General features: G+C 43.6%; 4 protein-coding genes and 1 long non-coding RNA gene across 8 annotated transcripts; 2 read left to right on the forward strand and 3 right to left on the reverse strand.

Annotated features, from left to right (window-relative positions):
* Window positions 1–814: 814 nt before the first annotated feature.
* LTF (lactotransferrin) lies at window positions 815–30295 on the forward strand. Its single transcript, XM_030811961.1, has 17 exons — window positions 815–1148; window positions 6161–6327; window positions 9555–9663; window positions 9974–10156; window positions 10510–10657; window positions 11597–11652; window positions 15698–15876; window positions 16343–16517; window positions 17352–17506; window positions 18970–19060; window positions 19876–19929; window positions 20917–21072; window positions 22770–22911; window positions 24832–24899; window positions 26831–27015; window positions 28175–28364; window positions 30071–30295. The coding sequence occupies exons 1-17, from the start codon at window positions 1106–1108 to the stop codon at window positions 30103–30105; spliced, it is 2136 nt and encodes a 711-aa protein (XP_030667821.1). The 5' UTR covers window positions 815–1105; the 3' UTR covers window positions 30106–30295.
* Window positions 30296–45132: 14837 nt separating this feature from the next.
* On the reverse strand, window positions 45133–47463 carry CCRL2 (C-C motif chemokine receptor like 2). 3 transcript variants are annotated; one of them, XM_003282456.3, is made up of 2 exons: window positions 47149–47463; window positions 45133–46582 (listed from the first exon to the last, which is right to left on the reverse strand). In XM_003282456.3, the coding sequence occupies exon 2, from the start codon at window positions 46568–46570 to the stop codon at window positions 45536–45538; it is 1035 nt and encodes a 344-aa protein (XP_003282504.1). In that variant the 5' UTR covers window positions 46571–46582; window positions 47149–47463; the 3' UTR covers window positions 45133–45535. The 3 variants fall into 3 exon arrangements, with proteins under 3 accessions (XP_003282504.1, XP_003282505.2, XP_003282506.1); XM_003282457.4 differs by lacking the exon at window positions 47149–47463 and adding an exon at window positions 46956–47087; XM_003282458.3 differs by lacking the exon at window positions 47149–47463 and adding an exon at window positions 47010–47062 and having other exon boundaries at window positions 45488–46582.
* A 128-nt stretch (window positions 47464–47591) lies between these two features.
* Window positions 47592–91703, forward strand: LOC115834715. The gene is made up of 4 exons (XR_004029593.1): window positions 47592–47754; window positions 63806–64033; window positions 84977–85150; window positions 91318–91703. It is a non-coding gene; the product is annotated as an uncharacterized LOC115834715 (long non-coding RNA).
* On the reverse strand, window positions 81548–85442 carry CCR5 (C-C motif chemokine receptor 5). The gene is made up of 2 exons (XM_030810183.1): window positions 85406–85442; window positions 81548–83497 (listed from the first exon to the last, which is right to left on the reverse strand). The coding sequence occupies exon 2, from the start codon at window positions 83484–83486 to the stop codon at window positions 82428–82430; it is 1059 nt and encodes a 352-aa protein (XP_030666043.1). The 5' UTR covers window positions 83487–83497; window positions 85406–85442; the 3' UTR covers window positions 81548–82427.
* A 4001-nt stretch (window positions 91704–95704) lies between the features above and the next one.
* On the reverse strand, window positions 95705–102898 carry CCR2 (C-C motif chemokine receptor 2). Of its 2 annotated transcripts, XM_012504034.2 has the most exons (4): window positions 102457–102508; window positions 101677–101771; window positions 98175–99166; window positions 95705–96956 (listed from the first exon to the last, which is right to left on the reverse strand). In XM_012504034.2, the coding sequence occupies exons 3-4, from the start codon at window positions 99113–99115 to the stop codon at window positions 96773–96775; spliced, it is 1125 nt and encodes a 374-aa protein (XP_012359488.2). In that variant the 5' UTR covers window positions 99116–99166; window positions 101677–101771; window positions 102457–102508; the 3' UTR covers window positions 95705–96772. The 2 variants fall into 2 exon arrangements, with proteins under 2 accessions (XP_012359488.2, XP_003282385.2); XM_003282337.4 differs by lacking the exon at window positions 101677–101771 and having other exon boundaries at window positions 102457–102898.
* Window positions 102899–144179: the final 41281 nt, after the last annotated feature.

Below are 144179 nucleotides of genomic sequence, written 5' to 3' on the forward strand. Positions count from 1 at the left end.
CAGGCATGAGCCACTGTGCCCTGCCTAGTTACTCTTGGGCTAAGTTCACATCCATACACACAGGATATTCTTTCTGAGGCTCCCAATGTGTCCCATAGGCACCATGCTGTATGTGACACTCCCCCAGAGATGGATGTTTAGTTTGCTTCCAACTGATTAATGGCATGCAGTGGTGCCCTGGAGACATTTGTACCTGGGCTGCTGTGTGTCATGGGAATGTATTTACGAGATGTATTCTTAGAAGCAGTATTCTAGCTTTTGAATTTTAAAATCTGACATTTACGGCAACTTTTAAAATGAGCTTACCATTTCCTACTGAATACTATCAACACCAAAAAAGAAGAAGGAGGAGGTGGAGGAAAAAAAAGACAAAAAAAAGTGGTAGGGCATCTTAGCCATAGGGCATCTTTCTCATTGGCAAATAAGAATATGGAACCAGCTTTGGGTGGTGGCCATTTCTCTCTGAGGCCCCTGTCTGTTTTCTGGGAGCTGTACTGTGGGTCTCAGCAGGGCAGGGAGATACCCCATGGGCAGCTTGCCTGAGACTCTGGGCAGCCTCTCTTTTCTCTGTCAGCTGTCCCTAGGCTGCTGCTGGGGGCTGTTGGGTCATCTTTTCAACTCTCAGCTCACTGCTGAGCCAAGGTGAAAGCAAACCCATCTGCCCTAACTGGCTCCTAGGCACCTTCAAGGTCATCTGCTGAAGAAGATAGCAGTCTCACAGGTCAAGGCGATCTTCAAGTAAAGACCCTCTGCTCTGTGTCCTGCCCTCTAGAAGGCACTGAGACCAGAGCTGGGACAGGGCTCAGGGGGCTGCGACTCCTAGGGGCTTGCAGACTAGTGGGAGAGAAAGAACATCGCAGCAGCCAGGCAGAACCAAGACAGGTGAGGTGCAGGCTGGCTTTCCTCTCGCAGTGTGGAGTCCTGCCTCGCCTCAGGGCTTTTCGGAGCCTGGATCCTCAAAGAACAAGTAGACTTGGCCGCGGGGAGTGGGGAGGGAAGGGGTGTCTATTGGGCAACAGGGCGGGGCAAAGCCCTGAATAAACGGGCGCAGGGCAGGCGCAAGTGGCAGAGCCTTCTTTTGCCAAGTCGCCTCCAGACCGCAGACATGAAGCTTGTCTTCCCTGCCCTGCTGTTTCTAGGGGCCCTCGGTGAGTGTAGGTGTATGGGGGCGCGCGCCGCCTGATGGGCATCTCCTGCGCCCTGTCTGCTAGGCGCTTTGGTCCCTGTGTCCTGTTGGCTGGGCGCGGGGTCTCTGCGCCCCGCGGTCCCAGCGCCTGCAGACGGGAGGCGGCCCGGACGCGGGGCCAGTCTCTTTCCCACCTGGGGAGGAACAGGAGCTGGGCTCCTCAAGCCGGATCGGGGCATGCCTAGCTCTGCGCAGAGCTTCTCAAAAGGCCTCCCAGGCCCCTGTCCCCTTGTGTCCCGCCTACGGATTTGGTCCCCATTGTATTGTGACACGCGTTTTACCTGGGAGGAAAGTGAGGCTCAGAGAGGGTGAGCGACTAGCTCAAGGACCCTAGTCCAGATCCTAGCTCCTGCAAGGACTGTGAGACCCCAGCGAGACCGAGCCTTTATGAGACTTAGTTTCTTCACTTAAAAGAAACGGCCTAACCATGGGTCCACAGGGTTGTGAGGAGGAGATGGGGCATTTGCACACCTTCCGTGGCAGAGGGGTGTGGAGGGGTGCAGTGCTCCTGATGGAACCCTGTGTCAGAGGGTTTGAGAGGGAAATGTGAGCCGAACAGAAGGAAGGAGTAAAAGGAAGGAAACAATTGTTAGTTCCATAACCAAAGTAATTTCTCGGGTGCTCAGAGGGCACTCCCCAGTGCTGCACATTAGTGACCTAAATGTACGAGTGCGGAGCTCCCTGCAGCGCCAGGAGGGGAAGGTCCCAGGCCGCAGCAGAAAGGGCTGTGATGGGCATCAGGACCTAGGCAGTGGGAGGGGGCACAGTGATGCAACAGTGATAAAACCCAGTGAAAGCCCAGGTGTCACACCTCCCCAGCCCAGTGCAGCCTCCACCTGTCTTATGGCATCTACCTAAGGCTGGGGGCTTCCTGGATGGAAGTGGTGGCGGTGGATAGAGAGCAGCAGTGGGAGCCCAAACCCATCCTTGTCCCTGCCCTTCTGGTCTCCTGCTCCAAATTCCTTCCCATGGGTGTTGGTCATCCTTCCCTTCTCTAAGACAGATTGGGACTGGCCAGGACCCGACTGTTTTCTTCCCCTCAAGCTCCCTGGAAAGTGGCCTGTTGCACAGGGTTAGGGCCACCTGGGAGGGGCAGGAGAGGAAGGAAGCCTTGCCTTCCTGGAAGTGGTCATGGGCTGTGGTCCAGGATTCTGGCTCAGAGTTGCACCACTGGGTTTTATATTCACTTAGATCTTTGGTTGTTTTGGCGCCTACTGAGGTCTGAAGTTTGAATCCTGCAGTCAGTTGGGATGGTGGCCTGTACCCCAAAGTGCCATTGAAACCCTTGTCCTTCCTGAGGAAAGGGTGGCATTTGCCCTGTGGAATTCCTGCCCTGCTCCCCGTGGGTGTCCAGGCTGACAGAAGTTGGGTGGGTGGGGCCAGCTGGATCCAAGCCATGTGAGCAGTGGGTGGAGGAGTCTGTCTGCTTAGCCCCTGGAGCCATGGGCTGGGTGGCACTCATGAGGTTTCCCATCAGTCTGAGCAGTCTGCCTGGGCCCTATCATGAGCCGTCTGGGTAGGTGGGGAGAGTAACTCCTGTCCTGACCCCTGCCTTTGAGGACAGGGCACTGCATGTCTGCCCAGAATGTATGCTTTAGCCAGTGTCCAGCCAGGTCCAGTGGGCAGCATCTGAGTGCCTGACACCGAATACAAGTGCTGGGTTGAGGATTTTGGAGGGGCCAGACCTAGACCTGCTTCAGGCGGTCACATAGCTCCAGAGCTGGGAGGTAAGAGCTTGTGGGTCACACAGCTCCAGAGCTGGGAGGTAAGAGCATGGAGACTTCACCTGGTGTTTGGGGGGCTGGGGATTGGGAATCCTGGAAGGGAGCTCAGTGGTCCTTTAGTTCCTCTGGTTCAGCTCCTCTTAGGGGAAGAAATGAACTCTGCCCACAGGTTCCCGTCATTGCTCAGCCCCCACCTCCGGCTTGAGGCATGGTCTTCCATTTTACTCTCTCCCTTCACCCCCCAGAACCCACCCATTACCAAGCTGATTTCTGATACCAGCTCCTTGCCCCCTTCTCTGTTCTCAGTGCTGTCCCCCCTGTCCACTCAGACCAGCCCTTCCCTGGTGCCTTCCTTAGCCACAGCTTCTCTACCTGTTCCCAGGTCCCAGGTCTCAGTTCATTCTGCCCCTGCCCTAGGGAGAGCTCTAGTCTCCAGCCTCTCCCGTGAGTCACAGCTTCACTGCATCCTGAATAAGACCTCCCTGGATCAGCATTGGAGACTTTCCATGATCTGACCCAGACCCTTTTCTAGCCCCATCTCCAACCTGTCTCTAACTTTGCCAACCTAAATAGGCAGGCTAGCCCAGTGGTAAGAGTAGGGGAGTTTAGTGCCTGACTGCTTAGGTTCGAGTCCTAGATCCAACACTTACTTATTAGCTATGGGAACTTCCACAAGCCACATAACTAGTTAAAGCCATAGCTCCCTCCCCTGGAGAATGGAGATGTTGGCAGAACTCACAATACAGAGAAGGTGGGGCAACTAGTGGAGACACGTATGTCTCCATTAGTTGGTATTTGTTTGGTATTTGTTCTCTTTTAACACATCCACCATTCTTAGCTTCCTCCTTTTGGATTTTTGCCTCTCCAGTGAGAAGTGAAATCTGGTCCCATCCACTTACACATTCCTTGCATGACACACAGTGCTGTGTATACAGCAGGCATACAGTTAATGCTCACTGGGTCACAAATGGTTGCATCTGATTGGGTTAATTCTCAGTGTGGGATAGTTCCATAAGGGCTTCCAAGGCAAGATTATATCCCCGGGGATTTCCCCAGGATGAGGGTTGGTGAAGGGGGAGTATGGCAGCTAGGTGTCCCCAAAACCCTGCAGACTCAGCCAGGGAGCTACAGGCCTCTTGCCCACCCAAGGGCCATGGGTGGCTCTCACCATAAAGGGATGGCTCAGAAATAGGAGACAGCAGAGGCTGAACATTCTACCCCATAGCACATCCAAAGGGCAGAGGGCTTTTACAACTGTGTGTTTGTTTTGTTTTTTTTTTTGTTTGTTTTTTGTTTTAGTTTTTGGTAACAGCTTTACTGAGGTACATTTTATATATCATAAAAAATCGCATATTTGCATACAATTCAATGAGTTTTAGTAACCTTACCGAGTGGTGCAACCATCACCATAAGTCTGTTTTAGAACACTTTTATGCCCCCCAGTAGAGGTCCCTCATGCCTGTTTATAGTTAATCCTCATTTCTACCCCAGCATCAGACAACCACTAATCTATTTTCCTGTCTTTATAAATTTGCCTTTTATGGACATTTCATACCAATGGAATCATACAGTATGTGGTCTCTTGTGTCTGGCTGCTTTCACTGAGCATAAGCTCGTTCATGTTGTGGGGCATGCCGGTAGCTCTTTTCACTGCTGAGTAATATTCCATTGAATGGATGTATATTCACCAGTTATTGGACATTTAGGTTGTTTCCAGTTTTCTACTATTCTGAATAACACTGCAATGAATATTCATGCACAAGCCTTTATGTATGATAGGTTTTTATAATATTTCTTTTGGCTATATGCCTAGAAGTGCAATTGCTGGGTCCTATTGGAACTGTGTGCTTCACATTTTGAGAAGCTGCCAACCTGTTTTACAAAGTGGCCGGTCACTTTACATTCTCAGCAATGTATGAGGGTTTCCACTTCTCCACATCCTCACCGATATGTGTCATTGTCTGTTTTAGCTATTATAACCTGTTCAGTGGGTGTGAAATGATGTTTCATTGCATTTTCAATTTGCATTTTTTGACTAATGATATTGAGCAGTTTTCATGTGCTTATTGTCCATTCATATATCTTCTTTGGTAAAATGTCTGTTCTTATCATTTACCCATCATGTATTAAATCCTTTCTGATGTTATACTATCTAGCATTATGTTCTTAATTTCATTTTTGGATTGTTCTATGCTGTATGCAAAAATATGATCAATTTTTGTATACTGATCTTGTATCCTGTGGCCTGGCTGTACTTGTTTATTAATTCTAATAGTACTTTGTAGATTCTTCAGTATTTTCTATATAGAAGATCATGTTATCTGAAAATAAAGTCAGTTTTACTTCTTTCTTTCCAATATGGGTGTCTCATTTCTTTTCTTGCCTTATTGCTGTGACTAGAATCTCTAGTACTGTTGAATAGAAGAGGTGAGAGTGGACACTCTCATCATTCCTGATCTTAGGTGGAAAGCAGTCAGTCTTTCACCATTTTAGTATAATGTTCATTGCAGGTTTTTTGTGGATGCCTTTTATCAGGCAACCAGGTGAGTAAATTCAATGCATCTTCCTCCCTAATTACATGGATTTGAGCAACAAAAGCAGGCTCAACAGGAGCACCAGTCTTTCTGTACAGAGTGAATGGTGGTAGCTCAGGCACACCAACCAACTGATTTGTCCCCATTGACATTGGCTTACCATTTATCTCAGCTACCAACCGTGTCAGGTGTATTTTTCCTTGTTCTCTCGGCATTCCCTGGGAAGATATTTATGGACAAAACAATCTAGAGAGACCTGGATTCTCAGCTGGGCTCTGCACTGCTGAGTGGCGAGTCACTCAGCCTCCTTAGGAGCCAATTTCCACATCAGTAAAACAGGAGCAATGACTCCTTTCCTGCCTACCTTCCAGGTTCAAAGTGGCCAAAGCTGGTAGAAGAATTCCATAACTGATCTGAGGGATCACCATCATTTTTTAAGGTGTAGGAAACATGTCAAAGTCATAGGAATACAAATAATCTAGAGGGACTTCCTCCTTTAATTTATTGAGAACCACAGACCTCTAGCCAGTGCAGAGATCCTATTAGTCCAGCAAGATGCCTCCACTTGTGGAGAATGGCTGGACGTAGCCATGAAATGGAGAGGGAAGGAGGGCAGCCGAGAGAGAGGGAGGAGTCTGGAAAACTCCATCAGAGGGTGCGGTGGTCCCTCCCTCAGTCAGTGGTTGAATGCTTACTCCTTGGCCCCTCTCTCCCAGGACTGTGTCTGGCTGCCCCTAGGAGAAGGAGTGTTCGATGGTGCACCATATCCCAACCTGAGGCCACAAAATGCTTCCAATGGCAAAGGAATATGAGAAGAGTGCGTGGCCCTCCTGTCAGCTGCATAAAGACAGCCTCCCCCATCCAGTGTGTCCAGGCCATTGCGGTGAGTCGGTGCTGGGTGTTGGTTGGGACCAAGCTGAATGGAAGGGAGAGAGAAATGGAAAAAGATAGAACATGAGCTCTCCTTACTTCCTCTGCTTCACCTGTTGGGCAACGAAGTGGGGAGCCATCCTCTCTCACAGGGAACTGTGCTATTTTCAGAGCAGAAAGGAAGGAGCTTAAGTCAAGAGACCATGTGTGAGGAACCCGAGGCCTCCACATAAACTGTTAATGACAACTGTTCCAAAATGAAATGTAAGCAGTTGTATTTGATGAATACATAGGATCGGCAAAAAGCAAGGTTACTCAGAGAGAGAAATCCTCCAAAAGAGTCATGACCTCTAAACCCTGTGAGAAAGAAGCTTGTCCTGGTCACCGTTGCCACATCACATGGCTGGGGCAGGGCCTGCCATGGTGCTGGGCGTTAGAAAGACTTTTGTCCAAGACACTTTCAGAGAGAGAGAAAAGGGTATCATGACTTGTATATGATTTCTGATTCCTTTTATTTTTTGAGATGTAAGATCTACTGAAATGATTTTTACTCATTCATTCAACAAATATATTCTGTGTACCTGCCATGTGCCATAATCATGTGTACTCAACTCCAGCAGAGTGAATAATTTGTGTAAAAGTTCCCAAGGCAACTTCATACGATTATCTTACAAATACAATGGAGTTATTAGAATAGTACTTAGGGAAAAATCTAGTTTAATCAATGTTTTAGGCTATTATTTTACAGCTATTACCTGCATACAAACAGTACCAGTGGCTGGGCACAGTGGCTCGCACTTGTAATTTCAGCACTTTGGGAGGCCAAGGTGGGAGGATCACCTGAGGTCTATGTAGTTCAAAACCAGGATGGCCAACATGGCGAAACCCTGTCTCTACTAAAAATACAAAAATTAGCTGGGTGTGGTGGCACATGCCTGTAATCCCAGCTACTTACAAGGCTGAGGCAGGAGAATCACTTGAACCCGGGAGGGGGAGGTTGGAGTGAGCCAAGATCATGCCATTGCACTCCAAGGCGACAAGAGCGAGACTCCATCTCAAAAAACAAAAAACAAAAACAAAAAACCAGCACCAGCATCTCTTGCTTGTTTAAAATGCAGATTCCTAGGCTCTATTCTAACCTACTCAATCTGAATATATGTGAAAGAAGCCACAAAATCTGCCTTTTAAAATAAGATCCTGTCTAAGGCCATACCACCCTGAACGCGTCTGATCTCGGAAAATAAGATCCCTGTTTGAAATCAGTACTACATACCATTCATTCAAATAAAGTTGAGATAGATTAAATGGTTAAAAATAAAACTTGTATTATTGAAAAACTAGAGGGCAGGTTAACTAGCAGAACTGTAGAGGAAATAGAAATCTCTTAAACGATGAACTAAATCATGAAACAAATAGATATTCTAAAATACAGAAAATGTAATTCATAGCCCATAGAAAATATTTAAATAAAAAATTTAGAAAGCACTGGAGTGAATGAATATGCACCAGCTCTGACACATGATTACTATTTACACTCTATAAAAGAATAACTCAAGGCTGGGCGCGGTGGCTCACGCCTGTAATCCCAGCACTTTGGGAGGCCAAGGCAGGCGGATCATGAGGTCAGGAGATCAAGACCATCCCGGCTAAGATGGTGAAACCCCATCTCTACTAAATATACAAAAAAAAAAAAATTAGCCAGGCGTGGTGGCACATGCCTGTAGTCCCAGCTACTCAGGAGGCTGAGGCAAGACAGTCGCTTTATCTCAGGAGGTGGAGGTTGCAGTGAGCTGAGATGACGCCACTGCACCCCAGCCTGGGCGACTGTGTCTCGAAAAAATAAATAAATAAAAGAATAACTCAAATTGGAAAAAATGTAGAATCATAGAAGAAAAATGATATGAACAGAGTTACCAGTAAGAGGGAATTCATAATTAATAGAAAATACTTGTGAGATATTCCCCTTACTAATCAGACCTGAGCAATTTGTGAGTACTCAAATTTTCTATAGTAATAACAGCTAATAGAATGATAGCCTGCCCTGCTGGTGATTCAAGAGTGAAGCTGGTCCTCACGGTCAGTGCCATTCTGAATTGGTATTATAAGTCTTCTGGAAGCAGAATGGCAACAGCAGCCAGGGTCACAGGGAGAAACATGCTCCTCATCTGGGGGATTCCACCCTCAGGTGCCTACCCAAGGACACAAGTGGTCACAAGGAAAAACACTAACGACAAAGATATTCATGAAAATACAGTCTTCACAGGCAACAGTTAGAAATAAACTCAAGTGCTGAACACTGGGGGAAATTATTCAATACACTATAGAACACCCACATTATGAGAAAACATTATGCTGTCTGCAAAATCAGTAAAGGCTCTGCAGAAGTTAGAAAATGTATCCAGTTTTAGATGAATACGCAGTCCACAAAATATGATGTATCCCAGGGTCCCCACCACCTGGCCGCGGACTGATACCGGTCGATGGCCTATTGGGAACTAGGCCTCAGAGCAGGAGGTGAGCGGCAGGCCAGTGAGCATGACCGCCTGAGCTCCACATCCTGTCAGGTCAGCGGCGGCATTAGATTCTCATAGGAGTGTGAACCCTAGCGTGAACTGTGCATCCGAGGGATCTAGGTTGCAGTCCTTATGAGAATCCAATGCCTGATGATGAGAGGTGGAACAGTTTCATCCCAAAACCATTCCCCATCTGTCTGTGGAAAAATTACGTTCTCTGAAACTGGTCCTTGGTGGCAAAAAAGTTGGGGAACACTGAACTATACCATATTGCAAACCAAACAAATACGTAATCATGTGGGAAGCAATGTGCTGAAGCAGAGGAACATGGTTTCTTATGATAATTTTAGGATATCTTAATAACTATATTTTCTATTCAATAAAATAGAACTTGAAAGAAATGAATATAGAGCAAAAATAGAAAGTATCTAGAACAAACGACTTCACATATAGATGACTGTGAAGGGTGTGATCAGGAGAGTGACACAGGCAGGCAGAGGAGAAAGAGGGCAGGCGCCAGTCTCAGGACTTAGAGGGCTGGTGCTCACTATCCCAAAACAGGGGTCCTTGGCTCTCACCATCTCTCATGGGAAGTGAGGGGACGTGATGGAAAGCGGACCCCTTTGACGACCCTTCCAGCCACGGAGACTTTCTGAGGTCCTGAAGTCCCACTTGCTGGGTTTGGCTGTGTTTTCTACTGAAGCCAGTCTGGTGTCTTTACTTTCAGACAAACAGGGCCGATGCTGTGACCCTTGATGGCGGTTTGATATACGAGGCAGGCCTGGCCCCCTACAAACTGCGACCTGTAGCGGCGGAAGTCTACGGGACCGAAGGACGTGAGTTCTGCCTGGGGACCCAGATGCCACGGTGGCCCCAGCCTGTTCCCTGAGCTCTGTGGATTGGGAGTGGGGGAACATGTGGAGGTGGACCCTCGGTCACATCACACATGTAGGGAATGGAGTCGCTGGGCTCTGGGCCAGATGAAGGCCGTTCCTCCTGACACTGACCCATGAGAGGAGGACACACGTGAGCTGCGAGGAAACTGCAGCATAGCGTTTCCCCTTCCACCGGAGACTTTTCAGGATGGGTTGTTTTTGTTCCTCTTGTCCAGGCTAAGAGCTTTCAATTCTGTCTGCCCCTTTGCAGAGCCACGAACCCACTATTATGCCGTGGCTGTGGTGAAGAAGGGCAGCCGCTTTCAGCTGAACGAACTGCAAGGTCTGAAGTCCTGCCACACAGGCCTTCGCAGGACCGCTGGGTGGAATGTCCCTATAGGGACGCTTCGTCCATTCTTGAACTGGACAGGGCCACCTGAGCCCCTTGAGGCAGGTAAGACAGTTAGGGGATAGTGAGTGACCTCAGGCAGGGGGCTGTACTCCAGTTGTAAGCACAGGCCACACAGATCATGCAGGTGAAAGTGTGGGATCAATCAATGTTGGGGTGAAGCTGGCCAGCTTATAACGTCCTGCCGGCAGGATCCATTACCCCAGCAGCCCTTGGGAGGCATAGCTGAGTCTGCTCTCGGCAGAGGTGCATGTCTTGAGCTCCCAGCCCCATGACAGAGGCTCTCCTGCAGGGGTGGAGGAAGGGGCCCTGCCCATGGGGACCTCAGGATGGGAGGTATAACCCGCTATGACCAGGGCTGGCTCACACTCTGTGGTCCACTTCTCTGTGTTTAACAGCTGTGGCCAGGTTCTTCTCAGCCAGCTGCGTTCCCGGTGCAGATAAAGGACAGTTCCCCAACTTGTGTCGCCTGTGTGTGGGGACAGGGGAAAACAAATGTGCCTTCTCCTCCCAGGAACCGTACTTCGGCTACTCTGGTGCCTTCAAGTGAGTGACCCTGTCCCCTTCTCTTCAGTGGCCAAGTGTCCTGTGGCCTCAGGCTGGGAGGCCTTTTCTCTGGCCCCACATAGAGCCCAGCCTGCTCTTGGGGACCAGAGAGGAGGTCTGGTTCTCCTGCTGCTGTGTGTCCAAAGAGAGTGCAGGCCTGCCCGGTGTGTGTTCCCCTCCAGCCTTCCGGGCCCACCTGTGCCCCCCACTTCTCACCAGCCCCACGGGCAGTCACTGTGGCTGTGGGCCCTCCTGTCACCTCAGAGAGCCCTGAATCTAACTTGGCTCCCCTGTTGTCCTGGGTTCCTCATACTAATTTCTGCCGCCTCCCTAACCACAGCAGGACTGAAGGCATCTTGTCATGAGACACCCAGTCCTGGCTTCTGGTTGGACAAGACCGCTGCGGTGTCCAGGCTGATGTCCTTCTGCCCACCTGGGCCTCTCCCCATGGCTGAAGGACAGTGAGCAATGCCTGAATCGCCCCCATCCTCTCTGCCCCCACGCGGAGGCTGAGCTCCCCCTTTTCCCATTCTGTCTGCTGGCGCTAGGGTATTTTTGCAGAGGGAGGCCTCCGTGCTTCGCCACTGGCCAGGGCACACCTGCACACTCAGTCCTGAGGGAAAGAGCCACATGAACAGGGATGCTAAGCCTTTACGCTCTTGGGTAGAGGCTTCAAAACTCTCTTTTATATAGAAAAAAAGTTTTGTCCTCTTAGCCCTCAAAGCAGAAGATGGGGGCCTCTGGCCAGCACCTGAGTCATTCTTTAGAATCTACCTGGAGGGGGCCCCTATCTTCCCAGCTGGGATGCCCCAAAGCTTCACAGCCCTACCCTGCAGGGAGTAGAAACCCACAGATGCTGAGTGCCAGGGCTGCTGTTCCACAGGGAGGGGCCGGGGAGGGGCTGCCTGTGCTTACCTCCGATGCTTTCTCTTTTCACAGGTGTCTGAGAGAGGGGGCTGGAGACGTGGCTTTTATCAGAGAGAGCACAGTATTTGGTAAGAGCAGGGTAATGAGCCGTGGGTACTGACCCCTTTTATCTTACTTGATCATGACTCTGACCTTTGAGCTAATTAGATTCCTAAGTTCATGGCAGACCATTTTCAAGATTCCTACAGGGCACAGCTCTGATTTTGTGATCTTTCATATTTTAAATGATCAGTTTTCTTGAAACCTCCTGTGCCTACTGCCTTTCTCTTCCCCTCGTAGACACCCACGCCTAGGTGCTTGGCAATGCGTCCTGCAAGACGTATGTGCTCATGCAGAACAGATCGTGCTGGTTTGTGTTTCTGGTTTCTGAGTTCATAGAGGTTTTACTGAGCATTAGAAACCCTGCTGCTTGGGTTTTCTGCTCAGCATTTTGTTTTAGAGGTTTATCGGTATTGTTGTATACATGTCTAGCTCAGGGGTCCGAACAGTTGAGGAATGGTCCGTGGAATACGTCCACATTTTACTTCTCTGTCACCATTGTGATGGACAGAGTTTGTGCTCTCTTTTCCCCTACCACATGCAGCCACATGACTGATACCGTCACCTATGTTCCTTTCTTACCTGCTGGACAGTGTCCCTCCTGGACTTATACTAAAGCACAATTGATGAGTATGTAGAAGCTAAACACACTGCACCCAGGACCAGTGGACATAAGCTCACTACATTCCATGCAAGACCAATAGAGACAGGGCTACCATATTCCACCCAGGGCCACTAGAGAAAGTGACAGACACCCACATTCACTCAGGACCATCAGAGACATACCTCACACCCACCCAGGACCACCAGAGTAAGAGACAACACCCACATTCACCCAGGACCTTCAGAGACAGACCCCGCATTCATCAGAGGCCACCAGAAACAGGCCTCCACATGCACCCAGGGCCACCAGAGACAGACCCCACATGCACCCAGGATCACCAAGCTGCTGTCTGGAAAGACACTCTGCAAGAGTTCTAATTTCCCCACAACTTCAGTCAGAAGTATTTTTGACTTTCATACTTTTTGTCCGAATGATGGTTGTAGTGCAATAGATAGTTCGTTGTTGATTTTAATTTTCATTTCTCTGACGGCTGGTGAGTTTGATCATCTCAACATATTTGCTAGCAGTTTGGGCTTCCCTTTCTTATTTTGTGACATTTGACTACTTTTTAAATTGAGTTTCACACCTTGTTTCTGCATGCTTTTGATTCAAGGACAGAAGTTCCTTCTATCTAGGTATCAAACTATTGCTGATTTTAAACTTTAGTAAAACCTTTTCTCAGTCAAAAATCTGACAGTGGTAGTCTTTGTGGATCAAAAATCCTTGATATTGCTAAGGTCAAATCCACAAGCCTCACCTTGTTGGTTTGTAGTTTTGAGGTCTTCCAAAGATGCCCTTCTTCACACCCAAATCATAATTATTAAGATTTGAAGATCCCCTTCCTCATCTATTTATGTGTGCTCTACCTAGAAAATCAGATCTACATTTGGCTTTAGTATTTTATCCCCTTTACAGTGAGACAATTTTCCTTACAATAAAAAGAGTATATTTTTTCTGCCATACGTGAAGCCAATTCTACACCAAGTTTGTATATATCCAAGTGGACCAGTTTCTGAGCTATTTTGTTTCATTGGTGTATTTGCATTTTTTCTGCTTTTGTTACTGTGGCTTACCAATGGGTCTTACTATCTGGTGGAGAGAAAGGGAGAGAGAGAGAGAGAGCCAGTGAGAGGAAGAGAGAGAGAATGAGAGAGAGCTCCTTCTCCCCTCTCACTTTATTATTCCTTTTCAAATATACTCAGCTAAAACTTCAGAATTATTTTGTTGACTTTCTGGAAAAAAATCATACTTTAATTTTGATTGGAATTGTATTGAATTTAAATTGTTCCATGAAAAATCAGCATATTTATAACATTAAGTTGTCCAGTCCATGGTGATGCTAAATCTCTCCCATTTGATCACAACTCTTTTTAGTTTCTTTGATAGAACTAAAATTTTTCCTTTGTGGGTCTGATGTATCTTTGTGGGAGGCTAATTATTAGCTACTTAATGGTTTCAGTTGCTATTGTAACATCTTATAGTCCATATTGGTTTCTATTTGGTTATTGTTAATAAGGATAACATCTGATTTTTGTAGGTTGCTCTTATAACTTGTTACTCCTCTGAGTAGTTTTATTAGTTTCTGTTGGTTTTGTTGGTTTTTTGTAGATGACCGTATCATCTTTTTAAATAAGAGTGTGTCTTTTTCCTTCCAGTGTTTATATCTCCCATTTCTTTTGTAAATTGTGTGATCTGGATATCTAGAATTGTGTTGGCATTGTAACAGTGGGCATCCTTGCCTTGTTCCTGATTTTGCGGTGCATGTCTAAGTTTTCTTCTTTTAGTAAGATTTTTGCTGTAGATTAATGGCATTTATCAAGCCAATAACTTATGGCCAGGCATGGTGTCTCGCCCCTGTAATCCCAGCACTTTGGGAGACTGAGGCGGGTGGATCACATGAGGTCAGGAGTTCAAGACCAGCCTGGCCAACATGGTGAAACCCCATCTCTATTAAAAATACAAAAATTAGGCTGGGCGCGGTGGCTCACGCTTGTAATCCCAGCACTTTGGGAGGCTGAGGTGGGCAGATCACGAGGTCAGGAGATCGAGACCATGGTGAAACCCCGTCTCTACTAAAAATACAAAAAAAATTAGCCGGGCGTGGTGGCGGGCGCCTGTGGTCCCAGCTACTCTGAGAGGCTGAGGCAGGAGAATGGCGTGAACCTAGGAGGCGGAGCTTGCAGTGAGCCGAGATTGCGCCACTGCACTCCAGCCTGGGTGACAGAGCGAGACTCCGTCTCAAAAAAAAAAAAAAATACAAAAATTAGCTGGGCATGGTGGCGTGCGCTTGTGGTCCCAGCTACTTGGGAGGCTGAGGCAAGAGAATCTCTTGACTCCAGGAGATGGAGGCTGCAGTGAGCTGAGATCGCACCACTGCATTCCAGGCTGGGCAACAGAGCGAGACTCCGTCTCAAAACAAACAAACAAAAAAACTTTACCAGTTCTATCTATTACTATTTTTCTAAGGCAGAAAAAAAAACCATACACAAATAGATGTTAAACACATAAACAATTGTTCTGCGTCTATTAAGATGAAGACGATCTCATGGTTTTCTTCCATTAAATGCAGATTACCTTAGCTTTTTTGATGTTCAGTCATTCTTTTGTTAATGGAATAGACTGGTAAGCCTTCATTCCAATCTATTAGTTTTTTAAATACTCTGTGAGATTGAGTTAGCTAATATGTTATTTACAATTTTTGCATTTATGTTCGTAAGTAAAATAAACCTTTAATTCTTCCCTCCTATACTTTCTCTGATTTTGACATCAAGGTTGTACTAATCTCATAAAATGACTCGGGCAAGTTTTTTTTCACTTTACACATTCTGAAGCAACTTTTATATGATATTCCACATTTGCCTGAACTCATTCATAAAACCATTCTTCCCCTTCTTTTGATATACTCTGACAGTGGTAGTCTTTGTGGATCAAAAATCCTTGATATTGCTAAGGTCAAATCCACAAGCCTCACCTTGTTGGTTTGTAGTTTTGAGGTCTTCCAAAGATGCCCTTTGGAAAGTGTTGGAAAGTGACTCACCTTCCTGCCTCATTTCCTGCCTTATTAACATTTTTGTCATTTTTATTCTTCCCAGAGATGTGAGTAAGGGAGCAACCCTTGGTGGCCCCCTGGGTTTGTCTCTACAAAGTGACTTTTCCAGGCAGAGATGCCGCAGAAACAGACGGGTCTGGTTTGGCCTCTCTGGCCTGCCAGGCAGCAGCTGCATGGGAACCCCAGGGTGGTCTAAGTGATTTAGGATGAGGATCACACCTCGGCTGCCCCCTGAGGCTTTTGGGGCACTACCTTTACCTTCCTGAGTGTTCTGGAGCAACCCCCTGCCTTTCTGACCCTCAGTTTTGTCAGCTATCTCCCCAAGCTCAAAATTCTATGGGGAGAAGGGGAACTATAGCTCGCGGTGTTTACTGCTGGAGTCGGCTCATCTAGGCTCCCTCCCACCTCCCCTTTCCTGCAGAGGACCTGTCAGACGAGGCTGAAAGGGACAACTATGAGCTACTCTGCCCAGACAACACTCGGAAGCCAGTGGACAAGTTCAAAGACTGCCATCTGGCCCGGGTCCCTTCTCATGCCGTTGTGGCACGAAGTGTGAATGGCAGGGAAGACGCCATCTGGGAGCTTCTTCGTCAGGCGCAGGTATCTTCACCCACAGTCCTCCCCACTTGCTTGGATTTGGGGGGCAGGGAGCAAGGTTTCTTACTTCCCTGACTTCTGCCACTCTAGAAGTCCTGTAGCCTTGCTGCAGGATAGCACACTAATGCATTGGACTGCTTGCCCAGGCTGTACTCTGGACAGCAGAAGCAATGAAACTCTTCTGCCACACGGGCTGACAGCGTCTTATAATGGGAGCAGAAGCAGGGGGTGGTCAATGCAATCTTCTCAGGGCCCTAAGGTGCTTGGACCTCAGCAACTCTTCAAAGAATGAGCCGTAGCTGAGCTTGGGTCTCTGAGATGGCACAAGTCCCTCTGCAGGAGGGTCTCAACCGAGGCTCCTGCTCTCGGTTAGAATGATCCCAAAGCTCCAGATACTCTTTTTTAACATCATTTTTTTGTTTCCTCCCTATTTACCGTTGACACCATAATTCTATTTTTTCTTAATTAGGAAAAGTTTGGAAAGGACAAGTCACCGAAATTCCAGCTCTTTGGCTCCCCTAGTGGGCAGAAGGATCTGCTGTTCAAGGACTCTGCCATCGGGTTTTCGAGGGTCCCCCCGAGGATAGATTCTGGGCTGTACCTTGGCTCCGGCTACTTCACTGCCATCCAGAACTTGAGGAAAAGTGAGTGAGCCCAGGAGGGTCCTGAGATCCGCCTGGTGTGGTCTTCTACCTCCCAGCAGGTGGCCCTACTTTGTGGCGGTCACTCCTTTTCCCAGACACTGTGGGGTCATCGTGGAGGTTTGATGCAGGTGTGAGTGTCTTCTGTGGATTAGGTCAGGTGTCTCTAAAAGAATAGTCTGGCCACCTGATCAGTGCACATCAGGCTCCCCAGGCCTGCCAGAAAAATCAATTTGCCTCCTATTAAGTGAGAAACATGAACGTGAACAAAGAGAGCCAGGACCCCTCCTGGATGAATCCGGAGGCCTGGATTTACCCACACTTCCCAGGCCCAGGCCTTGAGCTTAGCTGGGGACACCGTGGTGGGGGAACTCAGCTATGGCTCCTTCTCTACTGGGGGGCTGGGGGTGGGAGTCTGGGGGAACACAGAGGCTGCACCGTAGTTATTGGTGGTGATTGCAGGCATTAGGGGAAGTCAGGGCTGGGCTCGAGGTCCCCTAGGCCATCTCTTGGGACTGTCACTGGTCTCTGGGTCATGGAGCTTTTATCCTCAGAGACAGAGACAATAGGCGCCTCCTGACTCTAAAGATTAATGGATAGATTAGAAGCCAGGGAACTTCTCCAAAGGAACAGAAATCAGAAACACAGGGAGCTCTGTGGGCCTGAAGAAGGGGCTTGGAGCTGAGAAGTGGAGGAGGAGAGGGCATGGGTCCATGTCCACACATGTACTGTAGCTCCTGTTCCAGGGAGGGTCTGGGCAGGATCCTGGCTCTGGGGTGGTTGGACAACCTGGCAAGGCTCAGTTTGCCCGGCCACCTGCGGTCTTCCCTCTGGCAGGTGAGAAGGAAGTGGCTGCCCGGCGTGCGCGGGTCGTGTGGTGTGCAGTGGGCGAGCAGGAGCTGCGCAAGTGTAACCAGTGGAGCAGCCTGAGCGAAGGCAACGTGACCTGCTCCTCGGCCTCCACCACAGAGGACTGCATCGCCCTGGTGCTGGTAGGGGGCTCCATCACAGGGGCGGGCGGCAGGCCCCGTGGAAGACCTAGGGCCTGGGCATCTGCTTAAAGTGAAGTCAGCAGTCAAAGAGGCCACGGGGGCCTGGGTGAGGCAGGGATGCCTGGAGAGGTGTGCTCAGGGCCAGGAACCGTTTTACGTTCAAAAAGCAGTTTACTGTGGGTTTCCCACTCCTCTGGTTATAAGAACAACTCAGGATTATTGTAAGCAATTTGGAAAATATGGAAAGGTATTATGTTAAAACAAAACAACAACAAACCCCCCAAACCACCTGTGATCTCACACAGAGGGACAGACATGGTTAAAGTCTGGCCAATTCTCCATTCCAGTATTTCTCTGCACATCTACACATATGCATGCAACAATAATGAAGTGTTTCAGTTATGTTGTTTTTAAGCCCTTTTCACTAAACAGCGTATAATGGGCATTCTTCCACATGAATATTTACTTTTGGAAAACATTAATTTTTGTTTTTAAGAGATTCTTGATCTCTCACCCAGGCTGGAGTGCAGTGGTGCAACCACAGCTCACTGCAGCCTGGAACTCTTGGGCTCAAGTGATCCTCCCATCTCAGCCTCCCAAGTAGCTGGGGCTACAGGCCTACGCCGCCACACCTGCATAATAATAATAATTATTATTATTGTAGTGACAGAATCTCGCTTTGTTGCCCAGGCTTGTCTCGAACTCCTGGGCTCAAGCAATCTTCCCGCTTCGGCCTCCCAAAGTGCTGGGATTACGGGTGTGAGCCACAGCACTCGGATGAAAACATTTTTTAAACATGCTTCCAGGATATCTTTTATGTGAATATGGCTCAGTTTAGTCATGCCCCCATTCCTCTTTGTCCCTTACTTTGCTATTATCAATAACCCTGTGGTGAGCATTCTTGAGTAGAAATCTTTGTCCACATCTCTATTTTTAATATAGTTGTAAAAAATGTTACTGGGCCAGAGAGGAAGTTTCGTACTCCTGATGAGTCCGTGATCCCGTGTTGTAGTCTCGACTTGTTCATTCTGGTGGTGGGCCAATATGACGACTTCAGCTTATGTGTTGGACAACTTCTGTGTAGCGCTTGGAGTGGAGTGCTAATGAGTTCAGATTAAATGAGGCCAGCTCTTGCCATCTGTGTCCTCAGTCAGTGAGACTGCTCCAGGAAGGTGTCCCCAAAGTGCCAGGGGCACAGAAAATGTTTTGCTCAGAGGACAGAGGATTACTGCAACCTGTGCCTGGTCTTTCCAGTTGAATTGACAGCCCAGAAAGCAGGCAGGGCTGGGAGAGAATTAGTGGTGCACGTGGTGTTTCCTCTGGGTGCTCAGTTTGAACAGTCCATCTCTTTCTGCTGTTTCACTGGTCACCTGACAGAAAACCATTCTCTCAGAGAGCTATATAGACAGGCAGGACAGGATGCAGCCTCACTGTGGTGCTGGAGATCTGCTCTGTCTTTGCAGAAAGGAGAAGCTGATGCCATGAGTTTGGATGGAGGATATGTGTACACTGCAGGCAAATGTGGTTTGGTGCCTGTCCTGGCAGAGAACTATAGTAAGTGGAGTTAGCATCCTCTGGTATATTCCCTCTGGGTCATGGGAGTGGGGCAATGAGTAATCCCATTTGGTGAATGCAGGTGAAACATTATGATGGACAGATACATTCAAAAGGGAGAATCAGGGAAAGAAGAAACGAAAGGGGCTGTGTTACCCACAAAGCCTGTTGTGTTGAGAACGAACAAGGGACAGATTGGTTTTATCTTCTTAATTTTTCAGAAGATCTTAGTGAATTATAACATACAAACAGAAAAGTGCACATAAATGTACAACTCATGACACTTCACACACTGTACCATCCATGCACTCAGGCCCAGATCAAACACTGCAAGTTTCAGAAGCCCCTTGTGTCCTCCTGTCCCCCGCCCCCTTACTCCTGCAAGGGAAGCCTCTCTCCTGACTTCTAAGGACGCAGATCTAAGTTTGCCTATGTTTTAAACTTCATGTTAAAGGAGTGGCACAGCATGTGTTTTTTTATGTCTGGTTTCTCTTGCTCATCGTTACGCTTTTCATCCACCTAAGTGTGTAGTTGTAGACTGTTCAGTCTCGTCGCTGTGTGAGTCTACTGTGATTATTCAGTCATTTGAGTGTGGATGGGCATTTGAGTAGTTTCCAGTTGGTGACTGTTGTGAATAATGCTGCTGTGAATCTCTGTGCCACGCCTTTTGGTGAACATATAGATGCATTTCTCCTGCGTGGAACTGCTGGGACGGTCTCTTTGGATTTGACTCTGCATCATTGAGATTTAAGAGTTTGTGGCTTCTCACTACATCTGAATGGATAATGATGTCTGGCTTGTCTTTATTCTTTCAGAATCCCAACAAAGCAGTGACCCTGGTCCTAAATGTGTGGATAGACCTGTGGAAGGTGAGTTGGCATTAGCCACTTTCAGGATCAAGGATAAGTTCTTGTTGCTGGAAGACGAAGTGGCAGGAACTGTAAAAAAACAGAAAGAATTGCAGCCCTAGAAGCTATAGGGCTTCTAGGAGCAATAATTTTAAGGGTGCAAATAATTCACAGAGGAATAGTTCTAATTAATGTTTATATTGACCTTCACACTTGGCAAAGAACATCCATATGGTCCCTCATTTTGTCATGGAATGGGGGATGCTACTTCCCCACCTCATGGGGATGAGGAAACAGTGGCACCGAGAGTCCCCAAGTGCCCAGGATCTCACTCACAGCCGTAGGTAATACTATGGTAGATCCTGGTCTTGACCCAGGGTCCCTCGTGTCAAATCCAGTGCTCTATGCACCACTCCCTCTGCCCACCAGAGCTGGTGCTTGCTCAGTTTCAGAAGAAACTTGCCCTTAGTGGGTATCTGTCAGATGCATTCTCTCAGGAGGACAATGGCAACCATGTTGAGTTCAACCAGTGCAGGGCTGGTTCAGACTCAGCTCAGGGCAGTCCCTGGGGACATGTGCCCCTGCACCCACACAGCAGTTAGCCGGCGGGATGTTGGTGCTCTTGCCTGATGCACACTGTGGTTGGTGATTTATGCACTGCTGGGGTCTCTCTTGTTGTTTATAGTGTTTGTTGCTGTAGAAGCTTACACTGAGAGATGCATTGCTGGTTTGTAACTCAGGGACATTGTGTGGCTGGTTGAAGACAGTCCCCTGTAATCACTAAAAGAATCAGCTTTTCTTACTGTTTTATTTCATCAATCTCACCTTAACATAAGGCAGCAGCTTATGCTTTCTTGGTCTACCTAAAAAGGCCAGTTCTTTGCGGGAATCATTGCCTGGTGATGCTTCTTGGCCTGTTTTGGCCTGGGCTGCAGACAGCTCCACTGGAATCCATGTGCCGGGCCTCCTGGAGGTTGAGACTTGTTTTTCTGTCATCTCTTATGCCAGGGTATCTTGCTGTGGCGGTGGTTAGGAGATCAGATGCTAGCCTTACCTGGAATTCTCTGAAAGGCAAGAAGTCCTGCCACACCGCCGTGGACAGGACTGCGGGCTGGAATATCCCCATGGGCCTGCTCTTCAACCAGACGGGCTCCTGCAAATTTGGTAAGGAGTTCCAAAGGTGCGGTGGGTGGGCCACCCTGGGGGGCGGGCACATTGTGCTGTGGAACCTTAGGGAAGGGAGGGGAGGGGATTTGCAGGCTGATAGTGGCCTGCAGGCCACTTCCAGAATGAGGAAATTCTCCCTGTGGCTGCCCCCTGGAGGCGTGGGTGCACTGGGGGTTTCCCTGCACAGCACTTCCCATACCCCATTCACCCCACCCCAAGATTAAATATTGGAATATCTGCCTATTTCGCTGCACCCTAAGAATAAATGCAAGTTCCAAGATGTGCAAATGCTTTTTACCTCTTGGAGCTCCAGACCTAAATTCCTCTTAAACTCTGGCTTCCCAGCTTGGGGAAAGATGTCTGCCTACCTCATGAAAGGTGACTCCTGTTACTAAGCAAAACTGATGCTTACTCTACACTGCAAAGGAGCCTGAATAAGACCTCAAGAGTCTGCCTCCACCTGCTTCTGCAGTTTTCTCTCCGCACCACACCCCACACTCATCTTAATCAGCATAAGCCACACCCTGTCTGCTGTGGGCCCCGTGGCATGGTGTGTAGCACATCTCAGTGTGACTCACCTGGTGCATGGGCATCTCCTAGAGCAGGGGCTCCACTGCATGGGTTTTTGATCCTGGCTGGGGCAGGCGGCTTTCATGTGGCTCTGCTCCTCACCAGCTCCATGGTAGCCTCTGAGCTGTAGGGAAACTGGCAGGATGGAATGGGAACTCCCAGCTTTTCCTGAGGTTGACACACAGTGTGGCTCTTCCAGCAGCAGTGGGAGTCTGATAATGGGTGACATTTGCTCAGTGGGGCAGAGCTTTCTTGTCACCTTTGTTTATTCTTTCTTGGGTTAAATCATACAATGAATGAATTCAGATCAGTTTCAGCTGCAAGGAACAGAAAACTCCTGAAATAGTAGAGGCTTAAACAAGACGGAAGTTAATTTCTGTGTCATGTAGTCCAGAGGTGGTTTGCCTAGGGCTGGTATGAAGACAATATGGTGTCTGGAACCTGGGCTTTAATCATTTGGCTACTCTGCCATTTGTGTGGCTTCCGTGCTCAAGGTCACCTCATGGCCCACATTGCATCTGTAAGTCCAGTCCCTGCTTCTGCATTCCATGTGCAGGATGAAGAAAGAGAAGGAGAAGAGAGGGCAAAAGGCAGGTACCGATTGTCTTTCAAAGATGTTTCTGAGAAGCTGGCACCCAACACTCCTGCTGATATTTCACTGGCCTATAGCTACCCATATGGCCATATGAGCCCCAGGGAGTCTGATAAGTCTAGTCTTTATACCAAAGGGCCAGGCACCCAGATACAAAGCAGGGTTTCCATTACTGATAAAAACAAAATCAGATCCTGGACTAGGCAACTCGCAGGCTCTGCTGCACACAGCCATCACGGTCATGAGCTGAGTCCTCAGCTCAAGGCTGTGATGACGGGACCCTCCAGGCAGCCACAGCTCTCATCCCCAGCCTTAGTTGGGTGTCCATCTGTGCCTACAGTCTGAATGAAGCTTTTCTGGTGGGTCCTACATTGGTGACAACATGTTGCTTTGTGATGGTGAGTGTGTTCTATCTAGATTGCTGTCCTGGGAAATCTAATGAACTGAAACCAACCTGCATCGACTGTTAGGTAAAGGTCGCTTGTGTGGACTCAGATCGGAAGAGCTGACTCCCCATGTTCCTTCTCTCCAGATGAGTACTTCAGTCAAAGCTGTGCCCCTGGGTCTGACCCAAGATCTAATCTCTGTACTCTGTGTATTGGCAACGAGCAGGGTGAGGATAAGTGCGTGCCCAACAAAAATGAGAGATACTACGGCTACAATGGGGCTTTCCGGTGAGTCTGTGACTGAGCTCCATCAGGATGGGGCCTCACCTCATCCCTCAGGGTGTCAGCATTGCAGTTCTAAGGGGCCAGATGTGACCTGTCACAGCACAGTGGGGGTCATCCTGTGGGTCGGCTCATGGGTGGCCCCAGTGAGGGCTGTCCCCACCACACCCACCACCCCAGAGAGTGGAGGCTGGCACCAGGGCTGTCTGACCTCAGCTCTGCGGTGCTTCTCCCTGTGGCTTTGAGCCAAGATCAACAGCAGTAGGCCTCAAGAGCCTCGTCCTGAAAATCAAATTGGTAGAGTGTGGTATCCTAAATGCTTTCTACAATTCCATTTATGGGGAAGGATTCTCTTTCCCATCGGCACCCCCTCTCTTCTCACCTAGGTCACGACTATGTCTTAGGTTTCCCCTTTTTTTCTGACTTTGGCCTTAGAAATGGCAAAGAGATGGCAGAATTACAGTGTTATTCTCCAGTAACGAAGTGAAAAATAAGCCAAAAAACAAGTTTTCAGAATTCACAAGTTATAACCACTTGGTGACTTGTAACCACACCCCACGTTTTACAGTGCCATTCATACGGGTGTTGCTTCTCAGGGGCACTGTTTACTGGTGTGAAGGGTGCAGAGAGGATCTCCTGTTCCTTTTCCTCCATTTGCCAAGAGTACATTTCACCACCAGATGGCATCATGTGTCTGATGGTGTCTTTGAACTTTTTAATATAAATTCAACAGCCTTGTTCCAGTAATGGAATGACATAAAAGTGGGTTTTGCTATACTCTGAGTGGCTCATAAAAAAGACCCAAAACACAAAAAATGTTTTGTGAATGTATAAAAACATCTTTAAGGGACTAAGGATTTGCAAATGGAAATGTGATTCTACTCAGAAATGCTGAACACACGTCTCAAAAGAGCCCGAAAGAATCACGTGCTCCTCTTTTTTTTTTTCAGACTTGCAGCAAGGTATTAGTTCACTGGAAGCACCCACATTTTAATATTCCTATTTATACTGGAATAAAATCCCTTGTCTTTTGTTTAAATTATATCTAGAATCTAGATTGGGGAAATTTATAGCAAAATAATTAAAAGCTGAAACCAGTGTCATACCCCTTTATTTCTATCATCCTTATAATGCTGGTTCTTAATTTTTAACTTTCTGCTGACTCTGTACTATAGAAGAAGATCTAGCCTCTCACACTGCCCCCGGCACCTCTTCCACCCCACAACCACAAACTTCAACTCTCTTCAGCACCTAACACGCTAATGTCATATTCAGTACTTATGAGTGTGTAAGCAGCATTCTCATACTATATTTCCCTTATTGTACAAACTTTTTGTTTACTCTGGAGTTCATAAATGTCTTTTCTTATTTGCTTAATTTTCTGCACTTAAAAAAACACAACACTACCTCATCCCCAAACTCTCTGCCAGTAATGTAAATCTCCTAACAACGTGCACACACACACACACACATACACGCGCGCACACACACACACACACACACACACTCTGGGTGCTATCGCAGTTTCATCATTTACTTGGAAGTGCTGCTCTGGAAGGCATCCATCTTCCTGCTGCAGTTTGGATTGGTTGCTCTGTAGGCCGCCTGCACATCTGTGGTCCTGGGGGTCCCGTTGACCATTATTCTGGTGCTTTCCTTTGTCTTACTTCATGTTAGATTGCCTGTTTCCTGGATCGCATATCTTTAGATTTCTTGGTTTTGTAATGTCTTTTATATAGGGTTTTAAAAGGAGGACAGGTACACCTGTGTTCAATCTGCCACTGTAAACAGTAAATTCCTAGAAATAGTTGTCTTTTAGATGTTTACTTCCATATTTCAGTTTTTGGAATGCATATTACAAATATTTATGAAAGCCCCACTAGTTTCTCTTCTGTAATTATGTGTATATTTTCTGGAACATTTTAGGTGCCTGGCTGAGAATGCCGGAGACGTTGCATTTGTGAAAGAGGTCACCGTCTTGCAGAACACTGATGGTAGGTGAAGGTGTTTCCTTTCCTCCTTCAAAGCAGAGTCTTTGGCATCACAACACATCTTAGTGTTCAGATTTGCCTTTGGGAAGGTTTTATAACATTTTCCAGATTTTTTATTAAAAGAACTCCAAAATTCTTTATCTCAATAGACAACATTGTAACATCTATAGGTGTCACATGGATTTTGAAACCAAATTCATACACACTCTCTCTCTCTCACACACACACACACACACACACACTCACTCACACACACACAGATACTAGTCATGCTCAGTAGCAAATGTCTCCCTGGCTTCATCTAGTCAACCACAGAAACACACTGTCTGCCCGCATGAGATCATGCATGCCTGTTGGAAACTGTGAATGATGCTACAAAACTGGGTGAACATATGCAAATGAAGTCTCCCTTTATGAAAAAGGAAGTAGAGGCTTTCATTCATCCCCATGTGAGCCTTGGTCTGGAGACTCCTGGGGAGTTAGTGGGAACAAAATTACAGGTGGTTGCAGATGATGGAAGATAATCTTCCAGCCAGTGTTTGAACAATCACTCTCTCTTCTGGTCCTCAGCCATTTGCTACCTTCCAATCTGCATCTGTCTCCTTAGCCCCACTTCAGCATTCTCACCCCCCAGTCTCAGCATGTGACTTGCTATTTTGTTTCCTGAGAAAGAACTGTCTCCACTTTTGGCCTCCCTCCTTCAGTAATCACTGAAGTCATAGCCACTTTTCCCTTCTGCTTCTGCTCCTTCTAGTGTCTCTTGTGACAGAGATTAAAACCAGACATGTAAATTTGAAATTATTTCAATATCAAATAGAGGAATCCAAGAGAATGAATAAAGTGCTTTCTCAAAGGGAGAGAGCAGACAGACAAACAGGAGCCTGAACAATGAGCCTGTATCTGCACAAACAGACGTGGGTACAATTACATTTAGAATTTACAAGCCATTCACTGAAGTAATCTCCAGGATCAGATTGATGTCAAATTTAATTTTAACTTTCTCCGGTACTTTACAACTGTATTTTGTTAGAATTGACTATATATATTTGATAAACCTATCAAAGTTCCTTTCCTTTCTCTGGTTACACTAATAGCATTTGAATATGAAAGGGAGGAGAAACCAATTTCTCCTTGAATGTAAACCATCTATTCTTTTTCTGGAACTCACTGAAAAATATGGCATAGGTGGAGGGTTTTCTTCTTTAAAAAAATAAGAACTCGTAAAGCTTTATTGAGGTAGAATTCATATACTAAAAAATCCACCCATGCAAAGTGCACAATTCAGTGATCTCCAGCACATTCACAGAGTTGTGCAGCCATCAACACAATCCAACTCTAGAACACTTGCAGCCTCCCATAAAGAAACCCCTGCACCTATTATCAGTCATTGCCCCATCCCTCTTCAGCACTGGCAACCATCAAACCACTTTCTGTCTCCATAGGTTGGCCTATTCTGGACATTTCATATAAATGGAGTCATATAATATGTGGTGGGTTTTTTTTTTGAGATGAGGTCTTGCTATGTTGCCCAAGCTGGTCGTGAACTCCTAGCTTGAAGTGATTCTCCCACCTTGGCCTCCAAAGGGCTGGGATTACAGGCGTGAGCCACCACGCCCAGCCTATTGTGTGGTCTTTTGTGACTGGCTTCTTTCACTTAGCATCGTTTTCGAGGTTCAAGCATGATGCAGCATGTACCAGAACTTCACTCCCTTTTATTGCTGAATAACATTCCATCGCATGGACACAGCACTAATATTTGGTGTATTTGAAGTTTGTACAGCTTGTGTAGGACGAAGCTCCTTCTCTCTTCCTCACATCACCACAACCCCAGTGTGTGCATTTGAGAGGCCAGTGGGATGGCCACACCCACCCAGAGTAGACTTCTTGGCTAAGCAGGGGAGCTGTGAATGATGCCACCTTCTTTTTCTCCCCAGGAAAGAACACTGAGGCATGGGCTAAGGATTTGAAGATGGACGACTTTGAGCTGCTGTGCCTTGATGGCGAACGGAAGCCTGTGACTGAGGCTAGAAGCTGCCACCTCGCCATGGCCCCAAATCATGCCGTGGTGTCTCGGACGGATAAGGTGGAACACCTGAAACAGGTGCTGTTCCACCAACAGGTATGGACCATAGGGCTTCTAGTGCTTTCTTAGCTGTGTGGGCTCCTGTTAGGTGAGGAGATCACAGAGCTAGGTGCACCAGCCCACTCGATCCTCTCTAGTCCCTCCGCTTGAAGCTCGTGGTGACAGTATTGGCTTCATGCTGTGGAGTTGCCTGGAGTGTCAACAAGAACAAGAGAGGCTTTTGACTCTGGGCTTTGTGGGACTCACTCCATTTCTGCTGAGTCTCTGTACCCTGGCCTTGTTGCCCTCACTGCCTGGCTCAGAGGCTGTCTTTTTCCCTCCTGTTGTTCTTTCGGCAAATGAGGAAGCCACTGAGCCTTCCTCCCACATGCACTGGTATAGTGCTTTCTACTCAGGTGACATTTCCTGAACCTGGGCCGACTGAGCAATGCTGTAGGCCAGGCCTCTAAAACAGCAAACTCAGAAGGTGCCCTATAGATTTAGGGCTCTCTAAATGTGATTTGAAGGAAATCCCAAAATTTTCTTAAAATCTGGGATTTTATTAGAACTTCCATTTTTATCATATAACATCATGTCTCTATGTGTGCTTTTAAAGAAAACAACTCAGGAATAATAAGACTGGCCACCATAACTGGCCTTTATGGAGCCCTTACTGTGCACACACTGGTGCTGGTGAGAGAGCTGCCGTGACTGAGGGGTTTGGGTCTCAGTCTCCCCACTTGGGAGCCTGGGACAGAGCAGGAACTGTGTGAGGGAGGCAGGGTGACCGACCTGCACACTGAGCTGGTTAGTGGCCGAGCCTGGGTTTTCCTAGCAGCCTGCCTCTCTAGAAGAGCTGCGTATTAGAATGTCCTAAGCAATTGGCTTGTGAGGGCAGATCTCAAAACCCCTCCATTGTCACCCATGAGAAGTTGTATAGGAAAAGGTCACAGGTTAAGAAGGAAGGAAAGATGGCAGATGGTAGGAGGTAGGACCAGAAGTGGTGTGAGGCCTGGATGCTGCCCAGGGCGGGCCTGCCACCAGGAGTGTGGGGTGGAGGACTCCACTAAGGAGGTGGAATGACTCCAGAACTCAGCTCCTTCTGCCCCGTGGTTTTCTCAGGGCTGTTCTTGGGTGGAAGAAATACCCCTTTGCCTCCTTTAACCCATAAATTCCTCTTTTCCTTAGCTACTCACTGTCTGCCCTTTTGTCGCAGGCTAAATTTGGGAGAAATGGATCTGACTGCCCGGGCAAGTTTTGCTTATTCCAGTCTGAAACCAAAAACCTTCTATTCAGTGACGACACTGAGTGTCTGGCCAGACTCCATGGCAAAACAACATATGAAAAATATTTGGGACCACAGTATGTCGCAGCCATTACTAATCTGAAAACGTGCTCAACCTCCCGTAAGTAGACCCTAGCTAGCATCCCCGAGAAACCATCACCGGTGAAGGTCAAGGTTTGAGGGCCAAACAGCATTCTAGGAATGAATACAGGTGTAAAAATGTTAAGGAAAGATAATATCTCTTTACAGTTCAGGAAATTATAATCTCATTGATAAAAGAATTAGAGAATAAAATAGAGCAGTATGTAATAAATTTTTATAAATTTTATAGTACTGATAGTTACTGCACTGTCATGAAATCTTTGGAAACTGATAATCTGTTTTATTCAGTAAAATGAAAAGTGCATATATACATATGCATTGAGAAATGGCAAAACCGGCCAGGTGTGATGGCTCACACCTGTCATCCCACTACCTTGGGAAACAGAGGTGGGAGGATGGCTTGAGCCCAGGAGTTTGAGAGCAGCGTGGCCAACACAGAGAGACCTTGTTCTACAAAAATAATTTTAAAAATTAGCCTGGTGTGGTGTCAAGCACCTGTAGTCCCAGCTGCTTGAGAGGCTGAAATACGAGGATTGCTTGATCCCAGAAGGTTGAAGCTGCAATGAGCTATGATTGTACCACTACACTACAGCCTAGGTGACACCAAGAGACCCTTCCTCAAAAAAAAAAAAAAAAGTCTGATTCTAGACAGTTACCATAGATGCCAACTATAGAGAAAACAAAATCTCAAAAAAATTCAAGTGTAGGAAAACATATCTTAACCAGGGAAATATATTGATATTAATTTAATCCCTTAAAAGTATTTAGAAGACATCACAGAGTATTGTAAGGCTCCCGGTGATAACTGTGGGATTTCAGTGTGCACAGCTCCCTGTGCACTGCAATCATTCAGATTCCTATTCCTGGTCCCTCACCCAGAGTCGAGGGCATTGGGGATGCTGTTGGTCCAGGGATGGGGGCAGGGCCAGAAATGTCTTTATCGGTGGTTTTCAATGAGAGACAATTTTCCCCCTGAGGGGATATTTGGCAATGTGAGAAGCATTTTTTGATTCTTACAACATAGAGGGTGCTGCTGGTACCAAATAGGTAGAGGCCAGGGATGCTACTAAACAAAGCACAGCCAGCCCCCTGCAATAAAGAGTTATTATCAGGCCCCAAATGTCAATAGTGCCAAGGTTGAGAAACCCTTTTCTGTATTGACAAACAACTCAGGTCACTGTGATGCAGGTCAGGACCACCCTCTGAGAAATATGGCTACAGGGCTCTTCTTGTGAGCAGCCAGCTCAGGACTGCATAGATCACATGCTTCTTGAGGGCAGGCCAGTCTATCCATGCTGTGTCCCCAGCACTTAGCACAGCCACTCACACAAAGCAGGTGCTCAGTAAGGATCTGTGAATGAATGAGTGAATCTGCAGATGAACATGATTGCAAACAGGTTCACATTCCAGGAGAAGCTAGAGGACCACCAATGTCTTGTGAACTTGAGAATGTGACAATTCAATTAGAGACAAGTGCAGGGCGGTTGTGTCTCTCAGGCCAGGGCAGGGAAACACCCTGGCTGGTGAGGGCTAGACTCTGGCTCCCTTGAACACCGTAGTTGCTAGGAGTAGGGGAGTGGGAATATGAGTGTGGCCTGCACTGACTCACAGTGATGGGAGAAGGGCAGAGAAAACTCTTAGTATCCTCTTTGATTTATTGGTTTAAATAACTAGTTTATTGGAAGAAATCAGTTTCTGAATCTCTTGCTCTGTTGTGTCCCACAGCCCTCCTGGAAGCCTGTGCATTCCTCAGGAAGTAAAACCCAAGAAGATGGCCCAGCTCCCCAAGAAAGCCTCGGCCATTCACTGCCCCCAGCTCTTCTCCCCGGGTGTGTTGGGGCCTTGGCCTCCCCCACTGAAGGTGGGGATTGCCCATCCATCTGCTTACAATTCCCTGCTGTCATCTTAGCAAGAAGTAAAATGAGAAATTTTGTTGATATTCTCTCCTTATAAAGTGTCACTCATCTTTTCTAGAATTTTATACTGAAATCACATGCCTGACAAAATACCTGTACAGTTGGACCTTCCCTTCCAAGTTTTTCAGGTCCAGCCCCTCCTCTTTCTTGCAGTCTTGGGTATGATGCCCAAGGGTCTGGAATTTAAGGCCAGGCCAAGCACCGGTTTTCCCAAGGGGATCTGGTTGGTTATTCACATAGCTGTCTCAGTGCATGTGCAGGTATGTGCCTGGGAGTGTGCGTGTGTCCCCAAGGCAGGGCAGGACGAGCAGGCATAGGAATTATAACTGAAATGTAGGTTCTGTTGCTCATCACTTGCAGAGTCTAATTAACAAGAGCTACGTTTGGTATAAAGAAAGTGACTTTTATTCCAAAGCTACCTTAGGGGAAGCAGTACAGGGTTCTTTCCTTAAGGGTAACTGCTTCACCTTTGGAGCAGAAAGCAGAGGCTTTTAAATGGGGTGTGTGGCATGCAGGGCAGGAAGTGAGCAGGTAGAGGGTCTGGGTACTGGCTTTGGTGCCTTGTCTACCAGGCAGTTGAGCTGGTTACTGCTGGTGACTTTGTGGGGAAAACCAGGTTGTAAAGGCAGCCAAAAAATTTCCAGGTGGGAGAGTTTCAGAGTGGGCATATTTTGGCTTGTAAATTGACTGTTACGTCTCAAGGTAGTCTCTTGGTGGGAGAGAGTTCTGCTCTGTAGCTTCTAACTAAGAGCACATAGTTAGATGAACTTGCCATGTTGGGAGTGTCTGGTGAAGGGGAGATAAAAGATTATAATTGCATTTCTAAAAGGCTAAGTAGGAAGCAGAGAAAAGGAGGAAAGAGAAGTGAAGACAGAATAATTTTAAATAATGAAGAGAGAAATGAAGAAGGAATAATTTTCCTGCTTTTCCATTGGTTCTTTGGACATAACACTTTGGACAAAAGTGTCAATCAGGGTGAGACTGTCCCTACAAGGGCAGAGATCAGACAAGTGTCCTGAAACTCTGCCTCCATTCTGGGGGCAACCATTTGGCCATGTTCCCCACTGTCAGTGAGATGAGTAGCTCTGCTGCTGCCTGCAAAACCTCTGAAACCTGTCAGGAAAGGACATTAATTAAGGTCCCATAATGCTAGGGTGAAGCTCTTTTCCTATTTGCTACTTTGAATTATGGCCTGGTATGTTGTCCATCCTCACTAACATGAGAAGGTTCGTCAGTGAGCGACATCGGATGGGGTAGCCACAGCAGTGATAATGCCAGCACTGTAAAACATGACATTTGAACAGTACGAATTTTCTTGTCTAAATAAGATACTAAAGTGAAATTAAGGCCCACCTGTGAAATTCTCCTGTTCCGGGTTGAAAAGAAATGGAACATCATTTTGTCTCTCTGTTCACTCTAGGTTATATTGCTGTAGCAAATGGCCTCCAAATCAAAATCTTAGTGGCTAACATGACAAAAATGTGTTTCTGTCTTGTGTCCATCTCCATCATGAGTCAGCAATGGCTCTGTGGCTCATGTCTTTATTCTGAGACCCAGGCTGAATCAGCAGCCCCAATTTTGGGCATGTTGGGCTTGAAGCAGAGGGGAAAATAAAAGAGACAGAGGCAGCTGCTCTGCCTATGGAGTGCCATTCTTTTATGCCTTTATTTTTTTAATAAACTGCTTTAACTTAAAAAAAGAGAGAGACAAAAGCATCATACAATAATACTTACAGTGTCTGCTTGGCAGAGGCCATATCACCTTCATCATTTCATTGGCAAGAGAATTCACATGGCCACAACATCAATGAAGTCACCCAGGAGGAAGGGGCAGTGATAGGGGACTGGGTTTAGTGCAACAGTGCAAGGAAAAATCTTCAGAGCGTTTCACAGTGCCCAGCCAGAAGGCCATCACAGGAATGTCCCACCAGCCCACAAAGGCTTCTGTGCAGTCCTAGAGAAGTGTCCTTTGCCCAGGTCCCACCCCCTTCCCAGAGCATGGCCTGGTGGGTGTGGCTGGATCTCAGTCACCAGGATGGTCAGGCCTCTGCCTGCACAGCTGCACAGGCCACCCCGGAAACAGAAGATTGACTAGATGCAGGATGCTTTCTGTGATATTTCACAATTTATCCTGCATTAATGATATTTCCCCATACAGAGAAACATGCAGTAGCTTCCCGAGGTTGGGTTCCCTGAGGGGGAATCATTCATGTTTGAGTTCAGAAACCCTCCATTCAGGCCACTGCTAACTTTTGCTGTAACACCAGTCACTCTCTGAGGCTCAGTGACAGCTTCATCTGCCTCACCCTGTGCCACAACTTTAAGACTGGTTTGGGCACATCCTCTTATCATTTTTGTGTATGTCTCCTGGGGTCTCTAAGTCCCAAATCTTTCCTTAAAAAGGAAAGATTTCAACTTTATTTAACTTATTTCTGTAGAGCACCCGATTCTGTCGCTGTTCAGAGCGCCATTATGTAACATGCGTGGACCTAGGGAAACTGAACAAAGGTGGCAAACGCGGGAATAAAAGACAAGAGACAAAAGAGTATATTTGGAAGAAGGGGTCAGGGGGCACTTTGCCTCTAGTGGACAAGGGCCCTGAGCTTTACACAACCCTCCGTATTGATTAGACAAAAGAGATAGTGAGAAGGGGGGTGTGGAAGAAGGGGTCAGCTGCTTGGTCCAGAGTAGGCTTGCAAGACTGCATTCTCCAGATGTCTCAGTAGATAACCTCAAGGAGCTCGAGGCCAGGAAGCAATTGCCCTCAGCAAACACTCTGGCGGTGCGAGCAGTCGTGAGTTTGCCCACATCCTGCATTCATGATAAATAGTTTGCTGTTTGATCATATAGCATCCAGTGGAATGCTGAGTTGGTCACATCCCACCTGACTTAGGCTCCCTAAATATCCCCCTTTCTGTTTATGAACTAATTGAAAGAATGTAAGGCCAGGGTGGGCAGCTCTCATTTTCTGATTTGTGGTCCATCTGATTTTATAGGCTATGAACAGAAGACAGAGACAAAACAATATTATTCCAAGAACTACATATAAGATGTTAATGTGGTGCCTTAGATAGGTCCAAGGGTTGGGGCTCTCCAGGCCTTGCTGGAATTCGGTCCAGTCTTCTAAAGAAGCTGAAACTCTTGAGTTTGCCTATGTAAATCAAGAATTTTGTTTTGTAATTCACCAATATCAAAGGTGATGTTGGATATGAAAGCTCCCTGCAAATGGGCTTTCACAACGTCCCACAGATACTCACTTTGGTTATATTCTAAGTTGGTTACACAAATATGAGTGTGATTAAAATGACAACGCAATTGCTGCTGCAATTGCAAGCTTTGTACTTGTTCCCCTAACCATAGAACCGTGGATTTCAACATTGCCACTTTATTGGGAGAACCCACCCTCAGTATTTCAATGTAGGTTCCTTCTGTTTTCCATAAGTGTTGGCTGGCTGAGAAATAAAGAGAGACAGTACAAAGAGAGGAATTTTACAGCTGGGCCGCCAGGGATGACATCACATATCGGGGGAACCCACCCCCAATATTTCAACATAGGTTCTTTCTATTTTCCGTAAGTATCGGCTGGCTGAGAAATAAAGAGAAAGAGTACAAAGAGAAGAATTTTACAGCTGGGCCTCTGGGGGTGACATCACATATTGGTAGGACCATGATGCCCACCTGAGCCACAAAACCAGCAGGTTTTTATTAAGGATTTCAAAAGGGGAGGGGGTGTAAGAACAGGGAGTAGGTCACAAAGATCACATGCTTCAAAGGGCAAAAAGGAGAACAAAGATCACATGCTTCTGAGGAAACAGGACAGGAGCAAAATCATAAACTCCTGATAAGGGTTTATGTTCAGCAGTGCACGTATTGTCTTGATAAACATCTTAACAGAAAACAGGGTTCGAGAGCAGAGAACTGGTCTGACCAAAAATTTACTATGGTGGAGTTTTTCTCCACTCTAGTAAGCCTGAGGGTTCTGCAGGAGACCAGGGCATATCTCAGTCCTTATCTCAACTGCACAAGACAGACATTCCCAGAGTGGCCATTTATAGACCTCCCCTCAGGAATGCATTCTTTCCCCAGGGTATTAATATTGATATTCCTTGCTAGGAAAAGAATTTAGTGATATGTTTCCTACTTGCACATCCATTTATAGGCTCTCTGCAAGAAGAAAAATATGGCTCTTTTTGCCTGACCTTGCAGGCAGTCAGACCTTATGGTTGTCTTCCCTTGTTCCATAAAAATCGCCATTATTCTGTTCTTTTTCAAGGTGCACTGATTTCATATTGTTCAAACACACATGTTTTACAATCAATTTGTACAGTTAACACAATTGTAACAGTGGTCCTGAGGTGACGTATATCCTCAGCTTATGAAGATAACAGGATTAAGAGATTAAAGACAGGCATAAGAAATTATAGAAGTATTACTTGAGAACTGATAAATGTCCATATTAAGATGAAATCTTCACAATTTATATTCCTCTGCTGCGGCTCCAGCTGGTCCCTTCATTTGGGGTCCCTGACTTCCCATAACACCACTTCAGTTTGTAACTCAGTGTTAATTTTATTCTGAAGTAGCCATGCTTGGTCGGCCATGTGTGTCCAGTTCTTCATGTACTGAGCTGTTTGAATAGAATTATGCAAAGCTACAGAGGACATCACAATAGAAGTTATTAGTGCGACCAAGGAAACAATAGCAAAAATTATTATGTCTAAGGCTCTACAGACATGATGAGTAAGCTGAGTTAGAAGAAGTTTCACAAAATGCAAAGCAGGTGTGGCAGCCCAAGGCTTGGACAGATTAACAAGAATCCATAGCCCAGGGATGCGAACTAAAATCATCAAAGTAGAGATATTATGTGTTTGCAATGTGCTATGATTAAAGCAGTGATATAACTGGTAAGATTAACAGGTCAATTGGGTATTGTTTATCTGGAGCTGGTCCTTCTTAGCTGTCAAAAAGACATAAGGATACGCCATGGAATACTATGCAGCCATAAAAAAGGATGAGTTCGTGTCCTTTGCAGGGACAAGGATGAAGCTGGAAACCATCATTCTCAGCAAACTAATACAGGAACAGAAAGTCAAACACGGCATGTTCTCATTCATAGGTGGAAATTGAACAATGAGAACACTTGGACACAGGTTGGGGAACATCACATACCAGGGCCTGTTGTGGGGTGGTGCTGGCGGAGGGAGAGTATTAGGAGAAATACCTAATGTAAATGACGAGTTGATGGGTGCAGAAAACCAACATGGCACATGTATACCTATGTAACAAACCTGCACGTTGTGCACATGTAGCCTAGAACTTAAAGTATATATATACATATATACTTTATATATGTATATACTTTATATATGTATATATACTTTATATATGTATATATATACTTTATATATGTATATATACTTTATATATGTATATATATTTTATATATGTATATATACTTTATATATGTATATATACTTTATATATAGTATATATGTATATATACTTTATATATAGTATATATACTTTATATATACTATATATACTTTATTTATATAGTGTATATATATACTTTATATATACTATATATACTATATACGTATATATACTATATACGTATATAGTATATATAGTATATATATAATATATATGTATATATACTATATATGTGTATATATACTTTATATAAAGTATATATAGTATATATACATATATAAAGTATATATATAGTATATATGTATATATAAAGTATATATAAAGTATATATATACTATATAAAGTATATATATACTATATAAATAAAGTATATATATACTATATATAAAGTATATATATAGTATATATATAAAGTATATATACTTTATATAAAGTATATATATACTATATATAAAGCATATATACTATATATAAAGTATATATAAAGTATATATATACTATATATAAAGTATATATAGTATATATAAAGTATATATATACTATATATAAAGTATATATACTATATATAAAGTATATATATATACTATATATAAAGTATATATACTATATATAAAGTATATATATAAAGTATATATACTATATATATAAAGTATGTATATAAAGTATATATATACACTATATTTATAAAGTATATATACTATATATATAAAGTATATATATACTATACATAACGTATATATACATATATAAAGTATCTATACACATATATAAGTGTGTATATATACTATATATATGTGTGTATATATACATATATAAAGTATATATACACACATATATAAAGTATATATATACACTTTATATATAGTGTATAGATACTTTATATATGTGTGTATATATATACTTTATATATGTATATATATATACACTTTGTATATAGTGTATATATATACTTTATATATATACTTTATATATAAAGTGTATATATATACTTTATATATATACACTTTATATATATATGCCCTTGGCCTAGGGGTGGAGTGTAAGGAATATGGCTGTGCTTTAGTCAGGGGTAGGCTGAGGCCACTTTTTGGTGCACCATGACCCAGTGGGTTTGGAGCGCAGGCACACGACTCTGCATATTATGAACCATGCCACTTGAGGTGCATTGGGTGACCACTCAGATGAGCTCGTGATTGCTTCAGAGCCTCTATTGTCTGTAAAAGGTATAATTACCCTGCTGACGCTGGACATGTGGCTCATGCCCAGAGAGAGGATAAGGCCATGTTCAAACTGCCTATGATTCCTTGGGTGTTTTTTCAGCTACCCCTCACCCACCCACCAACTCCCTTCGGACTTCAATTTGGGCTAGAACCTGACACCCACATAAACTAAAGCTGTATGGGGTCCTCAATTTTCAAGCACATAAAAGTATCCTGTATCCAAAAAGTTTGTGAACCACTGCCCTAGAGAAACTTCCATGGTGTGCAAGATGTATGTAAGAATGCCCAGTAGAGACGTAATAAAACACCAGAAAAAGTGGAAATCTCAATGCCTGTCATCAAGAGAGATAAATGCAGCGTGGTCTATTTCTGTTCTCCTCACATTGTCCAGATGCCTGCTTAACTGGGAGGTGTTATGTTCTGAGTTTTTGCAAGTGTCATAAAGGAGTGAATGGAGCATTACCTGTCATTATAGACACTGCAAAATGAGCTAGTAGCAGGATTTTTACCACAGGTACCCATAAGCAAAACGTGGCATTGTTCACCATGCTTTTACATTGTTATGTAAATAACTTAAAATTATGTGAATAATGTAAAAGCATGGTGAACAACTCCATGTTTTGCTTATGGGTACCTGTGGTAAAAAGCAAAAATCATGACCCTGAAGGCATGAGCAGGCCTACAGGTGCTGGGCAGGCACTGTCTTGCAAAGAGCACAAAATGTGCAGGTCCCTCTGGGAGTGTGATAGTGGGTAGCTAGTCAGGAAGAGCATGGCAGGAGAGGGCTCCCCATCCCACACACACACACCAGGAGTGTCAGGTGACCATCAGGTGATGGTCTGGCAGTTGTTGACCGTCTTTCTAAAGCAATAGTGGGTCACACACGGCAGCAGGGAAAAGCCGGCTCCTAATAGACAGAAAACACTCGAAACTGGTGAGCAGCAGTTTCCCTATAAGATCTCAGGAGTTGAGCCAGTGGGCTCAGGCATGCACATGGGACAGCCCACCCCAAGGGAAGAACCAGTGGAGAAATAATGCAAGACCCCGGAAGCATGCTGACGTATAAAACCCCAAGTCAAAAGGTCAAACCATGCACTTGCCTTTTAAGTCGTCCACTTGGCCCTCTTCCAAGTGTACTTTCCTTCCTTTTGTTCCTGTTCTAAAGCTTTTAAATAAACTTTGACTCCTGTGCTAAAACTTGCCTCAGTCTCTCCTTCTGTCTTATGTCCCTCAATTGAATTCTTTCTTCTGAGGAGGCAAAAATTGAGGTTGTTGCAGACCTGCATGGATTTGCTGCCCGTAACAGGAGCAGAGGACTAGGCCTTGGATGGAGCCGGTGAGGGGGCCACTCCCTCCCTATCCCCAGGCATCGGTGAGATCTGAGACAGACTGCTCTCCCCTTGGAGTGTATTGCTGACCTTGCCAACTAAAAATAAACAGCATCCGATAGTCTTTACTAACAGATAATAGAAAAGAAAAATTGCCATCTGCACACCAGGTGCCAGGAGAAGGGTTGATTAGCTGCAAAAATGAAACAACACCTGATCCTGCAGCTGCAGCTGGAGCGCCGCCTGATTAAGTTTACACTGGTCCACTGTCATTTTCCAACACCTATTTGTCTTCTGCACAAACCAAATAGGTGAGCTGAATGGAGAGAGGTGGACATCATCATCCTTCATCTTTCAAGTTCTTGCTGCAATTCCTCCAGACATGCAGTGTTGTTTTGTTTAGTATCTTGGCAGGTAGAGGCAGTTCCAAAGGCTTCCACTTGGCCCTCACTCTGTGGATCAGAGAATCAATGTGGGGATTCTTCCCTGATGTTGAGTATCTCTATTCCAATTATGCTTTCTGTTAAGAAGATTGTTTCTTTCTGTTTCTCCTATTGATGGGGGCATTGGGCTTATAGTTCTCTGTGGGAGGAGTTCTAATTACAGATTCAATTTCTTTAATAGATGTGAGATTATTCAGATTTTATATTATTTTTCCATGTCAATTTTCTTTATTTTTCTTTGTCTTTTTAAAAGATGGGGTCTCACTGTATTTCCCAGGCTGGTCTCAAACTGCTTGGCTCAAGTGATCCTCTCACCTTGGCCTCCTAGAGTGTTGAGACTACAAGCATGAGCCACTGCTCTCAGCTCAATTCTGCATTCTGGAACTGGGGGAATAACTATAGGATAAGTTCAGGGACCCTCTAGACCCACAGTGAAACAGACCTGAGCTCAAACTCTAGTGATCCCCTGACCTCTATGAAGCCCCACTTTGGCTGGTAGACCACAAAGATATTTTGGGTCTCTTAGAACTGGTGTCAGCGTAGAGCCAGTGTCCTGGAATCTCCAAAAAGCCTAATTATTTCCTTTTCTTCCATGGCTTTCCCTGGTAAATGGCCCTAAGTTTCTTTGGGGAAGGCTAGGAAAAAGATTATCAGAATAAAATGTTGGAAATGTAACAGGGTCCTTCCTCAAGGGGAGCCAGCTTACCTTTCATTCAAGGGGTTCTAGGTCTATAAACTATGTCAAATCTGGGAACTGATTGAATTGACTCTCAGTTCTGGTGACAAAAGTTAGACTTCTGTTCACTAGAGATAGAACTCTTCTGCTTATACAGATCAGGTAAAAATTTAGTAGACCGTCCTTCTATTTCAGTTCCAGGGACACCATGATCAACCAGCCAATGCCAAAGATCTCTGGGGGTCGGACTATTCTGAGGACTGCTTTGGCTCCACCGTCCACAGTGGCAACCATGCCCACTTGGTCTTTTGTAAGTGTTACCATGTGGCCCCTCCTTCCTCAGAATCCCACCATCCCCCGGTATTTAGAAACTCCAATTTTGTAGCATTTCTCACTCTAGCTCCTGATCTACCGAGAAGAGCCACCACTTAGAGATTTTTTTTTTTTTTTAAGATGCGGGACATGGATGAAGCTGGAAACCATCATTCTCAGCAAACTATCGAAAGGACAAAAAACCAAACACCGCATGTTCTCACTCATAGGTGGGAACTGAACAATGAGAACACATGGACACAGGAAGGGGAACATCACATACCGGGGACTGTTGTGGGGTGAGGGGAGGGGGAGGGATAGCATTTGGAGATATATCTAATGTTAAATGACGAGTTAATGGGTGCAGCACACCAACATGGCACATGTATACATATGTAACAAACCTGCACGTTGTGCACATGTACCCTAAAACTTAAAGTATAATAAAACAAATAAAAAATAAAAAAAAAATAAAGATGCTGGAGCTCATTTACACTTCCCAGTGTGGCAAGGCTGTGTCCTCTAGACCTGCGCTGGGTGGGGGAGTGAGTCTTAATGATCTAGTAGATCCACTAGCACTGCCATCTCCCTAAGCACTTAGATATTTTCTTCTATGTGACACCACGGAAATTCTGGCATTCCTACTTCAATGAGTGTAGGCCACCTTTCGGTTGATTTTTATTCAACCAACAAGCAAAGTGTTAGAGCCATCCGCAGCTCCTCAGGTTAAAGCACTGACTCCTTCCAAACTCTGGAGGGGCTGCTCAAATGGAAACTGGGATTCCCGAGTGTGGCAGTCCTGCTGTGGCAGTTTAGGGAAGAGGAAATGTCTGGCTGGGGCTGCCACCCACCACACTGTCACACTTCCTGACTGCCTGCTAAACGGAGTCCTGGGGTCATTTATCTTTGCTCTAGTTCTGACTGCCGAAAAACATTTAGTTTTTAAAAATGAATAAATACCTTAAAATTAAGGTTGTCTGATTTCGGGGAAAAAGAAGAAAACAAAAGGAAAAACAAAACAATACAAAAAACAGGATACTAGGATGCCCAGGTAAGTCTGAATTTCAGATAAATAACAAATACTTCAATTGTCGTATATGGGATGTACTTATACTAAATAACTATTAGTCACTTAACAAATTTAAATTTAACTGGGCATCTTATTTTGTTTTTTCAACTTCAAATTGTATCGCTTTTCCATTCAGTATATCAACTGTTTCCTGTTTTAAAACTAGTTCCGGGCCAGGTGCAGTGGCCTCACGCCTGTAATCCCAGCACTTTGGGAGGCCGAGGTGGGCAGATCACCTGAGGTCAGGAGTTTGAGACCAGCCTGACCAACATGGTGAAACTCTGTCTCTACTAAAAAATACAAAAAAAAAAAAAAAAAAATTAGGCATGGTGGCAGGCACCTGTAATCTCAGCTACTCGGGAGGCTGAGGCAGGAGGATTGCTTGAACCCAGGAGGCAGAGGTTGCAGTGAGCCGAGATCACGCCTTTGCACTCCAGCCTGGGCGACAGCGCAAGACTCCATCTCAAAAAACAAACAAATAAACAAACAAAAACTAGTTCCATTTGTACCCGTGAGTACACAGAATTGAGAAGAAAAGGAGAGAGCTCATGAGATTTCAATCTCTCTCTCATATGTCCCTAGTTAGAATTACCTCAATGTAACAGGAATTGTTTTTTGTATTAGAAAGTAATTTACAGGCAAAATAGAAACACCAGTTTTTCTTGAATAGACTAGCCATATTTTGCTTTTCATGGTTTGTTAGTTTTCTAATGCAGTCGTTTATGGAAAAGTGGAAAAGCATGTGCTATTTTTATCTTTAGGAAACTGTGTTCTTGGTCTGACATGGAAGGAAGGCCTTGTTAGCTGTCAGTGTTCCAAATATATTACACTACTTAAGTGTTCAGGCCATTGTGGCTGGTGTCATTCAGCACACACTTTTGCTTTTCATTAACCATTTCAGTCTCAGCCACCATAAGAGTTTGCAGATCTTTATTCTCTATACGCTCCATGTTTTCATTTGGAAAATCCTGATAAGATTGTTCTTTGAGTTCATTGCTGTGTCTGTAAACATGGGAAGATGATGCCATTTCCTCTGAGACTCCTGTCCTACGTGTCGGAGGAGAAGTGGATGGAGAGTCCAGACCTACTTCTGCAAATGTGTGAAGAGAATTTCTGTCCCTTCTTCTCTTTTTCTTCAACCTTTCTCATCCTTTTTTAATATAGGCTGGAGCACTCTCTTCCCTGGTCTCTCCCTTGACTTGCCCTGGTGATTTTATTTGCCATGGAAGGTCATTCCCGATGAGACTGTGCTCCCTGTGGGGGCATCCCCAGCAGCCTCCTTCTGCTCCCTGCTCGGTGATGGGGGTGAGAGGTTGTGCCCATGGGCATCCCGTATTTTAGCTGCCAGTTCTACTTGGGAGAAGCAACAGAGGCCCAGGCAGTGGATCTCCCCCGGCAAATGCTCAGAGTGTATTTCCAAGACAAGTCACACCAACCTAACGGAGTGCCTGGAGGCTGAGAGGGATTTTAAAAAATAGCCTTTTTGAGGTATAGTCAACATATAATAAATCACTTATACAACTTGTTACGTTTTTGACATATGTATATACCAATGAAACCATCACCACAGTCAAAATAGCAGACATATCCACTGTCCCCCCAAATTTCCTTGTTCCCCTTTGCAATCTATTCCTCTCCTCTCCCCTCCAACATCTCCAGCAACCACTGATTTGCTGTCGCTATGGATTTGTTTGCATTTTCTAGAATTTTATATAAATAGAATCATAAAATAAGTACTTTTAAAAAATATCTGGCTTCCGGCTGGGCACGGTGACTCATGCCTGTAGTCCCAGCACTTTAGGAGGCCGAGGCAGGTGGATCGCCTGAGGTCAGGAGTTTGAGAGCAGCTGACCAACGTGGCAAAACCCCGTCTCTACTAAAATTACAAAAATTAGCCAGTTGCTCTTGTGAATGACTGTAGTCACAGCTACTTGGGAGGCTGAGGCATGAGAATTGCTTGAACTCAGGAGGCAGAGGCTGCAGTCAGCCAAGGTCACATCATTGCATTCCAGCCTGGGTGACAGAGTGAGACGCTGTCTCAAAAATAAATAAATAAATAAAAAACCAAAATTAAAATTAAAATCTGGCCTCCTTCATTCAGCATTTTGAGATTTTGTGCATGCTCCTGTGTGTATCAATAGCTCGTTTCTTTTTGTGGATGAGCAGTATTCCATTAGATACACAGGCCAGTATTTGTTTATCCATTCACCTGTTGATAGACAGACTTTTTCTAGTTCGAGGCTATATAAATAAGGCTGTCATGAACATTTGGGTCCAAATCTTTGTATGGACATACATGCTCATTTCTTTTGGGTAAATACTGAGGAGTGAAATGGATAGCAGGTATAGGCTTTGCTTTTGGTGACACTGCCAATTTTTCCAAAGCGATTATACCATTTTACATTCCCACCAGCAGGGTATGAAAGTTCCAGTTGCTCCACAACCTTTTAGAAGCTAGAAAAATTGCCATTTAAAATGTCACCATCAGTTTCTTTCTTTCTTTTCTTTTATGATAGTGACTGGCATTCGCCTTTGGAATGTAGGGATCCTTTGTTCTAGGAAGGACCCTTGAGTGACTTCTTGCAGTTTTATCTATTGCCTGTGCCCACTCCAGCTCACCTTGAGGTCAGACCCATAGCCCTATTATGACTCTGAAAGAGCAGACCGAGCTACAAGGCCTCAATGAGGGATACAAGGTGCCAGAGAAGAGGCTGTCGTTATGGGCTCAGCAAAACTGAAATCCCTGGCATATATCATTTTATTCCTCTTCCTAATTTCTCTCCAACTGACGGCTGCTTCATATTTCCTCTCTGCCTCCCTCCACTGTGCTTCCCACCCTCACATCCCCAAACCTCTCTACTTTCCTGAATAATTCACCCCAACTCTAAATTCCACATTGTCTTCAGCACAAAACCAAACCCTTACTTAGCTGAGTTCCTTCTCCCTGGAACGGTGGTTCTCAGAAGGAGGGCCTTGGGTCAGCAGTATCTGCATCCCCTGGGAATTTGTTAGAAATGCATATTCTGAGGTCACACTCCAGACCTCCTGAACCACAAACTCAGGGATGGGGCCCAGAACTCTGTGTTTCAGCACAGGGCTTGTGACGTGAGCTGGCGTTTGAGAGCCACTGCCACGCAGTGTGGTTTGGAGCCAGTTATTGTTGTATAAGCATGTCCCTTGGTGGTCTCATCCACTATCCTAATAGGCTTTTTGAATGTTTCAACTAACACAAATAGGGGTCTTTGGTTATGGGGTGGCATATGGAGAATTCTCATGTTTGGAAAATCAGATTTTCTCCACCTCATTTCATCAATATAGAGCAAATTTCCTTCCACCACTGTTGAGTAGGACATTAGGGACCCCTTTTAATTGGCCAGAGACTTGGGTTTTAATGAGTCAGACATCTCTATGTGTCCCTATGTGAGATGCTGTGCCCATGGGTATCATCCTTTTTGCCTAGGAAGGAAAGTGCCTCCTGTGAAGGAGAGACAGGTTTCCACTGCTTTCCTGTGAGGTTCAGTGCCGTGAACATGTGCCTGATGCCAGGAGTGGAGGAGTGTGGGCTGGTGCCCTGCAGTGCAGCAGCAGTGGGTGGCCAGGGTAGGTTTTTAGCAAGTATCAGTGCCAAGCCTCCAGTTCTCTTTAGTGCAAGCAAGATGCTGGGCCAGCAGGCGGAGGCAGCCAGCCCAGGCCCTGTGTCTGCAGGACTCAGCCGGGAGCAGTAATTGTCCCCTAGCAGCAAGGCACTGGTAGCTTTGAGGCCTCAAAGGGCCAGAAGCAAGATTATAAAGAGACCAGTGAGTGTGGAGTCCAATTCTGAACACCAGGAACAGGAAAATGTTTTTAGGATCAAGGATGCATCAGCCTTACAGATCTGGGGGGTCTCCGGGGAAGTAGCTCACATGTTGAGGTGACCTTCTGCTGGTGTGGCAGGTGGGAGCCTGTGTTCTACTGACTCAGCCATAGAAAGGAAGTGGGACAACATTTTGTAGTTATGTGCTGGTGAGGCCTGAAGTATGTGTTATACTTAAAAGGACAAAGCATTCATTTTGTTAGACATTTCTAAACATAATTTCTCATTTGCTTTTGTTAACTCTCCTAAGATTCCATAGTCTTGATAAAGTACCAGAAAATACCAGAAACCTTGGGTTAGGGGAAGCTGGGGGCCTAGGGGTGTGGCAAGTAACCAAGAGAATTTAGAGAACTTCCACAGAACAAGTTACCTTACTTCTTTTTCCCACAGCTTCCAGCTAGCTAGTTCTTCTCATCACCTGTGAGACAACGCACCTGAAACATTAGTCCCATATAAACGGGCTGCTTATAATTTGGAATGCAGTTAAATTGGTTTTAAAAGCAACTTACAAATTATTTTAAAAAACATTAAATAGGCATTCTAAAATACATTTATTTCATGTTGTTTGTCCCCAGGGTTTGGAGTTTGATGTTCTGGACCAAGCGTAGGCTCTGAGCAAATGCTGCCAGGGCTGGAGAATCAGTTCTGCCACTTCCTAGTTGTGTGATCTTAGACAAATTTCCGTGCCTTAGTTTTCTTCTCAGAGAAATGAGACTAGTCTTATCCACACTATGGACAAGTGGTAGGACGCAAAGGAGCTCACGTTTGTAAAGAGCCTTGCACGGTGCCTGAGACAAATTCAAGGCTTAGCAAATGTTATCTCACCTCTCCCTTTTCTTCCTGTATCCGATTTTGTATATAAATGTGTAAAAAATTTACATGAAATAATGCAAAAGGATGAAAATTCATGTTTATTCATCTTGCCTTTGGTGGAAGCTAGTTTACACTTCAGTGGAATGGTCAGGTTCTTCCCTCGATGTGCCTTGTGCAGGCTGCCCCCTGGGTTGAAGTGGGGTGTTACTACGCAGATGGAAAAAGCGGCAGAGGTATTTCCTAAATGTCCCATCAAGAAACACATACAGGAAAGGGTTGACGCAGCAGTGGGTGGTGGCGATGAGTTTAGTGATGTGAACACTTTTGTCCAGGTTGTAGCTGCTCTTGCAATCATTCAGGGAGAAGTGTTCTTTGAAAGCGGACAGGAAAAATGCAATATTGTAGGGCGCCCACATCAGAAGGAAGACTACCATTATGGCAAAAACAAGCTTGAAAAGGCTATACCTCTGCTCCCTGAACCTTAGTGTTTTTCTCATTTGCACATAGAGAAATGTAAAAATAAATAGGGGGAAGACAAGAACCGAAATGTTCATTTTTAAAGTCAGAAAATGCTTCCAGAATGTCTCATCAGGTGGCAGGAAGGGAGTTCTGCTATATGCACACTTGTATTTCTGGTCTTCCATCTGAGGTTTATAAACCACGAATTCAGGCAAAGTGGCCAGAATGGCTGTTACCCACGCCAGGACACTTGTAATGATGCCACAGGGCACCCTCCTCCTGGCTGAGAAAAAGTTTCCGTTGTGCAAAAACACTAGGTACCTTTGCACGGTCAGAAGGCAATTGAAAAATGTCTCACTGTACAGGCCCACGAAGTACAGTCCACTGAGCATTTTACACATGGGATCGCCACCAGCATGAGCCCAGAAGGGCAGGGTAAGCGAGAAACACAAGTTAGAAACTGCCAAGTTTAGAAGACAGATATTTTCCACGCATTTGAGTCCTTTATATTTTACCAGGATAAGCACAACCAGGAGATTGTCCAGGACACCGATCACGAACACAGCAGAGCAGAGTGACGGCACCAGCTGGGCTGACAGCACCTGGGCGTCATACTTGTCACATTGCTCTGCCTCAGCGCTCTCCAGTTCACCTTCTATGAGGACATCATATTCATCCTCTGGTGCCAGCGTGTAATTGGCCATCTTCAGACTGCCCTGCGGAGAAATGGGAGATGATTTTCCCCTCCAACAGCTGTCTTATCCTGGAGGAAACAACAAACTGGACCTGGATTCATACAGCCCCACTTTCCCTTTCTGGAGCTACATTTTAGCCAGAGTAATTCCCTATTTCAGAAGACTGAAATAAACATTTCTTTAACGTGTGCCCACTTCCCCAGAGCAGCACCATCCCCAATCTAGTTGTTAAGTATGTAAGTGCTTAGCAGTGTGCCAGGTGCCATGGGAAATAAAGCTGGCATGACACCATCTTGGTAGAACTTACCTTCTTTTAGCAGAAACAGGACTTGCCTACATGAACACAATATGTAAGAAAATATACAATTAAAGAGAACCAAGTACCATGGCTTACTTTTAAGAAACGGGTGTAGATCATAATTTCTGCATGTTTAAGAAGTTTGCTCACCCGCCGAAGCAGCTTCCTGTGACAGCTGAGATGTTTTTCTCTCCAAGGGTATAAACAAATGTTTGCAAAAGTGAAACCATGCTCAGCATCAACATGGCCATAAGGGGTTAAATACATAGATGACACACAGATGACTTACCACTGGGCCGAGCTCCTGCGGGGGAAGGGCGCAGCCTCCAGTCCCAGCATCCGGGAGCTGTGGGAATGGCCCCGGACAGTGGATGGCCTCCTTTTGATCAGACTGCTCCTGACCCTGAGGGGCACGAGAAACCACTGTGGATTCCCCTGGTGGCTCTACCCGCCCCGCTCACCGAGCTCAGGGACCAACTGAAATAAAGAACTCAAAAACTCCCCCAGGCCTCCAGAGGATCTCTGAAGCGTCTGAAAGCAACCGGGAAGTTGTTTCCTCCTCCCTCTGGCCCCATACCCCGCCTTTGATTTCCCTGTGACCTTTGACAGCCGTCCTCTGGCCTCCTGAGATAAGGGAACTGTGTCACTGCTGCTCTGAGTGATAGCAAGGAAGTGATGTCAAGGTGCTGAGAACTGCCAAGACCCTCTGGCTTGTGGCATGTGACACTCTGAGTAGGTAACACGTGCCAGCTACCGTCAGCAGAGAGGAGTGTATGTGGTGACCACGAGTCCAGACCTGAGGGTCCTGATCCTCTAATGCGGCCTCTCACCAGTGTACACAGAAACCCACCCACTGATTCCATACGGGGACCAGGAACCTGCCGTGAGAGTCACGGTGTGTTTGGGTTTTTATTGTCATTTTTGAGGGGCACTCTGTGCTTTGGTTAAGACTGAGGCCTCAACAGAAAATTTCAGGAAAATGGAAGCTACAGGGTGATGTCAGCTGGGAAAAGGCCAGGGGCAGAGGTGGGGCCTCAGCGGCAGTGAGCATAGGGCTGCCCTCGGTGTCAACACTGAGGAAAGCAAAGGGGTTTGCAAGCAGCCAGAAGTGATTGGTGCTGTGGCTCATGGGGGAGCTGACCCCGCTTGGAAAAGGAGAACCCAGAGGAGGAAAATCCCGCGGTGATGACACAGAGGCAACATCAAGTCGGGTGGAAGAGAATGTGAAGGGGACAAGTTTAACCCCAAGCTGAGGCTGGGGTCTAGGGTAGTTTTGAGTCCAGAGAGAAGGAAATTGGGAGAACAGCCCAGATTTGGAATGGTGGGAGGAGGCTGTGGGGAGGGGAGGCTGTGGGAAGAGGGTGGGAGGGGGAGGGCATGGTCTGGAAGAAGGATAAACCGAGAAGAGGAACTTGAAAATACTGAAAAAATCTAGAAGAGCTTCTCTTGGGTCAATGACTCAGCAGCTGTGACTAACCTAATTTGGGGATCAGACCTATTTGCTTAGAATTTATATGTTGATTAAATGACATCCTTTTCACACCAAAGATGTGTCTGAGGTAGGATTGAATACAAAATTTGTACCTGTCAAAATAGAAATAGAAAATTAAGAAACTAGCCTGGCACTGTGGCACATTCCTATAGTTCCAGCTACTCAGAAGTATGAGGTGGGAGGGTCGCTTGAGCCCAGGAGTTTGAGGCCAGCCTGGGCAATATAGCGAGACCCCGTATCTATAAACAATATAAAAATGAGCCAGATGCAGTGGCAAGTGCCTGTAAACCCAGACATTCGAGAGGCTGAGGTGGGATGTTCACCTGAGCCCAGGAGTTCGAGGCTGCAGTGAGCCATGATCATGCCACTCTGCATTCTGGCCTGGGTGGCAGAGCAAGACACTGTCTCTGGAAAAAAAAAGAAGGAGGAGGAGGAGGAGGAGGGGAGGGGAGAGGAAAGGGCGGAGAGAGAACTATCAAGAGAAAAATAAACACAGAAAGAGCCCAGACAAATATGTGATTGGGCATTAAACTTAACTCCACGTGTGCTGACAGCCAAGGCAGAAAGAGAAACACAGTGATGTTTGATGGCAGAGGGGTTGGTGCTGGCGGGAACCTAAGCTGTAAGTGCCCTCTCCTGTCTTGTGTGGGTCTCCTGTGAGTGAGTGAGTGGGGGTCATCATGCCCTGGGACACTTTTCCCACCCCCTACAGCCTGGGATCAGCAGTGGCCCCTCCTCCTGGGCCTCTCCACCTCCTGCAGCTGGGCAGGACACTCAGGATCTTGAATGAGTAGGTGCGGGCAGCTTTACTCTCGATACTCATGGATCAGTTCCAGAAAAAGGAAGGAAAGTCAAGTCAGACTTTGAAACTTGCAAAACCTTGGGAATACACACACTCTTCCTCATTAGTGGAGGACGAAAACAGCAGTCAGGCACCTCATGTACCGCATGTCACAGAGTCATGTGAGATGTGAAATTTTCCAAGGAAAAACACAGAATCATGTGAGGTGTGAAATTTCCCAAAGAAAAATGTTTTGTAAATTCAGGATCACCCTGACTTCCTAATATTAGCATGGCCTTCACTTTCAGTATTATTTTATTTTTGCCTGATTCCCAGCATTCTGCCTATCCACACTCAGGCCATGGGGTCCTTGAAACTTCTACATAGGAAGGAAGACTTTAGAAAGCTGCAGTTGAGGCGAAAGGAAAGTTCTCTTTATCATTCTCATACCTGAAGCCATAATAGGGCCTCCTTGTTTGTGAAACGACACCACATTCTGCAGCCTTGGCAAGTGGCCCACAAACCTTACCTCTGAAGGTCTGAGTTCCTCTTTATCACTATAATTTGACCCCAGTTTTAGTTGAAGGAATTATCACTGTATACTCTCATTCCCCACTATGTGTAGATCACTCGTTTACTTAATTCAATTATTCAGCAAGTATTTTTAGAGTGCATAGCCTGTGCCCAGCTCTGTTCCAGGTGCTGGGGATGCAGCAATGGACAAAATAGACAAAAATCCTGACCTTCACAGAGCTCAAGTAAATTGTAGATTAGTAGGAGAGAAGTGCTATGGAGAAGGCGAAGCAGGGAAGGAGAGCAAGAGAGGCCAAGGTGGCTCAGGGATCACATTTTAAACAGTGTAGTCAGAGAAAGCCTTGCTGAGAGCTGGCCGTGGTGGCTCATGCCTGTAATCCTAGCACTTTGGGAGGCTGAAGTGGGTGGATCACTTGAGGTCAGGAGTTTGAGAGCAGCCTGGCCAACATGGCAAAACTTCATCTCTACTAAAAATACAAAAATTAGCCAGGAGGGGTGGCGGTGGGTGCCTGTAATCCCAGCTACTCCGGAGGCTGAGGCAGGAGAATCACTCGAACCCAGGATGTGGAGGTTGCAGTGAGCAAAGATTGTGCCACTGCACTCCAGCCTGGGTGACAGAGTGAGACTCCATCTTAAAAAGAGAGAGAGAGAGAGAGACAGAGAGAGAGAGAAAGCCTTGCTGAGAAGATGGGCACTAAAGCCACAAATGGTTAGGTTCAATAGTTCATGATCGTTGTCTCATTCTTTCTTGTCACTAAGTTCTTATATCAGGGAGGCTGAAAACACACACTGGGTGATAACCTTAGCAATAATTTTACCGAAGACGCAGACATATTCTTCTTAATATATTGACCCTCAATAAAAAAGGCAAAGGATGTGAGGCTCCAGTTACTGATTTATCGCCTTTCAGCTCTTCATCCACTCTTCCGTGTTCTGCCTTGTGATTCTAGAGCTGGACCCCATAAATATTTCTCCTTTGCCAGCTGCTGTAGAAGGCATAAGAAGGTCACAGTAAGAGGCAGAGTTTTTTCTTTCTGGTTCTGGGATTTGTTTTTATTTTCTTTTTGTTCTTTTGGCTGATTTGCCAGTGCTGGGTGGAGACCCTGCAGTGCCCACTCCCCAGTGAATTTTGCCGACACCACGACAGGGGCTTCCTGCTGACTTTTGCTGGCACTCTACTGGGTAGCTTCCCAGTATATTTTGCTGTCACCCCAAGAGCGTCTTCCTCGCCAGAGGCATGTCCACATTCTTGGGAATCTCACTGGTACCCCTTCGGGCAGTTTCTTGCTCAGCAGCCCCAACCTGCCACAACTCAGCAAACTTCTTGGGCATCCATTGGGTTTCAGCCACACCCCCTCCAACAAGGGTGGATCAGCTGGGGAGAGAGGGCATTTTTTGAGTTTGCCACTTCCTTGGCTGCTGTGCCTTAGCTTAGAGGTTATGGCTGCTCTCTACATCTGCCATTCCTGCATTCTTTACTGTTCTCCTTACCCCCTTTAGTAGTTCATACCCTTTTATTAGTTAATAACTCATTATATTTAATGTTCATTGTTCACACTACTGGTGTGGTTTCTGTCTTGACTGTATGCTGATTGATACAAACAACATTAAATTTAGTTCAGGGAAGGGAAGGCGGAATGCTAGGATGATGCCTTTTTTAGAGATCTAACTTGATCTTGAGAAACAGGTATTAGATCAAAGAGCAAAAAACAGAACTACCATTTGACCCAGCAATCCCATTACTGGGTATACACCCAGAGGAATATAAATCATTCTACCATAAAGACACATGCATGTGAATGTTCATTGTGGCACTATTCACAGTAGCAAAGACATGGAATAAATCTAAATGCCATCAATGACAGATTAGATAAAGAAAATGTGGTACATATACACCATGGAATACTATGCAGCCATGAAAATAACGAGATCATGTTTTTTTGTGGAAACATGAATGGAGCTGGAGGCTATTATCCTTAGCAAACTAACACAGGAACAGAAAACCAAATACCTCATATTCTCACTTATAAATGGGAGCTAAATGATGAGAACACGTGAACTCAAAGAAGGGAACAATAGACACTGGGCTCTACTTGAGATTGGAAGGTGGGAGGAGGGAGAGGAACAGAAAAAGTACCTAGTGAGTACTGGGCTTAATATCTGAGTGATGAAATAATTTGTACAACAAACCCTCATGAAAAAAGTTTACCTATGTAACAAATTTTCACATGTACCCCAGAACCTAAAAAAAAAGTTAAAAAAATTATTGTTTAAATGCATAATAACAAATTTGGAAAGTTTCAAAAAAAGAGAAATAGGTATTAGAATGTTTCGACTGATGATAATCTAATCTGTCCCTTACTATGGCTTCTTCAAATATAATCTTTCTTAGATTATCAATTAATCAATCCATCTATCTAATTTTTATTAGCAAATAAAGCGTTACAGAAAATTTGTACAGAGAAAAACTATGATAGTGATAATCTCACATAATAGCCATTATAAGTTTTAAATAGCACTGCTTCTTAATGGGAAATGTAGAAAAACAACTTTTAGAAAACAATCAATTTTCTTCTGAATTAGTTGTTTGATATTGAGTAGTTCAAAGAGGCAAATAACAGCATATAATTTTAAGGCTTCTGAGACCATCTTATCCCGCCCCCAGATTTTCTTTCCCATAGTTGGCTGATCCCTAAAATTCCACCTCAGTACCCAACATTTGTTAGCTGTGATACCTGGGAGGGCAGATAATACTTCTAAAATACAACTGTGTTGATAATTCACCCTGGAAATACAGATTTTATATGTACTTACTGGGAGTGAAATAGTGTTAACTATTCCCTGCAGCAGTCTTTCTCAATGCATGTTCAGTTTATTCCGCAGTATGATACAAAGTGTAAAAAAAAGGACGGGAGGCTATTGCTCATTTAGGTTTGAAGAATAGCTGGACTAAAAAACTAAAGCAAGTTTCTTTACTACAGGACTTCTCAGAGCCCTTCATATGCGAATAGGCGTTATGATCCTCCATGAGGAAGAAAGGGTATGGAGCGTTTCCCAAAATGTTTTGATCATGAAACCCCTTTTAAAGTTTTCATACAGATACTTATAGGCTAAAAGTTCAGTGAGTATATTCTGAGAAATGCTTCCTTAGACATACAAATATTACTGTGTGGTCTAGTAATAATAAATAAATATATTATTTATTAATTTAATTAATGAATATTATTGATTTAATTACTAATAAATAAATAAATATTACTGTGTGGTTTAGTGCACCCCCTGCCCCAGCTCTGAGGGAGCGTAATTGACTGAGGAGCCCAGCTGCTGCACTCTGAGACCCATGTCTGCATTCATGCCAAGGCTGTGCCCTCCATGGGCTGCTCCCACTCCATGACCGTATTAGGGACACTATGACAGGCCCATCCCTTGGAGAGGGACTCCTCTGATGGCTGCCTTTGGCACACGCTTCAGCCAAACCTTGCTTCCTTCCCCATCTCCTTCACTTGGAGTCAGACCTGCTTGTGATCTGATGGCTTTTCCAGCTTCTCCTGGCTCCCTTTGCAGTCCTGCAAATGTCACAGACATTTCCTCAATTACACTTCTTGTATGCCAGACCCCCCCTTGGGTTCTGTATCTTGAAAGATTTGGACTAACATAGTCTTGGAAGGAAGAGCATCATTTTCTAGAGTCTTGAGTCCTTTGCTTACCATGAAGTAATACATTTTGCAGCGTTTCGATCCCTTTCTTCTTACCTCCCATTTCCTGTGGCCTGCGTGGACCAATCCTTTTGGAACACATAAAGACACTTAATTCCATTATATTCCCATTCTGTCATGTTTGGCCAGCTCCTCAGCTCATATGACTTTTTCTATTCCTTGTTCTTTGCTTTGTGCTTCCTCTGCCCTAATCTCACCTCCCAGTATTCCATTCTCTCCCATGCTTTTCCTCTGTGTCTCTGGAACCTGAATTCTGACAATTTCCCTGACATCTTTGATTTATGCCAAAAACATTCACACCATCTCCTGTCCCTTGAGGATACTCCTTCCCTCTCACATCTGTCTCAGATTTGGGAGTCAGAAGGTGACATCCTCTGCCTTGGTGCCACTTTTTGACTATTAATTCCCTTCTAGATATAAAGGAGACTGCTGTGGGCTCCAGTTCTCCGACTACATCGCTCTCTGCTCTACCTCACTGCTATCATCCACTGACTGCCTGGTTGCCCCTATTTTATTCAAGACTTGTGCACATGGATAAGGGGCTTCTATTCACCCCAGTTTCCCACATCATCCTAGTGGCTTAGTTGTCCATGTGGACCCCCATCTGGTGCCCAAGTCTCAGCTCATTAACTCAACTCCCTGGCCTTTGGTTTCACTCCACTAGTGCCCAGCTTAGGTTTGTTAACATTGATTTACCACTGAACTCTCACAATAAAATTGCTCACTTTTCTGACGATAACTTTTACTCCTTTGGTTTCTCTCACTCCATTTATTCTTTGTGTAATATATGTTGTTCGTCAAGCCCTCCAGCCTCTGACTATCAGCCCCTCCCACGGTCACATCCCTCTTTGTCTAGCTGAAATCCAGTAGTCTATCACTTAGTCATTCTCTTGTCAACACCGTGACCTCTCTTGAAGCCCCAGCCTTAGATAAATTATCCTCTACATTTTTTCTTTGAGTGTGTGTTTCTGAGAACAGCTGTTTAAAACCACTTAGCAGCTGGGCTCAAGCTTGTAATCCCAGCACTTTGGGAGGCCGAGGTGGGCAGATTGCTTAAGCCCAGGAGTTCAAGACCAGCTTGGGCGACATGGCGAGATCCTGTCTCTACAAAATATACAAAACATAGCTGGGAGTGGTGGTGTGTGTCTGTAGTCCCAGGCCCGGGAGGCTGGGGTGGGAGGATTGCTTGAGTCTGGGAGGCAGAGATTGCACTGAGCTGTGATTGTGCTACTACTACTACACTCCAGCCTGCATGACAGAGTGAGACCGTGTTTCAAAAAAATAAAAATAAGTAAAACCACTTAGCTACGTGGACAAGATACATTGGTAATTCAAGATCCTCAACTAGCTTCCAGAGATTCTTCTAGATTCCCTGATAACTCTTCTGAGTGTGACAAATTGTCACTTTATCCCATTTTTCCATCAACTATTTCAAGCTACCTAAAGCTTCCAGTCTCTTCACCCCCATTCTAATGACTCCCATTTACTCTCAGGAAATGATCTCATCTTCCGCTTTTCTCAGAACTCCTCAACTCCTCAGGCCCCAACTTCAAATGCAGCTGTGATATGTCTACATTTTTCCTCTCTCCACGGACAGAGTTGCTTCTCTTACACCAAAGGCTAATCTCTCCCCTGCACTCTGGATCTCATTCCGTTTAACCTTCATCATTTTTTCCCACATTTTCTTTGAGTCCCAACTTTTTCCTCTCTATTAGACTATCAGAAGTTTTAAATGCTCAGATCTCTCCCTTAAATAAAGATTACAAACCCACCCTTGACCTCAAACATTGGTCTGACCATTTACTGTCTCTTCTGCCCCTCTTCCAGGCAGCTTCATTAGTTGTCCAAACTCTGTTTCTACTTCACTGCCCACTCCCCACTCTACACCCTGCAGCCTGGCTTCTGCCCCCACCATTCCACTGAGATTGGTCTCCCTGGGTTCACCCACACATCCTTGTGGTTAAACGTAACCAGCTGCTGGGGCAGCTAATGCATCATGTGCCCATGAACAGGAAGCGTCCAGGATCTCCCGGCTCTCCAATACTACAGACAATAACAACAACAACAAAATGCAGACATTAGTCCAGCCCCCAAACACCATTACATTTAGAGATTCCCAAGCTGAAGTGGTGCTTAAGATGTTTTGACACCTGTTAAAATGTTATAGAATCTAAAAACATTAATACAGGACTTTGCAGTGAAGATGACAGTGTAGTGTAGATGAAGATGAGTAAAGCAGGATAGCAGACTCTTCCCTCCTCTAATATCTCAATGACCAAAAACTAGTTTTAAAACTATAACACCTGCCGGCGGCAACTGAACAAAAAATAGGGCACGATCTTACATCAAAATGTTGAAACACTGTGCTTTAGAGATAGGCCTAAACCCAATCCTACTGGGTTTCCCAATCCTGTGGAAGAAAGAAGGAAAATAAACAAATCCTGAGAATTGTCTAATACTCTCCAATTAGGAGACAAGTGGCCTTGGAGGGTGAATATGCATTCCTAGAAAGAAAAGAAAAATATTCCTTCAGTTTGACTTAAGAAAATGGAAAAAATTAAAAAAAAAAACAAGACAAGAAAAAAGAATTTAAAAAACCCTATTGAGTTAAAGCTCTTACATTCCAGAGGGTAGAAGGGTTTCTAGGACTTTTCGTAGACCAGGACAATGTGCTGAGTTAGGACAATAAGACAAATTCCACAAGAGTGAGACACACCCTTGTATATACCGAATTGGCTCTGGTATAAAATTTGTTACTTTTTTTGGATTTTGATTTTTTATAAAAATAATTTTAATAAAGTAATGATTTCATCAAATCTTTAAGGGTTCTACTAGTGCATAGAGTTTGTTAGAGGTATACAGAGTTTTATTAGCTCTGCCAGCTATCACTCAGGGTGATCCATTTCCTTGTGCGTCTTGCAGTTTCAACGTGCGTCTTAACTGGGGATTATTTTCTCTGCAGTAGCTTTTCACGGCTTGAAGTGGGAGCACTCCTTTCCAGAGGAGTTTTGAGTTTGTTTCAACCAGGAACATTGAGGGCATCAATGGCCTGATAAGAATTTTCCCCGCCTGGTTTTGGGGTCTTCCATTTTGAGGGTATTATAAACCTGTGCATGAAGCATAGGTTTTGTATTCTCAGAGATTTTTCCCATACCACTTAAAGCCTAGGCAAAAATAGATAAGTGTTTGTGTTTTCCTCTGCCTGTGGGTGAATTTCTTCTAGTCCCCCTTTTCCCAAGTGCTAGATTGACATCAGGATCTCTCAGTTCCTGCTCCACATATCCCATAGCCTTCAGCCTTGCTGTCTGCCCCATGTCGGAGTTACACTGACATGGCCTTTTTGATGCATGTGGCCTTTGATTTGTCTGCATCAGACAGTGACCGAAACGGTCTCTTTCCATTGAGTAGCATTTCAATGAACATTTGTTGTAAAATGTGGTTCCTTTATGCATCTCATAGGTATTTAGTGCCCACTGTCTTATAAATCTTCCTTTTGCCCTTCCATATCCATTCTCCACTCTCTACCCAGCTTTATTCAGGGGGAAGCTCAACTTATTAACAGCAGGCTCCCCTGTCTTTCGATTTTCGGTTGTGTTTGGCTGATGGGGAATTTTAGGCAGAAGATTGGAGAGCAAGGTCAGGGGAGTCAGGCCCTGGCTCCCTCCTGATGGGGTCTAGTGGGCTGATGTGTCCCTTGAAGTAAGGGCAGCTCTTGTCAGACAGCTCCCTCCCCTTGCCCTGTCTGGCCTTGCAGTGGGAATGGTGACCTGCTCTCACTGGCACCAGGCACTGCACTGTGTATTGTGGCCTCCCTATACCCTGTCCAAATCTTTGTATGGAATCCTTCATTAAACTCACCTCAGTTGCCCTACTTAAGTGTGCCGTTTGGCTTCCGCCAAGCTCCTGAAGGACACCTCTCCCAAGTCCCAGGAACTTTGCCAGACGCTGTGGAGAAAATAGTGAACAAAGTGGAACCATCCTCTGTCCTCACGGCACTGACATTCTAGAGGGAGATTCAGGTACGGAACTGACTATAATTCAGGAAGTCATGTGCCAAGCTAGGGGAGCACACAGAAGCAATGGGAGCTGTCCCAAGAGCACCCGGCCTGGCTCACGAGGGGCAGGGGAAGGTTTCCCAGGGTAGGTGTCACCTCAGTCAAGGGCGCATGGATGGGAGCTGGCCAGGGGAGGAGTGGGCCTCTTGCTCCCTCCTCCTTTCCTCCTAATGTCTGCTTTTCAGGTTCTTGAGGGACCACTTACTTGTCTCTCAGAGGTGGGGCAAGAAAAGAGAGAGTGATAGAATTCAAGGTGGTGACATTTTATTATTTATTAGCATCTGTGACTGAGTCTTAGTGAAAGAGAAAATTGAAACCAAGTGCCAGACTATTTTAGGTTGGTTTCCTGGGAATCCAGGGCTCGGGCTCTCTGAGAAGGAGAGTTGTATGCAGCAGACTTGTGGGGAGGGCTTCCAGGAGACACAACTGGAAAGGAGAGAACAAGACAGGACCAGGCAGAGGGAGAAGCTGCCCACGTGGTCACAGAGGAGGCCCCAGTTATTCCTACAAGGAATTAGGAATTGAGGGGAGGGTGCTAGGCCTCTGCAATCCAACATTATCCAGTCATTGGCTCAGCCATCCCTGGGAATGGGGCATTGCCTGGGCAGGCAGCTCCAGTTCCCGGAAAGGGGAGTAGCTGTGAGTTCCAGCACCTCTGTTCCCATCTACGGGGGTGGAGGCATGGAGAGATGCATTGGCTTGAAGACGGCATCTGGGCAGAGTCCCACAGCATCCACTGTACAGGCAGAAGGTTCTGAATTTCCTGCAAATTTCATTTACTCTGAATGATAGAAAATGGAAACGGAAATTTCTAAGGCCACAGTGTCACAAGACCACGGAACCCACGTGTGGGCACACCGAAGGAGGAAGTCACGTGCACAGGAGGCCACACTGCCCACTCACTTCCCTAAACTATGCTGCTGGGGACTCATCCATCATCATTGGAGTGTGAAGTGCCCAGTTTACACAGGGTCAGTCGAGTTGGGCAGACACTGGTCTGATATGAATCATCTTCAATAGATAAGAAACGTTCCTTTTATGAATAGAGGTAAAAATTAATACACAAAGTAGCATCCTCATTTAAAAAATATTCCCTTCAGTAAAATTAACTGACACATTGTAACTGTGCAGGAAAGGGTTTGGGTGTGGTATTCAGTCTGGGTGGTGAGGCCCCTAAGCTGGGGACTGTGAAAGCTCTGCTTCTTCCTGCTCACGTCTCCCCCAGGGACAGTCCCAGTCTCCACAGAGGCTCCAGAGCCTCTTCCTTCCCAGGACAACCTCCTAGCACTTGACTGGAGCCAGCTCCTACCTCTGCACAGAGTCCATGGTTCCCATCTCAGCCACACCTTCTGGAAAGGGTCTTGGAAAGGCCCCTTCCCTACCTGGTAAACCAGGACCTTCAACTTCAGAGGCTGGTCCTGTCCTCTCCGGAGAGCCCAGAGCTTGGGGGCAGAAGTTGTACTTTTCTAGGCAGAAGGAGGGAACATTACTTTGTATTCCTTTGCCATGAGTGTGCAGAGGAGGAGACCAGGCAGGAGTTACAAAGTCTTTCTGCATTCTGATTGCATCGCAGGGTTCCGTGGATGTTTTTTCCGCTCTTATCTTACTCTATGTCTCTGTAACATTTGACATTGCTGACACTTCCTCCTACTCCCCGAGCCCTCTCCCCTGGGCCGCTACAAAGCCCCGGATTTGGCTCTTTCTTGGCACATCTCCTCATTGTTCTTTAGGGCTCCCTTTGCTGCCTGCATTCCTCCAGGTTCTGCTTGAGCTATTGAGTCCACCCCTATGGCATCCACTGCCTGTGACCCCAGATGTAGATCTCTACTCAGTCACTCTGCTGAGTTCAGTGTCAGCACATCCAGCTTCCCCTGACACTGCCACCTGGAGGTCCCCCAGGATATCCAACTCAGCCTGTCCTGAAAACCAAACTAATTGACCCACATCCTAAAAACAGTGCTCCCCATTTCAATGAGCCAAGACCCAAGCCTTGATCATATGCCTCCCAAAAGCCCTGATGATCCAAGTCCTCCCTTGCAGCCCTCAGACCCATTAACTTCTCTCCACTCAGGGCTCTCCTACCTTGGAAGAGGCCTCTGCTATATTCTGGAGAGAGCATTGCCAAACCTCCACCTAGGGGCTCTCCTCCATTCTTGCCCTCTTCCAATACAGTCTCCACATTGCCAGGGCCAATCCGAAGTTCAAAATAGGAATCTACTCCCTGTCTTGAAACTCCTCTCCACCCACGCCACGGGCCCACGCTCGTCAGTGCCCACGGTGTGCAAGGTCATCCCCGCCTGTCCTCTCCTTCCCAGGTTCCAACCCCATTTCTTTCTGCTCCCTTCTCACTTTCTGCTGTCAAGATGCCACTTACCATTTCCTGAAGTTTCTTTCTTCCCACGTTTTCTCACACACCGTTTCCACAGAAATTCCTCCATTCCTGTCACGTACACTTTTCCTTGTAATTTCTCCTGTGTGAGAGACCCCACCCCATTCCAGATACAAACAAGCTGGGAAAGACACTGAGAAGTGCTGGAATCTCAGCACGTCTCGCTGGCTGGGGGATGTGAGACATGTTCTCCAGGTGTGCACACGCCACTGGGGAGGCTTGAGAGGGTGGTGTTTTGGCCCCTGGTGGGACTCACGATGGGCATTTGGGAAGGCAGTGCAAATGGTGGAGTGACGGGAATGAGTGGGTGAAGAAAGAGAGAGTGCTTGTGGACAGTCTGACTCTCCTGTGGCCATGCTAAGAGTCCTGAATATGGGCCGGGCGCGGTGGCTCACGCTTGTAATCCCAGCACTTTGGGAGGCCGAGGCGGGCGGATCACGAGGTCAGGAGATCGAGACCACGGTGAAACCCCGTCTCTACTAAAAATACAAAAAAATTTAGCCGGGCGTGGTGGCGGGCGCCTGTAGTCCCAGCTACTCGGAGAGGCTGAGGCAGGAGAATAGCGTGAACCCGGGAGGCAGAGCTTGCAGTGAGCCGAGATCACGCCACTGCACTCCAGCCTGGGTGACAGAGCGAGACTCCGTCTCAGAAAAAGAAAAAAAAAAAAAAAAAGAGTCCTGAATATTCCACGAGTCTGGAGTAAGTCGCCAAAATCTGCCAGGAGCCTGTAGCAGCCCCTGACATGCCCCAGAGCCCTCCTTGATGAGGATACAGCAAGGAGGAAGCACTAGAGCAGGGCTCCTCAACCACAGCCCTGCTGATGTTCTGGATGGATAGGTTTTTGTTGCAGGGGATTGTCCTGAGTGTTCTAGGATGTTGAGGTGCATTCCTGACCTTCGCCCACTAGATGCGAACAGCACTGTGCCCTCAGCTGGGACAACTAAAATGTCTCCAGATAACACTGGATGTCTCCTGGTGGAACTGTCGTCCTCTGCTGAGAACTGAAACACTGGCATTAGTAACTGTGGGGTGGGGGAAGGGAAAAAGATTGGCCGGGGAGCACTGAGCAGAAAAGGAATCCTACGCATCTTGAATTTGACGGAAAAATCACAGGGCTGGATTGAACATGTTAGGAAAGATTAAGTGGGTTCTAGAACAAATGCAGTTCAAGAGGGAAAAGGTTGTTTGGTTATAAAATTGTTTCATTTGTGCTGATTTAACCGTGAGATATCAGAAGGCTCATTCTTGGTTCTCAGGTTTTAGCTGAGCCACGCCACTTCCAGGAAGCCAGCTCTGATAGCCCAGCATGGGGCCTGGAAGCCCTCCTTTGTGTTCTGGAGCATGTGTCACTCTATGTTGCAATCGCCTGTTGACCTCTCTGGCTCCTATCTGCATACTCTTACCTCATTCCTTGAATACAGGAATTTGTGCGCTGTTGTAACCCTAGTACCAGCACACTTGCTTCTCAATAAATATCTGTTGAATGAATGAATAATTTTCAATGCAATTCCCTTGAATTAGTGACACTTTTCCCTATAATTTGTTACTAACTTCTTGGTGGAAAAAAATTTTTTTCTTTTCTTTTCTTTTTTTTTTTATGGTGCAATTGCCAAAATCTTTTTTTATTTTATTTTATTTTTTATTATTATACTTTAGGTTTTAGGGTACATGTGCACAATGTGCAGGTTTGTTACATATGTATCCATGTGCCATGTTGTTTTGCTGCACCCATTAACTCGTCATTCAGCATTAGGTATATCTCCTAATGCTGTCCCTCCCCCCTCCCCCCACCCCACAACAGTCCCCGGAGTGTGATGTTCCCCTTCCTGTGTCCATGAGTCTTCATTGTTCAATTCCCACCTATGAGTGAGAACATGCGGTGTTTGGTTTTTTGTCCTTGTGATAGTTTACTGAGAATGATGTTTTCCAGTTTCATCCATGTCCCTACAAAGGACATGAACTCATCATTTTTTATGGCTGCATAGTATTCCATGGTGTATATGTGCCACATTTTCTTAATCCAGTCTATCGTTGTTGGACATTTGGGTTGGTTCCAAGTCTTTGCTATTGTGAATAGTGCCGCAATAAACATACGTGTGCATGTGTCTTTATAGCAGCATGATTTATAGTCCTTTGGGTATATACCCAGTAATGGGATGGCTGGGTCAAATGGTATTTCTAGTTCTAGATCCCTGAGGAATCGCCACACTGATTTCCACAATGGTTGAACTAGTTTACAGTCCCACCAACAGTGTAAAGTGTTCCTATTTCTCCACATCCTCTCCAGCACCTGTTGTTTCCTGACTTTTTAATGATGGCCATTCTAACTGCTGTGAGATGGTATCTCACTGTGGTTTTGATTTGCATTTCTCTGATGGCCAGTGATGATGAGCATTTTTTCATGTGTTTTTTGGCTGCATAAATGTCTTCTTTTGAGAAGTGTCTGTTCATGTCCTTTGCCCACTTTTTGATGGGATTGTTTGTTTTTTTCTTGTAAATTTGTTTGAGTTCATTGTAGATTCTGGATATTAGCCCTTTGTCAGATGAGTAGGTTGCAAAAATTTTCTCCCATTCTGTAGGTTGCCTGTTCACTCTGATGGTAGTTTCTTTTGCTGTGCAGAAGCTCTTTAGTTTAATTAGATTCCATTTGTCAATTTTGGCTTTTGTTGCCATTGCTTTTGGTGTTTTAAACATGAAGTCTTTGCCCACGCCTATGTCCTGAATGGTAGTGCCTAGGTTTTCTTGTAGGATTTTAATGGCTTTAGGTCTAACATGTAAGTCTTTAATCCATCTTGAATTAATTTTTGTATAAGGTGTAAGGAAGGGATCCAGTTTCAGCTTTCTACATATGGCTAGCCAGTTTTCCCAGCACCATTTATTAAATAGGGAATCCTTTCCCCATTTCTTGTTTTTGTCAGGTTTGTCAAAGATCAGATAGTTGTAGATATGCAGCATTATTTCTGAGGGCTCTGTTCTGTTCCATTGATCTATGTCTCTGTTGTGGTACCAGTACCATGCTGTTTTGGTTATTGTAGCCTTGTAGTATAGTTTGAAGTCAGGTAGCGTGATGCCTCTAGCTTTGTTCTTTTGGCTTAGGATTGACTTGGCGATGTGGGCTCTTTTTTGGTTTCATATGAACTTTAAAGTAGTTTTTTCCAATTCTGTGAAGAAAGTCATTGGTAGCTTGATGGGGATGGCATTGAATCTGTAAATTACCTTGGGCAGTATGGCCATTTTCACAATATTGATTCTTCCAACCCATGAGCATGGAATGTTCTTCCATTTGTTTTTATCCTCTTTTATTTCATTGAGCAGTGGTTTGTAGTTCTCCTTGAAGAAGTCCTTCACATCCCTTGTAAGTTGGATTCCTAGGTATTTTATTCTCTTTGAAGCAATTGTGAATGGGAGTTCACTCATGATTTGGCTCTCTGTCTGTGATTGGTGTACAAGAATGCTTGTGATTTTTGTACATTGATTTTGTATCCTGAGACTTTGCTGAAGTTGCTAATCAGCTTAAGGAGATTTTGGGCTGAGACGATGGGGTTTTCTAGATATACATCTTTTTTTTTTTTTTTTTGGTGGCTCTGTTGCCCAGGCAGGAGTGCAGTAGTGTGATCTTGGCTCACTGCAGCAACCTGTCAGGCCTCTGAGCCCAAGCTAAGCCATCATATCCTCTGTGACCTGCACATATACATCCAGAGCAACTGAAGAATCACAAAAGAAGTGAAAATAGCCAATTCCTGCCTTAACTGATGACATTCCATCATTGTAATTTGTTCCTGCCCCACCCTAACTGATCAATTGACCTTGTGACATTCCTTCTCCTGGACAGTGAATCTCAGGAGCTCCCCACCAAGCACCTTGTGACCCCCACCCTTGCCTGCAAGAGGACAACTCCCTTTAACTGTAACTTTCCATTACCTACCCAAATCCTATAAAACCACCCCACCCTATCTCCTGTTGCTGACTCCTTTTTCAGACTCAGTCTGCCTGCACCCACATGATTAAAAAGCTTTGTTGCTCACACAAAGCCTGTTTGGTGGTCTCTTCACATGGATGCACATAACATTTGGTGCCGAAGACCTGGGACAGGGGGACTCCTTTGGGAGACTGGTCCCCTGTCCTCGCTCTCACTCCATGAGAAGATCCACCTACGACCTCAGTTCCTCAGACCAGCCCAAGGAACATCTCACCAATTTCAAATTGGGTAAGCGGTCTCTTCACTCTCTTCTCCGGCCTCTCTCGCTACCCTTCAATCTCCCTGTCCTTCAAATTCCAGTTCTTTTTCCTTTCTAGTAGAGACAAAGGAGACACGTTATCTATGAACTCAAAAACTCCAATGTCGATCACGGATTTGGGAAGACAGCCTTCCTTTGGTGTCTGATCATCGTGGGGACACCTACCTTGATCTTTCACCCACATTCCATTTGGGTCTGATCACCGGGGGATGCCTGCCTTGGTCATTCACCCACATTCCCTTGGTGGTAAGTCAATTGCTGGGACGCCTGCTTTGGCTGCTAACCCACATGACAGCCCAGGGCTGCTCACCTCCCCCCTTCTCCATGTCTCTACTTTCTCTTTACATTTACCTCTTTCACTATGGGCAACCTTCCACACTTCATTCCCCCTTCTTCTCCCTTAGCCTGTGTTCTTAAAACTTAAAACACCTTTGACTAACACCTGACCTGTCCAAGTTGGCACCAGAGTGGGGTAATTTTAAGGGGCTTATAAGCCTGGCCATCAATACCCACAACAGTTATGGAAGCAAGGGAAACGAAGATAATGTGGAGTGGGTAGCCCCTGTATCGATTAAGAAGGGGATGGACTTGGACAACATTCTTTTATGCACTCTTTTTAAAACCTAAACATCTTACTTTCTTCTGTGATACTGCTTGCCCAATACAAACTTGACAATAGTTCCAAGTGGTGAGAGAATGACACTTTTGATTTATCTGTCTTACAAGATCTAGATAATTTTTGTCATAAAATGAGCAAATGGTCTGAGGTGCCTGACGTCCAGGCATTCTTTACACATCAGTCCCTCTCTAGTCTCTGCTCCCAATGTGACTCATCCCAAATCTTTCCTCTTTCTCTCCTGTCTGTTCCTTCAGTCTCCGCCCCAAGTTCTGAGTCCTTTGAATCCTCCTTTTCTACGGACCCATCTGACTTCTCCCCTCCTCCCCTGGCTGCTCCTCGCCAGGCCTAGCCAGGTCCCAATTCTTCCCCAGTCTCTGCTCCCCAACCCTATAATCCTTCTATCACCTCCTCTCCTCACACCTGGTCTGGCTTACAGTTTCGTTCCACGACTAGCCCTCCCTCACCAGCCCAACAATTTCCTCTTAGAGAGGTGGCTATAGCTAAAGGCATATTCAAGGTTAATGCTCCTTTTTCTTTAGCTGACCTTTCCCAAATCAGTTAGCGTTTAGGCTCTTTTTCATCAAATATGAAAATCCAGCTGAGTCCATGGCCTGTTTGGCAACAACCCTTAGACACTTTACCTCCCTAGACCCAGAGGGGCCAGAAGGCCGTCTTATTCTCAATATGCATTTTATTACCCAATCTGCTCCTGACATTAGAAAAACCTCCAAAAATTAGATTCCAGCCCTCAAACCCCACAACAGGATTTAATTACCCTTGCCTTCAAGGTGTACAATAATAGAAAACAGGCAGCCAAGTGGCAACATATTTCTGAGTTGCAATTACTTGCCTCCACTATAAGAGAAACCCCAGCCACATCTCTAGCACACAAGAACTTCAAAACACCTAAACCTCAGGGGCCAGGCATTTCTCCAGGACCTCCTCCCCCAGGATCTTCCTTTCCAGCACTTCCTTCAAGTGCTGGAAATCTGGCCAATGGGCCAAGGAATGCCCACAGCCCAGGATTCCTCCTAAGCCATGTCCCATCTGTGCGAGACCCCACTGGAAATCAGACTGTTCAACTTGCCCAGCAGCCACACCCAGAGGCCCTGGAACTCTGGCCCAAGGCTCTCTGACTGACTCCTTCCCAGATCTTCTCAGCTTAGCAGCTGAAGACTGACACTGCCTGATCACCTCAGAAGCCTCCTGGACCATCACAGATGCTTTGGGTAACTCTTGCAGCGGAGGGTAAGTCCGTCCCCTTCTTAATCAATATGGAGGCTACCCACTCCACATTACCTTCTTTTCAAGGGCCTGTTTCCCTTGCCTCCATAACTGTTGTGGGTATTGTCGGCCAGGCTTCTAAACCCCTTAAAACTCCCCCATTCTGGTGCCAACTTGGACAACATTCTTTTATGCACTTTTTTAGTTATCCCCACCTGTCCAGCTCCCTTATTAGGCTGAGACATTTTAACCAAATTATCTGCTTCCCTGACTATTCCTGGGCTGCAGCCACATCTCATTGCTGCACTTTTACCCAACTCAAGGCCTCTTTCACATCTTCCCCTTGTATCTCCCCACCTTAATCCACAAGTATAAGATACCTCTACTCCTACCTTGGCAACCGATCATGCACCCGTTATTATCCCATTAAAATGTAATCATCCTTACCCCGCTCAATGCCAATATCCCATCCCACAGCAGGCTTTAAAAGGGTTAAAGCCTGTTATCACCTGCCTGTTACAACATGGCCTCTTAAAGCCTACAAATTCTCCTTACAACTCCCCTATCCTACCCATCCAGAAACCGGACAAGTCTTACAGGTTTGTTCAGGATCTTCGCCTTGTTGATCAAATCGTCCTTCCCATCCATCCTATAGTGCCAAACCCATACACCCTCCTATCTTCAATACCCCCTTCCACAACTCTATTCTGTTATCGACCTCAAAGACGCCTTCTTTACTATCCCCTTGCATCCCTCCTCCCAGCCTCTTTTCACCTTTACTTGGACTGACTCTGACACCCACCAGTCCCAACAACTCACCTGGATTGTTCTACCCCAAGGCTTCAGGGACTGCTCACACTACTTTGGCCAGGCCCTTTCTCATGATCTGCTTTCTTTTGACCCATCTGCCTCCCACCTCATTCAATATTTTGATGATCTTCTTCTTTGCAGCCCCTCTTACCAGTCTTCCCAGCAGGACACTATCCTGCTTCTTCAACATCTCTACTCAAAGAGGTACCGAGTATCCCCCTCCAAGGCACAAATTTCTTCCCCTAGCATTATCTATCTTGGTATAACACTCCATCAACATACACACACCCTTCCTGCAGACTGTGTTCAGTTAATCTCCCAGACCCCAACCCCCACCACCAAACAACAACTCCTTTCCTTCTTAGGCATTGTTGGATATTTCCAACTCTGGATACCAGGCTTTGCTATCCTAACCAAACCACTTTACAAGCTCACAAGGGGTAATTTAACTAATCCCATAGACCATAAGTCTTTTCCCCATTCTTCCTTTCACTCTCTCAAAAAGGCCCTGGAGAGAGCTCCCACACTAGCACTCCCCGACTCGTCCCATCATTTTTCCTTACACACAGCTGAAATACAAGGCTATGCTGCTAGAGTCCTCACACAGGAGCCAGGCCCACGACCTGTTGCCTTTATCTTCCAGTTCTCCAGCAGGCTAGACAGGAAATTCACCAGGCTGCTAATCTTCTTTTGCCTCCTCCAAACTCCCAGCCATATGAAGATACCTTAGCTGGGCAATCAGTCCTTGTCGAGTCTGACCCCTCAGACTCTACAGCTTTGATGGACCAGACCCTACCTGGTCATTTATAGCACCCCAACTGCCATCCGTCTGCAAGACCCTCCCCATTGGATTCACTGTTCCAGAATAAAGCTGTGCCCATCAGACAGCCAGCCTGATCTCTCCTCTTCCTTCTGGAAGTCGCAAGTACTCACCCCTACTTCCCTTAAACTCACTCACATTTCTGAAGAACAATAATAACCCTTATGAGCCTAATATATCCCTTCATTCTATTAGGTCTATTTATCCTTACCCTACTTTTTGCAACAGAGCTCTATGCAGTCACCCCCACTACTTGGACTGTGCCCCCAAAATTTGTCGTCTCCACTATCTTCTGTCTAGTCATACTCCTATTCACCATTCTCAACGACTCATAAATGCCCTGCCCCTGTTTACGCTGCCGGTTTACACTTTTCCTCCAAACCATCGTAGTGGATATCTCCTGGTACTATCCCCAATCCGCCACTCTTGACTTCGTCTTGGAGTGGACAGATGATCTTTGCTGACAGGGCACCCTCCAATACTTTCATCCTGATGAAGCCCTATTCTTTACTTTCATACTCATTCTTATTCTCGTTCCCATTCTTATGCCACCCTCTACCTCTCCCCAGCTATCTCCACCACACTATCAATCTCACTCACTGTCTCCTAGCCATTTCTAATCCTTCCTTAACAAACGATTGCTGGCTTTGCATTTCTCTGTCCTCCAAAACTGCCGAGGCCTTGACTTACTCACTGCTGAGAAAGGAGAACTATGTTTATTGTTAAATGAAGAGTGTTGTTTTTACCTAAGTCAATCTGGCCTGGTATATGACAACATAAAAGAAACTCAAGGATGGAGACCAAAAACTCACCAACCAAGCAAATAATTATGCTGAACCCCATTGGGCACTCTCTAATTGGATGTCCTGGGTCCTCCCAGTTCTTAGTCCTTTAATGCCTGTTTTTCTCCTTCTCTTATTCAGACCTTGTGTCTTCCATTTAGTTTCTCAATTCATACAAAACCGCATCCAGGCCATTACCAATCATTCTATATGACAAATGCTCCTTCTAACAACCCCACAATATCACCCCTTACCACAAAATCTTTCTTCAGTTTAATCTCTCCCACTCTAGGTTCCCACGCCACCCCTAATCCTGCTTGAAGCAGCCCTGAGAAACATCACCCATTATCTCTCCATACCACCCCCAAAAATTTTCGCTGCCCCAACATTTCATCACTATTTTGTTTTGTTTTTCTTATTACTATAAGAACACAGGAATGTCAGGCCTCTGAGCACAAGCTAAGCCATCATATCCCCTGTGACCCACGCGTATACATCCAGATGGCCTGAAGCAACTGAAGAACCACAAAGAAGTGAAAATACCCAGTTCCTGCCTTAACTGATGACATTCCACCATTGTAATTTGTTCCTGCCCCACCCTAATTGATCATTTGACCTTCTGATATTCCTTCTCCTGGACAATGAATCTCAGGAGCTCCCCACCGAGCACCTTGTGACCCCCACCCGTATCCGCAAGAGGACAACCCCCTTTAACTGTAATTTTCCACTACCTATCCAAATCCTATAAAACTGCCCCACCTCTATCTCCCTTTGCTGACTCCTTTTTCAGACTCAGTCTGCCTGCACCTACATGATTAAAAAGCTTTATTGCTCACACAAAGCCTGTTTGGTGGTCTCTTCACACGGATGCATGTAACACAACCACCTTCAGGGCTCAAGAAATCCTCCTTCTCTGCCTCCTGAGTAGCTGGGTCTACAGGTGCACACCACCACCCCCAGTTAATTTTTGTATTTTTTGTAGAGATGGGGTTTTGCCATGTTGCTCAGGCTGGTCTTGAACTCTTGAGCTCAAGCAATCCACTTGCCTCTAGCATCTAAAGTGTGGAGGGAGAACTACTTCATTCTGAGAATGTGGAAGAAGTGGGGACTTTGTGTCCATATTAGTTCAGGCACAAGTTGCAAGAAGCAGAGGATGGCTCAGGTTTGCCTAGCAATAAAGGACAGTACTGGAAGATTGGTGGCATTGGTCACAGGAAAGAAGGAACTACTGGACATGTGGACTTGGAAAACACATGACCCAGGGCAGTTCTGTGATGGGACATCTTCCTTGGACGGTCATAGGTCTCCTCTCCAGGGCACTGCCTCTGTGGGGCTGCATCATGCTCACCATTTCTGAAAGCCAGAATCCGATGGACTCATCTTGGGTAGTACACACCTAGAATTCACAGTAGGAAGGGGGTCTCTTTCATTTGTGTCCACTGGAATGGTCCTTGACAGAAAGCTCTTTTTCCTCCACTTCCCTTATCTCTTCTCTCTACTCTTCTTTTCTCTTTTCTTTATCTCTCTCTCAATTTTATTATGAAAATATTCAAATAATACATGGGCAGAAAATAGTATTAATATGTTAAATCTCCATATTCCCATCACTCAGTTTTAACAATTACAAACATATGGCCAACACTGTTTCATCTATGCTCCTCTCCCTTCCCTCTCCGTCTCACCCCATTGGATTATTTTAAAAAGAATCTAAACATCGTATAATTTAATCCACTAGTATTTTAGAGTGTATCCTTAAGAGATAAGGACTCTTTAGAAATAGCTACAAAAGCATTATTGTACCCCAAATTAAAGCATAATTAACATAATATTATATCTAGTCGGTGTTCAAATTTCTCCAGTTGTCTCATAGATGTGCTTTCTCATTGGTTTGTTCTAACCTGGACATAAACAAGGCCAGTGCACTGCATTGCACTGTTAATGTGCAACAATTCCTTTCCCCTTGTCCCACCTTGGCCCCACCTTTTCCTGTAGAACTTTCTATATTCTGGATTTGGCTGGCTGCCTACCCTTGTTTTCTCACTATCTCACTGTCTCTGCCATAGTCCAGGCCTGGTCAGGCAGGGAGCTTGTGACTCCTCCTGCCCCTTCTCTGAGTCACTTCCCTTTGTCCTATGGACAGAAGGCTTTTTCCAAAAAAGCAAATCTGATCATGCTGATACCAGTGGATTAGGGGAGGTCCTTAAACACTGGTGAGACCTTGACTCCAGCTGGTGTCCAGGCTGTTGACACTGTCACAAGAAGGAATTCAAGGGCGAGTCAGAGAAAAGTGAAAGTAGAGAGATTTATTGCAGAGCAAAATGCACACACTCAAGAAATGGGAGTGTGGTCGGGTGGGGTGGCTTATTCCTGTAATCCCAGCACTTTGGAAGGTGGAGGCAGGCTGATCACCTGAGTCCAGGAGTTCAAGACCAGCCTGGGGAACATGGCAAGACCCCGTCTCTACAAAAAAAAAATACAAAATATTAGCCAGGTGTGGTGGTGCACGCCTGTCCTCCCAGCTACTTGGGGGGCTGAGGTTGGAGGATTGCTTGAGCCCGAGAGGTGGAGGTTGCAGCAAGCCAGCAAAGGGAGACCCTGTCTCAAAATAAAATAAAATATGGTGAAACCCTGTCTTTACTGAAAATACAAAAAATTAGCCAGGTGTGGTGGTGGGTGCCTGTAGTCCCTGCTGCTCGGGAGGCTGAGGCAGGAGAATGGCCTGAACTCTGGAGGCGGAGCTTGCAGTGAGCCGAGATTGCGCCACTGCACTCCAGCCTGGGTGACAGAGCCAGACTCCATGTAAAAAATAAATAAATAAATAAATAAATAAATAAATAAATAAATAATAAAGGGCAGTGCAGGCATACTGAAGAGAGAGAGTTGCGCCCAGTAGGGTTTGGGGCTTCTACATTATGGGTTTCTTTAACCAAGGGGTGGAATATTCATGAAGTTTCCTAAAAAGGTAAAGATTTCTCAGAGCTGTGGTGCCACCCATTTTTACACCAAACGTTGAGTGTTCCAGGAAATGGAATGGCCCTGGTGCGTGTGTGATTTGGTATGTTATTGAGCATATAATGAGGTTCTAGGCAAAACCTAGGACAAACCCAGCACCATACTGGATCCAATCGCTTTTAACCAGCCTTGGCTCACACCCTGGTTCTCAGGTTCTTATTGACCCCTAGATTATGCAACTATTTCAACAGTTTCCTTTTTACTAGCCAAACTGCTGCCTGGAATCTTCCATTCTCCTATGACCACCCTTATTATTCCTGTCTCAATGCTACTATCTTGTTTAACACTGTTAGGCGGTGCCTGTGCCCTGTAGAATAAAAACTACACTTGACAGCTTGACATAGACATTGCAAACAGTAAGCATTCAATAAATGCTGAATTAACACGTGAATGGGGACTGTGGAGTGATAAATAGCTAATGCACGCAGGTACTGTGCTGGGGAGACTCCTTGTTCCCCTTCACCATATGCTTTGCTTCTGCTCCAGTGGAAGGCAGAGCAGAGGGGAGGGCTAGAAGGAGTACCTCCCCATCTTCTTGTCACTCCATACTGCCCACTGCTCCTGATCTCCTGCAGGAGGAATGCATGCACATAGCCAGACACACACACCCACACTCACACTAGTCTCTTTCTGTCTATCTATCTATCTGTCTATCTATCTATCTAGCTAGCTAGCTATCTAGCTAGCTAGCTATCTACCATATCCATCTATCTACCTATCTATCATCTATCTCAAGTCGGCTGTGCTACTTTAGGCACCTGGACTATACCTTGTTTATTTCACCTCTGCACATTTGCATAAGAGTTCCTACTCCTATGCTCCACTCAGTAGCGCTGAACTAATCCTTATTCAACTGCAGCAATGCTCTCTAGGATTTTTCCTCCAGATCCCCATCCTTGGATTGGATAACTCATCCTCATCTGGCTCTCAGAGCCTTATCCCGACACTGTTCACAGTAACATAGGTGTTAAAAAGAAATTATTTTCTTTTTAACCTCAGTAAGGTTTTCCTTTTAATGAAAAGCAGCCCCTACATCATTTCTTTTCTAGCAAAGAGCAACCTGTAAAATCGGGCTGCAGACATAGATAAGCAATCTGGAAGCTTGCAAGGGTGAGTGCCAGCAGCTGTGCCAATAGGAAAAGACTATCTGGGGGCCAGGCATGTTCAACATGGATTCTTCATCTTCCCTTTTCTTTGTCAACCACATGTACAGTAAGGAACAGACAACATGGCACCAGCCAGGTATAGACCCTATCTGCATAACAAAAGATTAGGATGGGATGGTCAGCTTCTTTGTTTGCTATGTAAACATCACACCTGGTCTGACCAATCTCTCGGGTCCTAAGTAAATCAGACACCACTTCCTCAAGTTCGTCTATAAAATGCCTTGCATTTCACCACAAAACAGGAAGACCCACTCAGGTGCCCCTTTCTCTGTGCAGGCAAGAGAGCTATTCTTTTTTCTCTTTCTTTTGCCTATTAAACCTCTGCTCTTAAACTCACTTCTTGTGTGTCTGCGTCCTTGATTCCCTTGGCGTGAGACCACAAACCTCAGGTATTCACCACAGACAATGATGCCACTTCAACAGTACTTTTCGAACTTTGCCTTTTTGCTTGCTTTTCTCTCTAAATAGTGAATTTCATAAGGGCAGGGACTCTGTTTCATGGCATGAGTTGGCATCTGGCACGTAGCTGGCCCTCCTTCAATGTTTGCTGAATCAATGAATGAATGCTGAATGTTGAGCTGCAGATGGTTAGTGCACAACTGAACTAGAGGGAAAGTAAGGGGGTTCTTACTTCCCCTCTCCCCAGGTTTCTGTTTTTGCTTGAAGGAGGACAGAAGCTCTGCCCAGTTTCCTCTCCTTCTCAGAGGAGGGCTGGAGGAAACACTTTCCATCCCTCTCTTACCCCTGGCCATCCCTGGCCTCCACAGAAGGAGAGTGGAGGTGGGGTTTATTGGTTGCTCCCCTTTGCATAGGCACAGCTGAGGATGAGGGCCCCAGAAGTAGACTGAGGTGGGTGGTATGAAATTCTACTTCTTTCCTGTGCCTAAGCCACATCTGCCCATGGGGCTTTGCCAGAACTTCTCACTGGGTTTTGCTTACCTAGCTCTTAATACGTTAATTCCTACTTGCTCTTCCTTGAGTGCAAGCTTCTGTCAGAGTCTAGAAGGAAGGAGTGGGGAATTGGCCTGCTGCCCTCACTCTCTCAGTTTGCTTTGAGCTAAGGAGTCTACATCTGACCAGAATTATTGATAGCAGGTTAATCCACCCTAAAATGCTTTCAAAAGGAGCTACAGAAGACCAAGCAAATTGAACACAGTGCCATAAAGTTGTGAGGCCCTTTCCATCCATTACTTACAAAATCATGCTGTTGATTTCATACCCATGAGCCCCTGGTTGACTCTGGTCGGCCAGTGCTTCTCTCTCACTGCAGAGAGTGAGCTGGATTGCCTGCTATGTCTAACAGCACTGTTTGGGGGAGCACATCCTAATCTGAAGAAGAAATAGCCATTATTAGCAAATTATTAAAGTAGCTAACTGTTACCAGAGCTTTTATGTGCCAGGCATTGTGTTAAGCCCTCAACATGCAATTTCTCATTTACCCTCTGAACAAACCTGTAAGGCAGGTATTATTATTAGCCCCAATTGCAGATTAGAAAGCTGAGGCTTAGAAACAGTAAGCAACTTGCATAGTAATTCAAATCTAGGAAACACTGATGCCGAAGTTCAAATTATATAAATATTTATTGAGTATTTATAATATGCCAGACTCACACTGTCTCCTACAGTAGCCATTGGCCACATTTAAATTAAATCATGGAAAACATTCAGTTCCTCAGTCACACTGGCCACATTTCACCCCGGCCTGGTGGCTACCATTTTGGATGATGCAGATACAAAGCATTCCCGTCATTACAAAAAAATTCTATTGGATCTCCCTGGTCTAGATAATTTATACCCCAACACAACCCTGTCAGTTTGCTGCTAGTAATGAAGCAGCATCATTTGTATGAGGTCATACACAAGGTTCGTTGCCTCATGCCAAGGAGATCAAGGATGCTAACACATAAGGAGTGAGTTTAAGAGCGGAAGTGTAATAGGCAAAAGAGAAAAGCTCTCTCGTGCAGGAGGGGGTTACGAGTGGATCTCCCAGTTCCATGATAAAATGCACGGGGTTTTATAGACTAGCTTGAGGAGGCAGTGTCTGATTTACACAAGGCCCAAAAGATTGGCTGGACCAGGTATGCCATTTATGTAGCACGGGAAGAAGCTGGCCATCTCCCCCTAATCTCTTATTATGCAGAAGGGTTCTCTACCTGGCCCGTGCCATGTTGCCTATTCCTTTACTGCACACGTGGTTGACAAAGAAAAGGGAAGATGGAGAATCCATGCTGAACACGCTTGACGCCCAGATAGCCTTTTCCTATTGGCACAGCTGCCGGCATTCACCCTTGCAAGCTTCCAGATTGCTTATCTATGTCTGCAACTCGATTTTACAGGCTTTTCTTTGTTAGCAAACAAATGATTTTGGGGCTGCTTTTTGTTAAAAGGCAAATCTTACCGAGGACTCTCTGACCCTCACTAACCGCCTAAATAATTTCTTTTTAGCTCCTGTATCAGTAACACCCCAAATTACTACTGGAAATCCTTTTAGATCCTGAGAGCCAGAGACGTTAAGTCACTTGGCTAAACTCCCACAGCCTCAAGGCTGGAACTCGAGTCAGTCTGACTTTCAAGTCCCTGCCCTCTTCTCTGCCAGGCTCTGCTTTTTGGCACAGGAAGATTGAGTTAGCCAATCAACAGAGTCCTTATTTGATTATATGTCAGGAAACCATTAGGATTCTCCTAAAAAGGATTTTTGAATAGTCTTTGATAATGGCAATAAACCTAAGTAGAGGAATTTTAAAGTGAACATAGACAATATTGAAATTCTCCCATTAGTTTTTTATTTTTAATCTTAATTACATTTTATTATATTCAGCGGTATGCGGTTCCAAAAGGAGGAATTCTCTTGACTCAAAACCAAAAAGATTAAGTTATCAGATATCTGCTCTTCAGTAAACAGTAGCAGGTGTTTGTATGTGTGTACATGTGTTTAAACCATATGCCAGGGTGTATAAGAGTTGACGTCTTAAATCTAAATTTTAATTCTCTGCAGAATTATCATTGCCTGATCAGGGCTGGCATGAGTTCCCAGTTCTTCAGGAATAATGCTTTCATGGAAAGAGTTAAGAAGGATGGCTCACTGCAGGGATAAGGAAACGGGGGGAGAAGAATCCTTTAGCCACATAAGCAAAATCTATATTTATTTGAGAAACATCTCAGACAGGCCATTTTCTACACAAGAGACTTATTCTCTATTGAATTTGAAGTCGCCAAGCTCAGCATAGGCGCCAGACATCCCATTTCTGTTTACTTTTCACTTGGAAAGGAAGGGTGAAAACATAACCCAAAACCAAAAATGAAAGTGAAATACTTGGAGCCTCAAATACAGATCTCTGGTATTGCCAATGAAGTCTAGATTCACATGCTTTTAAAAAACCAGCTTGGGGAACGTTCTGTTATGAAAATTGAGACTCTTCCTGGTGCACATGCCACCCCAGGCCAGGCAAAGTCTTGCTCAGACAACAGCCCTTGCTGTCAGTCCAACAGGCTTTAGGCAGTACTTCTCAGACTTGGCTACACTTAGAATCACCTGGGGAGCTTCTACAGTGGGGAACCACAGGGCAGCAGTGCAGACAGATCGAATCAGAACTATTTGAGTTTGGATTTAATGTCACTATTTGTAAAACTCCCCGAGTGACTCCAGTATGTTGGCTTTTGTGACTTTATTAGCACACAGGTGCTGATGGTGAAGGGAGTCAGAAGTGCTCCTACTTTCCCTACTCAAAGGCTCATCGCTGGTGTGCCACTGGGAAGCACCATGAAAACATGCCGCTGTTGGAGCCCACTCCAGACCCACGACATCAGTGTCTGGGGCTTGGGGCAGGCAATGCTCTTCATTTATAAAGCAAAGGGGTTGGGCTGACTGGTCCTCAACAACTTTTTGTTTTCAAACCATAGGATTCCATAAGAGGTTTGATATAAACGAGGTGATAATGTAACCGAGTACTCCCCTTTTTTCTAAGTAAAAGGGAGTAAGTTAAAATTATTTCAAAAATTATTTTCTCTTTTCTCTTTTCCTCTTGTACCCCACTTTCTACTTAGCCCTTTAGAAATGCAAATCTCACCTTTTACCTCCCCTTCACCAGACATTCTTTACAGGGCAAGTTCATCTAACTATATGCTCCAAGACAGAACTTTCTAGAGAGTTAACAGCTGATTTACAGACCAAAACATGACCTCCATGGAACTCTCACTCTCCAGGGGGTTGCCATGGAACTCACCCTCCAGAAAGACAGGTTGAAGGCATGCCCACTATCCTCTCCCACATAGAGAGTTTTAGGCCACTTTTTCAACTTATTTCTGCCTATGAAAGTGCCAATTCAACTGCCTGATAGATCAGGCACCATGCCAGTATGCAGACCCCCCTGCCCTTGCTCACTTCCTCCCCGCCGTTTCAAAGTGCCTGCTTTCTGCTCCAAAAGCAAAGCAGTGCATTTACTATTATTTATTTATTTATTTATTTAGAGACAGAGTCTCACTCTGTCACCCAGGCTGGAGTGCAGTGGTGAGAAGTCGGCTCACTGCAACTTCCACCTCCCAGGTTCAAGCGATTCTCCTGCCTCAGCCTCCCAAGTAGCTGGGATTACAGGCACCTGCCACCACGTCTGGCTAATTTTTTGTATTTTTAGTAGAGACGGGGGTTTCACTATATTGGCCAGGTTGGTCTTGAACTCCTGACCTCAAGTGATCCGCCCTCCTCAGTCTCCCAAATTGCTGGGATTACAGGCGTGAGCCACCACACCTGGCAAAGCAGTGCATTTAGAGGCAGGAGCCTGCACCTCTTCCCTGAAGGCGGTTTGGAATAAATCATTTTCTTTATACCTGACCTCGCTCTTGTTAATTGGATTCTGCAAGCAACGAGTGACTAATCTGCGGTTCAGTTACAATAACAATAATAGAGAAAGGAGAGTGCGAATGATAAAGAAATTTACCAACATCAAATCACATTTGATTATTTCAAACACTTGGTACCCACAATCATCAGATATACAGGATTATAGAGAGAAACAAGGGAGGAGCTTGAAGCATTTTATGCATTATGAAAAATGCTTAGTCACAAAACATTTTCTGATCTTGTTGCAAGGTCATGAGATCAGCACACTGCAGAGATTGGTCTGGGTGTTGGAACCTTCATTCCACGACAGGCATCAACCTGTACCCCGAATGGAGACTCCTCTCGATCTTCAGAAATGATGAATGTGAGCTGTGCACTACCCACCCTGAGCCACTGTGGAAATACCTCTTTTTCACAACTGGAATGGTGCTGGCAGAGACAAACATTAAACAGCTGAATGTGAAAAGCCTCCTCATGTGTCTTCTCCACGGCCAAGGCTGGAAGTTGAACACCCTTGCTGGTTTGCCAATTTGGCCTCGCGGGGGCAGTATGACCCAAGGCTTGCCATGGCTTCCTAGCTTGAGAAAGATTCACACTCTTCCATGAATGCTTTAAAAAAACTAGTGACCACCCAGAGAAACAAAAATAAGTCCCCAAAACACGACAGAATCACAATGACACAAAACGGATTATCAAACCACATAGTAACAATAAGGAGGCAAATAGAAGTCAGTCTTGTAAAACTGCTTATAGAAAATAAGGAAGGAAATATATATTATATGCATGCATATTAATATAAAGATATAGTATGTCATATGACAATATATATTAATTACATAAAATATGTATTCGTATATAGAATCTTAAATATTAAAGGTTGACTCTGTTTTGGAAAAATACAAGCAACTTTTACAGTGAATTTTATTTCAAAGTAAAGTAGCTATCGAAATATTTTCACGTTTTTGCCTCTTCTGTTCAGCCTTATCCTCGAGGGTTGTGGAAAATCTCCACATACTCTGACAATAAGTAAGTGGATGTATTAACAAGCTACAAAGAACGGCAGTTAGAAAGTTCATGATTTGTCGGCCGGGCACGGTGGCTCATGCCTGTAATCCCAGCACTTTGGTGGGAGGCGGGGGCAGGTAGATCACGAGGTCAGGAGATCGAGAGCATCCTGGCTAATACGGTGAAACCCTGTCTCTTCTAAAAATACAAAAAATTACCCAGGCGTGGTGGCGCATGCCTGTAGTCCCAGCTACTCGGGAGGCTGAGGCAGGAGAATTGCTTGAACCCGGGAAGCAGTGGTTGCAGTGAGCCAAGATCGCACCGTTGCACTCCAGCCTGGGCAACAGAGTGAGACTCCATCTCAAAAAAAAAAAAGGGAAGTTCATGATTTGTTTTCCGGTTCACATTTCTGCTTCTAGCCCCCAGGGTAGTTGGTGGTAATTCTTATGTTTTCATTATAAGTGTTAACACTTGAGCAGTTACGTTCATGTTTGGAGCTCTATCTCTTCCCGTGATAGAAAATAAATGATTTGTAAATTTAATCATGACGGTGGAAATGCCAATGCATCTTAATTTATTCAGAGCGATTTAAACTAAGAACCCCTGGAGTACAAAATGTAAACAGAATCCCAGTTTATGAATTTGCACATTATTCTTCCTAAGGACAGTCACCTCTACTTTGACTTTATCCATTGCATGCAATCTCCTCTTTGATAGAGACCTCTGGGTGGAGACAGAAGGTACGTTCACCCCAGAGATGGTGAATAAAGTCAGATCCTGAAGGTCGTGAGTTCAAACTCCAAGGAGTAAAGGCGTGGGCCTGGGGAGATAATGGGGACGGGCTCTGGAAAGGCTGGCAACACTGCAAATAGCTTTTCTTTGTGCTAACGTTGGAAGACATTTAATAAGATGGAAAAGGAAAAAGGAGCAATTGACATGGCTGCGTTTATGCCAGCCATAAAAGCTGATACCTTCCAACCTCCCTGCTGCACTGCCTTCCTCCTATGGGATGGATCTCCCTTCTCCACGGCCCCTTCCTTCTACCCTAACCCCAGCCCCCTCCTGCCCTTCCTTGGTTCATTCTACCTTTTAGCCTAAGAGATGAAAGGCAATCCTTCAAGTCTTGGTAGGGGGAAGCTGCCCTTCTAGTCAGATCCAGCTGTTCTGTCTTCTGCTCATTTCATGCACCTCCAAATAGGACCATGGGCAGCTTTTGCATCTGCTGCCCATGACCTGCGCTGGGAGATGAGTGTGCAGTGACCGAAAACCAGCATGTTCAAAATGTGAATGTGACCCAGATGGGTCCCCTCCACCTGTAGCACCTGTCCTCTCTCAGGGTAAGAGACTTGTGCACATAAATCCAAATGTACATGATTGTCATCACTGCAATTAGAGCCAAGTTTTGGGGAGGGATTTTAAATGAAAGAAAAGCATCCTCATTCTCACATATGATGTGCCTAGAATTCAGGGCTGCGGGTAAGTGACCAGGCCATGACATTGCATGTCTTCTTCATTTTCAGACATAGACAACTAACTTATGGCACCGATTCTCTTTTTTAAAACATGGCAATTATTTTGAGTAGTGGAATTAAAATTTGAATTTTAAAAGTTTTCAAGTCAATTGCTCAGCAACCTTACTCTTAGAGGTACCGTCTGTAAATAGAAACTATTCTGGCAATTTGTCTAAGGAAAAGGGTCAATTTTAAAAATTATTTAAAAGAAAATACAAAACTACAATTATCTGTGTCTTTGTATACACCACACACACATGCACACACACTAAGGAAGAAAACAGCTGCTTATAAAATGCTTTGGCAGTTTTATGTGCTATTCTCTAAATGTACACTTGACTGAGAGAGCAAGAATGTAATGAATTATTTTAGAAGGTGTTTTTATTAGACGCATATTTTCTTTCAAGCAGTTTGTAACTTTCATATACATAAGAATATGCAAATACTAAGATGTCAGAATGTCTTTGACTTGGCCCAGAGGGTAGGGTCCTATGCTACTCTTGCACTCTCCACAACTTAAGAGCAAAAGGAAAGACATTTCCCTTCATTGCTTCCTGCTGACAGCCACAATGCTCGCCGTTCATATTCAGAGGCTGAGAAAGTCAGTAGCACCTCTTATTATTCTGACACCTTCATTCCCTGAGTAGTTCTCACTACTTTCTATTCCCTCACCTTACCTGTACTATGATGGTTTTAGCCATCCCCCAAATTCAAAAGAATCTCAAGTATGTGCACAATCATATGAGAAACAACAGAAAAAAACCTCTCTCTCTCCCTTTGAAATGAATATACCCAAACACTAAGGGGTATATTCATTTCAAAGGGAGAGAGAGAGGTTTTTTCTGTTGCTTCTGGTTTGTCTGGAGAAGGCATCTGGAATAAGTACCTAAGGCGCCCCCCACCCCCATTCAGCCTGAAATACGGAGGCTGGTAAATTGTACTTTTGTGGGTTTTAAGGCTCAAGGCAGCTTGTTTCCAAATGAATATGTCCCTTCCCTCCTTTGCCTATTGATGGTTAAATGCAGAAAATGATACCTACACTGGTGTGCACTGGGCAGGCAGCATCTCAGTTTTTCAGGCTTCCCTCACCTCTATGGGACCTCTTTGCTCAATGCTTTGCTCAATGCTGTCCCTGAATGAGTAACTAAGAGTTTGATGCTTATTAAATGTGTAGTATGTGCTAAATGCTGCCTGTGGTTGCCTCATAGAATCCTCCCAACAACCCATGAAATGACTACTAGGTAATCAATCCTCACCTAGATCTCATGTGTGAGCTGAAGTATGTTCCTAGACCTCACACCTTGTGTACTCATAAATCTAGTCTCCTCCTGGAGACCGCTCAGTATTTGAGCTGGGATGGGAAGGAACTCTCTGAAGTCAGAAGCATTCAGTGAAAGACAGCCTGGAGTCTGGGTGAGACTGTGTTCAAGCTCTGCAAACCAGACCCATCCTTTTACACCAATTCCTCTTCTTCTTGACCTAAACCTCCTCCTCCTCCTTCTGTGCTTGATGTCTTTTCAAGGGTTTCTCCAATCTGCTTGAAGGCTAGGGATTCTCTCTGACTCCTCTCTGCCCCTCACCTCCAACCCAAATCCACCCCAGTTCTGCTGACTCTGCATCTTCATATGCTGCATGAATACCTCCCTCCTTCCCATCCTCACACCTTGAGCTTAGCGGAGGCCATCCTCACCCTGACCTGAGGGCTGTTAGTGGTCTCCTTGCCCTAAATGCTCATCCTTCCTGACCCTCCTTTGGCTACAGAATAAACCTTCTGCAACACCAACCAGGATCTCCCTGCTCAGCTCACGACTTAGACGGAGCAATGCTGTCAAGGTTCTTCATGATCTAGCCTTGTCTTTCCTTCCCAGGTCTTCCCAACCAGCTCTGTCTCCTTCTACAGCCAAGCTTGCCCATGCAGTGCTTGCAGTGAGGCTTCTGTTTCTGCCAGCAATAGATGATCCAACTCGAATTCCTTCTCATTTAAGAAGCTTCCTCAGCTCTCCCAGGCCACAAGGCTCTCGCCTGGTTCTAAAAGTCAGCGAAACTTATTAACCATACCTTGGAGGGGAAATCACACATGAAAGGTGTCATTTCTTAACTAATCATATTCATATCTTTTCTCCCCAAAGCAAGACAAAGACCTGTTTTAAACACATTTACAACCTATATGTTGCCTTGTACAAGGTAAAAAGTGTACATTTCCGAAATAATTTTGGTATTTCTCTTCAGGTCACTAAACTCAAGAATCAGCAATTCCCTCAGGCTTTCTTTTTAATATATATAAGGAACTTCCGGAGTGAAGGGAGAGTTTGTCAATAACTTGATGCATGTGAAGGGGAGAGAAAAAGGTTGCTGTTTTTCATCAACATATTTTGATTTGGCTTTCTATAATTGATGGGCTTAAAAGATCTAATCTACTTTAAACAGATGCCAAATAAATGGATGAATCGTAGACCCTGTATAACAGTAACTTCTTTTTAAAAAGACCTCTCCCACCCCACCCCTAGCCCAGGCTGTGTATCAAAACCAAGCCATGTGCACAACTCTGAATGGGTCACCAGCACACTTGAGTCTGGGTCACAAGCCCACCGATATTTCCTGCTCCCCAGTGGATCGAGTGTAAACTGAGCTTGCTCGCTCGGGAGCCTCTTGCTGGAAAATAGAACAGCATTTGCAGAAGTGTTTGGCAATATGCTTTTGGAAGAAGACTAAGAGGTAGTTTCTGAACTTCTCCCCAACAAAGGCATAGATGATGGGGTTGATGCAGCAGTGCGTCATCCCAAGAGTCTCTGTCACCTGCATGGCTTGGTCCAACCTGTTAGAGCTACTGCAATTATTCAGGCCAAAGAATTCCTGGAAGGTGTTCAGGAGAAGGACAATGTTGTAGGGAGCCCAGAAGAGAAAATAAACAATCATGATGGTGAAGATAAGCCTCACAGCCCTGTGCCTCTTCTTCTCGTTTCGACACCGAAGCAGAGTTTTTAGGATTCCCGAGTAGCAGATGACCATGACAAGCAGCGGCAGGACCAGCCCCAAGATGACTATCTTTAATGTCTGGAAATTCTTCCAGAATTGATACTGACTGTATGGAAAATGAGAGCTGCAGGTGTAATGAAGACCTTCTTTTTGAGATCTGGTAAAGATGATTCCTGGGAGAGATGCAAACACAGCCACCACCCAAGTGATCACACTTGTCACTACCCCAAAGGTGACCGTCCTGGCTTTTAAAGCAAACACAGCATGGACGATAGCCAGGTATCTATCGATTGTCAGGAGGATGATGAAGAAGATTCCAGAGAAGAAGCCTATAAAATAGAGCCCTGTCAAGAGTTGACACATTGTATTTCCAAAGTCCCACTGGGCAGCAGCGTAGTGAGCCCAGAAGGGGACAGTAAGAAGGAAAAACAGGTCAGAGATGGCCAGGTTGAGCAGGTAGATGTCAGTCATGCTCTTCAGCCTTTTGCAGTTTATCAGGACGAGGATGACCAGCATGTTGCCCACAAAACCAAAGATGAACACCAGTGAGTAGAGCGGAGGCAGGAGGCGGGCTGCGATTTGCTTCACATTGATTTTTTGGCAGGGCTCCGATGTATCATAATCGATGTCATAGGTTGGACTTGACACTTGATAATCCATCTTGTTCCACCCTGTGAATAAATAAAAAGTGATCTTTTATAAAGTCCTAGAGTGTATTTAGTGGCCCACCATGAATGCAAACTGTTTTATACATCAATAGGTTTTTAATTGCATACATAGATGTCTACATTGAATGAACTCCCTTTTTGGCCAAACAATGAAGTTTTGTAGTGAAGGGAAGGTTTGCTGCTAGCTTCCCTGCTCACTAGATGGAGATCTTGGCTCTGTTGGGGGAATTCATGAAAGCACCATCTCACCAAATAAAATCTTGTGCTCTATAGCACCATGGAGTGAATGAAGCTTTGATAACAATTTTAGGAAACTGGGTCAAGCATGGTGCAGCTCAGCCTTTTTGTTGCTGTTGTTGTTGTGAGACAGGGTCTCACTCTGTCGCCCAGGCTGGAGTGCAGTGGCACGATCATGGCTCACTGCAGCCTGGACCATCCTGGGCTCAAGCAATCCTCTCACCTCACCCCTCCAAGTGGCTGGGGACTACAGGCGCCACCACGCCCAGCTAATTTTGTTTATTTTTATAGAGACAAGATCACACTATGTTGCCCAGGCTGGTCTCGAACTCCTGGGCTCAAGCAATCCTCCTGCCTCAGCCTCTTAGAATGCTGGGATTACAGGCATGAGCCACCATGCCCGGCTGCAACTCAGTCTTAACATTTTTATTGACCAAGCTGGAGTTAGCCCACAAAGAGCATGCACTATGAGCAAGCCAGTAATAATTAAGAGGCCTCGAGGGCACATACTGGATGCCAATCACTGTTCTAAGCGTCATACCCATTCATTCGTTTAATCCTCAGGGCAACCTTATGAGGCAGGAAATATTTTTCACATTTTGCAGACAAGGGCCTTGAAGTACAGAGAGGGTGAGTAACTTGCTCAAAGCCACACAGCTAGTAAGCAACCGATTTTGAATGCAGGAAGCCTACACTCTTAACTACCGTGCTACCCTCCCTCTCACTCCTCGAAAAGAGAATTAAAAGGCAAGACCATCAGATGTTTGGTGCCGTGATGTAGTCAGAGTGAAATGGCCGGATGCCCACGTCCCCCGAGAAGGTCATACATGCCAACAGCCCATTGTAAAATCCTCACATTTTCTGTGAAGTTTGTGTTTGTAGTTTCTGAGTTGCCACAATTAAGAGTTGTCATACATACCCAAGAAATAATAAAATAAAAAATGTTTCGTCTGCCACCACAGATATTCGAATGTCATGCATTCTGGGTAGTTTAGTCTTATAACCAGCTGTCCTGCCTAGTCTATTTAAGTTCAGCGGCTCTAGCTGAGAATTTTCTCTTATTAAACCCTGTGAGTCTCAAACTCCCTGCATCTTAGACTAGGCAGCTGGGAGAAGCCCCTAGAAAAGCTCATTTTTAATTTTGAACCATAAAGAATTATATACTAACTGTGCCATGAAACTGATATATTAGAGGAAAATTTTATTTGGCGTTTGTAATTTGATATTAATTTGGACCATTTTTAGGTTTCCCTCTTGTCTGGAGGAAAAAGAAAAAAGGGAACCAGACTTAGACACAACTTTTTGTGGGCACATATTCAGAAGGCGTCTCACTGGAGAGGGTTTAGTTCTTCTTAGCAGAAGATAAGATTTCAAGATTTCAGCCAAGACTCATCTCTCTGCAAATCTTTCTTTTGAGAGGTAAGGATTATTAGTTATTAAAATACTATTGCTCCCTTTAAAGTCTTTCACTCATAATCATGTTTTGTATCTTTGATGTTATAACCATCTGAAACTCATTCTAAACTCTGACTCTTTCCTTATCTTAAAGATTATATTTTAAGATAATTGTATGAGCGCTTGGTGTTTGCCAAATGTCTTCTATGGGTTTCCTGTAAAGTCTTTTACTCATCTCAGAAGCTAACTAATAGGCCAAGCAGCTGAGAGGTTACTTACCGGGGAGAGTTTCTTGTAGGGGAACGGATGTCTCAGCTCTTCTGGCCAGATGAGCTGTGCAAATCAGTCATATAGACAGTATAAAAGTAGGAAATGCTGTTTCTTTTGAAGGAGGGTGGAGTTAAATAATTAAGTGTATTGAAGGCGAAAAGAATCAGAGAAGAGTTCTTCTTTTTAAGTTGAGCTTAAAATAAGCTAGAGAATAGATCTCTGGTCTGAAAGTTTATTCACGGGCTTTCCTTACTGGATTATTTTGTTTTTGTTCTCTGCTCATCCCACTACACAGAATCTGTTAGAAAATATAAAGAATAAAGGATATTAGAGCTAGAAGAACATTTACATTCGTCTAGTCAAAAGCCCACAGTTTAGTAAAAGAAATTACTATCCAAGAAGCAAATGATTTGTACAAGATCACAGGGCTTTTCAACAGTAGGGCTAAAAGGTTAAGAAAATTCTGATTATCTTAAGAGTTGCTGTCAATTAAAGCCAACTTAAACTAACTTTAAATGTAGAGGGGGATCCTGGACTTCACATTAACCCTGTGCCCCCTTTTTCTCCACTCTCCCCGTATCCCCTATCCCACCCCAACCCACACACAGGTGCTCACCACCCAATATTATTGTTCTCTGTAAACGGAAACAACCTGTTGTCTAAAGAGTTTTAACTATGGGCTCACGGGTGAGCTAAACAGGTTTCCCATCTTTTTCTGGACCCAGGATCCTAGTGGGGATTTTCACTCTGTTCACTATTTTGTTACCCTTCAAACCAGTAAGCATTTATGAGGACTCACACTATGCCAGATACACAGGTGGCAGGATTCTTCACTCCAGATATAATCTATCTGGAGCTATGAGAAATTTTCCACATGACAGAAGTATATGGTCAAGTTCAGGTTCTTTATGACGATACTATATACAGTCATATCAAGCTCTCTTGGTGGTTGGTGACATCTGAAAATCTCAAGTATTGTCAGCAGAGCTGAGAAGACAGCAGAGAGCTACTCCTGAGCCACAGATGCCCTCTGGGTTTCTGTGACCTTGGCTCTAGAATAAAAAGCTTTGGCTTGGATCTCTAAGAAGGCAAAGGAGACCCCAAACAGCAAAATTACGTGCCCCCAATCCTACAGAGGCAGCCTAACCCAGGGGCTAAGCCAGTGGCCTCTGTAGTCAGACCGCCAAGCTTGAAACCTGTCTTACCCTCAGCTTTCTTATCTGGGTATTGGGCTGAATGATAGTAGTCATTTCATGAGTTGTTGGGAGGATTCTATGAGGCATCCACGGCCAGCATCTAGCACATACTATGCACTCAGTAAACATCAAACTCTTAGTTACTCTTTCAGCAATCCTTTGTCAGAGAGAGTTTATTTGATTAAATCCTAATAAAATTGGTTCACTGGAGTCTCTGTCTATAGCAGATTAGTTTCAGCAAACTAGAAGCTGACAAGGTAAAGCTAATTGCTGGTGCTTGGAGAATAGAAAGAAATGACTGCTTGGGAAAAGCCAGAAAAGTACAGAAATAGCCCAGCGATCAAGACACCCCCACCCCCGCCCCATATAGGGACATATGTCTGTGTTACAACAGACCTCAGTAACCGATAATCATAACAAGGACAGTGAATCATCGAGAAAATGTTCAAGTTCATCCCATATGTGCAATTCAAAAGGCATTGATTAAGAACTGTAGTCATGCTGTTGGGTTTGACCTCCAGCTTCATTACTACTACTTGGCTCTGACCAAATTATTGAAGCTCTCTGCCTTAGTTTTCTTAACTGTAGAGTGGAGGTTTTAAAAAAAACCCAAATACAAACTTAATACGCCTGTGGTGGAGATGGAATAACAAGTGTAGAGCCTTTCGGGCACCCGCCCTCGGGGGACTGTTTAAGCAGGGAAATATAAAGTGTGCTTTTGAAAGAGTTCAAAAATAGGTAACAAGTAAATTAATATAAAATTTTATAGAAAATAGATAACATAAATACAACTTTGGTTTTTAGAAAGATAGCCTTGTATTCACTGGTAATCCACTTGTGCAGAACTCCCGGAGGCTGCCGGACCCACACCGTATTTCTGTTTGTGGCAATTGCTGGTTCTTACTTTCACCATGCAGAGCTGAGGCTTTGCCATGTTCTGTGTGTCTGTCATTAGGATAGTGGAGGGTGTGAAGACATACTCACCCCCAGAGGGCAATGTGGGCTAGCGGAGCAGGCTCGGAGTCACACACACTGTGCTGCTGACTTGCTGTGTGACCTTGGCAAGATACTTCCACTGCCCAGGCTTCCATTTCCTCATCTGTTAAATGACATGCTAGACCTGGGGCAGCTTCCACCCTAAATACTACATGACTCCACGGCCAAGTTGGTTTGAAAAATATACGCTAGATGGGAAACAAGGTGAGGATTCATAGGCTGAAACAAGGAAGCACAGCTTTGCAGGGCGTGTTACTCCACTTTTGTGTTTCTGGTCCAGAGGTGTGTTCTAGTAACCACTCAGGACAGGGGGGTTCAGCCCAAGGATTCACAAGAAAGTGGGGACCCATGGGAAATTCTTCAGCATTTAAATGAAATGTTCTGGATACAATAATGACAACAAGCTAGCAGCTTATCATGCTGTGCCTTAGTTGCTTGGTGTCTGCTACTCTACTTTGTCCCTCTCAGTTTGCGTGGCTCTTGTTCTCTTTTTATTATTAAATACATTCGGACTCCCCATAGGAAATGAACTTTTGATCAGTTTGTCACTCTAGACTCCATGCCCATATTGGAGGGTGTTTCGTGCCATCCCTCCTTTTTGGGGCCTTTTTGTCTTTAAACAGCTGCTCCATGTCTAGTTACTGCACCTATGTTCCAAGCATTGCTTTGCTGTCTCCTTGCCCACACCATTTCTGGACCATATTTTCAGAGCATCATCAACAGGCTGGGGAGAATGTTAATTATTCACTTCGGGTGCAAGGGCCAGCTACATGAGCACAGTGAGCAGGAACCCTGCCATACAGCAGCTGTTGTGAAAATCCCTGGGGCCTGAGTTGACACCTGGTCAATATCAGTCAACAGTAAGATGGGCTGTAAAAAGAGCAAATGAATCTTTTATTTTTAAAAACAAATGTCTAGGCCGGCTGCGGTGGCTCATGTCTGTAATCCCAGCACTTTGGGAAGCCAAGGCGGGTGGATAACTTGAGGTCAGGAGTTTGAGACCAACCTGGCCAACATGGTGAAACCCCATCTCTACTAAAAATACACAAGATTAGCTGGGTGTGGTCGTGTGCCCCTATAGTCCCAGCTACTCAGGAGGCTGAAGTGGGAGAATCTCTTGAACCCAGGAGATGGAGGTTGCAGTGAACCAAGATCGGGCCATTGCACTCCAACCTGGGTGACAGCAAGCTCTGTCTCAAAACCAAACCAAACAAACAAACAAAATGTCTAATTATAAAACCAACACATGCTCATTGTATAAAATTGGGAAAAACAGAAAAAAGGAAACACTTAGGTACATTCTCACAGTATCAAAGCAATGTCATTTAAAACATGATGTTTCAATCCCGACTTTTCCCATGCACTTTTTGATTAATTGTTCTCACGCATGTACCATTCTGTAGGCGGCTCCTTTTTTTTTTTTTTTTTTTTTAGCTAAAGATTATAGTGTAAACATTTTCCTATATTATTAAAAAATTCTTTATAAGTGTAGTTCTTTATTATTTTTATTGAGGAAGAACACACTTAGTGGTACAGCTTGGTGAGTTTTGATATGCATACATGCATGTAACTACCACTCCCGATCAAGATGATAAGGAACATCCCTATCACTTCAGAAGGTACCTTTTGCTCCACCCAGAGGTAAGCGCCACTCTGTCTTCATAGAGATTAAATGAGCCTGTCTTTAACTTCTATAAACGGAATTACAGATACTGTCCTCTTTCCTGTCTGGCTACATTCATTCATTCAACAAAATACCCTTAACTATATTTAACAGAGCTCTGTCATTAGACAGTCGGGCTCTTCCCGTTGTTCAGTCATGTGAGCAGTGTCACACTGATGGTCACCATCAGTGCTCTGACATCCCTGTCAAGAAGGACGCTCTTCCTGTCCTCAGAGCCACCTTTACCAGGAGAGCCAGGGAGTCCCCATGATCCTCACAGAAATAGGAAGAATCCACCCCCATCCAGTGCCACGCTTTGTTACCCATGTGCCTCAGCAATGACACTTGAGTCTTATGACACCCACCAGGAGACAGCCTCTTTACCTTCTGCCTCAGACACCTATCATCGTGGGTGGGTTGGGAACTCACCACGCTGTTGTCTCCATCCCTGCCTCTGTCCTCTAGACCTTTCCCAGGGTAACCCACTTCCCAGCCCATGGACCACATCCCCCATGAGGATTTGTGCATTTCATCAAACCAAGTGGACACATGCAGGCTGTCTACCTCATGGATTCATTAGATAGGCTCAAACCTGGTGGGAGCCCCTTAGCTCAGCTGAGAAGTCTTCTCTATACATTTAGGGGATTTCTTTCAGATCAGCATCTAGGCGTGAGGCTAGTGCCATGTAGGTACAGTAACAGATGTCTAAGCTAACAGTTCAACAATACAATAGACTCACTGTGATCTTAAGTGAGTCAGATCATACCTGGAGCTCTATACTCAGCTCTGCACATAACACGAGATTATGTAGGACATTTCCGGTTGTCCCAGAACTAGCAACTATGGCCTAAGGCTGAAGGCAAAGAAGTGTTATGTACTCACAGTTCCAAAGAAAACCACTGACACCTGGGCTTAGACACCTCTCCCAGGGCTTACTAGAAGATGACAGCACCAGCCCTGTATCCACACCCATCACATCAACTCCTCTCACTCCAGTCTGTATATGGAGGCAATTAGGATAACGAATGGACTGTAGAAGTGGGCAGGATTGGTGGGGAAGTGAGTGAGGGCACCTCTCCTCAAAGCCAAGGAAAGGGGCTCTGAAGAAACCATATGAGGAATGGGGACTTGCAAAAGGGGAGGCCAGCATGGGTGGGGCCCCCACTGGGCAGCAGACAAGCTGAGCGGGGGAGTGGGGATTGGAGAGAGGTGATAGGGTTAGAGATAGGGTATGTAAACGGGGCTGCAAGGATCAAGAGTGCCCCTGGGTCAAGTGGCTACCACAGGAGGGAACTGGGCAGGAACTGTCACATTGGGTCCTACTTTCTGGGTGAGACAAGCCCAGCACCCAGAAAATGGTGGGTTGGAAAAAGTCAAATCAAAGAGATATCTCACATGTCTAGATCCATATGGAGCCCCCACCATCTCTAGGCCCTTGGATGTGACCACACAGTGTGCCTGCCACTCTGGGGCATCTTGACCATCATGGAGTGGACTGTGGCAGTGGCCAGTTAGCTAAAGAGGTTCAGACACACCTTGGTGAGATTGTGAGTTCAGTTTCAGACCACCACAATAAAGCAAATATCACAAAAATAACTGTTTTTGGTTTCCCAGTGTGTATAAAAGTTGTGTTTACCCTATACTGTAGTCTATTAAGTATGCAATAGTATTATGTCAAAAAAAACCAATGTGCATACCTTAATTAAAAATATTTTATTGCTAAAAATGCTAACCATCATCTGAGCCTTCAGCAAGTCATACTGTTTTTGCTGAAGAGGATGGTGGTCTTGTTTTGTTGTTGATGGCTGCTTACTGATCAGGGTGGTGGTTGCTAAAGCTGGGGGTGGCTGTGGCAATTTCTTAAAATAAGATGACAATGCAATTTGCCACCTTGGTCGACTCTTCCCTTCACAAAAGATTTCTTCATACCGTGTGATGCTATTTGATAGCATTTTACCCACTTCTTTCAAAATTGGAGTCAATCCTCTCAAACCCTGCCACTGCTTTATTAACTAAATTTATGTAATATTCTAAATCGATTGTTGTCATTTTAACCATGTTCACAGCATCTTCACCAGGAGGAGATTCCATCTCAAGAGACCACTTTCACGGCTCATCCGTAAGAAGCAACTCTTCATCTGTTCAAGTTTGATCATGAGAGTGCGGCAATTCAGTCACAACTTCAGGCTCCACTTCTAGTTCTAGTTCTCTTGCTGTTTCCACCACATCTACAGCGACTTCCTCCACTGAAGACATGAACCCCTGAAAGTCATCTGTGGGGGTTGGAATCAATGTCTTTCACACTCCTGTTAATGTTGGTATTTTGACCTCCTCCCATGAATTACAAATATTCCTAATGGCATCTAGAATAATGACTACTTTCCAGAAGTTTTTCAATTTGCTTTGCTCAGATCCATCAATGGAATCACTATCAATGGTAGCTATATAAACTATATAAGGCTATATATATGTATATATAGCTATTTCTTAATAGCCTTATGAAATATATTTCTTAATAAGACTTGAAAATCTTGGTCCATGGACTGCAGAATGGATGTTTGTGTTAGCAGGGATGAAAACAACATGAATATTCTCGTACATCTGCAACACAGCTCTTGAGTGACACGGTGCAGAGCAGTAATATTTTGAAAGGAATCTTTTTTTCTGAGCAATAGTTCTCAACAGTGCGCTTAAAATATTCAGTAAACCGTGCTGTAAACAGATGTGTTGTCATCCAGGCTTTATTGTTCCACTTATGGAGCACAGATAGAGTAGATTTAGCATAATTCTTAACGACCCCAGGATTTTCAAAATAGTAAATGAACATTTACTTCAACTTAAAGTCATCAGCTGCATTCACCTCTTAAAAGAGAGTCAGCCTGTCCCTTGGAGCTTTGCAGCTTGCATTGACATCTCCTGTCTAGCTCTGAAAGTCCTGGATGGCAACTTCTTCCAACATAAGACTGTTTTGTCTACACTGAAAATCTGTTGTTTAGTGTAGACACTTTCATCAATTATCTTATCTAGATTTTCTGGATAACTTGCCACAGCTTCTCCCTTTGCACTTGCTGCTTCATCTTGCATTTTTAGGTTATGGAGATGTTGTCTTTCATTAAACCTCACAAACCAAGCTCCACTAGCTTCAAACTTTTCTTCTGCAGCTTCCTCACCTCTCTCAGCCTTCATAGCATTGAAGAGAGTTAGAGTCTTGCTCTGGATTAGACTTTGACTTAAGGAAATGTTGTGGCTGGTTGGATCTTTTCTCCAGACCACTCAAATTTTCTCCATATCAGCAATATGGCTGCTTTGTTTTCTCTTCATTTGTGTGTTCCCTGGAGTGGAACTTAAATATCCTTCAAGAACTTTTCTTGTGAAGTCGCAATTTGGCTAACTGGTGCAAGAGGTGAGCTTTTGGCCTTGACTTTCAACATGTCCTCCTTACTAAGCTTAATCATTTCTAGATTTTGATTTAAAGCGAGAGACGTGGGACTTTTCCTTTCACTTGAACACTTAGAGGCCATTGTAGGGTTATTATTTGGCTTAATTTCAATATTAGTGTGTCTTGGGCTGGGCACAGTGGCTCATGCCTGTAATCCCAGCCCTTTGGGAGGCTGAGGCAGGTGGATTGTTTGAGTCTAGGAGTTCAAAGCCAGCCTGGGCAACATGGCAAAACCCTGTCTCTCCTAAAAATACAAAAAAAAAAAAAAAAAAAACATTAGCCAGGTGTGATGGCGCACACCTGTAGTCCCAGCTTGGGAGGCTGAAGTGGGAGAATCACCCAAGCCCGGGGAGGCAGAGGTTGCAGTGAGCTGAAATCACATCATTGCACTCCAGCCTGGGCAATCAGAGTGGGACTCTGCCTCAAAATATATATTTAAAAAAATATATACATATATATTATTGTTATATATACAGATATATATATATATATATATATATATATATATATATATATATATACTATTGTGTCTCAGGAACAGGCAGTCAGTGGAACAGTCAGAACACACACAACATTTATTGATTCTTTGCCATCTTATATGGGTGCACTTCGTGGTGCCCCAAAACAACTACAATAGTGACGTCAAAGATCACTGATCACAGATTACCATAACAGATATAGAAATAATGACAAAGTTTGAAATATTGGGAGAATTACCAAAATGTGACACAGAGATGCAAAACAAGTACATGCTGTTGGAAAAACAGCACCAATAGACTTGCTCGAGGCGGAGTTGCCACAAACCTTCAATTTGTAAACAACAACAACAACAACAAAAAACAATATCTGTAAAGCACAATAAGACAAGATATGTCTATATTTGCCCTTTTTCCTAACACTCCTGTCCCACTTCTCAATGCTAGTCCATGCCTAGAAGAGGGAGGTACAAGAGTTCGCCACAAGGTAGACCACTAGGCACGTGCTGTGGAGGGTGGAGCAGGAGGGGACACAGGGAGAGAATGCACCCCCTCCTCTAGGCAGGGCCCTCCAGAATCCAGTGGACCCTAAGGCCCTATTGAAAAAATGATTGGAGAGAGATGAAATAATTTCATATTGTGAGCTGATTACATTAGGATGTGTTATAAGGGATAGTATGAAATAAGATGTTAGTGCATGCCCTTACCCTTGCTTGCTGAGCTGCTGGGCCCACAGAGCCTTTCACGTGCTGGGAGGGAGAGGTTTTTCCCAGCATAACCCTCGGCTCATGTCTCACTGTGGCCCCAGGCTGGGGCTGCCAAGGCCAGACTTTGCATTACAGGACTCTGTTTACACACACACACACACACACACACACACATACACACACACAGTGCCGAAGTGGCAATGTCTGAAGAAATTTCCAGCCTCATTGCTCCCATGCATGGAACCAATCTCTTCCCCTCAATTCATGCACTGTCTTCCAGAGGTCAGCTCACCAGCCCATACTCCTCTTCTCTCACAGTGTGGCCCCTCTGGGTGGCCCTTGGTGGTTTTTCCTGCGGGCTAATCTCACCTGAGGCCTTTTCAATTTGTCAGGGAAGTTTTCATAATGAGCAAAAACAAAAGAGGAAGGAAGGATGGGCTCTTGAAGGTTTACTTTCTGGAGGCTTCGGGGCCTCTTTGCAAAATGCTCCAACCTCCCCAGCTGCTGGGGATATCACAGATCAAGGGGGGTGGCATGGGGTGGGCTATGTCAAGACCCTTCCTTACCAAAAAAGTCTTCAGACACTCATCCCTCAGAATGATGACCTTCCACCTTCCACCTGCTTAACTCGAACAGCCTACTCAAATGTCCCCAGAATAAAGGAGACCTGAGGATTCCACTTTAGAAAGAGAGATGGCTGGCCTTTTTTTTTTTTTTTTTTTTTTTGAGACAGAGTCTGGCTCTGCTGCCCAGGCTGGAGTGCAGTGGCCCGATCTCGGCTCACTGCAAGCTCTGCCTCCTGGGTTCATGCCATTCTCCTGCCTCAGCCTCCCAGATGGCTGGCAATTTTTAAATGGCAGTTTCTTTGGCAGCAATAAAATCCTGCTGTGGCTGTTATTCCTATGATGCAAGACTGTCATTGCATTAGTCACTCTGTCCTCCAGGCTCTCAGCACTTTTCACAGATGCCTCTGTTCCTGCTCTGCACAGCACACTGTGACTGTGCACAGGACCTTCTCTACCCCTCCCACTCGGCAGCTGGCCCTGGACTTGGAGGTCTAAAGGACACTGGCATTAACATCTGTCTTTCTGTTTCCAATCCAGTCTGGCATAGGTAGACCCTCCTGGATGCTTGTCGTATTGAATTCCATGATGGAAAATAAATGGATAGTTTTCCAGATTCTATATATGAAGTCACTACATACCACATGTCTTCATCGGTTTTTGTGCTTCTTAACAAACAACCCCTAAAACTCAGTGGCTTATCACAGCAAACACAGACTTCTTTTTTTGTTTGTTTGTTTATTATTATTATACTTTAGGTTTTAAGGTACATGTGCACAATGTGCAGGTTTGTTACATACGTATCCATGTGCCATGTTGTTTTGCTGCACCCATTAACTCGTCATTTAGCATTAGGTATATCTCCTAATGCTGTCTCTCCCCCCTCCCCCCACCCCACAACGGTCCCCGGAGTGTGATGTTCCCCTTCCTGAAACACAGACTTCTTGCTCATGTTATATGTGGCTGCAGCTCCCTGTGTCTTCTCATTCACCAGGGCGCACGGGCTGAGGGGTGTGATCTGGAATGGGCCTTCCTGTGGCTGAGCAAGAGGCTCTGCTTGGATGAGGCAGATGTCACTTCTGCTCACTTTCCAGCAGCAGAGCCAGTGGTGGAGGGCATGGGGTATGTGGCCTGTAGGGTGCACTGCAAGTCACACCACAAGGGCAGGTGTGTGTAATCACACAGGGGAAGAAGTGAAAAGTTGTGAACAAAACACAATCTTCCACACCACAGTGTAAAAAAACAGCCAGTTGTTTTTAAATCTTTTATCAACATAGTTATAGCATTGATTTATTTTCCAAATCATAGTTTTTAAAAACAGTATTTACATTTCATCACCATCAAATTAACATTTTATGCATTTATTAGGATAATACAAATATATGAAGGTGAAAGTTCTGCTTTGTCCCCTCTTCTTTCTGAAACCTTCTTTAGCCATGTGCCCTGAAAGTAGAGCCATAGTCCAGCTTGGGAGTCTAGTTCCCAAGTTGCCTGGTTCTAGAAGCCCAGTGCTTCTTGCTTGTATCAGATCAAAAACACACTGGGCAACATAAGAACATTCTTAACTTGGCTCGACTAAGAGGAAAGTCTTTGCTTACTTCAGGGAGCTCCTCCACCTTCCATTCTTTACCAATAGGGTTTAAAAGCTTTGATTAGAAGCCAACTTGATTTAGGAGTTCCCACTGGCCAAATAGGGAACAATATGAGCATCAACAAGGACATCTGCGAAGCACTGAAACACTCGAATGTGATTAAACGCATGACTTCAAAATGATACAAAATAAAACACAAACGGCTTTTGACAGCAAGCCTGGGAGAATGGAGATCCAGCTGAGATGACAGCGATGGAGCATATACTGTGATTCGAATGACATCATTACTTAGATGCTGCATCCACATAGGCTAATGTGCCCACAGATCACACACTTCCAATCCCGCCAATCAACAACTACTGGGTTGACTCAGCAGTCTCCCAAACACACCACCTGCTCCAAATTCTTAAGCTCAAAGCTAGAATTATCTCTGTGACTAATACAGCATTTTCACGTTTGACATGACGGCAACTCAAACTAACACTTTACCACATTTACAAGTTGCAGTTTTCAGCTTTAATTTTATTTTTCCTATTTAAAAACAGTCTGAACTCTATGCCTGTATCCAAAAATGAGGAACTGGAAGGTAGTTTGGAAAATACTGTTTTCCAACCCAGCTGGAGTCTCTCTCCTGTCAGCCTTCCTGCCTGGTAACGTAGACACCGAGATTCACACTGTGAATCAATCACACATCTGTGAGGCCAGACATGTGATTTCCAAAGCAGAGATCTGTCATTCCTGTCTCTAGGCTCCTTCTCTGCCCTGAAGACTGGCTTCAGGGGCTCTGCCAATTGACTTTCCTTTTCCACTACCATCAAGGAGTCCTTGTGTAGTTGCTTTCACATTCTTTCCTGGTCTCGCTCCTGGGCCTCCACACACTGGTTTTTGGAGTGGGGCAATCCTACAGCCAAGAGCTATGTGAAAAAGGCTATGGGGAAACAGAGAAGAGCGAGGGGAGTGGCAAGGCAGGGAAAAGCAACCACAAAACAAATCAGCTCAGATCCAGACAAGAAACTTTACTGGGTTCTGATGCAGCCTTCCTGGCTCTCCACTTAGTTGATTCTGGAAATAGTTCTGCAGTGGTTCCACACGATCCCCGTCTTTTGCTCCTGGTGAAGGAACTCATCATTCTCCACCTCCCTCCCATAATCACTACCTCCTGGAGAGATCAAGCAAGAGCCTATATATACATACATATAGATAAAGATATATAGCATATACATATATTAGCATATCATCTTTTACAAACAAAAATTTTCTGAATTTTTAGACAGGGGTATGTGGCCTAAGAAGCATCTGAACAATGGAGCACGATATTTCATAGATTTCAAATGTAGGGTGCATGGTTGCCATACATAAACCGTAATATAGCAAAAATGTGTCATGCACTTATGCAAAAGAGAATCATCGGACTCCACCAAAACTCCCAGGTTATTGCAGTTCCCAAACTCTCCCTGACCTGGTGAAGCCTTCAAGGTTAACTACAGGTGGCAGATGGGGCTAAGGACCAGTATCATCTCCCGGCTGAATGCGTGAGCCCTTTGCTCACCTTTGTCTTTGTCCAGGCTCAGCCATGCTCATGTCTCCCTCCTTCTCCTCTCAGCCCTGACCCCACTATCCCTCTCTCCCGTTCATCTGTGCCTGTCACATTCTCTTCTTCACCTCCAGCTGGCCCTTGATTTCAAGACATTGACAGAATCAGAGATTGAGTGAAGAAATTACGAAGACTAGAAAAAGACGATTAGCACAAGGTAATGAGGCATTTTCCAGGAGCTGAGATGCGCTTTCTGGAGAGTCAAAGTCTCTACCCACAGTTTTTCTGGATTATTCCCTGAGCACATGTTGGATATGCATTTAGTGGCATAGTCTGTATCAGTACACACAGCCCTGAGGTTCCTGGGCACCTGCTTTACACGTTTCTATTGTTCGACAAACCCTTGAAGTTTGTTGTTATATACAGACCGTTATCTCTCTTTATAAGCAACAATCAAACTGCTCCTCGTTTTATAAACCAGCCGAGACTTCCTGCTCCCCAGTGGAAGGCGTGTTTGTTGAAGTCACTCCATCCACTGTCTCCCTGTAGAAAACTGGACATTGTTTGCAGAAGCGCTTGGTGATGTGCTTTCGGAAGAACACCGAGAGATACCTTCTGAACTTCTCCCCAACGAAGGCATAGATGATCGGATTGATGCAGCAGTGCGTCATCCCAAGAGTCTCTGTCACCTGCGTGGCTTGGTCCAGTTGACTGGTGCTTTCACAGTTACTCAGGCCGAAGAATTCCTGGAAGGTGTTCAGGAGAATGACAATGTTATAGGGAGTCCAGAAGAGAAAGTAAACAATCATGATGGTGAAGATGACCCTCACTGCCCTGTGCCTCTTCTTCTCGTTTCGACACCGAAGCAGGGTTTTCAGGATTCCCGAGTAGCAGATGACCATGATGAGCAGCGGCAGGACCAGCCCCAAAATGTTCCTCATTATTGTGTGGAAATTATTCCATCCTCGTGGAAAATAAGGGCCACAGACATAAACAGAATCTTCTTCCTGGCATTTAGTAAAGATGATTCCTGGGACAGAAGCAAACACAGCCACCAACCAGGTGATCACACTTGTCACCACCCCAAAGGTGACCGTCCTGGCTTTTAAAGCAAACACAGCATGGACAATAGCCAGGTATCTATCGATTGTCAGGAGGATGATGAAGAAGATTCCGCCAAAATAACCGACGTGATACAGCCCTGTGAATAATTTGCACATTGCATTCCCAAAGACCCACCCATTTGCAGCAGAGTGAGCCCACAATGGGAGAGTAATAAGAAAAAGCAGATCAGAGATGGCCAGGTTGAGCAGGTAAACGTCAGTCAAGCACTTCAGCTTTTTGCAGTTTATTAAGATGAGGACGACCAGCATGTTGCCCACAAAACCAAAGATGAACACCAGCGAGTAGAGCGGAGGCAGGAGTTGGGCCCCGATTTGCTTCACGTCAAATTTATGACAGGGAGCACCGTAATCATAATCAAAAAAGGTGGTGACTTCTTCACCGCTGTCGTTGGTATTTCTGATAAACCGAGAACGAGATGTGGACAGCATGTTGTGGATGTACTGGGGAAATGCGTCCTTGTTCAATCCACTTTCTCTGTTCTGTAAACAAAGAACAAAATGATGACCACACAACACAAACACCACAATCCATGATCTTCCAAATAGTCTGGTACCATGTAAGCAACTTCCCAGTCTTTGGCCTCTCCTTTGCAGCCATCTCCCTGAAAGCATGTGTGCCAGTTCCTGATTTGCCTTTCATTCCTAGTAGCAGACATCAATGATTTACCCAACAGCCATTTCCCAACACCCTTTGTCTTCCCCAGCAAGCCCGATTCTCATTTTCAGGCTAAAAGCACTGGGCGTTTGTTTTCTCTGGCTCCTTTGCAGGTGGTGCATAGGTCTGTGACTCATTTCTGGACCATAATATGAAAAGGGAGTCTGCTGGGGGCTTCTGGGAAAGCTCTTCTTCCCTGATAAGACAGACACAAGAGAACCCTCCACCTGCCCCTCCTGCTCTGGCAACATGCCTAGTGAGGGCGTGGTGCCATGAATGGGAGACCTAGAGCACCATGAGAAGCCAGGCAGAATCCTAATATCACTGAGTCCTAAACCCACCCTTGAACTACTCATCTTCTGCCTTCTTTTTTTTTTTTTTTGAGACGGAGTCTCACTGTGTCTCCAGGCTGTAGTGCAGTGGCCACGATCTCAGCTCACAGCAACCCCCGCCTCCTGGGTTCAAGCGATTCTCCTGCCTCAGCCTCCTGAGTAGCTGGGACTATAGGCACGCACCACCATGCCCCGCACATTTTTGTACTTTTAGTAGAGATGGGGTTTCACTATGTTGGCCAGGATGGTCTCGATCTCTTGACCTCCTGATGCACCTGCCTTGGCCTCTCAAATTTGTCGGAGAAAAACAAGCCCCCGTTTTAAAGCCATTATGAACTGCATTTTCTGTTCTCTGAAGTCAAAAATGTTCTAACTGATGATTCTCTCAACTTTCTGCCTCCATCATCCTGCCAAAACTTCTCTTGTTAAGATTGCAGTGACAACCCAATTTTTCAAATGCCCTGGTTTTATTCCAATTCCACCCTCTTCGAGCTCTTGATCCTTCTGCTAATTTACAATTCTTTTTGGCTTCCAGATGGGAGGGGCTGTGTGACCACTTTTTATTCATAATCTTCGCTGGCATCTCCTCCCCGTGCCCACACCTTAAGATTCCCCAGGTACCACACTTAGCTCTCACCTCTTTAATTTTTTGCCTCTTTATCCTTGCTACAAAGTTCTTCCTGAATCGTATTGTCTAACCTCATGGTTCCTACTCCCTTCTATGCTATTGTTTTCTAAAGCTCTGTCTTCAAGCTCCAGCTTTCTCCTAAGCCTCAGAGTTGAATTTCCCATTGCCTGCTGCATATCTCCCCATGCATGTATTCATTGCATCAACACTTACTGAACACCTACTATGAACCATACTCACTTTTAGGCACTGAAGTGAGCAAAGTGGGTATCATGCAGGGACCTCAAATTCACCCCACCCCAAATGGGGCACCCCTGAAAACTCCTCCCGCTTGTGGATTCCTCCATTGCCTAAGAAGCAAAATCAGGCATTGTCCTGGGTCCCTTCTCCTTCTGAAAATTAGGAGCCAGGTTTTGGAGCCAAACAAACCTGGATTCGAATCCTTATAGGCAGTGTAATCTGGGGCCAATTACTCCTTCAAGTGCCAATTTCTTTATGTATAAAATATTAACTATGCTGAGTTGCTGTGAAGATCAGTGGAGTAAGGACTTAGGACAGCATCTGGCACAGAGAAATACCCTGTATTATTATCATGTCATTTGAGTTCCACCTCATAGATGCCTCTCAGATTCATCCCCTCTGCACTGCTTTCAACTGTCACTTTCTTGTTTCATATACTCCTCACTCCTGGCTTTGTTGTAGTCTTTCCTTTGCTCATGGCTCATCTCAAGCCATGTTCCCTCTCTACCTACCTTCTCTTAAGTTGAAATTGAATAGACACTCTTAGCTTAAAACCTCCAGTAGCCCTATGACTTATATGTGGTGCGCTTCAAAGATAACGTCCAGACTGCCCAGCACAACATCTTTTCTGAATTTGCCTCTTCTCAGCCTCACCTCCAGTCCCTTCTCCAATCCCAAATCCTGTGCTTCAGCCACAGTCATTTTCTCTTCATTTCCCCTAAACTCACCATGTCCTTCATGCTTCAGTGGTTTTGCAGGTCTTTGCCCCTCTGCCTAAAATGGTTGATGAGCCTCTATTCACCCTTCAATACCTCCTGCCCAAATCCCCCTTCTCTGTGAAGCCTAATCTGTATCCTCTGTCAAATTACTCTTATCACGTAACACTGCATGCATCTAGATAAGCACTTATCATGTTATCAGCTACACACTGCATGTTCCTCAAGATCAAGGACTGGATTATGCTTTTATTTCCAGTTCTTATGCTAGTACCTGGCTAAAGGAGGCACCAATAAATATTCACTGAATGAGTACATAAAACTCTTTATAATAAGAACTATAAGCCCTAACATCATCAGGACTTGATTCTCAAGAATTTTTTTTGCTGGCAGTGACTGTGAATTTCTTTTCCACCCACCTGTGTACCTTATCCTTCCATTTCTCTTGCAATTGACACTTTTCAGAAGTCTTGTATTTCATATCACTGAGCCAGATTATTGAAACCTGGAGAAGCTAAATAAGACCCCTGATCAAAGTTGGAAAAAAATGCATCTGCCTAAGGAATCACAACTGTGGTCATTAATTCAGTGCTCCTGAAGCTCAGGTGCTATGTTAAATGCTGTGCACACATTACTTAATTTCATTTTTACAACTGGCTAGCATGCAGCTTCTACTACAGTGAACAACGAGCAAGATGCCTGAAATGTGCTGTCCTAGGTGTCATTTCAAGTGTCAGGACATGTCACCCAGAACTGATAGAAATCTATCTTTCAGAAAATAAATTCCTTACTTCTGCCTCTGTGGATCTCATGAGTTGAGGCAAGGGACACATTCTGGTTCAGAGCTTGGATGGACCTATATTTAGACTAACAGTTCCAGCTCTTTAACATCCTTGGGTGCTCAGAGGGGCAGAGTGAGCCCCTGGGTGTGTGGAGAGGTGACTGAGCAGAGTGGCTGTCCTGGCCTTGCTTGCTGCCCACTCTCCCCCATCACCTGCTGTACCCTGCTCTTCCTCAGGGTTTCTCTAACATCTCCTGGTGCACATGCCACCCCCACCCCTGCCTCTCATCTTGATCATTCCCCACAAGTGCACAGGCTTTGCAGTTCCCCAGGGTGTACCCAGACCCAGCATTTCCAGCTTTGAGACGCATTGAGCCTATGAATCAGAAAGTAATGGAAAAAGATGCCCACAACTCACCAGCTTGTGGCTTGTCTCAGGCAGTCTTGGTATGTCAGGCTTCTCAGCAACTGAACCAAACAGATCTAGAGGTAGAAACTTGGTATGCAGAAGTAGGAAATAAAGTTTCCTGCAGAAAGAGAAGGCGGAGATACAGGGCAACTAATGGTAAAGATTTGAAAAAAAAATCAGAAAAATATAGTTCTTCTTTTCCCGTCAGGAACATTGTACATTGGGTTGAGGTCTCCAGAACAGGGTTACTTTTGAAATCTTGCTTATGCAACCTTGAGTGTGAGTCAGGCAAACCCTGTACATCTGCTCCTGTTTCTAACGACTCTGAGCTTCTTTATCTTGTGTGTCTTTATACCTGGAACACTTCCACTCTCTGCTCTCCTACTAGTGATAATTTGCATGATATGAGCACAACAGAATGTTTCATTTTCCAGAGAATAAAGGGTGTCGGCGACAGTGGAGGAAATATAATGAGGTTTTACTGTGATCATGTGTGCTGGTTTCAGTGGTATCATGGATTTAGAATCTGGTTAGAAATTTCATTTAGATAACACTTTAAAATTTTTTTTAAATTTAATTCATATAATAATTGTATATATTTATGGGACACAATGTGATGTTTTGCTACATGTATATACTGTGTAATGATCAAATCAGGGTAATTACATATCCATCCTCCGAAACATTTATCATTTCTTTTGAAATAATACTGATATTGAAAATCCTCTCTTCTAGCTATTTAGATATATAGAATTCATTATTAACTACCGTCACCCTACTGTGGAGCAGAGCACCAGCACTTGTTTCTCCTATCTCATGGTCACTTTGTACCCGCTGATCAACTGCTGCCCATTCTCACCTCCCCTCTTTTCTCCCCAGTCTCTGGTAACCACTGCTCTACTGTCTGTTTCTAAGATAGCAACTTTTTTTTTTTTTTTGAGATGGGGTTTCATTCTGTCACCCAGACTGGAGTGCAGTGGCACAGTCTCAGCTCACTGCAACCTCCACATTCCGAGCTCAAGCCATCCTCCCACCTCAGTTTCTTGAGTAGCTGAGATTACAGGTGTGTGCCATCATGCCCGGCTAAGCAACTTACTTTAAAAAAAATTCCACATAAGAGTGAGATCACGTGGTATTTGTCTATCTGCATGTGGGTTATTTCACTTAACATAATATCCTTCAGGTTCATCCACATTGTCACAAATGACAGGATTTCAAACTTTCTAATGAAAGGGAAATGCTAAATTATCTCTTGTGTCAGGAACGTCCTTAGCAAGAAAAACCTCAGTTATTTTAAATGCCCCTCCTTGGAAAGACGTTTTGTTAAAAGAAAATGTAAATTCTGCAATGGGGACATCATACTAGGAGCATTCCTAAGATTGTGCAGAGAACATGGTGTCATCTAAGTTGACCCCTGGCGCTTTCTGGAATCCAGCAGACACTGGAGGCAGGATCTCATGCTGTGGACTTGGCAAGTTTCTAAGTTTCCATTTCCCAACTATGAGATATGAATAACAAGACTGGGGGTCTGTGAGGGTAAATGGATCTAAAGCAGCTAGAGCAGGGTCTGGCAGGCACTCCACAGGTAACAAACAGAACAGAATAGTCTGAGCCCTGCAGACTGCCAGAGGTTGAAAGATGTATCCACTGCTAGAGCCAACAACAATCAAATGCTCAGTGCAGTCCAGGTGTCCTTTCCAGATTTCAAGAAGTTGGCTTTGTTGTTGTTGTTGTTGTTGTTGTTGTGTTGTGCTGTGTTTTTGCTTTCTTTTGTGACAAGATCTCGCTCTGTTGCCTAGGCGAGAGTGCAGTGGCATGATCATGCTTTGCTGCAGTCTCAACCTCAAGCAATCCGCTCATCTCAGCCTTCCAAGTAGCTGAGACTACAGGTGCATGCCACCATGCCTGACTATTTTTTGTAGAGATGGGGTTTTGTGATGTTGCCTGGGCTGGTCTCGAACTCCTGGGCTCAGGCAATCTGCCCGCCTCAGCCTCCTGAAGGGCTGGGATTACAGGTGTGAGCTCCCACACCCAGCCCAGATTTCAGTCAGTTGTAACCATGTGTCCTGTATAAGACCTGGTATATGTGCTAAGTAGGACCTGAGACTTGAAGGGTCTCAGGTTTTTTCTTGGAAGACAGGTCATTGCCTGTTCAGGAACATAGCAAGTTCACCAGTTGTCTCTCAATGTGTCTCTGGGCAGGAAGTGGAGCATATCTCTGAGATTTCAATAATAAAACAGGTCATCCCTGACCCGGTAACACTGGGCTTGCTGCCACTTCTGGAATCTCCTGACCCTGGCATCTTGCCACCAGTTCCTATGATTCAACCCAGGATGGGGAAGGGCAAGAGCCAGAAATTTTGCTCTGGCTGATTAGGACCGCTCTACAATTTTGTCTTCACATTGTGATCTTTGTCTCCAGCCCTGTAATTTCAAAAACAAGGAGAGGCACAGAGGTAGATAGTTGCAGATCCAGGATTCAAATCTTTGTCTTATACTGACACAGAGGGCAGGATGACAGAGGGCACCCTCGGCTGAGATTTTGAAGAGACCATATAGAATGAAAATATTTTTGGAGGGGTGAGCAGGCTTAAGAGAAGCAACAGGGATGGTGAGGGGGTCTGTCATCCCTATGCTTTGTGGGAGACCAGAATTTGCCACCCTAAAATGTACCTCTTTTGCATAAGGATTGTTGAGCTGAAGGCAATTAAGAAGAAGCAGATGAAGGAAAGCTCTTTTCCCTCCCTTTATTTGTCTAAAAGCAGGATATAGACTTACAAAGACAAAATGGATCTGCATCCGCCTTCACACCTTCTGCCAGGTGAACAAAGGTTCACCACTGAAGACAACTTTAAATCCTTGTGGACCTGGAGATGGCACCAGATGAATCTTCATTAACAAGTGTTACTAACCAGCCTTTATCTCCATTTATTCCTTTTGCCTTCCTACAAGTCGCTGTCCCTAAAGGCTCAAAGTTCATTTTCTTTGTCTTGTCATATCTCTAAAACTTCACTGAACTTTGTTGAAGACGCTATATGTGCTGGAATTCAAAGTCACGTTTTTCAGAATTATTCATTCCCTGGATAGCTCCTATGTATGTATAAAATATGTATGTTAATAAACTTTTCTCTTGTTAATCTGTCTTTTGTTACAGGGGTCCATTCCAAGAACTTATGAGCATTGAGGAAAAAATTATTTTTTTCTTCCTTAACAGCTAGAAGGATCAAAAGAATAAAGGATACCACTTGAGCACTACTGACAGCTGGAGTTGAGAACTGCAGGTTGATGGCTCAGCCACTGCTAGAAGTTCAGCAAAGCAGTAGGACAGCAGGGGCAGAAAGTATCCTAACCTCCTTCTCCCACTCTGACCTCCTACCAGTGCTTCCCAGTGGCTGAACCAGATGGGAAGAGGGAACAATGGACAGTCTAGGCAATGTAGCCCCTAAAATCAGCATCCTGGGACTCAGAGTGGATCTGGGGGAGCGTGGCAAATAACCACACAACCGTCAAGTCAAACAGATTTTTTTCTTGCAACTTTCTTCTTACCTCGTCCATATATTAATAGATAGTTAGAAAATTGGGAATCTTGTTAAGTACATCTTAGAATTCTTCATGCACGTGGAGACAGTTAAAAAGGATGCTTTTTCATGAGTTTGAGAATTCTGTATCTACCCATTGGCACTGGGTTCATGGTTTCTAAGTTTCCCAGTCTCGATGATGAGTATGACCCTTCGAGCAGGCTTGAGGGAAAGTACGTCACAAGCCACTGAGCTCTGATGTGCCTGCTGACCAAGCAGGATTACACAGAAGGCAGGGCTGTGGTCACCTCAAGGTGACATGGGGCAAGGATGAGGAGAAGCTCAATTCTTCTGCAAGCCAATGAAATGAGAATAGTTTATGCTCCCCAAATGACAAAAGAAGACCCAGAATGCTGGCCCTAAGATGTTTAAGATCTTGTTTATTTTTACACTCAAGGTCAGCAGTTGAGTTGGGGATTAGGCCATTGAAACTGAAAGTTAGAGTTGTACTCAGAACCTCTCTGCCATTCCATGGATGGCAAGAACATGTGAGAGAAAGCATAGCTAGAGAGAATTGGTGGTGGGGCAAGAAGACAGAAAAGGTTTTTCAACAGCCTGAAGTACTTTAACGGTGCCCTTAGCAATTTCCTAAGTAATGGGAAATGGATTTGTTCAGTTAGTGCCTTTAGAAAATAGAGAAATTCTTGCCTCTTGTCAGCACAGATGCTTTTGGTTCATTGTGGTTTTTATGGTTTGCATGCTTCCTGTGACCTACTAAAATAGATTAGTGAGTTCTAGGATTTTACATCTTCAATTCTGGTTAAACACAATCTGGACCAATATGATGCCCACAGAAAAAGCAGTAATCATGTTCCCACCTATCCTGGTCAAGTCTTCATAATAAAAATGAAGGAAACTATTTCCACTGTTTTTGTCACAAATGAAAAAGTAACACAACAGGGCATAGAGTCACAGCAAGAAAGCCCAGCAACTGCAAATGATTCTTGGAAAGGAAGTGTCAACTAGCAGAGGGCAGACAAGAATTTCTCCTCCATCTTCTAAGTTCAACTTCGTCTCCAGATGAACCAGGAATAGACAAGAATGTATGATTAGAAATAGAAATTAAAAGAACAAAATGGTAATTTTGACTTAGAGTGTAAATGTAGCAGATTAGATGTCATACCTTTAGGCCAAACAAACTGTAGGAGAAAAAAGGGGAAATCAGAATCTTTAATACCTGTACTTGCTAAAAAGCTCTCTCAAGTGACTGAAGGAAATTCATTTGGACCCTGTAATAGGAATTCTTTTGTAGCCTAGATGTTTTAAACGCCTCTGTGATTTAAGATCTCGGTATAGATGCCTCAGAGGTAGCCTGCTCTAGAGAGGAATCCTTGGCTGGGAATAGGCTAAGACAGGTATTTAGAAGGCATTTATAGATGCCCCCAAGACTTGGCAACAGCAGGTTGGGAGCCGAGTCTGGGAGCGAGAAGCTAGGATTCATACTCCCCACCAGCATATTCCCTGACACTAAGCTTGGTGAGTAGAAGGAGCAATACAGCGAGTACTTGCAGGAAGAAGTTTAATGAATATCATTGGGGCTTCTGAGGTGTCCCAGGGAGGGGCACCTTGCTATATAGAAAACATCAGGAAACCCAGACTGTGCTCATTATTGGTACAGATGGCATGAGAGGAAACCCACAAAGCTGATGTGGCAGAGGTTCTGATTGGTGAACATGATTAGACTCACCCTGGGTGGGCGTGAGTGATGGAGACAGTAAGTGGACCCTGACCTAACATGGCTGATTGGAGTTGAGCCCAACTGACGGTGACTTTTCAGGGACCATAAACATTTGATGGTGGGGAAAGAATAAGTGTGTGGAGGACAACTCCTTTGTAATGCAACTTAGGTGTATATATTTCTATTTAAAAAGTAATGCATGCTGAAAGCAAAAGTTGACTCTTTAAAAGATCAACAAAGTTGACAAACCTTTAGTTATGCTAAGAAAGAAGAAGAAGACACAAAGAATACAGAGAAGACACAAATAACTAAAATCAGGTAAGGTGGGGACATTGTCAAGTTTACAAAAATTAAAAGATTATAAGATAATACTATGAAAAAATGTACACCAATAAATTAAATAACCTAGATTAAATGAACAAATTTCTAAAATACATAAATTGCTAAAAACTGACTCAAGAAGAAATAGAAAATCTGAAAAGATCTGTAAAAAATAAAGAGATCAAATTGGTAATAAGAAACCTACCAACACAGAAAAATGTTAAGAACCAGATGGCTCCACTGGTAAGTTCTACCAAACATTTAAAGAAAAATTAATATCAATCCTTCTCAAACGTTTAAAAAATGAAAGAGGAGAAAACACTCCCTCATTCATTCTATGAAGACAGCATTGCCATTATAGCACAGCCAGACAAAAAAACCACAAAAAACCTGTGAACTGATATTGCTTATGAATATAGATGCAAAAACTCTCAACAAAATACTAGCAAACTAAATTCAATGGCATATTAAAAGGGTTATACACCATGACCAAGTGAAATTTATATAAAGAATGCAAATGTAGTACAACATAAAAAATCAACCAATGTAACATCAACATTAATAGAATGAAGGAAAAAAAATCCCACATGATAATCTCAGCTGACACAGAAAAAGCATTTGACAAATTAAATACCCTTTATATCAAAAACACTCCAAGAAGTAGGAATAGGAAGGAACTTCCTCAACGTGATAAAATATATTTGTAAAAAACCCACAGCTAACATTATACTCAATGGTAAAAGACTGAAAAATTTCTCTCTAACATCAGGAAAAATACCAGAATGCCCATTTCACCACTGTTATTCAACATCATACTGGAAGTTCTAGACAGGGAAATTAGGCAAGAAAAGGAAATAAAAGGCATCCAAATGAGGAAGAAAGAAGTAAAACTATCTTTATTCACAGATGACATGATATGTAGAAAATCCCAAATAATCCACAAAAAAACTACCAAAATTAATGAGCAAATTCAGCAAAATTGCAAGGTATAAGATTGTTGGGAACAGGCGCCCCAAGGTTGTGGGTTTACCGGAATGAGGGCAAAGAACACCTGGCCCACACAGGGCAGAAAACCGCTTAAAGGCATTCTTAAACCACAAACAATAGCATGAGCGATCCGTGCCTTAAGGACATGCTCCTGCTGCAGATAACTAGCCCAACCCATCCCTTTATTTTGGCCCATCCCTTCATTTCCCATAAGGGATACTTTTAGTTAATCTAATATCTATAGAAACAATGCTAATGACTGGCTTGCTGTTAATAAATATGTGGGTAAATCTCTGTTTGAGGATCTCAGCTCTGAAGGCTGTGAGACCCCTGATTTCCCACTTCACACCTCTATATTTCTGTGTGTGTGTCTTTAATTCCTCTAGTGCCGCTGGGTTAGGGTCTCCCCAACCGAGCTGGTCTTGGCAAGTGGTGTCCATAATAGGGGCTCGAATCCAGGTTGAAGGGTTGCTGGAGCAATGGTTGGAGATCATGGAACTAGCTGGAGGACACCCGAGTACTCTTAAAGCAATCCCCATGGTGAGTAAGAAGGGGAGTTTGGAAGCATCAGGGTAACAGAGACAAGTATGGGCTCTGGTTTGTTCCACCTTGGAACTTTTTCACACTGATGATGAGGAGGAAGGAGAGTATAATGAAGTAACAGAAGAGGTTACAGAGCAGGCTTATTTGCCAGCTAAAGCTAAAGCAGCAAAGGAGGGAGAGGTTCATCCCTACCCTTCTGCACCCCTTCATTATTATTTCGAAGAAAAAGAGTGGCCTGACTCTCCAGATCTTTCTTTTCTGAAGGACACTGGGTGAAAAGTAGTTGCCCCAGTGACTATTTGAGCAGCACCTCGAGTGACCGCTGTTAGTTCTATTCAGGCAGAAATTCAGCAAGCTAGATGAGAGGGTGATTTAGAGGCTTGACAGTTCCTTGTTAGAATACACCACCCAGATCAATAGGGAAATATTATAGCTACATTTGAGCCTCTTCCTTTTAAATTACTCAAAGAATTTAAACAAGCTATTAATCAGTATGGACCAGGTTCTTCTTTTGTATTGGGACTGTTAAAGAATGTGGCTGTTTCCAGTCAGATGATTGCTACTGATGGGGATGCTCTTACTCAAGTTTGTCTAACTCCTGCTCAGTTTTTACAATTTAAAACTTGGTGGGCAGATGAGGCTTTCCATTCAGGCTGCTTGCAATGCCCAGGCCCAACCTCAAATTAATATAACTGTGGACCAACTTTTGGGGGTTGGCGGCTAGGCTGGTTTAGATGCACAAGTGGTCACAAGGATGATGCCATAGAACAGCTTAGAGGAGTGTGCGTTAGAGCTTGGGAAAAAAATCACTTCAAGTGGAGAACAATATCCTTCCTTTAGTGCTATAAAACAGGGACCAAAAGAACCATATGTGGATTTTATGGCTTGGTTACAGGAGTCTGTTAAGAAGGTGATTGCAGATTTGGCTGCTCAGAATATAGTGTTGCAGTTATTAGCTTCTGACAATGCTAATCCTGATTGCCAGGCTGCTCTGCAACCTATCAGAGGGAAAGCACATTTAGTTGATTATATCAAGGCCTGTGATGGTATCGGAGGTAATCTGCATAAGGCTACTCTGCTAGCACAGGCAATGGCATGACTGGGAGGGGATAAAGAAATACTCCATTTCCTGGAGCTTGTTTTAACTGTGGGAAGCATGGTCATACTAAAAAAGAATGTACAAAAAAATCAGCAAGTCAGGCCACCAGATCGGGGAAAAAAGAAAACTGCTGAGTCTGAAATATGTCCAAAATGTTAAAAAGGAAAACACTGGGCTAAACAGTGTCACTCGAAGTTTGATAAAGATGGGAACCCGATTCGGGAAACGCTATGAGGGGCCCATCCCAGGACCCGTTCCAAACTGAGGCATTTCCAGCTCAGGCCATTCCCTCACCCCTGTACAATGTCTGTCCCCTGCCGCAGCTGGTAGTGCTGCAGTAGATTTATGCTGCATGAGAGCTGTGAGCCTTCTGCCTAGGGAACCCCCACAAAAGGTCCCAACAGGAGTCTGTGGACCCTTGCCAGCAGGGACGATAGGATTACTTCTGGGAAGGTCTAGTTTAAATTTAAAAGGGGTACAAATACATACAGGGGTCGTTGATTCAGATTACAATGGTGAAATTGAAATTGTACATCTACTTGTGTTCCCTGGAACGCAGAGCCAGGAGAGTGCATAGCACAGCTCTTGATTGTGCCATGTGTGGGAATGGGAAAAAGTGAAGTTAAATGAACAGGAGGATTTGGAAGCACAAATAAACAAGGCAAAGCAGCTTATTGGGTAAATAAAATTACGGATAAACATCCTACCTGTGAAATAACTATTCAAGGAGAGAAATTTAAAGGTTTGGTAGATACAGGAGCGGACATTTCAATCATTTATCTACAGCACTGGCTGTCCGCACGGCCAATTCAACCCACTCAATTTAACATAGTTGGAGTTGGTAAAGCCCCTGAAGTATATCAAAGTAGTTATATTTTGCATTGTGAAGGGCCTGATGGACAACCTGGGACTATTCAACCAATTAGAACTTCTGTACCTATAAATTTATGGGGGAGAGATTTATTACAACAGTGGGGAGCACAATTTCTAATTCCAGAACAATCATATATCCCTCAAAGTCAACATATAATGCATGAAATGGGGTGTGTCCCTAGTATGGGACTAGAAAAAAATTTGCAAGGTTTGAAAGAACCACTTCAGGCCGGGCGCGGTGGCTCACGCTTGTAATCCCAGCACTTTGGGAGGCCGAGGTGGGTGGATCACGAGGTCAGGAGATCGAGACCACGGTGAAACCCTGTCTCTACTAAAAATATAAAAAAATCAGCCGGGCGTGGTGGCGGGCACCTGTAGTCCCAGCTACTCGGAGAGGCTGAGGCAGGAGAATGGCGTGAACCCGGGAGGCGGAGCTTGCAGTGAGCCGAGATCGCGCCACTGCACTCCAGCCTGGGCGGCAGAGCGAGACTCTGCCTCAAAAAAAAAAAAAAAAAAAAAAGAAAGAACCACTTCAAGTGGAAAGACAAAGTTCCCACTAAAGATTAGGATATCATTTTTGATGGCGGCCATTGTTAAGACTCCAGAACCTATACCTTTAAAATGGTTAACGGATAAGCCAATTTGGGTAGAACAATGGCCACTAAGTAAAGAGAAACTGAAGGCTTTAGAGAAATTAGTTACTGAACAATTATAAAATGGGCACATAGCTCCAACATTTTCCCCTTGGAATTCTCCAGTTTTCATAATTAAGAAAAAATCAGATAAATGGAGAATGTTAACTGACTTAAGAACCATCAATTCAGTTATACATCTTATGGAAGCATTACAGCCAGGACCGCCCTCTCCTGCTATAATTCCAAAAAATTGGCCTTTAATAGTCATAGATTTAAAAGACTGTTTCTTTATTATCCCTTTAGCTGAGCAAGACTGTGAATGGCTTGCATTTACAATTCCTGCAGTAAACAACCTGCAGCCTGCTAAGCATTTTCATTGTTTTACAGATGGGTCTAATAACGGTAAAGCCTCTTATTCTGGCTCAAAAATTAAAGTTTTCCAGACGACCTATACTTCAGCTCAAAAAGCAGAGCTTGTAGCTGTAATTGAGATATTGACTGCGTTTGATATGCCTATTAATGTGATTTCTGATTCTTCATACGTGGTTCATTCCACACAGTTAATTGAAAATGCTCAGTTACGATTTCATACAGATAAACAACTGATGACTCTATTTACCCAGTTGCAAACAGCAGTTAGGAGTAGAATGCACCCTTTTTATATCACTCACATTAGGGATCATACATCTCTTCTAGGACCTTTGACTGAAGGGAATCAAATGGCTGATCGCCTAGTTGCTAATGCAATATCTAATGCTAGACACTTTCACAATTTAACCCATGTTAATGCCTCTGGTCTCAAACGCAGATACAGCGTTACCTGGAAAGAAGCCAGAGCTATTATCCAGCGATGCCCAAACTGCCAAATGGTACATTCATCATCTTTTACAGGATGAGTTAATCCTCGAGGATTGGAACCTAATTCTCTTTGGCAAATGGATGTCACACATGTTCCCTCATCTGGGAGACTATCTTATGTACATGTATGTGTGGACACCTTTTCTCACTTTGGGCTACATGCCAATCAGGAGAGTCTTCTGCCTGTGTGCCAATCAGGAGAGTCTTCTGCAGTGTTTTGTGGTGATGGGCATTCCAGCTTCTATTAAAACAGATAATGTCCCAGGCTATACTAGCGAAGCTCTAGCTACATTTTTCTCTATGTAGAATATTAAACACATTACTGGTATCCCATACAATTCTCAAGGACAAGCCATAGTGGAAAGAATGACTCTCTCCCTAAAACAGCAATTGCAAAAGCAGAGGGGGGGAAACAGAATATGGAACACTGCAATTGAATCTATTAACATTATTAACTTTATTATTATTATTAGCATATTAACTTTAAATTTTTTGAGCCTGCCCAAAGGCCAGATGTTATCAGCAGCTGAACAGCATCTACAAAAACCAGCTGCAAAGACAGAAGCAGAAAAACTGGTTTGGTGGAGAGATCCAATAACAAAAGTTGGGAAATAGGTAAAATAATAACTTGGGGTAGAGGTTATGCTTGTGTTTCTCCAGGCCAAAACCAACAGCCGATTTGGATACCATCAAGACATCTGAAACCTTATCATGAGCCAGATGCTGAGGAAGAGATTCCAGGAGGATCCCAAGGACCCCCTGGTTGCAGCCATGTCAAGGCTGATGCTGAGGAGGACCCCAACTGTCACGAGCAACACCCCTCAAACACAGCCACCCACCTGGGGACAGGTCAAGAAGCTGTCACAGATGGCAGAAGAAAACCTGAGGAAAGCGGGACAGTGAGTCACAATGAGTAATTTAATGGTAGCTATGACAGCAATGATCACCACTGCCATGAGTATTCCTTCAATAAGGGCTGACACAGAGAACAGTTATACCTATTGGGCATATTTATCAATCCTGACTGGTAATAATGCCTGGATATAATCACTCTATGATGCAGTTACACGTGATTTCTGATCTCAGTATTTACCATAATAAATCTGCTCCTATAATTGAGGCACACCACCCTCAAAAACTTATTTGTAAACAAAATTGAACCTGGCCAGAAAAAAATGAATGTACTTGTTTAGGAAGATTGCATTGCAGAACAGGCAGAGGTGCTGCACAATGATTCCTATGGAATCATTATTAATTGGTCCCCTAAGGGGATGTTTAGCTTGAATTGCACCTCTCAGTCTGCATGCCATGGCCACACTATGTTCAGCTGATCTGAATAAAATGGTCATATAGTAGAAATGATAAGAAGTATGGTAAAAGTTCCTATTATGTGGAACCATGGTACAGTGGCACCTCAACCTCAAATGACATGGCTCATCGTAGGAGCTAAACATAAGGATTTGTGGAAACTATTAATAGCTGTTAATAAGATCAAAATTTAGGAAAGAATAAAAAAGCGTCTAGAAGGTCACTCTACAAACTTGTTTTTGGATATAGCAAAATTAAAAGAACAAATATTTAAAGCATCCCAGGCACAACTGACCTTAAGGCCAGGAACTGGACTGCTTAAAGAAGCTGCAGACAGATTAGCAGCTAGTAACCCGTTAAAATGGATAAAAACACTTGGAAGCTCTGTGATTTCAATGATGATTGTGCTTTTAATCTGGGTTGTTTGTCTTTGTATAGTCTGCAGATGCAGATCCTGACTCCTGCAGGAAGTAGCTCACGGAGACAAAGCTGTCTTTGCTTTTAATGCTTTGCAAATCAAAGAAGGTGGACATGCTGGGAACAGGTCCCCAAAATCTGGCCATAAACTGTCCCCAAAACTGGCCATAAAAAAATTTCTGCAGCACTGTGACATGTTCATTATGGCCATAACGCCCACCTTGGAAGTTTATGGGTTTACCAGAATGAGGGCAAGGAACATCTGGCCCACACAGGGCAGAAAACTGCCTAAAGGCGTTCCTAAACCAGAAACAATAGCATGAGCGATCTGTGCCTTAAGGACATGCTCCTGCTGCAGATAACTAGCCCAACTCATCCCTTTATTTCAGCCTATCCCTTCATTTCCCATAAGGGATACTTCTAGTTAATCTAATATCTATAGAAACAATGCTAATGACTGGCTTGCTGTTAATAAATATGTGGGTAAATCTCTGTTTGAGGATCTCAGCTCTGAAGGCTATGAGGCCCCTGATTTCCCACTTCACACCTCTATATTTCTGTGTGTGTGTCTTTAATTCCTCCAGTGCTGCTGGGTTAGGGTCTCCCTGACTGAGCTTGTCTCGGCATAAGATCAACACAAAGAATCAGTTGAGTTTCTATACACCTGCAATGAATATCCAGTGAGGAAATTGAGAAAATAATTTTATTTACAATAGCATAAAAAGGAATCAATACCTAGGAATAAATTTAACCAAAATTTAAAGGTGAAAGACTTATACCCTAAAACTACAAAACACTGCTGAAAGAAATTAAAGAAGACCTAAATAAAGAGAAAGAAAACTCATATTCATGAATTAGAATACTTAAAATTGTTGAGATGGCAATGTTACTGAAAGCTACCTACAGTTTCAATGCAATCTCTATCAAAATTTTAATTTTGTAGAATAGAAAAGTCAATCCTCATATTCCTATGAAATTGCAAGAGGCCCTGACAATCTTTAAAAAAGAAAAAGAAGAATATTGAAGTACTCACACTTTCTAGTTTCAAAACTTACTACAAATCTACAGTAATCAAGATAGTGTGATACTGATACAAGGATAGACATGTAGATCAATGGAATAGAATTTAGATTCCAGAAATAAACTCATGCATTTATTATCAATTGACTTTCAACAAAGGTGTCAACACAATTATTAAATGAGGAGATGATAGCCTCTTCACAAATGGTGCTGGCACAGCTGGATATCCACATGCAAATGAGTAAAGTTGGACCTCTTCCTCACATCATATGCAAAAATTAACTAAAGATGAATCAGTGACCTAAATAAATGAGTCAAAACTATAAAACTCTTAGAAGGAAATAGAGGGGTAAATCTTCATTACCTCAGATTTGGTTATAAATTCTTAGAGGTGACATCAAAAGCATGAGCAATAAAAGAAATAAATTGATAAATATGCTTCATCAAAATAAAAAATTTGGGGCATCAAAAGACATTATCAATAAAGTGAAAAGACAGCCAATAAAATGAGAAAAAACATTTGCAAATCATATATCTGATAAGGGCCTAGTATGCAGAATATTTAAAGAATGCATGCATGTCAACAACAAAGACAATCTAGTTTAAAAATGGGCAAAACATACACGAAGAGACATTTCTCCAAAGATGATATATAAATGACCAAAAAGTACATGAAAAGGTCCTCAACATCAATGGTCATAAGGAAAATGCAAAGAAAACCACAATGATATATCACTTTACACTCATTAGAATGGCTATAACAAAAATAGAAAATAACAAGTGTTGTCGAGGATATGGAGAAATTGGAACTCACTTACATTGCTAGTAGGAATATAAAATGGGGCATTAGATTTGGAAAACAGTTTAATGGTTCCTAAAAAAATGCTAAACATAGGATTAGCATATAACCCTGCAATTTCATCTTAGATATATACACAAAAGAATTGAAAATAGGTAACAAAATTCTTGTACACAAATATACATAGCAGCACTATTCACAATACTTGAGAGACGGAAACAACCCAAATGTTCATAAACCAAAAAATGGATAACAAATTATGGTCTGTATAAAGTCATTCATAAAAAGAAATGAAGTACTGATACATGCTGCAGTGTGGATGAGCTTCAAAAACATGCTTATTGAAAGAAGCCAGACAAAAAAGACTACGTATTGTGCCTCCATTTTTATGGTATATCCAGAATAAGTAAATCCCCAGAGACAGAAAGCAGGTTGGTGGTTGCTAGGAGCTAAGAGAGGAAATAATGGGGAGTAACTTCTTAATGGGTACAAAGTTTTATTTTGGAGTGATGAAAATGTTTTGGAAGTAGAGCTAGTGGTTGTACAATATTGTGAATATAATAAATGCCACTAAATTGTTCATTTCATATTATGTGAATTCCACCTCAATAAAAATGCATTTACCATAGAAAAATCAAACATAGAAAGTAAAAATTAAGGGGTGCCTAATCATCCATAATTTCGTGACCCCAAAACAACATGTCAGTATTTTAGGTTACTTCTATCTGCCCCATCTTCCCCCAATTTATAGGTTTGTTTTTGCTGTTAGTATTGTTTATATGGCATTGTAGGCTTATTATATATATATCCTTTTGTACCTTTTTGTTTTTCTACTAGCAACCCCAAATTTTTCCATGCTGTAAATTATTCATAAACATAATTTTAATGGCTTTTGCATACTGGTCAAATGTTTCATAGATTGATTTATCATTCAACAAATGAGTACTCAAGAGTCTATACCATTTTACATCCATTGTTTGTCCAGAAGACATGACAATGGGTATAAAAAGGTGAATAAAACATACCCAGCTGATATGGTTTGACTGTGTCCCCACCCAAATCTCATCTTGAATTGTACTTCCCATAATTATCACATGTCATGGGAGGAATCTGGTGGGAGGTGATTGAATCATGAGGGCAGATTTTTCCCATGCTGTTCTTTTGATAGTGGATAAGTCTCACAAGATCTGATGGTTTTATAAAGGGCAGTTCGCCTGCACACATTCTCTTGCCTACCACCATGTAAGATGTGCCTTTGCTCCTCCTTCACCTCCCCCATGATTGTGAGACCTCCAGCCATGTGGAATTGTGAGTCCGTTAAACTTCTTTTCTCTTTATAAATTACCCAGTCTCAGGTATGTCTTTACTAGCAGCATGAAAACAGACTAATATGCCAGCCTTGGCCCCAAGAAATGTTTGTGTTCCAAGGTGTTAGTCCAAACTGCACCATTTTGTAAGCCCCCTGCCATTTCACAGACCCTGGTCAAAGTGAAACATTCCATGGGGGTTTAGGCTGTGAGAAACATCCTGTCTAACTACCTGATTCCAAGGCACAGGAACATCCTTATCATACCCTGCCAGGCAAAGGCCCACCTGAAGGAACATCTCTATCACATTCTGCTGGGAAAAAGTGCAAGGAGCATCACACTCTACAGGAGCAAGGACCAAACTGCCTCATCATGGGAATGTCTTATCAACATCTTCTTGGGCAGCAAACCATACTGCACAGACCCCGCCCACCCAGGCCTATAAGTACCCCCAGGCCTATAAGTACCCCAGCCTATAAGCAGTAGTGGGCTCTGGCATTAAGCTGGTCCCCACCTCTGCAGGTTTTTCTAATATACTGTGTTGCTGTAGAACCTCTCTCTCTCTCTCTCTCTCTCTGTCTCTCTTTAACCCTCGCCTTCTCTTTAAAAAACTTAACACAATGTAGGAGAGGGATGTTAAGCAAACAAAAACACATTAAATATAGAACTACAAATTTTTATAAGTATATGGGCAAAAAGATAGGATCTTATGGAATCAAATTTGTACTGAAGAATCAGAGTAGACATCTTTGAAAAAACATTTTAACAGGTATCTAAAATATGAAGAACAAATAACAATTGACTAGACAAAGGGAGTTAATGATGATGGTGGTGGTGATGATGATGATGGTGACAGTGATGGTAACGTAGTGGATGGTGACCTGACATGGCATGATAATGATGAAGTTGGTAATGGCAGACACTTATACATGCTATAGGCACTGTTAGATTGCTTTACATATGTAGGTCACATTTAATGCTTACAAAAACTTTATGAGCTCAAAACTATTATATCATATTTAAGTTATTCTCCCTAAATCAACTCAGTGCTGGGATCCAAGCTCAAGTAGTCTGGCTCTACCCCTTTGCTCTTAATTACTGCATAAAGAATTCCAGGTAAAGTTAACAGTGCATGTGAAGGCCAGGAAGAAGAAAAAAGCTAATCTTAAAAATTATGTGTGTATTTTATTTTTTTAATGGACAATTTAAATCTACAGAAATATTCAAAGGATAATGATAGAATATCTGTATACCTGCTGCCCAACTTTAACAAATCTTATTTTGCCATATTCGCTTCATTGTTTAAAAAGTAAAAATTTGGAGCTGCAACTAAAATTTCCTTGTGTACCCTCCCCCACTCCCCATTTCTCTTTCTCTCTCTCTCTTTCCCTCTCCACTATCAACACTTGTTCTAAATTGGGTGTTTATTATTCACATGTTTTATTTATTTTTTTTTACTATACGTGTAATATTGTTAATGTGCTTTAAATAAAAATAAGACATACTGCTTATACCATTTACAACTTACTTTATGATTCAAAGATTTATCCCAGTAGTATAATTGTCCCTTTTGGGCAAATTCCTAAAAGTAGGAGTACTAGGTCAAAGAACATGTTCACTTAAAATTTTTATGCATAATAGAGAAGCCCAGTGATCAGACTACTTTTGAAATAGTCCTAGTGAAAAATGTTTTCATCTGGTGAGATGGAGCATACTTTATGCAATATTCCATTTCGTGAATAAACCACAATTTTTAAAAGGCCATCTTCTGCTGCTGGTAGACATAGTAATTGATTCCAATTTTCCACTATTTAGCAATGCAACAATGACCCCTTTTTAGATATTTATGCAGAATTTCTCTGGGGTATACTCCTAGGAGTAGAAATGTTGGGCTATAGGGTAGGTGCTATAGTTTGAAAACGTCTCCCAAAAGGTATGCATTAGAAACTTAATTACCATTGCAATAGTATTAAGAGGTGTGACATTTTAGAGGTGATTAGGCCATGAGGGTCTTGCCCTCATTAATAGAGTAATGCTGATTATAAAAGGGATTGATGCTGTGAATTTGCTTTTGTTCTCTCTTGCCCTCTCTTTGCCCTTCTGCCATGGCATGACACAGCAAGAAGACTCTCTGCAGAGGCTGGTCCTTCAATCTTGGACTTCTCAGCCTCCAGAACCATTAGAAATACATTTCTATTATTTATAAATTACCCAGTCTCAGGTATTCTGTGGTAGCTGCCCACAACAGATGAAAATAGAAGGTGTATCACTAACTTTTACTAGATACTGACAAATTTCTCTCCAAAGTGGTAACCAACTAACTGTCCTATTAGCAGTTTCTACTCCAACTCAGTACTAGGTATTATCAGACTTGAATGGATTTTAGTCTAATGAATGGAAAGTAGTATTTTACTTTGATTTTAATTTGCAGTTCCCTGACTGCTAATGAAATTTGTTGGAGAAGATTATTAATTCTGGATGCTACCTTTAAAAAAACATTCATGGTAGGCCAGGCATAGTGGCTCATGCCTGTAATCCCTTTGGGATGCCGAGGTAGGTGGATCACGAGGTCAGGAGTTCGAGACCAGCCTGACCAACATGGTGAAACCCCATCTCTACTAAAAATACAAAAATTAGCCGGGCATGGTGGCACGTACCTGTAATCCCAGCTACTCAGGAGGCTGAGGCAGGAGAATTGCTTGAACCTGGGAGGTGAAGGTTGCAGTAAGGTGAGATTGCACTGCTGCATTCAAGCCTGGGTGACAGAGCAAGACTCCATCTCAAAAAAAAAAAGAAAAAATTTGTGGTAAGTATATTCTCATTGTGGCCTATTTTAACTTTATTCATGGTGTCTTTGATGGACACCATGAATAAGGTCTTTGCACCTTATTAAAATCTCTCTTTTTATTTTTATTTATTAATTTTTTTGAGATGGAGTCTCTCTCTGTCACCCAGGCTGGAGTGCAGTGGCACAGTCTCAGCTCACTGCAACCTCCGCCTCCTGGGTTCAAGCAATTTCCAGCTAATTTTTGTATTTTTAGTAGAGACGTGTTTCACCCTATTGGCCAGGTTTGTCTTGAACTCCTGACCTCAAGTGATCCACCCGCCTCAGCTTCCCAAAGTGCTAGGATTACAGGTGTGAGCCACCATGCTTGGCCTAAAATATCTCTTTATGATTAGTGTTTTTGCATCTTGTTTTTAAAAATCATTTTCTAACTTAAGGTCATAAATATTGTCTCCTAAAATATTAAAATTTTGCCTTTCATATTTGGTCTATAATTCATCTGGAATTTATTGTTATAGTGTGAGGTAAGGATCTAATTTTTAAAATATGATATTCAATTAACTACGTCATTATTGAATAGCCCATCCTTTCACTATTGATTTCAGCAGTTTTTAAAAATTAATTAATTTCAATAGGATTTTGGGGAACAGGTGGTATTTGGTTACATAAATAGGTTCTTTAGTGGTGATTTCTGAGATTTTGGTGCAGCCATCACTTGAACAGTGTACGCTGTACCCAATGGGTAGTCTTTTATTCCTCACCCCTCTCTCACCCTTTCCCTGAGTTCCCAAAGTCCATTATATCATTCTTATGCCTTTGCATCCTCACAGCTTAGCTCCCGCTTATGAGTGAGAACATATGATATTTGGTTTTCCATTACTGAGTTATTTCACTTAGAATAATGGTCTCCAATTCCATCCAGGTTGCTGAGAACGCTATTGTTTTATTCCTTTTTATGGCTGAGTAGTATTCCATGGTGTGTGTGTGTGTGTGTGTGTATGTATGTGTGTGTATATATATATATATATATATACACACACATACATACACCACAATTCCTTTATCCACTCATTGATGGGCATTTGGACTGGTTCCATATTTTTTCAATTGCAAATTGTGCATTTTATGCAGTTTTATTGAGATGTAATTCACATACCATAAGATTCACCCATTTAAAATGGAAATGGAAAATTCAATGTATTTTTAGGATATTCAAGAGTTATACAACTATAACCACAATCTAATTTTATAATATTTTCATCACCCCAAAAAGAAACTCTGTACTTATCACTCCATTGCCTCTTTCACTCACACCCTCCTGTCACGTCCAGCATTAGGCAACCACCAATCTATATTCTGTCTCTATAGATTTATCTATTCTGGACATTTCATATAAATGGGATTGATATGGTTTGGAGTTGTGTCCCTACCCAAATCTCATGTCAAATCATAATCCCCAATGTTGGAGGAGGAGCCTGGTAGGAGGTGATTGGATCATGGAGGCAGACCTCTCCCTTGCTGTTCTCATGATAGTGAGTGAGCTCTCACAAGATCTGGTTGTTTAAAAGTGTGTGGCACCTCTCCCTTCACTCTCTGCCTCCTGCTCCAGCCATGTAAGATGTGCCTTCTTCCTCTTCGCATTCCTCCATGATTGTAAGTTTCCTGTGGCCTTCTGAACCATGCTTCCTATACAGCTTGTGGAACTGTGAGTCAATTAAACCTCTTTTCTTTATAAATTACCCAGTCTCACGTAGTTCTTTACAGGAGTGTGAGAAGAGACTAATACAGAAAATTGGTATCAGGAATGGAGCATTGCTATAAAGATACCTGAAAATGTGGAAGCAGCTTTGGAACTGGGTAATGGGCAGAGGTTGGAGCAGTTTGGAGGGCTCAGAAGAAGATAGGAAGATAAGGGAAAGTTTGGAACTTCCTAGCGACTTGTTAAATTATTGTGATGAAAATGCTGATACTGATATGGACAATGAAGTCCAGGCTAAGGTGACCTCAGATGAAGATGGGGAACTTATTGGGAACTGGAGCAAAGGTCACTTTTCTTATGCATTAGCAAAGGTCTTGGAGGCATTGTGCCCTTGCCCTAGAGATATGTAGAACTTTGAACCTGATAGCAATGATTTAGGGTATCTGGTGGAAGCAATTTCTAAGCAGCAAAACATTCAAGATGTGGCCTGACTGATTCTACAAATATATGCTTATATTTGTGATCAAAGAAATGACCTGCAATTGGAACTTGTATTTCAAAGGGAAGCATAATATAAAAGTTTGGAAAATTTTTGACCTGACCATGTAGTAGAAAAGAAAATCCCATTTTCTGGAAAGGAATTAATCAGGCTGTAGAAATTTGCATAAGTAAAGAGGAGCCAAATATTAATAGCCAAGACAATGGGGAATATGCCTCAAAGGCATTCTAGAGACCATCAAGGCAGACCCTCCCATCACAGGTCTGGAGGCCTAGGAGGAAAGAAGGTTTCATGGGCCAGGCCCATGGCCCCGCTGCCCTGTGCCACTTCAGGACACTGTTCCCTGCATCCCAGCCATGGCCAAAAAGGCCAGGTATGTCTCAGACTGCTGCTTCATAGGGTGCAAGCCATAAGCATTGGTGGCTTCCATGTGGTATTAAGCCTGCAGGTGTGCAGAGGGCAAGAGTTGAGGCTTGGGAGCCCCTACCTAGATTTTAGAGAATGTATGAAAACACCTGGATGTCCAGGTAGAAGTATGCTACAGGAGTGGAGCCCTCATGGAGAACCTCTACTAGGGCAGTGCAGAGGAGAAATGTGGGGTTGGAGCCCCCACACAGATTCCCCACTGGGGCACTGTCTACTGGAGCTGTGAGAAGAGGGCCACAATCTTCCAGACCCCAGAATGGTAGATCCACTGACAGCTTGCACTGTGTACCTGGAAAAGCTGGAGGCACTCAATGCCAGCCCGTGAAAGCAGCCATGGGGGCTATACCCTGTAGAGCAAGAGGGTAGAGCTGCCCAAGGCCTTGGGAGCACACTCCTTGCATCAGTGTGGCCTGGATGTGAGACATGGAGTAAAGGAGATCATTTTGAAGCTTTAAGATTCAATAACTTCCCTGCTTGATTTTGGACTTGCATGGAGCCTGTGGCCCCTTTGTTTTGGCTAATTTTTCCCTTTTGGAATGGATATATTTACCCAATGCCTGTACCTCCATTGTATCTTGGAAGTGACTAACTTCTTTTTGATCTTATAGGCTCATAGGTAGAAGGGACTTGCCTTGTCTCAGATGAGACTTTGGATTTTTGAGTTAATGCTAAAATGAAACTGTTGAGAAGGGATGATGGTATCTTCCAATGTGAGAAGGACACAAGATTTGGGAGGGGCTGGGGCAGAATGATATTGTTTGGATTTGTGTCCCCACCCAAATCTCATGTGGAATTGTAATCCCCAATGTTGGAGTTGGGGCCTGGTTGGGGGTGACTGGATCATGGGGGAGGACTTCTCCCTTGCTGTTCTCATGATAGTGAGTGAGTTCTCACAAGATCTGGTGGTTTAAAAGCATGTAGCACCTCCTCCTTCACTCTATTCCTCCTGTTCTGGCCATGTAGGGTATATCTCCTTCGTCTTTGTCTTCCATGATAACTGTAAGTTTCCTGAGGTCTCCTGGGCCATGATCCCTGTGCAGCCTGTGGAATTGTGACTCAATCAAGCCTTTTTCTTTATAAGTTACCCAGTCTCAGGTAGTTCTTTATAGCAATACAAGAGCTGACTAATACAGAGATCACAGTGCTTCCAAGGTTCATTCGTGTTATGGCATGTATTAGTACTTCATTCCTTTTATGGCCAAATAATACCTATAGAAATACCATATTTTAATTAGTTGATGGGTATTTGGGTTGTTTCTACTTTTCAGCTATTACTATAAAGCTAATATGAACATTCATATGTAATTTTTTGTGTCAGTATATGTTTTCAACTTTCTTGGGTACATATCTAGGAGATGGATTGCTGGCTTATATGGTACCCTATGTTTAACTCTCTTCTTTTTGGTAGAAAAGAGTTCTCACCATGTTACTCCGGCTGGTCTCCAACTCCTGGGCTCAAGCAATCCTCTCACCTCAACTCCCTAAAGCATTGGGATTGTAGGCCTGAGCCACCATGCCCAGGCTGTTTGACTTTTTGAGAAACTGCTAAACTGTTTTCCAAACCTGCTGCAAATTTTATATTCCTACCAGCAGTGTATGAAGGTTACAATTTCCCCAGATCCTTGCTAATACTTGTTATCTGTCTTTTTGATAACAGCCATCCTGGTGAGTGTAAATTGATATCTTGTGTTTTAATTTGTATTTTCCTAATAGATATCGATATTGAGCATCTTTTCATGTGCATATTGACCATTTTTATATCTTCTTTAGAGAAATGTTTATTCACATCCTTGGCCCATTTTTAAATTGGGCTGTCTTTTTGGTATTGAGTTGTAGGTGTTCTTTATGTATTACAGATGTCAGCCTATTATTAAATATCTTATGTGCAAAAATGTTCTCCCATTTTGTGACTTGTCCTTTCACTTTCTTAATAGTATTGCTTTCAGGACAAAAGTTCTCTTAATTTTGAGGAAGCCCAATTTATCCATTTTTTTCTTTTGTCCTTGATGCTTTTGGTGTCATATCTAAGAAACAATTGCCAACTCTCACATCATGAAGATTTACTTGTATGCTTTCTTCTAGTTGTTTTGTAGTTTTAGCTCTTACATTTATTTCTATTAGGGTGGTGCAAAAGTAACTGCATTTTTGCCATTAAAAGTAGCGGTAGGCCAGGCACGGTGGTTCATGCCTGTAATCCCAGCACTTTGGGAGGCTGAGGTGGGCAGATCACGAGGTCAAGAGATTGAGACCATCCTGGCTAACATGGTGAAACCCCATCTCTACTAAAAATACAAAAAAATTACCCAGGTGCCTGTAGTTCCAGCTACTCGGGAGGCTGAGGAAGGAGAATGGCATGAACTCAAGAGGCGGAGCTTGCGGTGAGCTGAGATCACACCACTGCACTCTGGCCTGGGCGACAGAGCAAGACTCTGTCTCAAAAAAAAAAAAAAAAAACAAGTAATGGTGGTAAACTGCAATTACTTTTGCATTGACCTAATATAATCCATTTGAGTTAATTTTTGTATATGATAGCCATTCAAACTCATTCTTTTGCATATAAATATCTAGTTGTCTCAGCAAAATTTCTTGAAAAGACTATTATTTCCTCTATTGATTGGTCTTGGCACCCTTGTTGGTATTGTTGTTATTGAGTTGTAGGTGTTCTTTACGTATTCTGTATGTCAGAATACATTAAGAAATAAATTGACCATATATATAAGGTTTTATTTCTAGGCTGTCAATCCTATTCCATTCATCCATTGTCTATATTGATCAATATGTCTATCATTATGTCAGTAACACATTGTCTTGATTATTGTAGCTTTGTAAAAAGCTTTAAAATCAACAAGTGTAAGTCCTCCAACTTTCTTGTTTTCAAAGTTTTGGCTATTCTGTGTCTCTTGCATTTTCATATAAATTTTATGATCAGCATATCAAATTCTGCAAAAAATAAGCTGAAATTTAATAGAGATTAAGTTCAACCTATAGACCAATTGGGGGAATTTTTCCATCTTAATACTGAGGTTTATTATTTTTTTCTTTATGAGTCCTTCTGTTTTTTCTTTCCCACCACCTCTAGTACAAGGCTTCTATCCTCAAGGTCACTTGGTGGTCTAAAATGACTCTCACCACCATGCCCATATTCAGACAGCAGAAAAGAACAAGTGAGGAAGAGAAAATGTCAATGTGTCCCTTTACCTTTAAGGATAATTTGCAGAAGTTCTACACAACTCTTCTGTTTACTTCTCATTTTTCAGAACTTAGTGATATCTGGAAGCAAGGCATGCTGGGAGAAGTTAATTTTTGATTTGCCATAATTGCCTTTCCTAGGATTTTGCTGCTAAGATGATGGGGCAAGAATAGCTATTGAAAGGCAACCAAAGTCTCTGTAAGACTGAGACATGTAGCCATATTCTTATCCCCTCAGGAATATAGATACCTGACTTTCTTTAGCCTTCCATCAGGAGTGGTAGACCCTCATCCTATCCTCTGACATTATGAACCTTGGCTGCCTTTATTACCATGACATAGTTTGGATGTCCCACCCAAATCTTATGTTGAATTGTAATCCTCAGTGTTAGAGGTGGGGCCTGGTGGGAGGAATTTGTGTCATGGGGGCAGATCCCTTAATGTAACCTGCATGGACCTAGGGGGACTGAACAAAGGGGGCAAACGTGAGAATAAAAGACAAGAGACAAAAGAGTATATTTGGAACTCTTGAGTTTGCCTATTTAAATCAAGAAATATTAGTGAATTACAAAACAAAATTCTTGATTTAAATAGGCAAACTCAAGAGTTTCAGCCTTCTTTAGAAGACAGGACTGAATTCCAGCAAGGCCTGGAGAGCCTCAACCCTTGGACCTATCTAAAACACCACATTAACATCTTATATGTAGTTCTTTGAATAATGTTGTTTTGTCTATGTCTTCTGTTTATAGTCTGTAAAATCAGATGGACTGCCAATCAGAGATTGAGAGCTGCCCAACCTGGTCTTATGTTCTTTCAATTAATTCATAAACAGAAAGGCGGATATGTAGGCAGCCAAAGGCCCATGGGACGTGACCAACTCAGCATTCCACTGGAGGCTATATGATCAAACAGCAAACTGTTTGTCATGAATGCAGGATGTGAGCAAACTCACAACTGCTCCTGCCAACAGAAGGTTTGCTGGAGGCAATCAGTCCCTGGAGCCTGAGGTTATCTACTGCAACATCTAGAGAATGCAGTCTTGCAAGCCTACTCTGGACAGAGCAGCTGACACCTTCTTCCACCCCCCTTCTCACTATCTTTTTCGCCTAATAAATACAGAGGGCTGTGTAAAGCTCAGGGCCCTTTTCCACTAGGATTATAAGGAATTCCTGTTTTATGTGTTATAGCCCAAAGCTGTAAGAAATTTTTAAAAGCATGACTAGTATAAGAAAACTGTATGATTTTGTCTGAGGGATAGTGAAAGCAAAGGTTTTTTCAGCTATAGCCGGAAGGCAGGCCATTGCTGAACTCAGCTTCTGTTTTACAAGTTGCAGCTCTGCCCTTGCCTCTTTGGTTAATTGCTGCGGGGAATTTAAAGAAGAATCTCCTTGCAGGGTGTAACCTGTCTTTCCAGTTATTGATATCAGGTTAGAATTTTCCCTTGTCAGAATTTTCCCTAAACCTTTTTCACTCTGATATCCCACGTTCTTCAACATTTTAAATCCTGGGTTATCAAAGTTTTCATTTGTAAGTCTCATATCCCATGCTGTAAGTAAGTCTCGACCCTATAAATTGATGGCTATATTTGTCACATAAGGCTGGGAAGTCCAGAGTGAGCTTAAGGTTGTAAAAGTTCTTTAATAAATAAACAGAGTAACCTTAGCTCTCTGAGTGCTAGTGAACTCAGATCGAGTGATTGAATTACGTGGTCTCTACTAGACTGCAGCTTTTCCATGTTTACTAGACCTATCAGTAAACAGTGTTAAAACATTAGGTATGGGGGAGTGCAATACCTCTTTGAATTGCCTTTTACTTAAAGGAATCCTGATGATATCAGGGTCATAACTTAGTAATTGACTGCATTAATTATTAATATGGCAAGCTGAAATAAGTAACAAGAAGTTTAAAAAGAAAATCTGAAAGCATATCTAGAAGCAGAGACTTAAATAATATACTTTAACCGTGTGCTTAAAGCCACAGGCAGAATAGCTTGGATCTTGTAATTGAGTTTTCGGGCTGACCAAGTTTATGGACTTCAATCTGGCAAATAATCTTGAAAACAGTGACTCGCTAGCTGGGGAACTCAATTTAGGACTCTTTTAGCAAGGTCAAATCAAAGACTATCCAATCAGTGGGTTAAGACAGTCATTCATGCTTATGTTTTCACTACACTCACATACAACTTTTCTTCACTTTCTGAGAAGGGCACTGCCAAGACCAGCATGGTTGTGGAGACCCTAACCCAGAGGCACTAGAGGAATTCAAGACACACACACAGAAATAAAGGGTGGGGAGTGGGAAATCAGGGGGCTTACAGCTTTCTAAGCTGAAAGCCTTGAACAGAGTTTTACTCCCATATTTATTGACAGAAAGCCAGTGATAAGAATCGTTTCTATAGATTATAGATTAACTAAAAGCATTCCTTATGGGAAACAAAGGGATGGGCCAAAACAAAGGGATGGGCTCTGGCTAGCTGTCTGCAGCAGAAACATGTCCTTAAGGCACAGATTGCTCATGCTATTGTTTGTGGTTTAGGAAGGCCTTTAAGTAGTTTTCCCGCCCTGGGTGGGCCAGGTGTTCCTTGCCCTCATTCCAGTAAACCAACAACCTTCAAGGTGGGCATCATGGCCATCACAAACATGTCACGGTGCTGCAGATATTTTGTTTATGGCCTGTTTTGGGGCCAGTTTATGGCCAGATTTGGGGGCCTGTTCCCAAAAGGGCACAACATTTTTACCTTCTAATTTAACAAACATCATTTAATTAGGTTTAAATTTCTTCCTTAAAGGGTAATGTGTGGTTTTACATGCCTAGCTTTTAATTACACTTCAACTAATTCATGGGCCCTCTGTAATCTCTCTCCCTTCAAAGGTTACTGTTTTTCTTAAATTGAATTTGGAAAGCTACATCAAGGATAGGAGACAGATGACAATAGTGGCCATTATTAGAAAAGATGCTTTTCAAATTCTTATATTTTACTTACATCTTAGCAGAGAATCATAGCCTGGGATATAACACATGAAATTTTGCAATGGGCTGCCCACAGAGCCAGAGGGCAGTGGTGCAGGTCCTGGGTGGTGGCCGCATTGTACTTGCTTAGGCTTTGCCTGTGTCTGTGCTGCTCCCTTGCTCCTTTGCTGGAGGGATGCTGCCGACCCAGGTGGACCTTGTTGGCTTGGTCACCGTGAGCTTTTCTGCCTCTGAGCATTTTCTCCTGCCCACTGCCTGCTTGGCCACATGGTTTTGGCTTCTAATGCCTTTTTCTTATCTTTTTATAAACATACACCTGATTGCCTTGCCAATTTTGCATTACTGAGCAGGTTAAGAGCTCTCCTTCTTCTTCTTTTTTTTTTTTAGATGGAGTCTTGCCCTGTTGCACTACAGCCCAGGCTGTAGTGCAGTGGTGCAGTCTCGGGTCACTGAAAGCTCCAAGCTCCACCTCCTGGGTTCATGCCATTCTCCTGCCTCAGCCTCCCGAGTAGCTGGGACTACAGGTGCCCACCAACATGCCTGGTTAATTTTTTGTATTTTTAGTGGAGACGGGGTTTCACCATGTTAGCCAGGATGGTCTCGATCTCCTGACCTCACGATCTGCCTGCCTTGGCCTCCCAAAGTGCTGGGATTACAGGCATGAGCCACTGCACCCGGCTAAGAGCTCTCCTTCTAATGCTGCCTGCTTAAGACAGGGACTGATAGCTGTAGTGTATCCTCTGTCCTTCTTCCTGTCTATTGGAGGAGGAAGCTTAGGTTAACACCTCCATTTCCTATTTGTTATTTTGGCCCGGTGATATTGGCACTGAGGGAAGGGGAGGTGATAAGGCAGTTGACTTTTTCTCCTCCTTCCCCTTTTTAGGCTCTTTTGTGTGTAACAGCCAGGGCTGCTCTACTTAAAGCCCCTAACATAAAAGATTTTACTGGGACCTGATGCCTTTGTGCCTGATGTTGCTTAAGATTTCTCCCCACTTGCTCCCAGAGTTCTATGTCTAGCATTCCTTCCTCCAGGAACCACGGGCTTTGTACTCTGTTATTGACCACACTAGTTTTTAATTCCTTCAACAACTTAAATTCTAGTGGAATGTGTTCATGAATAAACTGCTGTGGATTATTTGGATCAGGCCTTACAGAAATAGGAAAAGCACAAGGTCCTAAGGGCACTCCAGGTATGACAGCAGAGCATAAAATTCTTTGTACTGGGATCTCTATTTCTGCCACTGAAGGAGATGGTACAGATGTTTCTGCAACTGGAGGAGGTGGTATAAGCCAATTTTTATCTTCCCTTTCCTGTTTTTTATTTTCAATTGGAGCTGTGAGTAGGACAACAAATTCTTTCCAATTTTTAGATTCACCCTGCTGTTCTGCAGAATAATGAGATAATGGCAGAAGTACAGTACAAACTAAACTTCAAGTAGAGAAAACTGAAGAATCAACTTTAAGACCTTTTTGATAAGCCTGTTTTAATCCTTCTCCTGCTCTATCCCAATTTTCCACATCAAGAGTGCCTGCCTGTGGAAACCATGGGTTGTGTGTAATAATCTTTTGTGGCTTCTGCAGGAGGTTAGTGTCAGGCCTCTGAGCCCAAGCTAAGCCATCATATCCCCTGTGACCTCTACTACACATCCAGATGGCCTGAAACAACTGAAGAACCACAAAAGAAGTGAAACAGCCAGTTCCTGCCTTAACTGATGACATTCCACCATTGCGATTTGTTCCTGCCCCACCCCAACTGATCAATCGACGTTGTGACACTCCTGTCCTGGACAAAGAGTCTCATGATTTCCCCACCCAGCACCTTGTGACCCCCGCCTCTGCCTGCAAGAGATAACCACTTTTAACTGTAACTTTCCACTACCTACCCAAATCCTATAAAACTGCCCCACCTCTGTCTCCCTTTGCTGACTCCTTTTTTGGATTCAGCCTGCCTGCCTGCACCAAGGTGATTAAAAAGCTTTATTGCTCACACAAAGCCTGTTGGTGGACTCTCTTCACACGGACGCATGTGATAGTTAGTGTCTGCAAATTAACCTAAGCTCCAGACTGTTTCAATAGAACTTTAAGCAACTGCACATAATGTTTTTCTTTAATAGACAAATTCTTCCCCTTGTTACCCTGATTCAGAAAACTTCCCATTCCCAGTACTTCTTTAAAGCACTGCTCCCAGTATCTCTTTAGGGCACTGATCAGTACCTCTTTAGGGAACTGACCTTATATCCGCTGCTGGCAGACTTGTCCCAGGGTCCCTGTTCACCTGGTCAATTTCTGTTCCTCTGCTCCAGCAGACCTTCTTTGTTCATGTCCTCAAAGTCCCATGTTCGGATGCCACTTTTTGAGAGCCTGATTCTGTTGCTGCTTGGGGCACCAGTATGTAACCCGCATGGACCTAGTGGAACTGAACAAAGGGGGCAAATGCGGGAATAAAAGACAAGAGACAAAAGAGTATATTAGGAAGAAGGGGTCAGGGGGCAACTTGCCTCTAGTGGACAAGGGCCCTGAGCTTTACATAGCCCTCTGTATTTATCAGGCAAAAAAGATAGTGAGAAGCAGGGTGGAAGAAGGTGTCAGCTGCGCTGTCCAGAGTAGGCTTGCAAGACTGCATTCTCTAGATGTTGCAGTAGATTACCTCAGGCACCAGGGACTGATTGCCTCCAGCAAACCTTCTGTTGGCAGGACCAGTTGTGAGTTTGCTCACATCCTGCATTCATGATAAACAGTTTGCTGTTTGATCATATAGCCTCCAGTGGAATGCTGAGTTGGTCATGTCCCGTGGGACTTTGGCTTCCTACACCTTATGGCTGGGTGCTGTCCTCATGAAAGTAAGTGAGTTCTCAAGAGATCTGGTTGTGGTAACTTGTGGCACCTACCCCTGCACTCTCTCTCTAGCTTCCTTTCTCACCATGTGATGTGCCAGCTCTCCCTTCACCTTCTGCCTTGAGCAAATCTTCTTGGGGCGTCTCCAGAAGCTGAGCAGATGCCAGCACCATGCTTCCTGTGAAGCCTGCAGAATTGTGAGCCAATTAAACTTCTTTTCTTTATAAATTACCCAATCTCAGGTATTTCTCTATAGCAATGCAAGAACCACCTAACACATACCATTTGATTTCTTCATGAATCATGGAATTTTGGATTGTATTTTCATTTTCAATAAAATAATATTTTTGGTCTTTCTCTCCCCACTTAGCTATTTTGTGGTTTCTTCCTCTAGCCCACTTGCCCAGACTAGGCCTTGTGTGAGTGGTTCAAAACACTTGTCCTGAGAGGATATTGGGGGTATAACAGCAGGTGGCCTGTTTTAGTGCTTGGTTTCCAAACGATGTCCGGGTCCTCCTGCCTCTTTAGGTCTGCTGCTCTGTAAAAGATATAGCCCTGGTAAAGAGCTGGCAGCTACTCCTTCTTTCAGGAGTGTTAGAACCTCATCCTAGCTTTTGAGTTTAAGCACTGAGGCTGACTCCAATCCCCATCTCTCGAGCACATACCTTTAATAACTGCTATCATTGGAATATTTGTCTCCTCCAAAACTCATGCTGAAGTTTAATCCCCCATGTGGCAGCATTGAGAGGTGGAGTCTTTAAGAGGTGGTTGGGTCATGAAGGCTCCGCCCTCATGAATGAATTAATCCATTCATGGATTAATTGGCTAATCAGTTAACGGATTAATGCGTTATCATGAGAGTGGGACTGATAGCTTTATAAAAGGAGGAAGAAAGACCTGACCTAGTATGCTCAGTCCCCTCACTGAGGGTGGTATGCCCCATACCACCTCAAGACTCAGCAGATTATCCCCACCAGCAAGAAGGCACTTGTCAATTGCAGCCCTCAACTTTTGACTTCTCAGTTTCCCTAACTGCAAGACATAAATTCCTTTTCTTTATAAAGCACCCAGTTTCAGATATTCTGTTATAAGCAACAGAAAATAAATGAAAACAGTACCTATTACCCATCAGAAACCACATTCCTACCTGCCATTGCCTTCTTCCAAACCTGGGCTCAACAGGCATGTGGTTTAGCTCTGCTTACTACCTTAATTTTCTGTTCCACTTCTGGTTCCTGAAGGTACTTGTTTTAGAGCCTGAATTTGTCTTTTTGGAGAAAATTTGTCTTTTGGAGCTCAGAAGATGGCTCAATGACTTTATTCTCTGTTGTGCTGTTTCTGATGTGCAGTGGTTAATATATATCTATATCTTCACAGCAGGAAGGGCACAACAAAGGTTGAAGTTACTGAGCCATCTTCACCAGAAATCAATATGTTCAAAGAATTAAAAGAAGGTCAGTGTTCCCAGAGCAGAATTAGCTTGGGGGAATGTAGTGTGAAGGTGTGTGGAGTTGGAAAAGACCAGACCATATAATGCCTTTTTTAAAAGAATTTAAATGTAAGGTAAACTCGTAAAGGCTTTTGAGGAGGAACATGCAGAAGGGAATCAAGAAACTCTGTCTCCCAGAATCCTTCTCCTTGTATATATTTTATTTGACTTCCCCTTTCTGTATTAGGGATCACCAAAGAGAAAAATTTGCCTATGATTCAGAAGGCAGACAGGAAGAAAGGCCATTATTCTCAGAAGATTGTGGCAGCTAGACACAAGGGAATTTAGACTTCTCTCTCAGGTCTTGCTTCACTGTCAATAGAACCAGGAGTTTTATTGTTCATAAAGTATTATCTCAGGGCCTCATTTCATTACCTGGGGCTCTGGGGGATGTGAGACTACCTAGGAGCTTTTTATTATTTTTTTACCATCTTTTCCTCTTTGATTCATTAACTTGGCCAATAAATATTTACCTGGCTTCAAAATCAGGTGGATGAGTGTAGATGAGTTTACAGAGATAAATCAGTCATGTCTAATGACTAGCCCTTGGAATATTTCATTAAATTACCCTCTATAGCTTCACATTGACCATAATAAGATGTTTGTCCTTAAGAGGATGACAATGTGTGAAGCTGGAGACATTTTAATACAAAACAACATAAGATAATAGCCACAAATGCAGACATCTGTGCTTTGGAGAGCCGAGAGGAGGGAAAACCTCTTGATGGGGATTTCATGAAAGACTTCATGAAGGAAAGGGCATTTGAGATGAGCCCTTTAGGATTTTTAAATCTACGGAGATGGTGAAGGAGGACATCGCAGGTAGAAGAAATGGAAATGCATGAACAAAGACATGGAGAAAGGAAGTGGAAAGCATGAAGTATGTGGTGGAGGCATGCCACTTAGGATAGGCTAAAACGTTAGGCTGGTCCATGAAGGTCATGGAAGACCTTGAATGATAAGTTTAGGAGTTTTAGGCAATGAGGAGGAAGAGAAGATTTTTAATTCTAACCCTGCCTTAAGAAATCGGTGTTTTGGTAAGGCAAATCTGGTGGAGATAGGAAGTCTAGATTAAAGCCAAAGAAACCAACTGGGCAGATGAGTTAGGAGGCGGTTATGTGTTACCTGGTTTGAGCTAACTGGAGAGAAGGCAGTGGCAGAGGAAGAAAGGATAAATGTAGATTAAAAGCTAAAAGGGAAACGAATGGGACTGTGTGTATGCTATGGATTAGGAATATCAGCGAAGATATTGGAGTCAGAATTTCAGTTCTTATTCATTTGCCACATATGCCTGATTAGCCTTGCAAATTAGGGTGTCTAGAGCTTCACCACTCAAAGTGTAGTCTGCACACTGGTGGCATCAGCATCACCTGGGACCTTGTTAGAAATGCACTTTCATGGGTCCCCACCCCAGCCTACAGAATCAGAGACTCTTGGGGTGGGACAATCTGTGTTTTAACAAGGTTTCCAGGTGATTCCAATGCACATCAAGATATGAAAACCATTGGTCTAAAGAGAAGGGTTTTCTTAGTAGAAAGTATTAGATGTACAGTCAAGAGCACTGGGTAGGAGTCAGTGCTGCCCCTCAGTGATCTGGATGACCAAGTAGAACCCACAAAGCTTCCCTGGGCAGGCAAGCCCAGAAGCCAGACAGCCTACATTCTAAGCACAGCTAGGCCGAGCTTACCTGGTGGTCCTGGGAGGACAACTTTTTCTCTCTGAGACTCAGCTTCCTACCTGACAGGATTGTACATAAAGACGTAGAAGATGGGAGCTCTTAGTATTATTATTTCCTCATCTGTACAATTACACAATTGACCTAGCACTCCATGCTTCTAAGAATGATCTGAAAGGACACTCTAGTTGTCACCATTTTATCTAGAAGTGATGTGCCTTGGGGTAGCTATGCTGGTTTACCAGACAGAAGACTCAATTGCAGTTTTGATCCTGCCCTCTCTGGACCTGCCACCCCAACAATCATTTACTCTCTTTTGAACCCAGCTTTGAACCCACAAAACAGGTATTTCAATATCTGACTTTCTAGCCTCACAGAGATTTTGAGAAGACTATCCTCAAATTTAACAACAGCATAAAGCTCTTTTGTAAATTGTGAAATACATGTTAGTTATTATTCATGCTATTATAATGAAGAAAAGGAATATTATTTCTTTGATAAGTGGATCTCAAACCTTAGTGTGCCAGAATTCCCTGGTGGGCTTGTTAGGACTTGCCTGCTTTTCCAGAGTTTCTGATTGCATAGATCTGTGGTGGGGCTGAGAAGGTGCACTTCTGATGAGTTTCTAGGTAATGTTGCTGCTGATTGGGTACTTTCTCTGAGACCCACAGACTGAGATGTAAACCAGGTACTGACGAAAGCTCAAGGGAGAGTTGCCAATCCAATGTAATAAATACATCATGTTGATATGGGGTTCCAGAAAACAAGAGCCCTGGAGACATGTCAGAAAATGACGTTTGTAGCTTTGTCTCTGATCCTATTAGCTCTGTGACCCTGGGGGAGCTCCAGAGGTCTCTTATCCTGTGTTCCTCTCTGAGATGGGAGGGATGAACACAGACAATTTTAAGAAAAACCCTTTCAGCTCTAACACAACTTTAGTCAAGAAATTACCCAGCTCTCCAGTTCAAGTTGTTTGAATTCTCAACCAGAAGAATGCAGAGATCTATTTTTCTCAAAACTGTTTCCCACTGACTATTTTTCCCATTTTTGATGGAGTAGTAAGGGAAGAGGGTTCAGTTCTGGATTTTCTTTGTAAGACAATTTAATTTCCATTCCTCTTTTTTTTGTAACTAGAATTTTACCTTCCTCTTTTGGTTTCTTACTTCTGGGCCCTGCCTTCTCCGAAATGTTTCAGTTCCCTCTCATGTATTTTTAGACCAACTTTCTATCTTTCAACAAATGTGGCAAGCATACTTTTTGCCTAGCTCTTTAGGGGACAGGACCCCAGAAGAAGACCCCCTTCTGGGAATAGACATGAGAAGGGTCCCCAAACTCCATCCTTTCAAGGCTTCTGGTTTTAAGCGCTGGTTTTGGGTTTATCTTATAAACAAGGATGGAATCTTCTTGTGAAGTCGTTAATTGGAGTAAAGGAAAAACCATTTCATTTAGTAATGTTCAGTCAATTTTGATTAAGATTTTTGGCCTCTTCTGGGACCTTGCTTTATTTTTCATTCTTTCCTTTGCCATTTTTTTTTTTTTTTTCTTTTGAGACAGAGTCTCGCTCTGTCACCCAGGCTGGAGTGCAGTGGCGTGATCTCGGCTCACTGCAAGCTCCATCTCCCAGGTTCATGCCATTCTCCTGCCGCAGCCTCCTGAGTAGCTGGGACTACAGGTGCCCGCCACCATGCCCAGCGAATTTTTTGTATTTTTAGTAGAGACGGGGTTTCACTGTTTTAGCCAGGATGGTCTCGATCTCCTGACCTCATGATCTGCCTGCCTCAGCCTCCCAAAGTGCTGGGATTACAGGCATGAGCCACCACGCCCGGCCTCCTTTGCCATTTTTAACACCTATACAAAACTAAAAGTATATTCAGCACACTCAATGTATTATATCTGCCAGATACGTCTTATCCTCTATCTTTTCATTCTAATGTCTCAGCATTGCTGCCAATTAAGTTAATAAAATGGTCTCTTGCTTAGAAAATTTCTGAAGTTCTTTAACCTTGAGAACATATTGCAAAGTCTTTTAGGCCGTGAAAGGCTGAAAGCTTTGGCTCTAAGATCAGAAGAAGACAAGGATGCCTACTTTCACCACTTCTATTCAACATGGTAGTGGAAGTCTGAGCCAGAACAATTAGGCAAGAAAAAGACATAAAAGGCATTGCAACGGGAAGGGGAGAAGTAAAATTATCTCTGTTTATAGGTGACATGATGTTTTATGTAGAAAACCCCAAAGATTCATAGAATAAATCTGTTAGAACTAACATGAATTTGTTAAAGCTGCAGGATACAAAATCAACACACAAAAAATGAGTTGCATTTTTATGTACTAACAATGCACAATCCCCCCTACCGCCAAATTAAGAAAACGATTCAATTTGCAATAGCATCAAAAAGTAGAAAATACTTAGAAGTATACTTAACCAGGTAGCAAAAAACTTATACACTGAAAACTACAAAAGGAGCTGAAAGAAACAGAAAAAAATAAATATAAATAGCCTAGCTCATTGGTTGGAAGATTTTACATTGTTAAATGTCAATACTACCCAAAACAATCTACAGAGTCAATGCAATCTCTTTAAACATTTCAATGATTTTTGTGTTTTTTTTTGCAGAAATAGAAAAATCCATCCTGAAATTCACATGGACTATCAAGGGACCTTGAATAGCCAAAACAACCTTGAAAATGAACAAAGCTGGAGGTCTTACAATTCCTGACTTCAAAACTTACTACAAAGTTATGATGAGCAAAATGGTGGTACTAGAATAAAGGAAGACATAGGGATGAATAGAATAGAATAGAATAGAATAGAATAGAATAGAATAGAATAGAATAGAATAATAGAATAGGAGAGCCCAGAAATAAACCCTCACATATATGGTCAAATTATGTTTTACAAGGGTGCCAAGACCATTCAATAGGAAAAGGACCATCTTTTTAACGAATGGTGGTGGGGAAATTGGATATCCACATACAAAAAGTAAAATAAAATAAAAATTGGATTCTTATTTTATACCATGTACAAAAATTAACTCAAAATAGTCAAATACCTAAATACAAGAGCTGTAACTACAAAACTCTTAGAAGGAAGCATGGGAAAAAGCTTTATGACATTGGATTTGGCAACAGTTTCTTGGATAGGACACCAAAAGCACAGGCAACAAAAGAAACAAAAATAGATTAATTTGGGCTTCATCCAAATTAAAAATTCTTTTGCATCAAAGAACACTAGCAACAGAGTAAAAAGGGCAACCCATGGAAAGGAAGAAAATATTTATAAATCATATCTGATAAGGGATTAATATACAAAATGTATAAAGAACACTTTCAAAATAAAAAAGAATAGCAAAAAGCAACTGGATCAACAAATGAGCAAAGGACTTGCATAGACATTTCTCCAAAGAAGAAAACGGCCAATAAGCGCTTGAAAGATGCTCATTAGGGAAATATAAATCAAAACCACAATGAAATACCACTTCATACCCACTAGGATGACTATTATCTAAAAAGCAAAAAATAGCCTGGGTGCAGTGGCTCATACCTGTAATCCCAGCACTTTGGGAGGCTGAGGCGGGTGGATCACTTGAGGTCAGGAGTTCAAGACCAGCCTGACCAACATGGTGAAACCTCATTGCTACTAACAAAATGCAAAAATTACCTGGGTGTGGTGGTGGGCACCTGTAATTCCATTTACTTGGGAGGCTGAGGCAGGAGAATCACTTGAACCTGGGAGGCAGAGGTTGCAGTCAGCTGCGATCACCCTGCTGCACTCCAGCCTAGGTGACAGAGTGAGACTCTGTCTCAGAATAAATAAGTAAATAAATAAGAAACAGAAAATAAAAAATGTTGGTAAGAATGTGGAGAAATTGGAACCTTTGTGCATTGCTGATGGAAATGTAAAATGATGTACTCTGTGGAAAACAGTGCAGCAGTTCCAAAAAAAATTAAACATAAAATTACCATATGATCCATATAAACAATGAATTTAAAGCAGTACTCAACCAGATGTCTGTACACTCAGGTTCATAGCAGCATTTTTCACAATAGTCAAAAGATGGGAGGAACTCAACTGTCTGTTGATGGACAAATGAATAAAGATGTTATTTACAGACACAACAGAATATTATTCAGCCTTAAAAACAAAGAAAATTCTGACACATGCTAAAATGTGGGTGAGCCTTAGGAGGTTGTGCTAAGTGAACTAAACCAGTCATAATAGGGCAAATGCTGTGATTCCACTTCTATAAGGTACCTAGAGTAGTCAAATTCACAGCGACAGAAAGTAGAATGGTGATTGCTAGGGCCTAGAAGGAGGGGGAGATGAATAGTTAGTGATTAATGACAACAGAGGTTCAGTTTTGCAAGATGAAGAGTTCTGGAAGTAGATGGTAGTGATGGTTGCACAACAATGTGAATGTAGTTAATGCCACAGAATTGGACATTTAAAGTGGCTAAAATGGTGAATTTTATGTCGTATATACTGTACTACAATTTAAAAAATCAGACCAAATTTGACCATGTTGTAAGTGGGTAGAGCTGGAAGGGATCTTTCTGGTTACGTGGTACAACCCACCCTTATTACAGCTGAAGAGACTGAATGAGGTCCTGAGACCGGCGTGACTTGATCAAGATGGCATAGCCACTAGCGACAGAGCCAAACCAGTCTTCTAATACACTACACTAAACTCTCATGTGATTTCTTCAGCTAGCCTTCTTGCATCTGACTGCACCACACCTCCTTGGTAAAAATACAAATGCCTAGACCCTACCTTATTTCAGAGAACCTAGGCATCCAGATGATTCTGATCAACACCAGCGTTTGAGAACCATTGCACTAATGGTAACTTCAGATGCCTTAGGGGATGAGCTCTAGGCTGTAGGAACACAGTGAAGCAACTCATCCACTGGTCAGAAGCAAGGAGGTACATTTTCACTCATTCCTTCAGTCATTCAACAAACATTGAGTGCTTACTATGTGCTAGGTGTGATTTTGAATACTGGTGGCATGAGTTTACAGAGATAAATCAGTCATAGGTTCTTCCCTCAAGAATTTCACAGTTTAATGGTGAAGAAAGATACTAAATTGACAATTGGAATAATGTGATCAGTACCTGAAGCTCACACTTTCAAAGAAATAAGACATCCACATTTATAATCCACCAAATCTTCAGGGAACAGCTATTCTGGGTCAGGTGGTAAGGTTGTAGAAATGAATAGGACAGAGTCCCTGTCCCCTGGAAACTTCGAGGCTAGTGAATGAAAAGGAAATGTGAACAGGTTGGCTAATTAGGGTTCCTTGGAGTCCTGGATGATAACTAAGAGAAGACAGGACTTTTCTGATTCATGGATGCTTGGAATTGATGCCTGGCGAATCACCATGGAAACAGGATTGATTCTCCTTATGAAGATAGTTCTAACAAATATTTTTAACACCTAATTAATATTTCTCCAGCTCTGTCCCAGTTATGCTCTGTCCATGGTCATAATCCACATCCCACAGAAAATCAGATGTATTAGTCTGTTTTCACATTGCTGATAAAGACATACTTGAGACTGAGCAATTTACAAAAGGAAGAGGTTTAATGAACTTACAGTTCCACATGGTTGGGGAGGCCTCACAATCATGGCAGAAGGTGAAAGGCATGTCTCACATAGTGGCAGACAAGAGAAGAGAGCTTGTGCAGGGAAACTCCCCTTTGTAAACCATCAGATCTTGTGAGACTTATTCAGTATCAGGAAAACAGCATGAGAAAGACCTGCCCCCATGATTCAATTACCTCCCACCAGGTGCCTCCCACAACACATGGGAATTCAAGATGAGATTTGGATGGGGACACAGCCAAACCATATCACCAGAGGAGGGGAGAGTTTTGATGTTTAATGATTTTAACAGGGTTCCATCTTCTTTTGACATTCCATGGCCTATAGCACTACTGGTGTTGTCCCCAACCACTCCAGCTCCAATGTCATAATATTTCAAATCCATATGGGTCCTAAGTCCTGAATTCCAAAGGCTTTATGCTCCACAGGAGGGAAATGTGCATCTTGCCTTTCTTCATCAGAAGCCTGAAGCTCACTTCAAGTGGAAAGGAGTCATTCCTCTGACCTCCGTCTGCTTTAATGGTAAGGCCCAGAACTACGTGGCCAAAATCTGGGTTGTGAGAAAAGTTAGGTAGGACTCTGGGGTCTTAATCTGTAAGTGCTCTTGTGATGAGCTTAGTAGTAAGGTCATCCACCTGAAGTAGAATGTGTTTCAATCTCAGCCTTTGATTTGTTTCAGCAAACATAATCAAATGAAAAGAGGAAGGTATTATTTCTAACTTCAGGAATGAGGAACCAGTGTATAACACACATTCAATAAAGCATTACCACCAAGCATTAGACATTTGTCATTTTTTATTTTTAAAAACAATGAAATCATTGTATTTCTGAGCACTAAGGATACTATTTCACACACTTTTCTTTTTACTCTGTAATTTTCCCTTGGCCCTATTCTGTACAAAATCCACAAGAATTTCCTCCTTCTTCTCCCATATAAAAATCCATTTCTTCTCTTGCATTTGCTCTAAAGTAATTCATGAAATTATCCAATGTGGTATCGGTTGTGGTGATGAGCTGGCAAGTGCTGAAGACTGAGGGAGGTGCTGTGAGGACTGACATATTGAGGCTCCCTGTCCTTAAGAAGGATGCTCTCTGGGGAAGGAGGTGAATTTAACAGACCCGGAGGGGCAACCAACAATCCTACATTACCTTATCTGTAGAACAATGAAGCTCTGACTTATGCATAAAACTGCATTGTACTTCATTTATGTTCATGAAGGATACTGATCTGTTGTTTTCCTACACTGTCTCTGTATGATTTTGGTATCAGGGTAATGCTAGTTTCATAGAATGAGTTGGAGAGTATCTCCTCTGCATCAATTTTATGAAAGACATTGTGGAGAATTATTATTGTTTCCTGTTTGACTGTCCAGTAGAATTTACCACTGAAGCCATCTGGGTCTATAGTTCGCTTTGTGGGAGGACTTTTAACTATAATTTCAATTTTTTTTTTTTTTGTTGAGACGGAGTCTTGTTCTGTTGCCCAGGCTGGAGTGCAGTGGTGCGATCTCGGCTCACCACAACCTTTGCCTCCCGGGTTCAAGCAATTCTCCTGCCTCCTGAGTAGCTGGGATTACAGGCACACACCACCACGGCCGGCTAATTTTTGTATTTTTAGTAGAGACAGGGTTTCACCATGTTGGTCAGGCTGGTCTCAAACTCCCGACCTTGTGATCCACCTTCCTAGGCCTCCCAAAGTGCTGGGATTATAGGCTTGAGCCACTGCGCCTGGCCTCAATTTTGTAATAGCTGTAAGACTATTCAATTTATGAGTGTTTTAGGTGAGCTTTGGTTGTTTGTGTCTTTCAAGAAATTTGTTTTATCTAAATTGCCTAATTTATAGTCATAAAATTATTCAAAGTATGCTCTTATACTTTTTATATCTGTAGGATCTGTAGTGATATTGCCTCTCTCATTCTTAATACTGGTAATTTGTGTCTTCTCTCTTTTTTACTTGATCAATCTGGCTAGAGTTTTATCAATTTTATAGATCTGCTTAAAGAATCAGCTGTTGGGTTTGATTGTTTTCTTTTGTTTTCTATTCATTGATTTCTGCTCTTATCTTTATAATTTCCTTTCTTCTGTTTACTTTGGCTTTAGTTTATCCTGCTTTTTCTAGTTTCTTAAAGTAAAAGCTGAGGTCATTGATTTGAAACCTTTTTAATTTTTTAATATAGGTGCTGTCAATTTTCCTGTAAGCATTTCTTTAGTCTTATCCCACAAATAGATTTCAATATGGAGTGAAGTAAAAGCAAAACAAATGCAAAAATATATTATCTTGGAAAATCCTTAGGACAAAAATGGGAGATAGATCATCTGCCATTAAGTACAACACAGTCATTCAGGACCTTTGAAGATGGTTATGTGGTTGGGGTGCTAGTAGGGACTAGGGTACAGCCAAACCTCTGGTCACAAAGCTGAATGGTAACTGTGGTTTCTGAGAAAGAGCACCTTTTCATAATTTGCCTGAAAGGATCCTATAGCTGCTCTGTCAATGTTTGTTTTCATTATTGGAAAAGATCACTTCTGTTTTGTTTTTTGTTCAGCTTAACAAGTGATTGGCTCACTTTGAGGAGCCTTATAAGACAAAAAACAGGTATCTTTATGTTGAAGTTTTCTTATCATATGAGGCTGGATAATAATCTGTGGCCTGTTAAATGTTGTAAATATTTTCTTGCAATCTACCTTGCTTAACAAGTTGCCTGTATATTTTTTTCTAGGAAAGGTGAGAAAAAAAAGAAAAGAAAGTTTGCCTATATTTTTAACTTGCTTTTATCATATTTGTCTTCATTTATTCATTTATTACTTCTGTGTTTTGCTTAGTAAGACCTTTTCTATTTTAAAGGAATAAAAATATTCTTCTGTTTTTTTTCTAGTAGTTTTAGACTTTTATTTTTTACATTTAAATATTTCATCTGTCTGGAATCTATTTTTTGCATATGATACAAAGTAGGAGTTTCACTTTATTTCTCACCAATGTATAACCAATTTTACCCAACACCATTTATTGAATAACCCATCTTTTCAAACTGATTTGAAGGACCATCTTTATTATATACTAAGCCCCTATAAATATATGAGTTTCCTGTGACTATCTGTCTTATTTTGTTCACTCGCTTGCTCATTTCTGCCCTCATTTT

Source organism: Nomascus leucogenys, chromosome 4, assembly GCF_006542625.1.
Source record: "Nomascus leucogenys isolate Asia chromosome 4, Asia_NLE_v1, whole genome shotgun sequence".
Classification (NCBI taxonomy): Eukaryota; Metazoa; Chordata; class Mammalia; order Primates; family Hylobatidae; genus Nomascus; species Nomascus leucogenys.

What these genes read in the sequence shown, in the direction of transcription:
- LTF (XM_030811961.1), top strand. Translation starts at nt 1,106, where the DNA reads ATGAAGCTTGTCTTCCCTGCCCTGCTGTTTCTAGGGGCCCTCG. An exon ending in ACTGCATCGCCCTGGTGCTG is followed by an intron (nt 17,507 to 18,969) that starts GTAGGGGGCTCC and finishes CTGTCTTTGCAG; the next exon opens with AAAGGAGAAGCTGATGCCAT. An exon ending in AGGTGCTGTTCCACCAACAG is followed by an intron (nt 27,016 to 28,174) that starts GTATGGACCATA and finishes CTTTTGTCGCAG; the next exon opens with GCTAAATTTGGGAGAAATGG.
- CCRL2 (XM_003282457.4), bottom strand. Translation starts at nt 46,979, where the DNA reads ATGATCTACACCCGTTTCTTAAAA. An exon ending in TCTACACCCGTTTCTTAAAA is followed by an intron (nt 46,583 to 46,955) that starts GTAAGCCATGGT and finishes ATTTCTCCGCAG; the next exon opens with GGCAGTCTGAAGATGGCCAA.
- CCR5 (XM_030810183.1), bottom strand. Translation starts at nt 83,486, where the DNA reads ATGGATTATCAAGTGTCAAGTCCAACCTATGACATCGATTATGATACA.
- CCR2 (XM_003282337.4), bottom strand. Translation starts at nt 99,115, where the DNA reads ATGCTGTCCACATCTCGTTCTCGGTTTATCAGAAATACCAACGACAGC. An exon ending in GTTGGGGAGAAGTTCAGAAG is followed by an intron (nt 96,957 to 98,174) that starts GTATCTCTCGGT and finishes GTTTCCCCATAG; the next exon opens with CCTTTTTCACATAGCTCTTG.